Genomic DNA, 143,714 nt, shown 5'->3' with positions numbered 1-143,714 from the left:
ATTTGGAGGTACTGATTTTCATCCCCACCGCTTCACACTCGGCTGCAAACCGTCCAAGTGCATGCTGAAGGTCCTGGCTTGAAGGGGCCAACACGACAACATCATCCGCAAAGAGCAGAGACGAAATCGTGTGGTCCCCAAACCTGACACCCTCCGGCCCCTGGCTGCGCCTAGAAATTCTGTCCATAAAAATTACGAACAGAACCGGTGACAAAGGGCAGCCCTGCCGGAGTCCAACATGCACAGGGAACAAGTCTGACTTACTGCCGGCAATGCGGACCAAGCTCCTGCTTCGGTCGTACAGGGACCTGACAGTTCCTCCTGAATCCGAGGTTCTACTATCGGCCGTATTCTCCTCTCCAAAACCCTGGCATAGACTTTCCTGGGGAGGCTGTAAAATAAAATCAATGTGTAAATAATGAATTAAAAAACATCCTAATTATGCCTTTTAAAAATGTTTGTCTCACTAAGACATCAGTTATGTACCTCTGAAATCAGTGTAGCATTCCCAGCTCAATGTTCAACTCTCGAACTGATGGTTATGAAACGCTTATTGCTTCACCATTCCATGAACACACGTAAGAGCTGATAAGTTAGAAATAGAGGGAGCAAACAGGTTGCTAATGTCGCATGAGATTAGGCTTTACAAACAATAGGCTACAGGTGGCATTACATTGCTAGCAAAACTACATACACTTATACTATTACAAACGGTTTGTTCAACATGTTTTGATTTAATCCAAAACATAAAAATAAATCAATGTTTTAAGTAATTACATCACCTTTTTTGCGTTTGAGCTAGGTGCAAATTTAACCTAATTATCTCTCGCCACAACACCTTCACTGCAGGTAAACTTCCCCATTCCTTCCACCTGCTCGGTTATACGCAGGTGTGCGCTATATATACAGTGGGGAGAACAAGTATTTCACAAACTGCCGATTTTGCAGATTTTCCGACTTACAAAGCATGTAGAAGTCTATCATTTTTTATCATAGGTACTCTTCAACTGTAAATGACGGAATCTAAAAGAAAAATCCAGAAAATCACATTGTATGATTTTTAAGTAATTAATTTGCATGGTCATTGGCAAAGTTACTATTCTGTCTAGACAAGGTAAATGTTGAGTCTACATGCTTCGTGGTTTTGGATTTAATATTTCCTGCACTGCATTACTTACATACACTCACCTAAAGGATTATTAGGAACACCATACTAATACTGTGTTTGACCCCCTTTCGCCTTCAGAACTGCCTTAATTCTACGTGGCATTGATTCAACAACGTGCTGAAAGCATTCTTTAGAAATATTGACCCATATTGATAGGATAGCATCTTGTAGTTGATGGAGATTTGTGGGATGCACATCCAGGGCACGAAGCTCCCGTTCCACCACATCCCAAAGATGCTCCATTGGGTTGAGATCTGGTGACTGTGGGGGCCATTTCAGTACAGTGAACTCATTGTCATGTTCAAGAAACCAATTTGAAATGATTCAAGCTTTGTGACATGGTGCATTATCCTGCTGGAAGTAGCCATCAGAGGATGGGTACATGGTGGTCATAAAGGGATGGACATGGTCAGAAACAATGCTCAGGTAGGCCGTGGCATTTAAACGATGCCCTAAGGGGCCTAAAGTGTGCCAAGAAAACATCCCCCGCACCATTACACCACCACCACCAGCCTGCACAGTGGTAACAAGGCATGATGGATCCATGTTCTCATTCTGTTTACGCCAAATTCTGACTCTACCATCTGAATGTCCCAACAGAAATCGAGACTCATCAGACCAGGCAACATTCTTCCAGTCTTCAACTGTCCAATTTTGGTGAGCTTGTGCAAATTGTAGCCTCTTTTTCCTATTTGTAGTGGAGATGAGTGGTACCCGGTGGGGTCTTCTGCTGTTGTAGCCCATCCGCCTCAAGGTTGTGCGTGTTGTGGCTTCACAAATGCTTTGCTGGATACCTCGGTTGTAACAAGTGGTTATTTCAGTTAAAGTTGCTCTTCTATCAGCTTGAATCAGTCGGCCCATTCTCCTCTGACCTCTAGCATCAATAAGGCATTTTTGCCCACACCATTCTTTGTAAACCCTAGAAATGGTTGTGCGTGAAAATCCCAGTAACTGAGCAGATTGTGAAATACTCAGACCGGCCCGTCTGGCACCAACAACCATGCCACACTCAAAATTGCTTAAATCACCTTTCTTTCCCATTCTGACATTCAGTTTGGAGTTCAGGAGATTGTCTTGACCAGGACCACACCCCTAAATGCATTGAAGCAACTGCCATGTGATTGGTTGATTAGATAATTGCATTAATGAGAAATTGAACAGGTGTTCCTAATAATCCTTTAGGTGAGTGTATATTCTAATGATATTGTCAAGTACACTTCTGTTTGTATTTGAACTTAAACATTTCTCAATTCATTAGGAACCAACAAGTCCCAACCCCACCATCATTTTCCATGGAGCAACAAATCCCATTGAAGCAGAAAAGATCAGCATCAAGATGGACGTGACAATTCTAAATGCACAAATGGATGTGGCCAGAGCATTGGAGTGTCTTTTTGGGGTTTACTTCCTTTTTGGAGTGGAGTACCCCAAACCTATCACACACTAACATTTATGGAACGCTACTTGTTTAGACTAAAACACAGAAAGGATTTCTATCCCAGTACTGAAGATGTACAATACATTTTGAAAGAAAGTTTAAAAAGGTAGTCTAGAGATGAAAAGGTGTTTAAAAAATTCATAGTTTTTTGTGTTTTAATTCACACAAGCATTTTATTTTTTTACTGTCGTGAACTTGTTGATGCAATGATTAATACAGAATATTTTAAATGACTTGAATGGCTCTCTGTTTTACTAGTATTCACATAATATAGATCATTTATTACAAACATGTAATGGAAATATATCATTAATAATATATAATCTATATATTAAGTAGTTATTATATCATAAACAGGGTTTGCCAGTATTTATTCATGGAACCCATAAAAGGTTCTACATAGAACAATTTTGTTTCTCTGCAAAGAACCCTTTAGGCGTGAAAATGCGCGCCATCCCCCCCCCGACGTGGTATTCGGCGTGCGTCATCGCCGGCCTTCTAGTCACGCCGCTCCTCCTCCCACCGCACTGTCATGTCTTGTTATTGCACACACCTGGTGTCCATTCCCTCATTAGGTTGCCTATATTAGTTCCTGTGTTTCTGGGTGTCTTTGTGTGGTATTGTTCTATGTCTTTCATGTGTAGATAGGCACGTTTGTTTGAGCGTTTTGTTCGCCGTGTTATAGCGCGCCTTTGATTTTGATCTTTTTTAATAGTTTCGTTTATCACCTCCCTGCATTTGGCGCGAAGTTCTTTCTACACACTCCACTACACCTGTGTTGTGACACACATAAAATGGTTCTATTTAGAACCTTTGAGGGGTTCCAAATATGAAGCAATTGATAGAACCCTTTATGGTTCTACATAGAACCCTTTCTTGTAAGAGTGTACGGTGTGAGAAGGTGTGCGAGGCGGGGATGCAGGTTACACCCATCCCTGCGGCATCAACTTTCAACAGTCATGATGTAACAAGTGTCGATTTGTGTGAAAATTAACCTATATGTTATAATGTTTTCAAATGACTTCCACGTTGAAACGCAAGTCATTGTTTTTTTTCATGCTTAATCACAGGAAGTCCTTTGGATAAAGACAGTCTGTTTTTTTTGCAGTAGCCAATAACAGGGTTGTTTGTGGTAAAGTGGGACACCTTTTTGTTAAATTGCAATAGACAATCAAAATGAGTATCTCTACTCAAATTTGGTTTATCTAATTTAAATAAGATCTTAGCTAAATGTTCATGGTGAAACATGTAAGCGATTACTGTTCAATGAAGGCTACATCGATTTAAACACCATCTGACACCCATTTTATAGCAAGCCGTTTTATCGTATATTCAATAAATTTTTCATAATTACATTTTTTTATATCAGAAATTTGAATTGTTGATATATATTTTTATTTTCAATTTCAAAAACCAACCAACTTATATTACATACATTTCTTTTTGGGTTATTATTCCTAAGAATTCTTATGGGCATGGGAATTTCCAATGGGTGTTGAAAAAAGTGCAGTGGTCTCTTTTTCCAGAGCTGTATATCCACTCGTAATACCATGAACCTCATATATTTAAAGAGTATTACGGGACACTTTTATATTTTTTTTTTCTAAAGAAATGAACCAGCCACGGAGAGATTGGAGTCATTGTTTTCATTATAGGTCCTACAGTAATCTTTGTACACTTTAGTTCCATTAATAAACATTCTGTTGTCTACAATATTTAAGCAAAAAATGTAATGGCTGTGGTAAAAGTTGCATTCCCTGTTTAAATAGCGTAATGGTTAAAGGCACAGTCTGCCACATTGACCCTGACCTCTCCTTTGAAGAACATATAAAATATGTCTCAAGAGTTGCTTATTTTCATCTTCGAAACATTGCAAAAATTAGAAACTTTCTATCAAAAACTGATGCAGATAAATTCATCCATGCTTTCGTTACTTCTAGACTAGATTACTGCAATGCTCTTCTCTCTGGTTATCCAGACAAATTAATAAATAAACTTCAATTAGTGCTGCACACGGCTGCTAGAATCCTAACTAGAACAAATGTTTTTAACACATTACTCCTGTCCTGGCATCCTTACACTGGCTGCCTGTTAGAGTTAGGGCTGATTTTTAGGTTTTACTGTTAACCTATAAATCAATACATGGACTTGCGCCTACTTACCTTGCTGAAATGATCCAGCCATACATACCTACACGTAACCTACGATCGCAAGATGCAGGCCTTTTAATTGTACCTAGAATTTCTAAACAAACAGCTGGCGGCAGGGCTTTTTCTCATAGTGCTCCACTACTGTGGAATGATCTGCCAATTAAGGTTAGAAATGCAAACTCAGAACACATTGATCAATAGTCCCTACACTACTGTGCCTAAATCTTTTATCAGTCTCTTCTTTCCACATACCATAAGCTTTCCAATCTACTTTCCGTCTCCCCTTCTGTATTTTCTTGATTTTCCCCTGCTCGTATTCTTCCAACTTTTCTTTCAACCCATGCAACTGTCTTTGGCTAAAGTTGACATTATTCGGAAACCCCAAAAACTCCCATACTAGGCTGCATTCTCTCAGTTCTGTGAGTGACTAGCAAGAAGACATAGCTAAGGCTACGCCAGATCTGAGGGGACTACTTATAGTGGAAGAAATGTGTCTATTGTCGTATTGATTATGAAGACTGATGTTCCTGAGGGTTGACAGAGGGAGAAAGAGAGATGGAAACAAACGAAACACAGCTCAAACAGCATGCCTCTATGAGCAGGAATAGTTACAATCTTCCAGGATGATTTCAAGCATATAACTTTTTCATATAATCCTTTACACCTTTTTCAGATAATGGTCTTTTCCATCAACTTTGTGATTCCAAGCCAGTGCAACATTACCTACACCTATTTGGCTTCACTGGATTCCAACGTGACCTCCCAGAAATGCCAAACAGGCGTAAGCCTTGTCATGGACCAGTGATCCTCACCTATTTGACTTGTCTGGCAGGTCAAGTAGGAAACACAATATTTGACAACATCATTCATCTCCAGAATTTCTTGGTCCACCATCTGCACTAGGACTCCTTTTAGATGGTAGTTAATTTCTGTCACAACAGGTGGTGTAGTGCAGTGTTGCTTGAACAAGGAACCAGGTGCAGGCAGGGGTAGTTGGTGTGGATTCTTTAATTTGACAAGAAATAAACAAAACACCGAGCACAAAAACACACAAAGCAAAGGGCTGACTAAAGCAGCAAAAAACAACAATATGAATTGGTACAAGTACTTACAATAACAGCAACACACACCATCCAAACACAACAAGAACAATGAGCCACAATGTGGGGAGCAGAGGGGAAACATATATACACATACAAACGATTCAAATTGGGACCTGGTGTGAATGATTGAAAACATGTGACAGTCCGGGATGTGTTCGTGAGAATATGGGAACTTGAGAAACTATGCTCACCGCACCATGACAATTTCAGCCCACATACGTTCAACAGTATGGTTCTGTGGATGACAAAGGTTTGATATCAAGGCTTTACCAAAATTACAAAAAACACAAAAAAGGAGGGGCACAGCACAGTATGTCATTTTTGAGCTGGAGATTGTACGAACACACAGTGGGAAAGATCAGAATCCAGTCACTGTTTATGATAGTGTGACTCAGTGCGTAATTAGAATGGACTGGGTTAATATAATACTGACCCTGGTTGATGGTGTTTGCAGATATGGTCTCCTGTCTTGATGGTGCCAGTGACCAGAGAGCATCTCCTGCATAAACAAGGTCAGGTAAAACTCCTTTCATGGTCCACCCTCACCTGCTCCCCCATCCCATTGCCCAGAAAAGCTGATCTATAGAGGGATGTCACAGGTTCATTCTTTAAACTAAAATAAAGTCACTGCATTTTGCAATTTCCACCTGTTCTTTGTTTGACTTTACACTGCATGAACAATTATTAGGCAAGTGAGTCTTCTCATTGTATTTGTGTAATGAGGGAGGGTGGGGCAACAGTAAATAACACCTTATACCAAGGTGTGCATAATTATTAAGCAGCTTCATGACCTCAGGTAAAATGGGGTGCAAAAAATACATGGAGCAGAAAAGATACAAAAACAGGGTTTGCCAGAGAAGAACTAAAGGTAAAGCTACCAGGAACCCATTATCCCCCAGTGTCACCATATTCCAGAACTGCAACCTACCTGGAGTGTCCAGAAGTACAAGGTGTCAAGTACTCAGAGACATGGCCATGGTCAAGAAGTTGCAAATTGAACGCTTCAATCAATCAATCAATCAATCAAATTTATTTATAAAGCCCTTTTTACAACAGCAGTTGTCACAAAGTGCTTTACAGAGACACCCGGCCTTAAACCCCAAGGAGCAAACAACAGTAGTGTTGAATTTCAGTGGCTAGGAAAAACTCCCTAAGAAGGTCGAATTTTAGGAAGAAACCTAGAGAGGACCCAGGCTCAGAGGGGTGACCAGTCCTCTTCTGGCTGTGCCAGGTGAGATATTAAGAGTCCAATTGGAATAATGAATACATTTCTTTGGGCTAAATCCAGAGTCTATTTGATTTTAGACTAGGTCAGAAGTATGACCAGGTGGACAAGGACAGGGACAGCAACGGGCCCCCCAAACCAGGTAATCCGCAGGTGTGGACCAGGACCTCATCTCCTCCTCAAATTTAAAACTGGAGGAAACTGAGAAAAGTTAGTAGTGCATTCCTCATATCCCCCAGCACAATAATATAGCAGCGTAACACCTTGGAACTGAGACGGGGGGGTCCAGTGACACTGTGGGCCTACCCGGGGGAGGCCCCGGACAGGGCCCAACAGGCAGGAAATCAATCCACCCACATTGCCAGGCATCAACCAAAGGGACACCCACTAACCGCAACCCCCCTGAATGAGGGCAGAGTATTGCTAGCAGCGTATAGCCCAATTGCACAAGTGCGCAACAGAGAGTCAACAACAAGCCAGTGACTCTTCCCCCGAAAGGCATTGGAGGGAGGGCATCCCAGTGCCGACGAGAGCCCACCTGGCAAGACAGCAAGGGTGGACAGTATCAAGCCTACTGGTCACCTTCACGCCCCGGGCCAGGCTACATCTAATTATAAACCGTGCTGTAGAGATTAGATTTAGGTAGACACTTGAAAGTTTGCACTGAGTTTACATTTCTAACCTTAATTGGCAGATCATTCCACAGGACTGGAGCTCTATGAGAAAAGGCCCTGCCTCCGGCTGTTTGTTTAGAAATTTTAGGTACAATTAAAAGTGGGTTACATGTAGGTATGTATGTCTGGATCATTTCAGCAAGGTAAGTAGGAGCAAGTCCATGTATTGATTTATAGGTTAACAGTAAAACCTTAAAATCAGCCCTAACCCTAACAGGCAGCCAGTGTAAGGACGCCAGGACAGGAGTAATGTGTTCACATTTTTTTGTTCTAGTTAGGATTCTAGCAGCAGTGTGCAGCACTAATTGAAGTTTATTCATTAATTTGTCTGGATAACCAGAGAGAAGAGCATTTCAGTAATCTAGTCTAGAAGTAATGAAAGCATGGATGAATCTTTCTGCATCAGTTTTTGATAGAAAGTTTCTAATTTTTGCGATGTTTCGAAGATGAAAATAAGCAACTCTTGAGACATATTTTATATGTTCTTCAAAGGAGAGGTCAGGGTCAAGGGTAACGCCAAGGTTATTTACAGTTTTTTGGGTTACGACCATGCAGCCGTCGAGGTTCACAGTGAGATCTGCTAACAACGCTCTTTGTTTTTTGGGTCCCCGAAACGAGCATTTCTGTTTTATTTAGTTTAAGAGAAAGAAATTCTCTGTCATCCACTTCCTAATATCTGAAATACATGCTTCCAAAGTAGCTAATTTAGGGGCTTCTCCATGCTTCATTGAAATATATAACTGTGTGTCATCAGCATAACAGTGAAAGTTAATATTGTGTTTTCGGATTACATTGCCCAGAGGGAGCATATATAGTGAAAACAATAATGGGCCCAGAACCGAGCCTTGAGGAACTCCAAAGCATACCTTTGACTTGTCAGACCACACTAACCATCCACACTAACGAACTGATATCTTTCCGATAAATAAGATTTAAACCAGGCTAGAACATGTCCACGTAGCCCAATATGGGTTTCCAGTCTCTCTAAGAGAAGGGAGTTATCAATAGTGTCAAAAGCAGCACTAAGATATGGGTTTCCAGTCTCTCTAAGAGAAGGCAGTGATCAATAGTGTCAAAAGCAGCACTAAGATCAAGAAGCAACAGCACGGATGCAGAACCTTTGTCTGAGGCCATTAGAAGGTAATTTGTTACCTTCACGAGTGCAGTCTCAGTACTATGATGGGATCTGAAACCGGACTGGAGTATTTCATGAATGTTATTTGTCTTTAGGTGTCATTAGAGATATTTAGAGCTAGCCTTGCCACCTATCAGAGAGCAGTGAAGGAAGCTAAAGGTCAATATCTTTCCAATCTCTTCAATAGCAATAGCCACCGTCCTGGAATCCTGTTTAGCACTATTAACTCTGTCATAAATCCGGTGTCTGGTGTAATGAATGAGGCATCAGTAAATACTTGCAATGCATTCAAACAGTATTTTTTGGACAAAATTTTGTCTATTAGGCAAACCATCACACAAGCCCCTGCTGTTGCCATTCCCTCCCAACCGACACAATGTGTGCTGGAGACTTTTGATGCAGTTACTCTTGTGGACCTAAAAAAAGCTGTCCATGAAGCCTACCACCTGTCCTCTAGACGCTGTTCCTCCCAGGATTTTGAAAGCGGCTATTGACATCATAGGTCCTTTCCTTGTCTCCTTCATAAACAGCTGTCTTAGTTTGGGCACTGTTCCCACTGCTCTCAAGCACGCCATTGTGAGACCGCTGCTCAAGAAACCCAACCTTGATCCCTCCATACTGTCCAATTTCCGCCCAATATCCCACCTGTCATTTCTGTCCAAGCTGATGGAGAAGCTTGTTTTCACCCAGCTTCAGTCTCACCTCCAACTGAAAGGCATGGGGGATACATTTCAGTCTGGTTTCAGGTCTAGACATAGCACCGAATCAGCGTTACTGAGGGTCCATAATGACATTCTCGGAGCCCTGGACAGTAAAAGCTCTGTGGTTTTGGTGTTACTGGACCTTACCGCTGCATTTGACACCGTGGATCATGCCATCCTCATCTCCCGTCTTCAACATGTTGTCGGTCTGCAGGGCGCAGTGCTCAATTGGTTCTCTTCATATCTTATTGATAGAACTTTTTCAGTTATGCTAAATGATTTTTCCTCCTCAGCTGCCCCTTTGTCATCCGGTGTGCCTCAGGGTTCCATTCTCGGTCCTATTCTGTTCTCACTCTATATGCTGCCTCTTGGTCAACTCATCTCCAATCATAACGTTCAATTCCATTTCTATGCAGACGACCTTCAGATCTACCTTCCTGTGGTTCTGAACAATCGTTCTGCGCTGGACCCTCTCCATAACTCAATTCAGGACATTAAACTGTGGCTTTCTCAGAATTTCCTTCACTTGAATGAAGGTAAGACTGAATACATTCTGTTTAGCCCGGATTCACCCTGCAGTTCTTCAAGTTTTGGCCCTCTCACACCCCAGTTTGCACCCACTGTGCGTAACCTGGGTGTTATTTTTGACAAAAGTATGCAATTTGATAAACAGATTAGTGCGGTTGTTAAGGCGAGCTTTTACCAGCTAAGGCTTCTTAGTAAGGTCAAAACATTCTTGTCCCAAGCTGACCTTGAAAAAGCCATTCATGCCTTCATCAGCTCGAGGATTGACTACTGTAATGCCCTCTACACTGGACTTAATAAATCACTCCTCAATCGACTTCAACTGGTACAAAATGCAGCAGCACGTCTCCTCTCAAACACCTCCAAATGCTCACACATCATCCCGGTCCTCTGCTTGCTCCATTGGCTTCCGGTGCGGTTTAGGGTGGAGTACAAGGTCCTGCTGTTTGCATTCAAGGCCATCAATGGTCTGGCCCCGGCCTACCTCGCCGAATTAGTAACGGTCTACCAACCTGCTAGAGCTCTCCGCTCCTCTGAACACACCTCTCTGGTCCTTCCCAAATTCAAGGCCGATCATTTGCAGTTCAGGGCCCAACTCTGTGGAACGCTTTACCACCATCCCTGTGTAACATTACCGTGTTCAGTGTTTTTAAAGCGCAGTTGAAAACACATCTGTTCAGTCAGGCTTTTAACACGTAATCTCGACTGCTCATTTTATATATTTTATGTGTGTGTATATGCGTATGCGGGTGTATGTGTATATATATGTACATTTTTCTTTATTTATCTTATATTTTTATATGTTTTAATATTTTTTATATTCTGTTGTCTACTGAAGCTTTTAATGGAAAGCGCCTTGTGCACCTTTTGGCTGTTGTAAGGCGCTTTACAAATAAAATTTGATTGATTGATTGATTTAGGAAGGCATTCAGTTGTTGGGAAAAACATTTTTCTACGATTTTTGAGAGGAACGCGATATTGGCCTATAAATGTTTAATATGTCGGGATCCAGATAAATTTTTTTTAGAAGAGGCTTAATTTCCGCAATTTTTTGTGAGTTTGGTACACATCCGGAGGAAAGGGAGCAATTTATTATGTTCAGCATTGGCTGACCTAGCTCAGGAAATAGCTCCTTAAGTAATTTTGTTGGAATCTGGTCTAGCTGAGAGTTTGTGGGTTTAGAACCCATTACAAATGTAGTAAATGTGTCGAGCGATACGGTATCAAAAAATTCAAGTGTCCCCATTGACACCTGGTCAGGGAGGTTCAGGAAATTTTTTGGACAACTGAGATTTTGAGGACCATATCTATTTAAGGAGTCAGTTATTTGTTTTCTAATGGTGACGATCTTTTCATCAAAGTAGTTCATGTATTCATTACAACTAAAGTGAAGACCCACTTCACTTGCTAAGCTTTGCTTTTTTGTTAACTTTGCAACTGTATCAAAGAGAAATTTTGGATTGTTTTTGTTTGCCTCAATCAGGTTGGAGAAATAAGCTGATCGAGCAGACGTGGGTGATTTTCGGTTTTGTAGTGTGCTGTCTATCCAGGCTAGTCTAAATACTTCCAACTTGGTGGAGCGCCACCTTCGCTCCAATTTCCTGGAGGCTTGCTTAAGTGCTCTAGTATTGTCTGTGTACCAGGGAGCAAGTTTCTTGTTGCGTATTTCTTTTGTTTTTAGTGGTGCAACTGTGTCTAATGTATTTCACAGTATTGAGTTTAGATCCTCAATTTGATCGTTTACAGATTTATTTACTCTGTCTTTAATGATGAACTTGTAAGAATATCAAGGAATTTATTTGTAGTCCGAGAATTTATAGTACGGCTTTTGAAACAAATTTTTTGGGGGGCAAGTGGATTTCTTGTTTTAACGGTAAATGTAATAAGACAGTAATCAGATAATCCAGGATTTATGGGTAAATATCTGCATCTACCCCCGTCCTGCTGAAGCTTTATGTTTACCTCAACACCTCATACTTCCTTTCCCACAGCACAACCAACATTCCTTTTCTCATCTAAACAGTGAGGGCTCAGTCGTTTAATCAGTAAGAATACATTGTTAAAGAAATGTCCCTGACAATATGCGCTGGCTAGAGCAGGGGGTGTCAGGGACATTTCGTAAACTGATGTATTCTTACTGATTAAAGGACTGGGTCCCCATGTTTAGATAAGTAGAGGAATGTGGGAGAGGGGGATCTGGTATTTGTCTAAGGGGGCATCCTTGACTGGTATCAACAGATTATAGGGTTAATCGTAAATCTGTATAACCTATTAGTGCCTATCTGTATTTTGTCCAGATGCTTTAAGTCCTCCTCAAGGGTTGTGAATGTTACCCAGGTGGGGGAGGACAACATTGTGCCTTGTGTGAAGCCTAGGACATGTGATAAAACAAAAGGAATGTGATTTATTGACATAAGACAGATGGGCAGCATCTTACCACACCCATTTTCCCCCTTTAAGTACTGCAGATTGTCCTGTATTAATTTAGAGATTATTCACTGTTACTCTGTAACCTGTGTACGCTCTCCTTGCAAGAATAAACTGTTTATTGTGCAACTGAGTTTGGTCTTACCCCATTTTTGTAAATTGTTTTGACTTTAGAAATTGCCATCACATTTGGGGTGCTCGTACGGGATCCTAATCCTGCTTGGTTCAAGTCTTTTTCCAAACAGGTTAACCGTCCACGAACCAGAGAATGATCTCTGGAGCTCAAGCCTCCCCCGAAAGAGGGCTATCCTTTGAGGGGTTGAGAAGGAGTGACTGAGTGGAGCCGTGACTCTGGCCTGGTCAGTACAGGCTTCCCAAGGAAATAGAATTTTGGAGGTAAGAGCACAATACAGTTGAGTTAGGTCCGCGAGGTAAAAAATCTGCAGTTAAGGTTGGACCTTAAACTAGATTTGCTGGGTAAATCGGGAACATGGGTAAGTGTGGCAGTAGACCATTGATCGTCCCTCATAGTTATGTTGGACTGGCTGAAATAATGAAAGATAAGTATGGTGTTTGGACGTGTGAACAATTGTATCTCTGGGTGTTTTTGGGGTTTCCGAATAATGTCAGCTTTAGCCAAAGACAGTTGCATGGGTTGAAAGAGAAGTTGGAGGAATACGAGCAGGGGAAAATTAAGAAAATACAGAAGGGGAGACGGAAAGTAGATTGGAAAGCTTATGGTATGTGGAAAGAAGAGACTGATAAAAGATTTAGGCAGAGTAGTGTAGGGACTACTGACCAATATGTTCTGGCTTCTCCTATTAAAGTAGCTGTGGACCTTGACTGCCCATCCGTCCTATACTGCTGCCTCACTACGAAAGTTCGCAGCAGGTCCTGAACCACGAGCAGAAATGTCGCCAAAGCTGTCTCGAGATTGTCCCCCTCCTGCCCGGAAGATTTCTCCTTCGCTCATAGTCGACCTTGGTGCGACATCCCCAATTGCTGGGAGTACCAGGAGCGTCACATCGTTTGGGAAGCCTGAAGGTCATTTCCCGATGGTAGAAGTTGCTAATCCGGTCCCAGGAGGTGAAGACTACGCGCCCCCAACTATTTTTGTCTACCGCCAATGGTCGCCTGCCGACCTGAAAGACCCAACCCGGAAAAAGAATGGGGAGAAGAATTCAATCATGTATTTCTCCAGATGCTTGAACAATATAAAACCAAATATTGTCAAAGTGGAAATGGTAATGATGAAAGCTGAGCTGGGGACGGGTGAAAGACTGGCCCGTGCAGAATGCCCCGTATAATTGGGACGCTGGTTCTCAATACAGGTTAACAATCATGGCGCTGTGTGGATGGATAGGTGTTTTTTTCCCGAGACGGATGAACTGGGAGAGCATTTCTGACTGCAAACAGAAACAGGGAGAAAAGATTATGGACTATCGTAATAGATTTGAGAAATAATTTGAAATTCACAGCGGAATGGGACGCAAGCCAGATGGAGGTAATGATTCTCCCTGGGAACAGCAGTGTAAGATGAGACTGATTGCGGGTCTGCTCCCAGACGTACAAAAACATGTGAAGGAGCATTGCGTGGCCTTGGATGAGGGCCGTATGGAACTCGTATGGCCGTATGTCAAGCATGCTGAAAAAATTTACCAGAACCAAGAAAACAAGACAATAGAAGACAAAGGGGAATGGGAAATGAAACTACAGATGGCCCAACTAGGTTTCTACAGCAGCTACGACTGAGGAGGTCAACGACGTGGTAGAGCTGGAGGACGAACACAGACTCAAGGCAGAGGTCGAGACTCTGCAGACAAGGCCTGCCTCCGTTGTGGTTCGCTTGAACATTGGGTTTGCGGATGTCCTGAAAAGGATACGAGAGAAGAGGGCCAAAGGAATAGAGAAAATTTTAATTACAGTGGATTTACAGTGAATAATCCACTGGGAGCTCGTAGGAACGGGACCAACCAAGAGGAAGGATATTGATGGTCAGAGGGGGCAGGACGGGACACATCTACCGGTGAGATCAATCCATTACATGACCCCACATATATTGATGTTATGCAGACACTTAATGTGCAAGCATTTAGAGAACACGTAGAGTACCAAGTTAAACCCACAATGTTTCTTACAATTAATGGTAAACAGATTTTTGGTTGATTCTGGAGCGCGATATTCTGTCCTTAGAGCCCAGGAATGGGACCCTTTTCTGAAATTGAGTGGTAGAACCATAATAACAGTAGGGGCTAGTGGAGGACAGACCACTGAGCGATTTACTGGCCCTCTGTCGGTTGTAGATGACGAGGGCCAGCGTTACCCAAGTCATTCATTTCTGTTTTCACATCTCTTGTGACATGATGAACTGCCCCCGGATGGGGATTGCTATGTACTGACAAGCCCAGTGTTGAAGGATAATAAGTGGTATTGGACTCACCTGAATACAGGAGGGAGCACTATGTTCCCCTCACACCATTTTCCCAACCATGTGAATAGGTGGAGATGTTATGATGATGATTATTGTACTGTTAACATTTCCAAACCACTAGGAGTAATCCAGGATTACTGGTGTTTCAGTACCAATGAGGGTACCACCCCTTGCAGATCACCCGACTTACCTAAAGGTAGACCCGCTATGATATGTCCCTTAACAGTTGCACGTACTACTGTAGTTCCTACTCCTGCACCATGTCGTTCTGAACCAGGTAGAGTAAGGAGAACACTGTTACAGCCAGACAACATAGCCCTTAGGATAATGGTTGACTATGCAAAGCACAAGAACATGACTAATTGTTGGATCTGTCAACACATACCAACATCCTCACGTACCCCTATGTTAACCCCTATCCCATTTTCAATAGCAGACTGGCAGGTGCATGGTTGGACCAAGGTGACAGCACAAATGACGCCACCAGATAAGGACTGTTATACCCCGTCAGCCATTCCTGACCAGCCCAGTGAGGCCAACTTAGATTTGGTCTATATGGTGATAGTAGAATTGAATAACCGCCGTCGTCCTATGGGGGTGAACATATCCAAATTATTTAGGTTAACAGATATCCGAAGTCTTCCGGAAGTTCCGGGAGTCTCCCGCATATTGATAGCGGCTCCCTGATGCCCGCAAATGAGTTAAAATAACACGGAATTTAGAATGAGTGATCAAGGGCGCGCATGCGAGACAGAGACTGTGCTTCAAACCGTGTAGCGCACGGCAGAGAGGGAGAGGGAGCGAGAGAACTTGCGTGTGTGTGCTAGTCTGGGTGTGTGCCTCATGAAGCGCATATAATACAGAGAGCATCCTGATTGGCCTGTTTCGGTAAGTCAACCAATCAATTGTGAGTGTGGGCGGGCTTTTATCTCTTCTCTCGAGTCCCGAACTGAATACTCAGTCAGTTCAGTATAGAAACAAGAGCGCCATGGCGGAGGGAGATTGCCCCAAAAAACGCAAATACAAGACAAATTTTACGCTAGACTGCACGAAAGTGTACCCCTGTCTTATAAGAGTAAAAAATAATGACAGTCTTGCACGCTGTACAGTTTGCAACAGCTACTTCAGCATTGCCCATGGTGGGTTGAATGATTGTAAAAGACATGTTGAGGTGAGTTCATCAAGTTTCATTTGATTTCATGTGCATATTCTTCAGGTCGGCTAACAACTAGCTTCATGAAAACACCTTAGACACATTTAAAATCGCAATGGAATATAAATAAAAGCAGTTTACATGAGAGAGAGAGAGATTTTATTTGTCATTGTGCAGTAGTACATTGTTGTTATATTCAACTGTATTCCGGTATACAAGTAAAGTCATGTTCTGTGGTGAAAAGTAATATCCTTGTCCTCCTTTTTATTGGGGGGGGGGGGGGGGGGGGCTTCGGGATAAGGACTTTTTGCAGGTTGGGATGTCTGGGTTAACCTACACCGAGCTAATAGGAGAACGTGGCTTCACTGTGTGGAATCTGACTATTATCAATTACAATATAAATGTACGTATCACTGGAAGTGCATGTGCCTAATAATGAGAACAACAGAAACCTCTCTGTTTACATCTCTCTGTAGGTTGTGCTCTAATGACCATAGGAATGTTTACGATGGCCATATGGCATGGGGGTTGACTTCTAAAGACATGGTCTTTGCTAGTTAGAAACTCCCTTAATGTATAGGCTAGCTTGTAACCAACATTACAGTGAGAAGATAATGGAACGTTCACCGAATGACATCTGTGCTGCAATTTTCCAATAAACGTGAGTGAACTTCTCCCTCAATTCGACACGGGTTCTACATTATTTGACCATACGAAACCGCCGATTTCTAACAACTGTAAGGATACAAATGACCTTGGTGCAGACAGACTGTCGCACTAAGCAGGATAAAGTCAGACCAGGTATGACCTGAAATCCCTTACCTTCAGGTTTCTCTATTGGTATTGATGCGGTGGTTAACTATATCCCATGGGAAACATACATGAACATAGATTCAATGACCATCAATTTACATAACTGTTCTACTCCTGCGATACCTGCGATACCTGAGAATCTCAGTTTGCGTGATTGTGCCCAGACTTGGTCACCAATACCTGTTTATGAATTGCATAATGTCTTGCTCTGTATTGCAGATGCTCCAGGAGCCACACAGAGTTTAGGACAAAGTGATTGTTCTGCCACAACTCAAACCAACTTCACAGCTCTAGCTTTGCCGTAGCAGGTCTATATAGTCTGTGGTGGGAAAGCATACAGTTGCATTCCTATAGATGCTATATGGCATACTTGGTCCCTTTGATTAGGCGAGCTGACCATGGGGAAATGGCTGCCTTACATCATTCCCAACCTCGCCATAAGCGAACACTTACTAGAACTCAGCGTATATTCAGTGTATTGATCCCAGGATATGGCACATACACCTCACAGGAAGAGATAATGGCCCTGTCCACAGTGTTGGAGAAACACATGAATTTGACAACTGACACAATTGCAGCAATAGGTATTGAGCTGAGTGAAATCCGTTCAGTTGCTTTACAAAATAGAATGGCACTAGATATGATTTTGGCTTCCCAGGGCGGTGTCTGTAAGGTGGTGGGAGCTGAGTGTTGTACATACATTTCAGACGCATCACAAAAGGTAAATTATTTAGTACAAGAAACTAATAAAGGTGTAGAAATATTTCATACAGTTCATGGGTGGGACCCATTCTCAGGGTTATTGACTACAGCCTTAGCCGCTATTGCCCTTTTGTTTGTGGTATGTTTTTGTTTTGTTTAATAAAAATGTGTTTCTAAGTTTGCAACACAGGTAATGGTCCAGAAGCATGTAATTGAGGATCCAGACATTTCTATTTGTTCCTGTTCCCTAATTACTGGGATGATGATGTCATACAAGATCATGTAGTATAGAAGCATTGTTAGTAGTAGTCTGAAGGTTAATGAGTTGATGTTACATGATCCGATAGTAAAATTGGTTAAAAGTTGCATGTTAACATTACATGACATTTCATGATATAGGGCGGATTGTCAGGGAAATTTCTCTAACCAATGTATTCTTACTGATCAAAGGACTGGGTCCCCATGTTTAGATAAGTGGAGGAATGTGGGAGAGGGGATCTGGTATTTGTCTAAGGGGGCATCCTTGACTGGTATCAACAGATTATAGGGTTAATCGTAAATCTGTATAACCTATTAGTGCCTATCTGTATTTTGTCCAGATGCTTTAAGTCCTCCTCAAGGGTTGAGAATGTTACCCAGGTGGGGGAGGACAACATGTGCCTTGTGTGAAGCCTAGGACATGTGATAAAACAAAAGGAATGTGATTTATTGACATAAGACAGATGGGCAGCATCTTACCACACCCCTTTTTCCCCTTTAAGTACTAACGATTGTTCTGTATTAATTTAGAGATTATTCACTGTTACTTTGTAACCTGTGTACGCTCTCCTTGCAAGAATAAACTGTTTTTCCTTTGTCTTACCCCATTTTCGTAAATCGTTTTGACTTAAGAAATTGCCATCACAGGGAACCTTGCGTGCGCTGCAGGATTTTAATCCATGACGGCGTAGTGTGTTACTAATGGTTTTCTTTGAGACTGTGGTCTCAGCTCTCTTCAGGTCATTGACCAGGTCCTGCCGTGTAGTTCTGGGCTGATCCCTCACCTTCCTCATGATCATTGATGCCCCACGAGGTGAGATCTTGCATGGAGCCCCAGACCGAGGGAGATTGACCGTCATCTTGAACTTCTTCCATTTTCTAATAGTTGCCTTCTCAACAAGCTGCAGGTCTACAATTTTATCCCTGATGTCCTTACACATCTCTCTGGTCTTGGCCATTGTGGACAGGTTGGAGTCTGTTTGATTGTGTAGACAGGTGTCTTTTATACAGGTAACGAGTTCAAACAGGTGCAGTTAGGAAAAACGGATTTCCTACAGGTTGGTAGGTGATTAAATACTTATGTCATGCAATAAAATGCTAATTAATTATAAAAAAAATCATACAATGTGATTTTCTGGATTTCTGTTTTAGATTCCGTCACTCACAGTTGAAGAGTACCTATGATAAAAATGACAGACCTCTACATGCTTTGTAAGTAGGAAAACCTGCAAAATCATCAGTGTATCAAATACTTGTTCTCCCTACTGTACATGTTGTATATTACAGGCAAATAGTTTCCCCATCATGTCGGTCAATGTACAGAGCAATGACTTGCGCCACATCGCCAAATGGGTCTGTAGTACAGAAATGTATGTGAAGAAATGCCATAGTTGTTTTTTTATGTTCTGACATGTAATGCTTTACTGGACAGTGTGCCCCCAACTACATTCAAAGTTTATTTGACACATTGTTTTTGGAGAATATACGGAGACCTATATCAGTATAACTTGGCCTTCCAGTTTTGGAAAACCGAATATATCATATCATTTCCAATGTTACATCGGTTGCCCCATTCACTTTTATTTTAGCTGGGAGAGGCTGCCTTTAAAAAACATTATACTCTCAAAACTGTATTTATTCCAGAAAATAATGTCTCCACAGTCCAGAATTAGGTTGTAGCTAATGGGTTGTACTGTCTTCTGAAATTATTAGATTAGATTACATTTTCTTGTCATTGAACAGTACGAGTACAGTATAACGAAATGCAGCTAACCAGAAATGCAGATAGAAAAGGGCAGGAATAGACAAGCATAATGTTACATATGTTACAAGTGGAATGTTTAGATGTGCTATGAAGGCAAAAAGAGTGCAAATGGCAATTCTAAATGAGCAATGAAGGCAAATAGAAGAGGACAGGAAATTAACATGTATTAAGTAAAGTGTACACTGATCAGCCATAACATTATGACCACTGACAGGTGAAGTGAATAACACTGAGAATCTCGTTATCATGGCACCGCTCAGTGGGTGGGATATATTAGGCAGAAAGTGAACATTCTGTCCTGATGCACGTGAGGAGCAAAGGCTGGCCTGTGTGGTCCGATCGAACAGAAGAGCTACTGTTGCTCATACTGCTGAAAAGGTTAATGCTGGTACTGATAGAAAGGTGTCAGAACACACAGTGCATTAGTTTGTTACGTATGGGGCTGTGTAGCCGCAGTTCAGTCAGGGTGCCCATGCTGACCCCTGTCCCCTGCCGAAAGCACCTACAATGGGCACGTGAGCATCAGAACTGGACCACGAAGCAATGGAAGAAGGTGGCCTGGTCTGATGAATAACGTTTTCTTTTACATCACATTGATGGCCGGGTGCGTGTGCATCGCTTACCTGGAGAACACATGGGACCAGGATGCACTATGGGAAGGAGACAAGTTGGCAGAGGCAGTGTGATGCTTTGGGCAATGTTCTACTGGGAAACCTTGGGTCCTGCCATTCGTGTGGATGTTACTTTGACACGTATCACCTACCTGAGCATTGTTGCAGATCATGTGCACCCTTGCATGGCAACGGTATTCCCTGATGGCATTGGCCTCTTTCAGCAGGATAATGTGCCCTGCCATAAAGCAAAAATGGTTCAGGAAGGGTTTGAGGAACACAACAACGAGTTCAAGGTGTTGACTTGGCCTCCAAATTCTCCTGATCGCAATTCAATCGAGTATCTGTGGCATGTGCTGGACAAACAGGTCCGATCCATGGAGGCCCCACCTCGCAGCTTACAGGACTTAAAGGATCTGCTGCTAATGTCTTGGTGCCAGATACCACAGGGACACCTTCAGAGGTCTAGTGGAGTCCATGCCTCGAAGGGTCAGGCTGTTTTGGTGGCAAAAGGTAGACCTACACAATATTAGGCAGGTGGTCATAATGTTATGGCTGATCGGTGTATATCTCCATGTTACTAGCTTACTATTTTCTTTGCAACAGTTGGAGTCTTTTTAAAGACCCTGGAGTCAGCCTCTGGGACCTGTACAATACTACCCGCTATCTTGCTGTGAGGTTGATGGTGCACGTCCACTGTTCTGGCTCGTCTGCTGTCTCAGATGGATACAATTACATTTCTATGAATAACGGCAAGATGTTGTTGACAGTTGCACAAAGCATCTGTGGAAGGCGGCTGTTACACCCCCCCTCCTAGGTAACAGCAGCGAGACGTTTGAGCTGTTCCGGTGCGTTCAGAAGTTCAGTCCCTATTACGCAAATGAATCCGTCTCAGGCGAGTCTTCCAGTGGAAGTAGACATTCATAAGAGATGGTCTTCCTTGTTGGTGCTTCGTTTCACTGTAACGGCAGGTGAAATATATTTTCCATGTAAAACGTTCTGCTTCCAACTGGAGGAAAAGCAAATAATCGTCGGGGATGAGTGCAATAATGTTTGGATGAAGGTGGCAGCGACTGTTGGTGTCTCAGGTGAGTTAGCACTGTGTTAATGAAATGTGCTGTGTTTATTTGGCATTGAGTTGCATTTTTAAGATGCCAGCACCCCAGAAACATGTTATGTGCTTGCATAGTGCTCATAGTGCTCATATAGCCCAAGAGTGAGTTTTTCTTTGTTGGTTGGTTTCATGTTAATAAAAATAAAACAATATGAAGGGATGTCAACACAGCCCTCCCCCGCCGAAAAACAAACACCCATAGCAGATACGCCCATAACCAGCCATCTGGGGCAAGGTGGTGCGTTTGCAGGCAAATTTGCGTTGGAACAGTGGACATGCACCGTGAGAGCTTGTCTGAGCATGGCAAATTATGTGATCAGGAGTTTTGTTTTCATCAGGATGACAACTAGCTAGTTACCTTGAGTGCTTTTGGACAACCTGACTTGGTCTAGTGTCTAATCTTTGTCTAGATTTAGTCTAGTTTTGAATCAACTTTCACTTGGCTGTTGTATGCTCCTGACTCTGGTGTGCAATAGGCTCTGTGACATGTAATACTGTATCTCGACATGGCACTGTGGGGAGATTACCAGCTACTGTAGGAGCTCAAGGCTTTCAAGACTGCACTAGCTTTTCTAGGTTTGTTCAAAGTCCAAAAGATTTATTTGTCATTTACAATAACATGTTATGGTAAAAGTGACAGTAATTATAATGATATAAAGTGACAGGTGTACATGATATAAAGTGACAGGTGTACATGATATAAAATGACAAGTGTACATGATATAAAGTGACAGGTGTACATGATATAAAATGACAAGTGTACATGATATAAAGTGACAGGTGTACATGATATAAAATGACAAGTGTACATGATATAAAGTGACAGGTGTACATGATATAAAGTGACAGGTGTACATGATATAAAATGACAAGTGTACATGATATAAAGTGACAGGTGTACATGATATAAAGTGACAGGTGTACATGATATAAAATGACAGGTGTACATGATATAAAATGACAGGTGTGCATGATATAAAGTGACAGGTATACATGATATAAAATGACAAGTGTACATGATATAAAGTGACAGGTGTACATGATATAAAATGACAAGTGTACATGATATAAAGTGACAGGTGTACATGATATAAAGTGACAAGTGTACATGATATAAAGTGACAGGTGTACATGATATAAAATGTCAGGTGTACATGATATAAAATGACAGGTGTACATGATATAAAGTGACAGGTATACATGATATAAAGTGACAGGTGTACATGATATAAAATGACAGGTGTACATGATATAAAGTGACAGGTGTACATGATATAAAATGACAGGTGTACATGATATAAAGTGACAGGTGTACATGATATAAAATGACAGGTGTACATGATATAAAATGACAGGTGTACATGACCCATTTGCTCCTCCTCCTACACCTCTCTGTGTAGAGATCCTGCAGGGATGGCGGGTCAGACCTTGTGATGCTCTCAGCTGTTTTAATCACCCTCTGAAGTGCTTTACGGTCGAGGGCGGTGCAGCTGCCATACCAGGCAGTGACACAGCCAGTCAGGATACTCTCGATAGTGCATCTGTAGAAGTTGGTGAGTATCCTAGAATGCATGTCAAATCTCCTTAATCAGTGTAGGAAGAAGAGCCGTTTCCTGGCCTCCTTCACCAAGATGTTAGAGTGATGAGACCAGGTCAAGTCATCCCTGATGTTGACCCCGAGGTACCTGATTTTGTGTGAACTCTCTCTACTGCAGACCCATTGATGTGTATGGGGGCGTGGTCTCCCCGCCGCTGCTTCCTGTGATCAACAACCATCTCCTTCGTTTTGCCGATACTGAGCTGGAGGTTGTTATCCAGACACCACAAAGTCAGTGACCTTACTTGGTCTCTATAGCTGACTCGTCATTGTCAGAGATCATGTCTATGATGGTGGTGTCGTCAGCAAACTTAACGATGGTGTTGGTGACGTGGGTTGCCAGGCAGTCGTGGGTGGAGAGAGAGTACAGGAGCGGGCTCAGCACACAGCCCTGGGGAGAACCAGTACTGAGAGTCAGTGAGGAGGTGTTGCCCATCCGCACCACCTGGGGTCTGCCCGTCAGGAAGTTCAGGATCCATCTGCACATAGAGGGGTTGAGACCCAGATCCCTGCGCTTCACCACTAGCTTGTGGGGCACAATGGTGTTGAAGGCTGAGCTGTAGTCAATGAACAGCATTCACACATATGTGTTCCTTTTGTCCAGATGAGAGAGTGCAGAGTGGAGGGTCAGAGCGATGACATCCTCTGTGGATCTGTTTTGTCTGTAGGCAAACTGCAGCGGGTCAAGTGTTACAGGCATGGAGTCTGTGATGTAATTTTTAACTAGCCGCTCAAAGCACTTCATGATGATTGGTGTGAGTGCTACAGGGCGGTAGTCATTCATGATGATTGGTGTTTGTGCTACAGGGCGGTAGTCATTCATGATGATTGGTGTTTGTGCTACAGGGCGTTAGTCATTCATGATGATTGGTGTTAGTGCTACAGGGCGGTAGTCATTCATGATGATTGGTGTTAGTGCTACAGGGCGGTAGTCATTCATGATGATTGGTGTTTGTGCTACAGGGCGGTAGTCATTCATGATGATTGGTGTTTGTGCTACAGGGCGGTAGTCATTCATGATGATTGGTGTTTGTGCTACAGGGCGGTAGTCATTCATGATGATTGGTGTTAGTGCTACAGGGCGGTAGTCATTCATGATGATTGGTGTGAGTGCTACAGGGCGGTAGTCATTCATGATGATTGGTGTTTGTGCTACAGGGCGGTAGTCATTCATGATGATTGGTGTTAGTGCTACAGGGCGGTAGTCATTCATGATGATTGGTGTTTGTGCTACAGGGCGGTAGTCATTCATGATGATTGGTGTTTGTGCTACAGGACGGTAGTCATTCATGATGATTGGTGTGAGTGCTACAGGGCGGTAGTCATTCATGATGATTGGTGTTAGTGCTACAGGGCGGTAGTCATTCATGATGATTGGTGTTAGTGCTACAGGGCGGTAGTCATTCATGATGATTGGTGTTAGTGCTACAGGGCGGTAGTCATTCATGCAGATTACTTTTTGCTTTTTTGGCACAGGAACAATGATGGACTTTTTGAAGCAGGTGGGGACCACTGATTGATGTAGTGATAGGTTGAAGATATCAGTAAAGACATCAGCCAGTTGGTCAGCACAGACCTTGAGAACACGACCTGAGACGTTATCTGGTCCAGGAGCCTTACGGGTGTTAATTCTTTTTAGGGCTTTGCAAACGTCTGCCCTGGTCATTTGTAAAGGACCATCCTGGTCCATTTGAGTATCCATGCTGTGGAATCTGAGCATTAACAATTACAATATGAATGTACGTTTCATTGGAAGTGAATGTGCCTAGATAATGAGAACAGAAACCTCTGTGTTTAGATTCTCTCTCTGTAGGTTGTGCTCTGATAACCACAGGAATGTTTACATAGACCATTTGGCATGGGGGTTACTGTCTTGGAAACCTGATCTTTGCTAGGTAGACACACCCTTCAAAGTATATATCAGCTTGTAACCAACATTACAGTGAGAAGAGATTGAGTGAGATGAGATTGAGGTTGTGTAAGGAAGGTCAGGTCCGTAACCTCATGAACAAGACTATTTAATGCTGCAATAAATAATTGAATTACTCTCTCCCTTGACAAACGGGTATGCGATAATTATCACAACCACTGTACGAAATGGCTGATTTCTAACACCAGGGATGATGTTCTCAAAGTGAGTATAGACAGAGTTTAGTTCCTCAGGGAGAGAAGCCAACACTTCCCCCACACTGCCTGAATAGCCTTTATAGTCAGTGATGGTTCTCAGACCACTTCACATGTTCCTGGTATTGCAGCCCTGGTAGAGAGATTCTACTTTGACTCTGTATTTGCTTTTTGCAGGAGTCCCCATGTTTGGATGAGAAAAGGAATGTGTTAGAGAGGGATCTGGTATTTGTTTAGAGGGGCATTCTTGACCGGCACCAGTGGATTGGAGGGTTACTTGTAAATCTGTATAATCCTTTAGTGTCTATCTGTTGTTTGTCCAGTAATTGTGACTCCTCAAGTGTTGAGAAGGTTACCCATGTGGGGGACGACAGCCTGTCCCTTGTGTGAAGTCCAGGATATGTGATGGAACAAGGGGAATGTGTTTTACTGACACACATTTTACCATACCCATTTTTCCCCTTTAAGTACTGCAGATTGTCCTGTATTAATTTAGAGATTATTCACTGTTACTCTGTAACCTGTGTACTCTCTCCTTGCAAGAATAAAACTGTTTATTGTGCAATTTAGTTTTCCTCAGTCTTACCTACCATTTCCGTAAATCGTTTGGACTTGCCATCACACATGGCACGGATACCACTGTTGACCCAGGGTTTTTGATTAGGAAATTATTTTGTAGTAGTACGTGGTACAATGTCACACAGGTGTAAACATTCAAGCCTATCTATAACTCTAAAAAGTGGGCTGAGCGCAGCCCCAGCGTTGGCTTGAGAGGGGATGTACACAGCTTTTAAAATGACTGATGTAAACTCCCGGCGTAGATAGTTAGGGCGTCATTTAATCGTAAGATGCTCCAGAGAGCATCCAGGAGAAATGCAGTCCGCGTCCCGACACCAAAGATTGTTGACCATGATGCAGACACCACCCCCTCTGCTTTTACCGGACTCTGCCGTTGGATCCTGCCGATGAGTGGAACAATGGCCGCATCTGGGATTGAGGGCTCCAGCCATGTTTCTGTGAAAACCAGTACGTTACAGTTCTTAATGGCCCGCTGTAAAGCTAGCCTGCTCCTAAATTCGTCCAGCTTGCTGTCTAGTGACTGGACGTTCGCTAAGAGAATACAACATGTTGCAATCACAAATCCTAATGCTTGTCTCAGCCCCAGATAATATCCACATTTTCTTGAAGCAGCAGCAAGAGTTAAGTGCCACAACGAAAATGAATAAACTAAAAAATTGAGTAATGGTAAAAACACACTTTTTACTAGGAAAATTACAAGTATTTTTATTTATATTACCATCACCATTAGTCATTTTTACAATCACATTTAAATGTACATAATTCTTTATATGCAAATTGATATGAGCCTCTTAGTAACAAAGGTAAACATGGTCTAGGCTCCATGAATCAGGACTCCGAGCACAAAACCACAATATTTTCCAAACCCAGGTTTTGAAGACAGCAATTAACTCATCATTAAGTGGTTCATTGAATCAGCTACTTTTTTCAGATTTTGCACGGGAATGGGAAACACTGATAAACCTGTTGGTTCTGGTTCAATGGACTCGTATATCATGAATATAAAAACTGCAATCAAAAAGTGTCTCAGTAGTTGTGCTGATCTCAGGTCAGGGTCATCCCTCTCCATAAAATCATATTTTTGTTACAACAGAAAGAGCAAAACTGATCCTGGATCAGCATTCCCGAAACGTTATGACTTCACACCCAGATCATCCCAGGTTAAATAAGAGAGAAGATTGGGATGACTTAAATTAACATTCAGTAAATTAAAAAATATAAAAAATGATGCTGTTCTAAACCAGAAAACATTTAAACTAAATAGCTTCTCCTTCTCATGAATCAAGAAATCATTGAAAATAGATTCTATGTACTTCCTGAATTAGAACTTTAATACATTTGAACCCAACCCAATCACATGAGATATGATCATTTTTTCATAGAGATTAGAGTTAACCCCAAATTAGCATCTGTAAACATCCATTGCTTCTCTTACAGAACTTTACATACGATAGTTTTGAATGATAGCATGAAAAATTTACCATCTCATGTAATCTCTTAGGTTGTTCTTTGTACACATGATGACTATAAAAACACCCTCCTCCAATGGCATTTTCTTTCCTTGTAAGTGTTCACTGCTGCTTTTTGTCCTGCTCTTGAGGGACCTCTGGCTTGACTGCCGTAAGCATAGAAAAAATGTCCAGTAGAGCCTGTCTGATGTGGACTCCGAAACGGTGTGAGTCCTGAGAGAAAGACAAGACATTTTAGAGAGAGAGGAGGACAGGAGATATACAGGAGTTGGGCAAGCCCTTAATAATGGTGCATTCACAATGTTCAGCAGACCATGTTTTTGTTTTATGATTCTGTTATGACCTACAGTTGAATGTGAATTCCATAAGAAATAAAAGACGTGTTTTGCCTGCTCACTCATGTCTTCTTTACAAATGGTACATATATTTCCAATTCTCCAAGGGTAAGCAAACATTTGAGCACAACTGTATAGAAAATACAATAAAGAGCTGTGAAATATAAAATACACATACAAACAAACCAATCAATAAAAGTATATTTCGTGTGACCTAACATTTGGATATCTAAGTCTTTTTCACAGTACTGTATATAAAAACAAATGATTTGATAGAGTTCCCAGCAGAAAGTGGCTGAAATGCATGTCATCTATGAAGAACGTTAGTCAACGGGATTTCAAAAAACGTCCTCCCCAGGCAAGTATGTGTTACTGCTTCGTTGGATTGTCTCTGAAATGGCTGTGTCAGGAGGAACTGGGAGGGTTTGGACCAGAGGTGAGTGGATCAGGAGGAGTAGAACGCTCTCTGTGATTGGTCAGAAATCTTGATTGAGCAGTCAAACGCTTTGTGATTGGCTAAAGATTGTTTTTCAGTTGCCCGGTGTGAAACAAGATGAATCAAAAGTCTTTAGGGACCTAGAAAATGAATACATTCTGAGTGTAACAGGCCAATGTCACTTATCACCCCTCCACTGACCATGCTCCCTGTCACAGCCTTGACCATGCTCCCTGTCACAGCCTTGACCATGCTCCCTGTCACAGCCTTGACCATGCTCCCTGTCACAGCCTTGACCATGCTCCCTGTCACAGCCTTGACCATGCTCCCTGTCACAGCCTTGACCATGCTCACTGTCACAGCCTTGACCATGCTCACTGTCACAGCCTTGACCATGCTCCCTGTCACAGCCTTGAACATGCTCACTGTCACAGCCTTGACCATGCTCCCTGTCACAGCCTTGACCATGCTCCCTGTCACAGCCTTGACCATGCTCCCTGTCACAGCCTTGACCATGCTCCCTGTCACAGCCTTGACCATGCTCCCTGTCACAGCCTTGACTATGCCTACCACCTAAGCCCATTTTTGATCCAGAAAAAACCCTGTGTTTTACCGTCTCAGAGAAGGAGCGCTTGCAGGATACGTGGTAGTTGATCATGTCCTCCCCTACAATAATGTACGACACTCCATAGCCGTCGTCCGCCACCTGGAATCAAGATAAGGCATATAGTGAGAGAGGTAAAAGGTATACGCATGCAGGTTTCTGTGTCTGCTGGTAGGTTTCTTTTCTTGTCTCTTTGATGAGTTTGTTTGATTGTGTACTCACAGGGCCAAAGCCTCCTCCCAGAGAGATAAAGTCTGGGTGATTCTTCATGTCAAACAGCTCCAGCTGCTGAACCGGTGTCTGACTGGTGGAGAGGCGCCAGGGCTCTGACAACACCTAGAATGATATAGGACTGTTAAGTCAGGCCAATGGTTCTCAAACCTTGTTCCAGGGACCCATAAGTATACATAAATGTTTGTGTACAGAAATGTGTATTTACCCTAGCACTACATAACTTTAATAACAGATAGCAAAAAAAACCCATTCAGGACCAAGTTTGAGAACGTTTGAGTAAGACCAGGGCATCTCAACCTTCCCCACAGAAAAAATATATAAATAAATTGTGAAAAATTCAATTGAAAAACAAACAGAAATCTTCGAGGGGGAGAAATGAAAGAGGCCTACAGCAACATTAAAGGAACTGTAGGAAATTCTGGCAAGTACTGGCTGTACTTGGAATTTCAGTGTACTTCCTGAAATATAATTTCAGACAAACGAGCACTTCGTCATGCAACAGCCGGTACTTCCCCTTGTTTTTGTAGTGTTAAGATCTTTTTTTTGTTAGATAAGCTGCCATGAACATAACTATTTCAACAACGGTCATTAGTGTTTTGTTGTCCTACTTCAACTTGTGTTTGATTGCAAATGCTTGTTGTGTATAATGTCAAGTGAAACACTGCACAGTGAGCAGTCTTTTCATTGAACGGTTGTTGATGCCTATTGTTAATCCCATCACAACACTGACACAGATCCATGAGTGAACCACACAATCGTGACTGAACAAGGATGGATTGATGGCCTTCTGTTGGTCCTATTGCGCCCTAGAAAAAGCTTCCTCTAATGTCCTGTTTTCATTTCCAGTAAAACAAAATTCTCAGAAGAAAGTTTTTAGTTTTACCAACAATCTCAGTTACTGCTATTCCATGCATATTTGCATGAAATTTGTCACAATTTGAGATAACGCTGGTCTTGCAATGGCATAGCTAACTGCAAAGTAGCGACTTAAAAGCTGTGCCATTCCAGGGTCCCAAAGGAAGATATTTTAGGAAGATAGATTTTTAATATGGTAAAATTAAATAATATACTCTGTTAAAAATAATAAAAAAAATAATACAAAAGTATTGACCAGGAAACACAGGCACCCAATTTTGGTTGCATGCCAACTATGTTGATTCAGACCGCTCTTTTCTTGCTAGTAAGATCTGAAAAAATTAACCCAAAACAGACCACTAGGCCTAATTACTAGTGATGGCCAAACAAGGTTTCATTACCGTTCTTCTAGCAGCAGGATATTATGCTAGGAGTGCTAACACTGTACATATCATTGAAATGTACAGTGGATATAAAAAGTTTACCTACCCCTATTAAAATGCCAGGTTCTTGTGATGTAAAAGAATGAGACAAAGATAAATCATGTCGGATCATTTTCCACCTTTAATGTATAATGTGAACAATTCAATTGAAAAACAAACTGAAATAAAAAACTCACAATAACCTGGTTGCATAAGTGTGGTCCATTGGTGCAGCAATTTGTACATAATAAATAAAAAACTAATAAGAATAGTGGACTGAGCATAAAAACACCAGATTGAGCATTAATAAATTACGAAAAGATGTAGTAGAAAATATGCAAGGTGCAAGAATTGTCCAGTTGATGGTTGTGTGTGTATGTGGGGCTATAGTCAGTTTGGCTCTGGGGGCATGTGCATGAGGCCTACTGCTGTAGGAAATAAACTGTTATTGTGGCAAGAAGTATCAGACGGGAGAGTTCTGAATAATGTTCCAGGGTGAGAGGCATCAGCCCCTTATCTTTTTCACATCCTGGAGGTGTGTATGTCTTGTAGAGATGGCAGACACGGATTCTTCTTTGCATGGTAGTGTTTAACTTGCATGTGTGGATGCCGCGTCAAACTGTGATCACAGACAATGGTTTTCGGGAGTGTTCCTGAGCTCATCCAGTGATTTCCACTACAGAATTATGTCTATTTTTAATGCAGAGCCACCTGAGAGCCCGAAGATCACGGCCATCCAATATTGGTTTTCGGCCTTGTCCCTTGCGTACAGAGATTTCTCTGGATTCTCAGAATCTTTTAATGATATTATTTACCATAGGTGTTGAGATTCCCAAACTGTTGAACTATTTGCTTGTGCTGTCTTTCACAGAGTGACAAACCCCTCCCCATCTTCTGAAAGCCTCATCCTCTCTGGGATGCTCTTTGTATACCCAATCATGTTACTGACCTGTTGCCAATTTACCAAATTAGTTGTGTGATATTCCACCAGGTTTTTGAAATGACAATGCCTTAAGCTGAAGTACATATTAAAACCAGTGCAGTCTTTAAATTTAGAGGTGCTAGAACAAAAAGTGAGTGTGAGGGGAATGATCTGGGTGTTTGTAGTACCAGTATTAGTACACAATGACTTTGGACTTTTAAAGACCATTTTACTATGGCACAAATAGTAGCCTGAAATTACAGGCTACTTGGAGGAACATAAATTCTATTGAAAAAACGTCAGTGTCTTAAAATAGCCTATGACTGGGTGCAGGACAAACGAGCAGGATTAACACGTCAATAACAGCCAGAACATGGCGTTTGTCCATTTGTCTTCTGTTATATTGAATCTGTGCATTGTTGTACACGTTCTATTTTGGCACCTGCTTGTAACTAGCTACGATCAACATTGGATTACCAAGAGTAACTATAGTTTTAAATAATCATGAGTAGGCATTTTAACAAAGACCCCTGTTTTCAAACCTTCACATATAAAAAAGAAGCTTAATTTCCATTAGATTAAATGCGTCTCTCTGAAACTGATTTATATTTAGTGATTTAGTCTGTCATACACATCACACTCCCTCATCTGCTAGTTTTCCTGCATGTATCATCACCCTACCTTATTTCATTGGTTTGGGTAGATGACTCCCACTCTCCCATGGGGAATGGAAATTCAGCCGGATGCTTCAGAACAGTATGCGATGTATAGGACCTTCTGTGTACTGTTTCTGCTAGCATGTTAGTCATGTATGCACCTACCTCTGTTAGGAACGGTGACTCCACCCCCAAGTATTTGGACACCACATACAGGCAGAAGAGATGCCTGTCGATGCCAGACCCTGTCATAGCCAATCTGTAGAGGTTCTGATGCTTCTCCGTAGCCAATTGGAAAAGCCGCCTACACTGCTCCACTCCCTATAAGAAGATTAGAGACAAGATACAGTGGATATAAAAAGTCTACACACCCCTGTTAAAATGCCAGGTTTTACTGTGGCCTAGAATGTGAACAATTTAATTGAAAAATTAACTGAAATCTTCAAGAAAAATAAAAAATAAACTTACAATAACCTGGTTGCATAAGTGTGCAAACCCTCTTATAACTGGGGATATGGCTCTGTTCAGAATTAACCAATCACATTCAAATTCATGTTAAATAGAAGTCATTACACACCTGTCATAATTTAAAGTGACTCTAATTAATGACAAATAAAGTTCAGCTGTTCTAGTAGGATTTTCCAGACATTTTCTTAGTTGCATATCAGAGCAAAAGCCATGGTCCGCAGAGAGCTTCAAAAGCATCAGAGGGATCTCACTGTTGAAAGATATCAGTCAGGAGAAGGGTGCAAAATAATATACAGAACTAAAACCAGCTCCTAAATCTATGAAAAGTTAGTAGTCAAGAGGACTCCTAAGTCACCAAGACCAAATCACAAACAATCCTAAAAGGGCTGCTGCCAGCAATACGCCTCGTAATCAGGTTGTCGTTTTATAAACATTTAATGATACTGAGCTTTTAAAAAGGTATTACCTTGATCGTGAAGGTATTATGATCATAGTAGAACTAGTCATTGATGCTTCACCAACAAACAGAAACAACCCAATAACATCGGAAATCAAGGTTGTGACAACTCTACTCTACTTGGCCACAGGGAAAATTGAGCTATGTAGCGCAGATGAACTATGTAAATCTCAGTCATCTATCAGTAGAATATTACATCCAAGAATAAATGCCCTCTCCAGACACCACATCGTCTGACAAATCTTTAGTTTCCTCATGATATTTGCCAACTACAAAGAAACAAAACCGACATGGCCATAGCTCGACAACCTGGTGTAGTTGGTGGTGGGACACACAACAGCAGGAATTATTGCACCATCGAAAGATTAACATGCATTTCTTTACAAGAAGCCAGACAAGTATGAGATTAGTCAGCATATCATTCTTGGTTTCACGTTTAATTAGTGACACTTAGCCTACATTTTAATTTTAATATCTTAATTTCAATATGGAAATATGACACCTTCTTCTATAGTTTTGCTATGATGAATTCATTGACAGAGACCCCTTCCCTTTCACTGTGGACATAGTAAGTAGGCTTGTTTGTGGAACACAACATCATCCATAGAAACGCAGTCAACCCTGCCCTTTCTTTTAGCTTAAGACTTCTACCTGTTCCTTTTTAAAAGTTGGTCTTGGCAGCTTAGTGAATAGGTTTTAAGAGGAAACCCTTATCTAGGAACTTTTAGTGCTGTTGAGGAGTCCTCCTAGTGGTAAGATAAAATGTTTTGTGAATACAGCCCCAGAGCATTTGGAACGTTCATGTAATCAATATGATCATAGATCAGTGTTGCCGTTTAAGAAGCCTTATGGCCTGGGAAAAAAAAACTGTGTAACGTTGCATACATGGAGAGGCAGGACACATGCGGTTTTCAAAGAAGAACTAAGACATAATCAAACTAAAAACCAGACAAGAAACAACACATAATGTTACATAATGTGTTCAAAACAAAACAAAACAGGCAAGGAACACAGGGAAGCTGGAACTTAAATAGGGTTTGTGACAAGGGATATTTTAAAAAGCACTGGAATTCAGAGGATTCAAACAGGAACAAATGGCTTTATCCTTTTGCAAGTTACATGTTTAATGAGGGTCTCCTTCCCTAACAAATTTCTAAATACGCTAAGACCTGCAAAATCAAGATCTGTCCAGATTGCTTGTCTTCCCACACATCCTGCTGTACCACAGAGATCTGTGGCCCCATTTCGTTTCACAAAATTTTAGAGCAACTTTTAAACAAGGCGGGGGAGAAAATTCAGAGCAATGGAAGGACAAGTGTTCATAGAAAGTTCAGAATAACCCCAGCCAATATACCTCTCCACACTCCATGGCCTTGACAAAGGCACAGCTCTGGTTGGAGCAGGATCGTACGGTCTCTGTCCTCCCCTCACGGAACAGCCGTGTCATGGAGGCCTCATAGGTAAGGCAAAACGTCTTTCGGTCCTGCAAGAATGGGACAGGTAATACGGGTCAGTATGTTTATATGCACAATATACAAGAAATTCTTGAAGTGTATGAATGTATGCTTGTTATGATTAGTTTACAATAGAACATCTGTTTAGTGTATAGCGTTTTGGCAAAGCTCAGTCGTGACTGTATGTGGCCTTTCTTGAAGAGTGGCTTTTTTCTTGCAACCCTCCCATACAAGCCACATTTGTGGAGAATTTGTGATATTGTTGTCACATGCACACAATGACCACTCTTTGTCATGAATTCCTGCAACTGCTTCAGGGTTGCTGTAGGCCTCTTGGTAGCCTCTCAGACCAATTTCCTCCTGGCTCTTTCATCCAGTTTGGAGCGACGTCCTGACCCAGGGAGGGTCTGTATTGTACCAAATACCTTCCACTTCTTAATAATAGACTTCACTGTGCTTCTAGGCACTGATAAAGCCTTTACATTTTTTTTGTATCCATCTCCTGACTTGTGCCTGTCCACAACTTTATCCCGGAGATCTTTTGACAATGCTTTGCCACCCATAATTGACTGTTTTCTTCAGTTGCACTACCAAGGACTGAAATGCTTCAGGAAAAGCTTGTTTCATGCTGAGCTAATCAAAATGACCACAGTTGATCACAGTTGAAAGTCAATTGGCTTTGTGTGCTATTGAGAAGGAGATTAACTATACCTGGTTGGGTTTAAAAGTAATTTTTAGGAGGGGGTGATTCCAACTCAGTGATTTTGTTTTTTTATTTACATTTTTTTAAATTTGTAAGTTGTAAATACAGCTGAATAAAACAAATATTGTTTTTGTTCCGTTTTCATTTCAGACTGCAAAGCAACAAAATGTGATTGTTTTAAAGGGGGTTGTTTATTTTCTATACCTACTGTAATAATGTAAAAGTAATATTTTGTAGAGTTATCTTTCCTGCTTGTCAAATTGAACGGAATTGTATTCAGATTTACTTTTAGGTCGTGCTGTATATTCGTTGTTAATTAAATAAAGCTGCATTGAGAATGATCTTGGCATTCAGCTCAAATATATTCAATTTGGACTCCTCAGTGAGCGCAGTGCCCAGGATTTCATACATACACAAGAGATAGGCTTCAGTATACAGAAGCATATATAGTATGGCCAATCAGCAAAATAGTGATTACATATAAATCTTTCAATTGTCCATTCTAAATGCCACCCCCCAAAATATTACAAGCGGCCAAGTATTGTCCCCCATACAAGATATTTTCCAACACAAATCTTTATAAAAAAAGCAGACACCATTTCAATCAAATGAGATATGAGTAAAAAAAAAAAAAGAATCCCCCACTGTGTCATAATGGGATTCCGTTACTTCTAGCTTTATCAACTGAGCTGCAAAAGCAATTTTTGTTTGGCTAATAACATGAAAATGTATCATGTTTAGGTAACTGTACTTACATAGTATTTTACTTGCGCAAAGGGAGAGTGCACTTCTTTGGTAAAAATGTATCTAAAAAACCATCCGCAATCCTGGCCCTGCCAATAGGCAAAATAGATGCAGCATTCCGGTAAGAATTTTGAAGGTTAAAGCAATGTTAATAACAACAGACGTTTTGATGCCAAGTGGGTATTTTTCTCACTGGAGGACAATTGGCATGACAGGCCCAGCATGATCCACCCTAATCTCCCATTAATCTCACAGACATTCCCCTCAACTTACCCTGTAATAAGCCAGCTGCAGAGCGAGCTGAATGAAGGCGTCTGGACTGATCTTCAACTTCTTAATACGTCCCTTCCCAAAGTCCCTGAAGGGGAAGACGTGACAGTCCACATCATCAGCTAGTGCCTGGGCCACTGACAGTGAGACTGATACCTGCTCCTGAACCTGAACAAAAAGAGAGGCTGATAGGAGGGGACGAAAGCGATGGGCGCATGCACATGAACATGAATTAACCAATGACTTCCTTTGGATAAACATGTCTGTTTAACACCAGGTATTTTTTGTGACATAAAAAAATAAATTATAATTGTCCTGTAGCAATGAGTGAATAGATGTTCAAACTATTTGTACTACTTGTTTTTGAAATACAATAAAATGTATTGTCCTTCGAAGTAACTGACAAGGGTATTTTGTAGGATAAACGTAGGCTATGATCACTGACCACTTCCTATGTGTCCTGGCAAAAAATACTTAACTTTATAATTATTGGAGAACATGTAAGAACTATGGAAGATCAACATTTCGGACTCATGCAAATAAAGAAGGTTCTCCCCTGACTTGTGGCTGAATTTATTTTGTTCATGGATCAAAAGTGAAAACAATCTAACAGCATGGTACTGTGAATACGGATAGATGGATTTTGCACTCAAACCACACTATCTAAAAAAGCAAGTCAGAGTATCCAGACTAACACATCTGGAACCAGAAGCCCTAGAATCTTAGTTTTTTAGGACATACAAACCTGGGATGAGGACACGTAAGACTTGTGTGCTTCAGAGATTCCACAGGAGAAGAAAAGTCCTAATATAGGCCACTCTAGTGTGAATTATTCACCTAGAAGTCCTTGCTAGGTGGATAGCAGGTTGACATGTGTGTAATAGTAATATTAAAAATCTTGTACAAGTTTCGTGCTTGAATTTAACTACAACAAGGTAAAAACAGCGACTGCAGCCTCAGGCATTGTAATGGAGTAAATGGCTAAATCATTGGCTGATGACATCAAAAAGAGCTTGAAAATAGATTAATGTCACCAAGAGATAATACAAAAATATGCCATTGTTCCAGAACGTTTGTTGAGGTTTTTTGATATATGGAAAACATGGGAAGAAATTCAAAGAATACCTAATGAATTACAACATTTCAAAAATGGAATGATAAAGTCCTCAAAGATAGTCTTGAAATAACTGTGAAGAAGGTGATAGATGTTGGGCATGAAAAGTTATTAAATTGAGCTTGACACAATGTATGAGAGTACTAACTATCTTTGTATGGAGGACACTAGGTAGGAAATGTGATGTCCCATTACTGATGGGTCCCAAACACCCTGTCCATACCACCTGTTAGGAACTGTGTATGTGACTGTCATAGGACTCTCTGAATCGACCCTTGGGTCATAGGTTGGAATACACCACACAAGGGTATTTTGTAGGATAAATTATTTCTTATAATAGTCTGTGTAATGGTTGGCAATGACCACTGACCACCTCCAGTGTGTCCTGGTATAAATGACTGTGTTAACTTTGTATTTATTGGAGAACATGTAAGACCTATGGAATATCAACATTTTGGACTCATGCTCATTAAAGATTCTCCCCTGACTTGTTTGTTTAAAGACTCTGTTCATGGATCAAAAGTGGACAGAAGCTAACACAGGTGAAATAATGTGATGAGGTGTTGGCTGAACAAACAGATGAATTGGATAAGTTAACAAAGGGACTTGAAAAGCTGAAAAAGGAACTGTATATGTTGAAAGCAGGAAAAACATCTAAAGACACTCAAAGCCCATTGAAAAAGAAACCAGAATCATGTCACTATTGTGGAATCCCTGGCTATTGGCAGAAGGAGGGTCGCAAGAACCAAAAGACAGGATTTTCAGATTGTTGGAACGAGACATTCCACACGGCGAGCAGCGGCAAAGAAAGACCCAGGAATCAAAGACGGATGATGTCCTGGCTATAGCTGGAACTGACACGAGCTTGTATAATCACTGATAAAGATCTCTAAATGTATTTCCAAAAATGAATCGTGCCTAAAACATTGAATGAAGCTGGAACCTATCAAGGAAAACTAATCCCTTCCCTTGTTAATGACCACATTTAGTATTGCAATTTCCACTGCCTTTACTTTCATTGCACATATGTACATTCCACTTGTAATGTACATATGCTTAATACTTGACAATACTTGCATGTTATCTGGTCTCTTCTATTTGCACTTCGGGTTAGATGCTACCTGCATTTCATTGTACTGTACTTGTACTGTTCAATGACAATAAAGTTGAATCTAATGTGATCTAATCTAATGGGACAACAAACCACATTACATGTGGATGACACTTCTGGGTCTGTCATTGTGGGGTTATCTGGAGGTGGCTGGCTGAGAACTGAGAACCACAGCTGAGGAGGACCACAACCCAGTACACAGCTGTCCTGCTGCCTCTCAAAGACAGAGAGGGATATGGTTTCCCTTCTGCCACAAACATCACTCGCCACTCTCATTTTCATATAGAGGAACATATAACACAAAATAAAAACAAAGATGGGATGGAAGAGGCATGAGAGACAGCTGTTGGCTTGTCATTGGCCTATTGGATTGTTACTTTTCACTATGACACTCTTCTGCCACTTGGTGTTAAGAATGGTAGACTAAGATGCATTGCACTAACAATATGATTTGATTAAATCAACTGGTTGAATGTCATTTGCATGTCTATTATGATACCTTGCTATATGATGTGTTTGGTCTTCTTACACAAAACCCGAACCACCTTGACTGTAGCTTGTGGTGTATAGTATAACTGTTTAGTACCCTTTCCCAATCAAAGTTTAAGGGTTATCCATAATATCCATTTTATATTAATTCGACTGCTCTTTCGCCCTGCATACGCACCTGTATGTTGCACACGTTATATATACCAGTATTTAATGACTTTGTAATTAGCACGGTTGTGCTGCCACAGTAATGATTGGGTTGCCACGAAAAGGATCGGCGTGTGCGAAAAACGCGCGCGCCGATAGAACATTGACATCCATGTTTGGTTTTCATTTAGGATGCTGATAATATCGTACGCTGGACTGAATATGTTAGTTTCCTGCACACAGCTAAAGAGTGTAGGCTAAATTGAGGCTGAATGAAAACCGTTACCCGTTAACAGTTTAGCCGGATATAGCCTCAAGTTTCTTAAATTAAACCAGCCTTTGGGCTGAGGACATATTTGCACGTTTTATGCTGACCACAAGGTATGCGATTATATCTTTTATTTGAGTTGTTAAAGGTTTGGCCTATGGTCCTGTGCCTCTTGCACACACAGTGAGGGTGAAGACTGCCCATCAATAACAGGCATCACATCCTATGTATTGTCCTTTGTTCAGAGTTAGTCAGCACTTGTGATGTGTTACATGTGTTGTGTTACGTTTCTCATGCCCATATTCTATTAGTCCCCCTTCACACAGGTAACAAATAAAAAACAGAAAATAATAAAAAGGGGCTTGATGATGCTTTATTATTCCTTAAATGAAATGTAAATAAGATGCAGTGGACACAGCTTGCCCTGACATAGCACTGTATGGCACTGCAGTCATAGTGACCATCGTGATCAATCTTTACCAAACACATCAAGTCCCAGGCTACTATCAGTCTAACCTGTGTCCAACAGAACCAGACCTAACATACATGACCCACATGCATCAACATCATACTAACAACCCAACATATCCTGAACATAACAACACTCAACCCCAATGAATGTCCTAGTGACAGTTTCTACCTTTTGAAAAGGAATATAGCGCTATTAAACATATCAGGATAGTTGTCGTAATTATGACTATTATGCAACTTCACAAAAGAAAACAAGTATTAATGACCAATGTTTGGGTATTGATCATATGTATTCCTCTACCTGTCTTGTGAGGAATGAACATACATACATAAGAAATCAAAACACCAGTCAATTTAGAAAAACTATTGATTGTTAGGAATTAAGCTAGATTCTTATCAAGTGTACTGTTGTCTGTTTCTTTAGTCTTCTTTGTCTTTCATCAGTGATGTCACTGATGCAATATCAGTTAATGCAGTCACTTTGGTATGGGCCTGATAAAATATCAGGTCTTAAATGTCAGTGATGTTGTGTACAGTTGTGCTCAAAAGTTTGCATATCCTGGCAGAAATTGTGAAATTTTGGCATTGATTAGAATTTTTTTTAATTTAAGGATAGTGATCATATGAAGCCATTTATTATCAAAGTTGTTTGGCTCGGTTTTAAATCATAATGATAACAGAAATCACCCAAATGGCCCTGATCAAATGTTTTACATACCCTTGAATGTTTGGCCTTGTTACAGACAAACAAGGTGACGATACCTGAACAAAAATGAGCTGCATGGTCAAGTAGCCACAAAGAAGCCTTTACCGGGCCAATGCCAAAAAAAAAGCAACATATTACAGTTGACATGGTGTTGTGGAAATTTCTTAATACAATCTATTGTCACTGATTAAAGGACTAAGTCCCACTGTTTAGATAGATAGAGGAATGTGGGGGATCTGGCATTTGCTTAGGGGGCATCATTGACTGGTGTCAGCTGATGAAAGGGTTACTCTTTATCTCCTTATCCGTTTGAACTCACCAGGGCATCTATTGTCTGTCCAGATACTGTAAGAACTCTTAAAGTTGAAGAAGGTATTTATGGCGGGAAGGAGAGCTGTCCTTGGTGTGAACCTTTGGGTAAACACTACAGTAAACATTATGGCAGGAAGGATAAGGTGGGGGAAGATAGCATTTGACTTGTGTGATAGAACAAAGGGAATGTGTCCTGATTGATCTGGAATGTCCAGGATTTGTCACACCCCTCTCCTGTCTTTAAATACTGTCGATTGCCTGTTTTTATTTAGAAACTATCCACCGTTACTTTGTAACCTGTATACTTTGTAACCTGTATACTTTCTCCTTGCAAGTTTCATTAAAACCGTTTATTGCGCAATTGATTTCTCCTGTCTTACCTACCATTTTCGTACTACTATTTGGATTTTAGAAATTGCCATCACATTTTGGGGGCACGTCCGGGGTCCTAATCCTGATCGGTTCGAGTCTTTTTCCACAGCAGGTTTACCGTGCACGGCCTGAGAACAATCTCTGGACTCTATTATCCTCCTAATAGGCTATCCTGTGAGGGGTTGAGAGAGAGTACCTGACTGGAGCTGAGACTCGTGCCGGATCGGTACAGGTTTCCTGCGGAAATTGAATTTGGAGGTAAGAACGCAATTCGGTTAGCGGTTATAGTTAAAATCTGCAGTTATATTATCTCACTTACGGGCCGACGGGTCTATTAATATGTGTTAGGACACGTTAATTGCGTTAGGGCGCGAGTATACTAGTGGTTAGGGCTCCTTTTCGCGTTAGGGCGCGAGTATACTAGGGGTTAGGGCTCCTTTTTGCGTTAGGGCGCGAGTATACTAGGGGTTAGGGCTGCTTTTTGCGTTAGGGCGCGAGTATACTAGGGGTTAGGGCTCCTTTTTTGCGTTAGGGCGCGAGTATACTAGGGGTTAGGGCTCCTTTTTTGCGTTAGGGCGCGAGTATACTAGGGGTTAGGGCTCCTTTTTGCGTTAGGGCGCGAGTATACTAGGGGTTAGGGCTGCTTTTTGCGTTAGGGCGCGAGTATACTAGGGGTTAGGGCTCCTTTTTTGCGTTAGGGCGCAAGTATATGTGTTAGAACACACGTTGGATTTTCTTTTACCAGGTTTTCTGAACATGGGTAAGTGCGGCAGTAAACCATTAAACGTCCCTCGTAGTTATGTTGGGCCAGCAGAGATAATGAAAGATAAGTATGGTGTTTGGACTTGTGAACAATTGTACCTCTGGGAGTTTTTGGGTTTTCCAAAGAATGGCAGCTTTAGCCAAAGACAGTTGCATGGGTTGAAAGAGAAGTTGGAGGAATACGAGCAGGGAAAAATTAAGAAAATACAGAAGGGGAGACGGAAAGTAGATTGGAAAGCTTATGGTATGTGGAAAGAAGAAACTGATAAAAGATTTAGGCAGAGTAGTGTAGGGACTATTGATCAATGTGTTCTGGCTCCTCTTACTAAGGTGGATGTGGATCTGGATTGCCCTCCGTCTGGCCGCCCTCCTTCATATGCTGCTGCCTCACCACGAAGGTCCACAACAGATCCTGAACCACAAGCAGAAAAGTCGTCGAAAATGTCGCAAGAGAGTCCCACTCCTGTCCGGAAGATTTATCCTTCACTCAGGAGCGTCACGTCGTCTGAGAAGCCTGAAGGTCATTTCCCGATGGTAGAAGTTGCTAATCCATCCGTGGGAGGTGACGTACATGGGCCCCCTACTATTTTCGTCTACCGGCCATGGTCGCCTGCCGACCTTAAAGACGTGGCCGCCTCACTACCCAACCCGGAAATGGAAGGAGGAGAAGAATTCAATCGTGTTTTTCTCCAGACGCTTGAACAATATAGACCAAATATAGTTGAAATCGAAATGGTCATGATGAAAGCCTTACAGCTCAGATGGGGAAGGGTGAAAGGAGACTGGCCCGTGCAGAATGGCCCGTATAATTGGGATGCTGGTTCTCAATACAGGATAACCATCATGGCGCTGTGTGGACGGATAGGTGCCTTTTTCCCGAGACGGATGAACTGGGAGAAAATATCTGACGGCAAACAGACGCCGGGGGAAAGAGTCACAGACTATCGTAATAGACTTGAGAAAGAATTTGAAATTCACAGCGGGATGGGCAAAAAACCAGACGGGGCTAATGATTCTCCCTGGGAACAACAGTGTAAGATAAGACTGGTGGCTGGTTTGCTCCCAGATTTGCAGAAACATGTAAAGGAGCACTGCGTGGCCTTGGACGAGGGCCGTATGGAAATTGTTTGGCCGTATATCAAGCACGCCGAAAAAGTCTGTGAGGGCCAAGAAGATAAGAAAAAAGACGAAAAGGGGAAGCGCGAAGCTAAACTACAGATGGCCCAACTTGGTTTTTACAGCGACTACGACCAGAGGGCCCGAGGACGAGGTAGAGTGAGAGGACGAACACAGTCTAGGGGCAGAGGACGAGGGTCTGCTAATCGATACAGTTATGACAAAGGTTGTCATCGTTGTGGCTCGACTGAACATTGGGTACGCGATTGTCTGGAAAAAAACACAAGAGAAGATGGACAAATGAATAGGGACAATTTGAATTCCGGTGGATTTACAGTGAACAACCCAAGAGCGCATAGGACTGAAAATTACCAGGGAGAGGGGAATTGACGGTCGGACGGGGCGGTCCAGAGAACATCTACCAGTAAGATCCACCCATTACATGACCCCGCACATATTGATGTTATGCAGACACTTAATGTACAAGCTTTTAGAGAGAAAGTAGAGTATCAGGTTAAACCCATGATGTTTCTTACAATTAATGGTAAACAGATAGAATTTTTGGTTGACTCCGGAGCGGGATATTCTGTCCTTAGAGCCCAGGAATGGGACCCGCTTCCAAAATTAAGTGGTAGAACTATAATTACAGTAGGGGCTAATGGGGGACAGACCACTGAGCGATTTACAACCCCTCTGTTGGTTTTAGACGACGAGGGCAAGCGTTATCCGAAACATTCATTTCTGTTTTCCAATTGTTGTCCAGTTAATTTGTTAGCTAGGGATTTGATGACACAGTTAGGAATCACACTAGAATGTTCAGACAAAGGCATGCGAATTAAACATACTGTTTTGCAAGCAGTTCAAAATAGTGTTCAGTCTGTTGATTATTGTTATTCATGGGATTTAGAAAGAACAGGGCATAGAGCGGTTTCACATGAGTTGGTAAATAAGGCGATGAATAGAGTAGACACTGGTTTGGCTTTGTTTATGGATGTGAGTGACTTGCGTTGCTCGGCGAAGGTTTCAGAAAGTCAGGATGTTGGTTTTGAGAAGGTGTGGTTTGATAATGGTAAAAGTGATTTTTTGGCAGGTGAATATGTATACTGGTCTTTGGGGGGGTTTTGTGCCTGGTCTGTGCGGAATGCGAGAGAGGTGTCTCGCTTTTTTGATATGGAGGGTTCAGACCCCCATGTTCCCCTTGCTAAACCTGTGTTTGGCACATGGGATAGCCTGGGTCCTTGGGTGAAGGGGTGCAATACAGTAGTGGACTGGGTCCCTTGTCACATGGTGGGAGTGGAATTCTCCGCGGCAGCCCAGGCCTATAGGGAGAGGTTTGGGTGCACCGTTTTGGGTAAACGGGAAGTACATCTTGTGCCGCATGACGACTGGGTCCGTCAGGTCTGTACAGTCCAGGTGGCTGCCACAGATCCTGGGTTAGTGGAAGTTCCACCCTCCTTGTGGTCACAGCATAAATATGATGTTGGGTTAATTAACAATGCACAACCTCTTGTAGTTACACCTAGAGGACCCCATAGACCATGCCAGGCTCAATATCCACTGAAAGCGGAGGCTATTGAAGGGATAGCTCCCGTGTTTAAAGCATTGTTAGAGAAAGGCATAATTGTTTCATGTCCAAACAGCCCCTGTCGCACTCCTATTTTTCCAGTTAAGAAAGCCAAGGTTGCTGGACAACCTGTGGCTTGGTGATTTGTACAAGATCTTAAAAAAGTTAATGAAGCAGTAGATGCGCGCGCACCGATTGTACCTGATCCATATACAATTATGACTCAGGTTCCGAGCAATAGTAATTTTTTCTCAGTGGTCGACCTAGCTAACGCTTTTTTTAGCATTCCTGTGCACAAGGAATCGCAATTTTGGTTCGCATTTGAATTTTCAGGCCAATTGTACACATGGACGAGATTACCTCAGGGTTATTGTGAATCTCCTGCCGTGTTTGCGGCCGCGCTAAAAGATAACTTGGAGGGGTTTAAATTTAAACATGGTAGTACCCTTATCCAATACGTTGATGATCTTCTTGTCTGTTCCTCAGATAAAGATACGTGTGAAAAAGACACTGTGCTGTTGTTACAGTACTTGGCCTTGCAAGGTCATAAAGCCAGTTTGAATAAATTGCAGTTTGTCCAGAAGAAGGTTATTTTTCTGGGCCATAAACTTACACCGGAGGGTAAAAGCCTCAGTACAGATAGAATAGAAGCAATTGTTGGTATCCCGAAACCTCTTACTAAAACTCAACTTCTGTCCTTTCTGGGCATGACAGGTTTCTGTAGGCAATGGGTTCCTGAATATGCCCGTTTGGTACAGCCCTTGCAGGATATGGCCTATGGCCAGAAGCTGGCTTCACATGATAGGGTTGTGTGGATTCCTGAGGGGGATGCTTCCTTTACTTCTCTGAAACAGGCCCTAACTACCTCTCCTACTTTAGGGCTCCCCGATCCTAAAAAGAAGTTTATCCAAGCAGTGTGTGAAAAGGATGGTTATATGTCCTCTGTCTTAATGCAGAAACATGGGGATAAGTTGAGGCCAATTGCATACTTTTCTTCTAAATTGGATGCTGTGGCACAAGGCCTTCCCTATTGTCTGAAGGCTGTGGCAGCGGCGGCTGATGCTGTTCTGCGTTCACGACCTCTGGTGTGTTATCAGCCGCTTGAGCTACGGGTTCCTCATTCTGTTGCCTCTATTTTGTTGGAACACAAGACTAGTCATCTGTCTGGGGCTAGGTTTTTACATTACCATAACATTTTGCTGTCATTGCCCCATCTCACTGTTGTAAGGAGTCCTGTTTTAAATCCAGCCACTTTCCTCCCTACGGAGGTTGATGGCGAGCCACATGACTGCCTTGCTGCTATTAACCAACAGTGTACCCCTCGTGATGACTTGTCTGATGAACCTCTGCCGAATTGTGATCTTGTTTTTTATGTTGATGGGTCTGCCAGTAAATCTCCTATTTCCACTGTTAATCATGTTGGTTATGCCATTGTCACTGATCATGATGTGATTGAGGGTCACAGACTGCCACATCACCTCTCCGCTCAAGCAGCGGAGCTGTTTGCTCTCACTCGAGCTTGCATCCTGGCTGAGAGTCTAAGTGTTACCATTTACACGGACAGTAGATATGCTTTTGGTGTTGTACATGATTTCGGTACGTTGTGGAAAATGCGGGGGTTTATTACGTCTACTGGTACTCAGATCCAACATGGGCAACTTATTTGTAACCTGTTAGAAGCTGTCCTGTTACCTAGGGAAGTGGCGATATGTAAATGTGAGGCCCATACTACTGGCAGAGATGTTGTTTCCCTTGGGAATCGCAGAGCAGATGCGGCTGCCAAAGCTGCTGCCCAGGCCCCTCCTCATTCTGCTCTGCAGATGACTCATCTGACCCCCACGGTTTCCCTCTCTGATCTTGTTGAAGCGCAATCTCAGGCTTCACCTAAGGAGAGAACCGCCTGGAGAAAGGCGGGGGCGTCTTATGTAAATACGGTTTGGATTGGTCCTAACGGTAACCCCTGTTTGCCTAAATGTCTTTTCCACTTCTATGCGGTGCTCTCACATGGCAGAGATCACGCTTCAAAATGGGGGATGGTGAACTTTTAAATAAGTATTGGTACACACAGGGCTTCACGAATTATGCTCAACATTTTTGTTCAAAATGCCTAGTGTGTTTGAGGTTTAATATAGGGCGGGGACAAGCAGTTCCCCAGTCCAGCCATCCTCCCCCTGATGGCCCATTTGATCATGTGATGATGGATTTCATTGAGTTAAACCCCTGCGAGGGTAAGAAATACTGTGTTGTGTTTGTTGATATGTTTTCCAAATGGGTTGAGGCTTTCACGGCTGGGAAGGCCGACACGACAACAGTTGCTAAGGCACTATTGACTGAAATAATACCCAGATGGGGTATTCCTAAGAAACTTTCAAGTGACAATGGATCACACTTTGTGAACGGAGCTATTCAGAAGATGTCTGAGTATCTATGAGTTGATCTGAAGACCCACTGTGCCTACCACCCACAGAGTGGGGGGGCAGTGGAGAGAGAAAATGGGACTATTAAAATGAAACTCTCAAAGTTGGGTGAGGAGACGGGGTTGAACTGGGTTAAAGCACTCCCCCTTGTGCTTACATACATGAGAGGAAGGCCCAGGGTGAAAACAGGCCTCTCCCCTCATGAGATCATCACTGGAAGACCAATGAACACAGGCCTAGGCACCCCTACTCATTCAGACCTCACCTCAGAACATGTGAATGATACAATGTTAACATACTGCACTAATCTGTCAAAGGTTCTGAACAACATCCACAGGAGTGTAAAAGCTGCTCTACCAACTCCCATTGACGGCCCGCTGCACGACATCGAGCCTGGGGATTGGGTAGTCATCAAGGACTGCAAGAGAAAGCACTGGAGCCACGCTGGTTGGGTCCATACCAGGTTCAACTGGTCACTCAGTCTGCTGTCAAGGTTGCTGAACGAGGAACCTGGGTCCACGCCACACACTGTAAGAAGGCTCCAGCGTTAGAAGATACGGCGAAAGAATAGGTAAATTGAAGTTACCTAAGGGCGGCGTGGGTTGTGGTGCTAGTAACCATCAACTCCAACACAGCCTGCGACCATGGAGCCAGAGAGACAAGGACCATGGAACCCCTTCAGGAGGTCCGGAGGAATGAGATGCACCATCGGGTGCCTGCTGATTTTGAGTATTATCATCATCATACCGATAGTGTGGATTTCTAAACCGCACTGTGATGATCATGGACAGATTGTAAATATGACACCTGATGAAGCAAGGAAAGAGACATTTGTACACCATGAGAAGAGGCCCGGGCCACAGAGACAGATAGGATCTGATTTTGAACAGACTTTGTTAATCTCTTGTGACATGATGAGCTGCCCCCGGATGGGGATTGCTATGTACTGACAAGCCCAGTGTTGAAGGATAATAAGTGGTATTGGACTCACCTATATACAGGAGGGAACACTATGTTCCCCTCATACTATTTGCCCAACCATGTGAATAGGTGGAGATGTTATGATAATGATTATTGTACTGTTAACATTTCCAAACCTCTAGGAGTAATCCAGGATTACTGGTGTTTCAGTACCGATGAGGATGATACCCCTTGCAGATCACCTGACTTCCCTAAAGGTAGACCCGCTATGATATGTCCCTTAACAGTTGGATGTACTACTGTAGCTCCTACTCCTGCACCACGTCGTTCTGAACCAGGTAGAGTAAGGAGTTGACTATGCAAAACATAAGAACATGACCAATTGTTGGATTTGCCAACACATACCAACATCTTCACGTTCTCCTATGTTAACCCCTATCCCATTTTCAGTAGCAGACTGGCAGGCACACGGTTGGACCGAGGTGGCAGCACAAATGACACCACCAGATAAGGACTGTTATACCCCGTCTGCCGTTCCTGACCAGCCGGGTGGGGCTAACTTAGATTTGGTCTATATGGTGATAGCAGAATTTAACAATCACCGTCGTCCTGTGGGAGTGAATATAACCAAATTATTTAGGCTAACCTACACCGAGCGAGTAGGAGCACGCGGCTTCATTGTAAGGATGCAAATGATCCTGGTGCAGACAGACTGTCGCACTAAGGAGCATAGAATCAGAACAGGTAGGACCTGTACTCCCTTACCCTCAGGTTTCTCTGTTCGTATTGATGCAGTGGTTAACTCTATCCCATGGGAAACATACGTGAACATAGATTCAATGACCATAAATTTGCATGACTGTTCTACTCCCTTGATATCCGAGAAGCTCAGTTTTCGTGATTGTGCCCAGACTTGGCCATCAATACCTGTTTATGAATTGCATAACGTCTCGCTCTGTATTACAGATGCTCCAGGAGTCACACAGAGTTTGGGACAAAGTGATTGTCCCACCACGACTCAAGCCAACTTCACGGCTCTAGGAGCTTTGCCGGAGCAGGTCTATATAGTCTGTGGTGGGAAAGCATACAGTTGCATTCCTAGAGACACAGGTGGAGTATGTTACATGGCGTACTTGGTCCCTTTGATTAGGCGGGCTGACCACGGGGAAATGGGAGCTTTACATCTATCCCAATCTCGCCGTAAGCAAACACTTACTAGAACTCAACGTATATTCAGTGTACTGATCCCAGGATATGGCACATACACCTCACAGGCAGAGATAATGGCCCTGTCCAAAGCGTTGGAGAAACACATTAATTTGACCAGTGATACCATTGCAGCAATAGGCATGGAGTTAAGTGAAACCCGCTCAGTTGCTTTGCAGAATAGGATGGCATTAGATGTGATTTTGGCTTCTCAGGGCGGTGTCTGTAAGGTGGTGGGATCCGAGTGTTGTACATACATTTCAGATGCATCACAAAAGGTAAACGATTTGGTACAAGAGACTAAGGAAGGTGTAGAAATACTTCATACAGTTCATGGATGGGACCCATTCTCAGGGTTGACTTCTATGATTGGTCCCTGGGGGATGACAATATACAAGTTATTGACTACAGCCTTAGCCGTTATCGCCCTATTGGCTGTTTGTGGTATATTCTTGTCTTGTTTAATCAAACTATGTGTTTCTAAATTTGCCACACAGGTAATGGTCCAGGAACGTGTAAATGGGGAGTTAGACATTTCGGAGGTGTTTCCGTTCCCAAACTACTGGGATGATGATATCATAAAAAATCATGTTGTGTAAGATTGTGTTTGTAGATTAATGAGTTGATGATTTATGTCTTAGGAATAAAATTGGTTAAAAGTTGCATGTGACAACTACATGATCTTTCATGATATAGGGCGGATTGTTGTGGAAATTTCTTAATACAATCTATTGTCACTGATTAAAGGACTAAGTCCCACTGTTTAGATAGATAGATGAATGTGGGGGTCTGGCATTTGCTTAGGGGGCATCATTGACTGGTGTCAGCTGATGAAAGGGTTACTCTTTATCTCCTTATCTGTTTGAACTCACCAGGGCATCTATTGTCTGTCCAGATACTGTAAGAACTCTTAAAGTTGAAGAAGGTATTTATGGCGGGAAGGAGAGCTGTCCTTGGTGTGAACCTTTGGGTAAACACTATGGCAGGAAGGATAAGGTGGGGGAAGATAGCATTTGACTTGTGTAAAAGAAAAAAGGGAATGTGTCCTGATTGATCTGGAATGTCCAGGATTTGTCACACCCCTCTCCTGTCTTTAAATACTGTCGATTGCCTGTTTTTATTTAGAAACTATCCACCATTACTTTGTAACCTGTATACTTTCTCCTTGCAAGTTTCATTAAAACCGTTTATTGCGCAATTGATTTCTCCTGTCTTACCTACCATTTTCGTACTACTATTTGGATTTTAGAAATTGCCATCACACATGGTCACTCCATAAATGTACAGCCTCCACTCCTCCCCAATTCAAGTGCTGAAGTGTGGCCATTGAAGAGGGCTGGTTAGCCAAAGATGGGTAAGATTACAAACGTGACACTGGGACAGCCTAAGACAGGCACGTCCCTCTGAATTGTAAACAGCTCTCCAGGAATATGGATGAGAGTGGGTGCAGTGAGGCTTGGACCACCCACATTATCATTAACCCACTGGAGCCATGAAATCATCGGCACAGGGTCTGTCTGGCTCTCTACGGGGTTCATGTCCTAGTGGCTTGTACCTTATCTTTTTATTAGATTGAACTTCATTGTCAGTGAATAGTACAATGTAATGCAGTTATCATCTAACCAGAAGTGCAAATAGAAAAAGGCAGGAAATGTGCAAGTGTTAAGTATGTGTATATTACAAGTGGAATGTACAGATGTGCAATGAAGGCAAATGGCAATACTAAATGTGCAAGCATTAAAAATGATGAAATTCTGACTGTGGACAGACACTGATCTGCCCTTAAAAAAAGCAATTTGGACCATTTAATAATTAACAAAGCCAAACTTCTCCAGAACCATTCACCTGAGAAGTCACTGCACATTCACATGAAATAAAACAGAAGGAAACAGTTTGTCAGCATTTTAAAAACAGAGTCTGTCTGCAGAACTGCGCAATCCCTCCATGTTACTGGAAAACTACTGGAGTTCCATATTCACTGCATTCACTGTTTTATTATAAAAACAAAATAAAACACTCCAACTACATTTATGAGCATATAGCCTACTTCAAAACCAAATGGTAGCCTATCTAAGAAGAAGCACTTGACAAATCTTAATGAACCGTGACGAAGGAAACAAAAAATGCCAGACAGAGCTTGTCCACGAGTTCATGGCACAGATGTACAATAGTGGGAAAGTCAACTTCATGCTTCCAAATCACGAGTACTGTATTTCCTGTTGCACTCCATCTGCACTTTCAACAGACACACACAAAGATCCCTCTGATTGGTGGCAGGGAATAATAAACACACTACTTTGAGCAGGGAATAACAAACACACTACTTTGAGCAGGGAATAACAAACACACTACTTTGAGCAGGGAATAACAAACACACTACTTTGAGCAGGGAACAACAAACACACTACTTTGAGTCCACAAATCGAATTTACACTCACATAACAGATGAGCTACGGGCAGCGAGATGAGAGTAGCAGAGACGACAAACAGATTTCTGTTTACAGGCTCAAAGTCATCAAACAGATTTTTTCTGTGGGTGTCACACATACTACAGTACAGTGTTACTGGACCTTACCGCTGCATTTGACACCGTGGATCATGCCATCCTCATCTCCCGTCTTCAACATGTTGTCGGTCTGCAGGGCGCAGTGCTCAATTGGTTCTCTTTATATCTTATTGATAGAACTTTTTCAGTTATGCTAAATGATTTTTCCTCCTCAGCTGCCCCTTTGTCATCCGGTGTGCCTCAGGGTTCCATTCTCGGTCCTATTCTGTTCTCACTTTATATGCTGCCTCTTGGTCAACTCATCTCCAATCATAACGTTCAATTCCATTTCTATGCAGAAGACCTTCAGATCTACCTTCCTGTGGTTCTGAACAATCGTTCTGCGCTGGACCCTCTCCATAACTCAATTCAGGACATTAAACTGTGGCTTTCTCAGAATTTCCTTCACTTGAATGAAGGTAAGACTGAATACATTCTGTTTAGCCCGGATTCACCCTGCAGTTCTCCAAGTTTTGGCCCTCTCACACCCCAGTTTGCACCCACTGTGCGTAACCTGGGTGTTATTTTTGACAAAAGTATGCAATTTGATAAACAGATTAGTGCGGTTGTTAAGGCGAGCTTTTACCAGCTAAGGCTTCTTAGTAAGGTCAAAACATTCTTGTCCCAAGCTGACCTTGAAAAAGCCTTTCATGCCTTCATCAGCTCGAGGATTGACTACTGTAATGCCCTCTACACTGGATTTAATAAATCACTCCTCAATCTGCTTCAACTGGTACAAAATGCAGCAGCACGTCTCCTCTCAAACACCTCCAAACGCTCACACATCATCCCGGTCCTCTGCTTGCTCCATTGGCTTCCGGTGCGGTTTAGGGTGGAGTACAAGGTCCTGCTGTTTGCATTCAAGGCCATCAATGGTCTGGCCCCGGCCTACCTCGCCGAATTAGTAACGGTCTACCAACCTGCTAGAGCTCTCCGCTCCTCTGAACACACCTCTCAGGTCGTTCCCAAATTCAAATACAAAAAGTTTGGAGGCCGATCATTTGCAGTTCAGGGCCCAACTCTGTGGAACGCTTTACCACCATCCCTGCGTAACATTACCGTGTTCAGTGTTTTTAAAGCGCAGTTGAAAACACATCTGTTCAGACAGGCTTTTAACACGTAATCTCTGACTCGACTGCTCATTTTATATATTTTATGTGTATGTATGTGTATGTATGTGTGTGTATATGCGTATGCGGGTATATGTGTATATATATGTACATATACCTTTTTCTTTATTTATCTTATATTTTTATATGTTTTAATATTTTTTATATTCTGTTGTCTACTGAAGTTTTTAATGGAAAGCGCCTTGTGCACCTTTTGGCTGTTGTAAGGCGCTTTTCAAATAAAATTTGATTGATTGATTGAGACAATATCATATATACTCTTCAACTGTGAGTGACAGAATCTAAAACAAAAATCCAGAAAATCACATTGTATTAAGTAATTAATTTGCATTTTATTGCATGACATAAGTATTTGATACATCAGAAAAGCTTTGGTACAGAAACCTTTGTTTGCAATTACAGAGATCATACATTTCCTGTAGTTCTTGACCAGGTTTGCACACACTGCAGCAGGGATTTTGGCCCACTCCTCCATACAGACCTCAAGATCCTTCAGGTTTCAGGGCTGTCGCTGGGCAATATGGACTTTCAGCTCCCTCCAAAGATTTTCTATTGGGTTCAGGTCTGGAGACTGGCTAGGCCACTCCAGGGCCTTGAGATGCTTCTTACAGAGCCACTCCTTAGTTGCCCTGGCTGTGTGTTTCGGGTCGTTGTCATGCCGGAAGACCTAGCCATAACCCGTCTTCAATGCTCTTACTGAGGGAAGGAGGTTGTTGGCCAAGATCTCACAATACATGGCCCCATCCATCCTCCCCTCAATACGGTGCAGTCGTCCTGTCCCCTTTGCAGAAAAGCATCCCCAAAGAATGATGTTTCCACTTCCATGCTTCACGGTTGGGATGGTGTTCTTGGGGTTGTACTCATCCTTCTTCTTCCTCCAAACATGGCGAGTGGTGTTTAGTCCAAAAAGATCTATTTTTGTCTCATCAGACCACATGACCTTCTCCCATTCCTCCTCTGAATCATCCAGATGGTCATTGGCAAACTTCAGACGGGCCTGGACATGCACTGGCTTGAGCAGGGGGACCTTGGGTGCGCTGCAGGATTGTAATCCATGACGGCATAGTGTGTTACTAATGGTTTTCTGTGGTCCCAGGTATCTTCAGGTCATTGAACAGGTCCTGCCGTGTAGTTCTGGGCTGATCCCTCAACTTCCTCATGATCATTGATGCCCCACGAGGTGAGATCTTGCATGGAGCCCCAGACCGAGGGAGATTGACCGTCATCTTGAACTTCTTCCATTTTCTAATAATTGCGCCAACAGTTGTTGCCTTCTCACCACGCTGCTTGCCTATTGTCTTGTAGCCCATCCCAGCCTTGTTTTATCCCTGATGTCCTTACACAGCTCTCTGGTCTTGGCCATTGTGGAGAGGTTGGAGTCTGTTTGATTGAGTGTGTGGACAGGTGTCTTTTCTACAGGTAACAAGTTCAAACAGGTGCAGTTAATACAGGTAATGAGTGGAGAACAGGAGGGCTTCTTAAAGAAAATCTAACAGGTCTGTGAGAGCCGGAATTCTTACTGGTTGGTAGGTGATCAAATACCTATGTCATGCAATAAAATGCTAATTCATTATTTAAAAATCATACAATGTGATTTTCTGGATTTTTTTTGGGGGATTCCGTCTCTCACAGTTGATGTGTACCTATGATAAAAATTACAGACCTTTACATGCTACATGCAATTAGGAAAACCTGCAAAATCGGCAGCGTATCAAAAACTTGTTCTCCCCACTGTATGTGTGCTCTCAGTTTTCTTGTTATAAAAGATGCAATGAACATGCTATTGAACACAGTATTGTCTATGACTAGATGACAAATGCTAGACTAAATTGCACTCCAAACCAGTGTTGCCAGAAATCGCAAGAGAAAGAAGCAACCGGGACTGTCAAAAGAAGCCCAAAAGAAGCAACTTGGAGCTGCAGACCAGTAGCGGCTCCAGGATTTTAATATTGACCAGGCAGGACAAACATTGATGGGCAAAAAAAAGACTAAATCTAAGGTCCCTGGACCACTGACACGCAATAACAGAAACCTATATATTGTTTAAATGCATCTAGGGTTGCAAAATCAAACTAATATTTACAGCTGTCAGAATTTTGCTATACTGATAATTGAATTGACCTGCTTTTCTGCATGCAACAAAATAAGGACTCAAAGTACACAAGAAAAGGCAATAGGCAGCATTGAACACATGGTTATAACAGTAGAACCACCAAATGCCTATGCCAATTGGCGTTTGAGTTTCTAATTAAAATAAAACTGCCATTTTTGAAAGTTACAGCCTCCACCTTCCATGGCTTTCCTAAATAGGCGTATATTACATTGTTTCCGATGTCGGAATTCTAAACTGACAAACAGAAAACTATTTAGAAACGATTTACCTGGTATTTTTTTTCGTTTTCCTACTTAATCCGCTAACAGGTCACACCACTTAGCGTTGGTACCCAAATGGTACCAGGCGCTAATCACTCCTCACCGAATGCATGACGTAATGGATGAATGCGTCATACTCCCAGATGAATGATCAGTCTTGAATTTGAATACAAGACTTCCATGACCATTCAAAAATGTAATTAGGCTATTATTGAAACCTAATACAAACGATATAGGCTATTTATCACACTTCACCGTTTTTCAATAGGAGATTTGGCTTATTGTGTAGGCTAATTCATCAAATGTAAAAATGCATATAACTAAATAATTATTCATGAAACAAAATACCAAGGATATTTCAAGTGATTTTCATTAGAATTTGAATGTACTGGCATACACATTCACTATGTATATATTAAAATGTTAATGAAAAGCCATTTGGCATTTCATTTTCAAAGTCATGCCCCGCTTTGTGGTTGACTAAATTCAAATGTTAATGCAATTGAAAAATTATAATGCAATTCCACAATAGCATTTTCCACTTTTGCCTGCATTGTGGCTACTACAGCTACATAGTAGCAGTGGTATGATGTCAATCCACACAGGTAGGATACCCGATAATTATGTTAATGAAAATCTAATTGCTCTACAGGAGATTTAGCAGCTGCTGTAGCTACTAACTAGATGTCCACCAATAGTGGATGTTTAAAGGCCAATAGAATAATGATAGTTTGGAGCAAGAAAAAGCTGATAGCCGAATAATCGGCCGATACCACAACACTCTGAGAAAAAAGTTACATTGTCGGGAATTAACTATTTTTGACTTTATTAGAAACAGGATAACTGTTGAACTGAACATCTAAGTCAAAGAAAATACATAAATAAATAAATCTGGAACTGAACATCAAAATGACTGATTCTAGTACGCAAAATAACACTGTGGGTGGGAGCTATATTACAGTTTACGTTAGGCCTCCGGACATAAAGAACAGCCACCATATGTTTTAAATAGCCATATAATAGCCTACATTTAAACAGTAATAAAACACAAACGCTATGATCAAACAAATGTTTTTTATTTAAATTTGTGAGCAGAATGAACTCTTCACAATCTTTGTGAACTGAGCATATAGGCTACACCAGGGCGGTTGCAATTATTACATAATTGCCTGATCGAAAATAATTTGAGGCAGATCACAATTATTCTAGAGACAACGATCTTATCGCACAATACTTGGATTACAAAATCATGTTTCCAATCTGAATAAGGGATTTTGAAGCCAATGTTTGAAAAGTCTCAACAAATACCATGTGAATGATGTCAGTTTCCATAGGATGTCCAAGCCATGGGTGCAGAAGAGCGTTTGACAGCTCTGCCCAAAGTTTAAGCCACAGATCATTTACTGAAATGTGCTTTTAAATTTCAGTATGTTTAAACCAGTATTTTTAAACCAAAAAATATTTTGACTAATAATGTAAGTTGAATTTTGTAATTTCCAACCATATTTTTTAATCTAATTTTTCTAATTTGATAATCCACATTAAAATGTATGGATATAAATATACAGTGGGGAGAACAAGTATTTGATACACTTCCGATTTTGCAGGTTTTCCTACTTACAAATCATGTAGAGGTCTTTAATTTTTATCATATGTACTCTTCAACTGTGCTTGACGGAATCTAAAACAAAAATCCAGAAAATCACATTGTATGATTTTTAAATAATGAATTAGCATTTTATTGCATGACATAAGTATTTGATCACCTACCAACAAGTAAGAATTCCGGCTCTCACAGACCTGTTTGTTTTTCTTTAAGAAGCCCTCCTGTTCTCCACTGTTCTCTTAACTGCACCTGTTTGAACTCGTTACCTGTATAAAAGACACCTGTCCACACACTCAATCAAACAGACTCCAAACTCTCCACAATGGCCAAGACCAGAGAGCTGTGTAAGGACATCAGGGATAAAACTGTAGACCTGCTCAAGGCTGGAATGGGCTACAGCACAATAGGCAAGCAGCTTGGTGAGAAGGCAACAACTGTTGGCGCAATTATTAGAAAATGGAAGAAGTTCAAGATGACGGTCAATCTCCCTCGGTCTGGGGCTCCATGCAAGATCTCACCTCGTGGAGCATCAATGATCATGAGGAAGGTGAGGGATCAGCCCAGAACTACACGGCAGGACCTGGTCAATGACCATTAGTAACACATTACGCCGTCATGGATTAAAATCCTGCAGCGCACGCAAGGTTCCCCTGCTCAAGCCAACGCATGTCCAGGCCTGTCTGAAGTTTGCCAATGACCATCTGGATGATTCAGAGGAGGAACGGGAGAAGGTCATGTGGTCTGTTTAGACAAAAATAGAGCTTTTTGGTCTAAACTCCACTCGTAGTGTTTGGAGGAAGAAGGATGAGTACAACCCCAAGAACACCATCCCAACCGTGAAGCATGAAGGTGGAAACATCATTCTTTGGGGATACTTGTCTGTAAAGGGGACAGGACGACTGCACCGTATTGAGGGGAGAATGGATGGGGCCATGTATCGTGAGATCTTGGCCAACAACCTCCTTCCCTCAGTAAGAGCATTGAAGATGGGTCGTGGTTGGGTCTTCCAGCATGACAACGACCCGAAACACACAGCCAGGGCAACTAATGAGTGGCTCTGTAAGAAGCATCTCAAGGTCCTGGAGTGGCCTAGCCAGTCTCCAGACCTGAACCCAATAGAAAATCTTTGGAGGGAGCTGAAAGTCTGTACTGCCCAGCGACAGCCCTGAAACTTGAAGGATCTGGAGAAGGTCTGTATGGAGGAGTGGGCCAAAATCCCTGCTACATTGTGTGCAAACCTGGTCAAGAACTACAGGAAATGTATGATCTCCGTAATTGGAAACAAAGGTTTCTGTACCAAAGCTTTTCTGATATATCAAATACTTATGTCATGCAATAAAATGCTAATTAATTACTTAAAAATCATACAATGTGATTTTCAGGATTTTTGTTTTAGATTCCATCACTCACAGTTGAAGTGTACCTATGATAAAAATTACAGACTTTTACATCCTTTGTAAGTAAGAAAACCTGCAAAATCGGCAGTGTATCAAATACTTGTTCTCCCCACTGTATGTTGTGCCATTGCATATTAAACGTGTATGCTGGAGTTGATGCCGGAGTGTGCAGCTTTTGAATCTAGTGCCACGATTGGTCAAATGACCAAAGACTCAGTAATGTCTTGCTGGAACAGCAGAGACTCGCTGTTTTCTTGACAACAGATCATATAGGTCACAAGATATTAGGCTATTTAATATGCTATTCATCTATTTATTTGGCTTATTTCCCACCAAACATTTTGGCCGTTGATATTTTCATCTGCCGGACAACTACTGTTCTACAATGGGCGATGGTTTTCTGTGATTTATCACTGGCCAGGAAGGATTACCCTCTGTTGCACATCCCCTTACATTGTAATTCCACTCTTACAAACCATTAACGTTCGTGCATATTCCCAGGGTAAAGAGAATCCTATAGAGTGTGATTTAATTTCATGAATGCAGGCCCGGTGCCAATATGAAGTGACTGAGGGGCAGAAAATAAGAAAATAATAATAATTTTTGGGATATTTTTCTATAGATTATTTAAAACTTAAACTGGGGGGGAAGAAAAGTCAACTGAGGGGGCTAAGCCCCCTTTTGCCCCCTCGTGGTGCCGGGCCTGCTAGCCAAATTCTAACAACCAAGCTTGCTAGAAAAACATGCTTTTGGCAGAACAGCAGTTATCTTCAGTCTAATGCATTAATAATGTCAGTTAACTTTCATTTAAATATAAATGATCTCAAGTTCTGTACACAGTGACATTACCTTGACTTCAAGTATGGAGCCTCCGGCTCATCGAAAGGTGATGTAAGTTGCAAGTGACCAGTAGAGGCTGCGCAGCCATCTGCCCATACCGGAGCCAAGTTCTGCTGATAGCAATAGTTTGTAAAACGTTCTATTGGCGTCAATTTATCAGACAAAGGATTAACCAGTCAACCTCTAGCTACTACTATGCCTCATTTCGACTGGTGCTTTACCCCAGAACCAGGGCTACACCAGTGATTTCTGCTAATGTTGGCTCTAGACTTTCCTGTTTTGACTATACATTTGGTACCAAGGACTTAAGGAGGGGCTCAGGTGGGGAGGGAGGAGTAATCACAATCAATGCGATTTGGTTTTCTGGTTACGTAACGCGCCAACCCACCAACCCGTCCTAACGGTGCATTCACACTATTCATGACATTTTGATTAGGCAACGCTAACATCGCCCAAAGTGCTTCGCTTGTGGGCGTGTTTGTGGTGGTGATGGCGTCATAAAAGGTAAACTTAACACCAAATCAAATGTCTTCCAACCTATATTGTTTTTTTTGGAGCAAGAATACCTGCCTATATACAGTGGATATAAAAAGTGGAAAAGGTCAGAAATGATCTATCTTTGTCTCATTCTTTTACATCACGAAACCTGGCATTTTAACAGGGGTGTTATATCCACTGTACAAGGAGTTCATACAGATATCTTTATCTCGATCCTGAATCAAAAACTCAGGAAGCTCTTTGCTATTGTGGTAATCTACCAGCGTTGGAACCAGCGCCGGAGGAAGCAGAGGTCCTTGTGAGTGTAACATATCCTGTTGACCTCACAGCATGGAGAATACCATCAACTGGTCCAAGAGCTGCAGTTTGATGATGTTTTGCTCCAGGGCTACTTCAGGCTGACCTGCTGTCCAGGGTAGATCATCAAATTGCTGCAGTACATACAACATTTCGGCGTGCTATATGTCCTGTGGAATGTCTCGCAATTTGGGTTGGCTATATTTTACTAAAATATTGATTACAAAATATATATTTATATATTAATAAGATATTATTGAAAATTACAAACACATAGCCTGTGTGTATATAACACATGACATATAAGACTATTCAACTAACTCTCTGCTTCTTCACTTTCTCCTGCTCTTTCATGTTCTTCTCTCTTCCTTTTTCTGACTTCCTCTGGGGGCCCTTGGTGCTTCCTGGATTTCAGCACCACTTACTGCCATGTGTGAAGCAGTTGGTCGGGACTCTCCAAACAAAATGAAGAAGCTCATGACAGCCATGAAGCGCTCCACTCCTTTTTAACTCTCTCCTTTTTTCTCTCCCTAACAAATGTGCCTCTTACATTTTTACACTTCTGGCATCATAGTTCCACAAAAAAAACAAGTGATTTTTTTATTTGTATTTTCAATGTGAACTTTTTGAATACAAATAAATTATAATGGAGCATGCGTGTAGTGTATATTAATGTAGATTTATTATATGATCTAACATATCTCTGAATATGGATTGATCATAGGCCTACTATGACAGTGATAACTGAAAGCCATTCACAGTTAGATATAAGGACATGATCACTTTGATCAGCATTGATATATTAAATGTATAGTCTCCAATATGGGGAACCCATGCTTGCTATACGGCCTGCACCCAGACCTTAACAAAATAACTTTTTATGTTTCTCTACTCAATTAATATGCCTCATGGGTGTTATTCTGACACAACCTGCAATGCTAGCGTGCAAACTAGCTTGCTAGAATGAGGTAGCCACAAGTCAGCTAACGTAGCGAGCTAGCTTATATCGACATTATTTAACTCAAGTGAAACCCACTAGAAGCACCAACTATCTCTGGCACCTGCCTCCATGCTGCATTTTTTTGTTTGAGTCTCTGTAAGATAATAGTGTGCAATCATAAAGCTCAGGGAATCCAATCACTGCTACAAGAAGTGTCATTTTTTTCCATCCATCTTTCACAAAAGGACCGCAAAAGCAGACAATGGAACTTGAATGGTGGAACTATTATTGTTTTCTTTTAATTGCACGGAGAGCATTTCACAACTACCTACACAAAATCCTGTGATTGGTGAGCTCCCAGCGATAGACACTGATTTGCATAAAGTTGAGAAATCAGAACTTTTTCTTCGTCTGTAACGGATCGCCACACATCGCCCCACAAGCCACTCGCTCGCCACGCTTCCCTTCATTGAAATGAATTGACCCATCGTAACGGTGCATTCACACTATTTGCAAAATGTTCTATAGCCAATGCTAGCATCGCCCAGAGTGCTTCGCCTGTAGCATAATTGTGGGTGTGTCTTTGGGCAAACTAGCATCATAACAGCATGTAAGCTGTGTATTAAGGTTTGAAAATAGCACATTTGTATGAAGGAATGTCAGATTATTACAATGGTTCAAATTGGAATAGAGACGTATTTGAATAAATTTTTACATTTTATATATCTCTACTCAATTCATATGCCTCATTGATGTAATTCTCACAACCTGCAATGCTAGCTAGCAAACCAGCTTGCTAGAATTAAGTAGCTACCAGTCAGCTAAGGTATCTAATAATGACACCAGAAGCACCAACTATTTCGGCCACCTGTCTCCACACTGCATTTTCTATTGTTTGCGTCTCTGCAAGGAAATAGCGTGCAATCTCACAGCTGAGAGAATCCCATCACTGCTCCTAAAAGTCATCCATCTTTTTAAAAAGGACAGCAGAAGTTCTGTTTAAGTTATTTTAATTGTACGGAGAGCATTTCACAATCACCTACGCAAAATGCCGTGATTGGTCAGTCCCCAGCGATAGGCGTGGGTGATTTGCATAAAGTTGGAAAATCTGAACTTTTCCTTCGCCTCTCACGCATCGCTCCACAAGCCAATCACACGCCACGCTTCCTTTCATTGAAATGAATTGAGACATCGCCCCCATCGTGAATAGTGTGAATGCACCGTAAGTCCTAAAGTCCCGGGCATGGCACCAAGTGAGAGCCGGGCTACTTGGCCCCGGCTTAGTGGCCGACTGGCACTGGCCCGTGTCGACTGGCACTGGCCCAGTGTATCAAATACTTGTTCACCCCACTGTATTTCCTTCATCGAGACCTGGAATTCAAAACTCTATCTCAGTCCTTCTGAAAGATGAATGAGAAGCATTGAAAGCTACATAAGTCAACAGTAGGTCATTAAATAATGCTAAACCAAAAAATTGCATCAAAACATTATGACAAGTTGTTCTCATGCCGACTGTAATATGGAAATTCTTTGTTATCATTTGTTATCATTATGTCTTTACTAGTAGGCCCATAAAAATACATAAAAAAACAATAATGAAAGAGTGTCACTGTGTTCTTCGTAAATAAACATTTTTAAAAAACTGTGGAAAAGATCCTCACTAATTAGTCTTTAACACAACTTCCTGTCGCACATCAATGTTGATTACTTTAGATCAGTGATGCAAGGATATTTTCTCATTACAAATGTTTCTAATGCACTCTAATGCAAGTATTTATGGAATTACTCTTGGATATTTACGGAAGATGATGCAACTGGTGATGCAACAGGAATTTCCCAGAATGACCCAAGTTGCTAAAAAGCGAAAGTAGAAAAGTCTGGGGAAATACGGTACTACACTGCTATCAGATAAGATATTATTTATAATTCCTTGTTTGTATAAGCTGAAAGAAAGCAAGGGAATTTCCTGTTATGTCTGATGTAAGCAGGAAGCATGAAGGGGTAAAGGGAAAAGTCAGACAGGGCTAATAGAGATCTAGAGAGCTATTTACAACAGAAAGTTCCCAGACTGATAAATTTAGCAGACTGATAAATTGTCATGCTAACGTATGCCAACAATATAGAGATACAATTGCGACTCTGAAATAGAGCGTAGGAAATTTCAAAAACATTTGGCAAGGCTTACAGATTTAGAGAAAGACAGACACTCAATTCTCTCAAATGAAAGAAAAGCATCATAGATAAAATCAATAAAGAAAAGATCTGACAACAAAAGGGTCTTTTACCCAATTTACCGACGTCATGCTAACACTGTTCATAAATTGTAATGCGTTGCCCCTTGCCCCAACATTTAGTTTTTCATGTATTGTAACTTATGAATAGTCAACGGACATAATACAGAAACTGATCTAGACATGAAAGAAAGGACACAGCTGTCAGAGTGGTCTCGGTTCCGTTGCTAATGGAATTCTACACACACACACACACACAGGGACACACAAGGTTTTGCATGTTTCTTTCCTGTGTGCATCTTAGAATGTGTCCCACAAATACACAAACAGCAGACTCACCTCTTTGGGAATTTCCCAGCTGAGTCTCTGGGGGGGTGATAAGCATCGCTCTACCTCCCCCTTGCAGTGGCCATCCTCTGTGTAGCCTAGCTGGAAGGCATCTGTGGCCAGGGTGTACTGGAAACGCAACGGGATGAACTGTTATACACCTCCCACCAGAACACCCACACACCTCCCCCCAGAACACCCACACACCTCCCCCCAGAACACCCACACACCTCCCCCCAGAACACCCACACACCTCCCCCCAGAACACCCACACACCTCCCCCCAGAACACCCACACACCTCCCCCCAGAACACGCACACACCTCCCCCCAGAACACGCACACACCTCCCCCCAGAACACCCACACACCTCCCCCCAGAACACCCACACACCTCCCCCCAGAACACCCACACACCTCCCCCCAGAACACCCACACACCTCCCCCCAGAACACCCACACACCTCCCACCAGAACACACACACACCTCCCCCCAGAACACCCACACACCTCCCCCCAGAACACGCACACACCTCCCCCCAGAACACCCACACACCTCCCACCAGAACACCCACACACCTCCGCCCAGAACACCCACACACCTCCCCCCAGAACACGCACACACCTCCCCCCAGAACACGCACACACCTCCCCCCAGAACACCCACACACCTCCCCCCAGAACACCCACACACCTCCCCCCAGAACACCCACACACCTCCCCCCAGAACACCCACACACCTCCCCCCAGAACACACACACACCTCCCCCCAGAACACACACACACCTCCCCCCAGAACACCCACACACCTCCCCCCAGAACACCCACACACCTCCCCCCAGAACACCCACACACCTCCCCCCAGAACACCCACACACCTCCCCCCAGAACACACACACACCTCCCCCCAGAACACACACACACCTCCCCCCAGAACACACACACACCTCCCCCCAGAACACACACACACCTCCCCCCAGAACACACACACACCTCCCACAGATGTGCAACAGTTGGAGCATCAGCCCAGGAGTGCTCTGCATTCAGCCCGCTCTTTCCATTCTTGTACACCACCACGGAGAAGGACTTGTCAAACCATCTAGGGTGAGATGAAAAGAAAAAAATTAGAGCAAAACCAATGCTGACCTACTTTCCCCTGGCAATCATACTTTAACATGTCTTACTGTTATAATGCTGTACAGAGATAATAATGCATCTTTATCCTTTGTTAACAGTTTTGTCAAATATTACATGAGATTTTCAAAACAGCGTAGATAACCTCACGTCTAAAAAGAGATCTTTGAAATCATAGCCTACATAGTGTGCTAACTGAATAAAAAAGAATTAGTGCTTTTGAAACATTTAACACAATATGAATATGGATTTCAAAGCACAGCTGGTTTCTAATATTGAGTAGTACTCATTCAAGGCTACATTTGCATGGTTGCCAGTAGTACTCATTCAAGGCTACATTTGCATGGTTGCCAGTAGTACTCATTCAAGGCTACATTTGCATGGTTGCCAGTAGTACTCATTGAAGGCTACATTTGCATGGTTACCAGTAGTACTCATTCAAGGCTACATTTGCATGGTTACCAGTAGTACTCATTCAAGGCTACATTTGCATGGTTACCAGCAGTACTCATTGAAGGCTACATTTGCATGGTTACCAGCAGTACTCATTCAAGGCTACATTTGCATGGTTACCAGTAGTACTCATTCAAGGCTACATTTGCATGGACTAGGTAATACTAATCTGTTTTGGTTTGAGGAGGGGATACGTTTGTTATTGTTTAAATTGAGTCTTTTATACGTTAGTGTAACGTCTGCCCCACGTGGTGTGGCTGCACCTCCTCTTCTCCTCTCCGACACTCCACCTCTTCGGTGTACTAACCAGCGGCTAGAGACTGATGGCAGCAGCGCTCCCAGAGGACGCACCTGTTCCCCATCACTAATTAGTTGCCTATATTTGTGTTTTCTTTGTTTTTTTTGTGCAGATCAGTCAATAATGTCAACCAAGTCAATGGTAAATACTGTCATTATTAATGTCAACCAAGTCAATGGTGAATATTGTCATTATTAATGTCAACCAAGTCAATGGTGAATACTGTCATTATTAATGTCAACCAAGTCATTGGTGAATACTGTCATTATTAATGTCAACCAAGTCAATGGTGAATACTGTCATTATTAATGTCAACCAAGTCATTGGTGAATACTGTCATTATTAATGTCAACCAAGTCAATGGTGAATACTGTCATTATTAATGTCAACCAAGTCATTGGTGAATACTGTCATTATTAATGTCAACCAAGTCAATGGTGAATACTGTCATTATTAATGACAACCAAGTCAATGGTGAATACTGTCATTATTAATGACAACCAAGTCAATGGTAAAAACTGTCTTTATTGTTGACAACCAAGTCAATGGTGAATACTGTCATTATTAATGTCAACCAAGTCAATGGTGAATACTGTCATTTTATGTGATAAGGTCCTGAATGCACAGTCCAAATAAAGTGTATTCACATAAAAACACACCTGTCGTAGCACTTTCCGTGGAGAAGGGACTTTGCGTAGCGGTCCAAGTTTCCTGCCGGGTCTTCTCCCTTCATGCCTTGCTCATCATCATCAAGGGTGACAAAGAAGGCGGCCTTCTCAATGCAGTCCAGTGAGCGCTTGTTCACCCCTGAGCTGAAGTACTGCTTTCTCACATTATACCACGGCACCCTGGGACAAAACAGAGCTAGAAGTGATTGAACAGAAGACTTCATGAACAATGGGTCTATTGTACTTTCTACTAAAATAAATATCTCAATATCAAGAGCAACCAAATGGGTGACAAGCAACAAACTTATCCTGAATCTAAAAGCATTATAAAAGTTTTAAAGCATTCTCTAAACACAAAACGTCAACTGGAGTTTTGCAGTCCTAGGGCTGCAACTAACAACTATTTTGATAACAATTAATCTGTCGATTACTACTTCATTTATTGATTAATTGAACAGAAATAAATATATAAATTCCAGAATAACTGTTTCATTTAAATATTTTCAGTCATGGACTCAAGTTCAAGTAAAGTCACAAGTCATAGGCATCAAGCGAAAGTCAAGTGGCAAGTGTTTTCTCTTTTAACCAAGCCCAGTCTCAAGTCCACATCTCTGCTCTACCGTATGTTTGCCATGACACCCTGGGTCCTCCAAATAATACTGCTGCCGACAAGAGCATCCTGACCAGCGGAATCACAGCCTCATATAGGAACAGACCAGGATCAACTATCAGGCCCTAGTTTTTCCCTCCCAACTCAGTTATGACTGACAAGAATTAGCTTTTCATCCAGCTACTTATTAGAATCATGTATGCTAAATTAGGGTTGCAGTTCAACCTACAGGATGGTACAATAGCTATGGAGGAACCGGGTTAAGCAGCCCCTACATGTAGAGCTACCTGCCATCCCCATGAGTACTCCGATTACCTTTTGTTGTGCTAACAGTTACGTTAACGTGCACAATGGCAATGCACGATGGCAATTCTAGACGTGCAAAGTGACAAATTGAAAGTGCAAGGTCAATGTGCAACTGAAATGCAGGGATAGCAGCAGTGAGGTTCCCGAGGTAGATGTGTACCTTTAACAACTGAAAACATCCATTATAAGACTTTACAAGGCAGTGTCAGTCCAGTAGAACAAAGGGAGTAGTGCAACAAGGTCGGGGGGGGGTTATTGTTAGTGATGGGTCACAGAGTTAAACAGGTTACAGGAGATGGAAAGAAACTGTTCCTGAGCCTTCTGGAGCAGGAACGAAGAGACCTGTAACACTTGACTGATGGAAGGAGAGCAAACAGTTGGTGTCATGGATGTGAAGGGTCCCTGATTATCCCGTGGGCCCTGCGCAGACAACGTTTGCGCTCAAGGTCTATGACGGATGGGATCTGGGCACCACTGATATGCAGGGCTTTCCGGTCAGCAGCGGAGCAACCGCTAAACCACACTGTGGCGCAGTTAGAATGCTCTCGATTGTGCAGCGATAAAAGTTCACAAGGATCTTGGAAGACAGACAGGCTTTCTTCAGCCTCCTCAACAAGTACAGGCACTGCTGTGCCTTTTTGACCAGAACCACACAAATGTAGCAGAATATGTTGTCCGATATGTAAATGTTATATTCAATCTTTGAATGAAGAGAAGCCCTCAGAAAGAAAAATAACATTTATGACTTTGAAACCCGACAGAATGACTCAACGTGTTCACACGTCGCCTGTATGTGTCCAGCATGACCTTTGAGGGTAAAAAGTTGATGTCTCAGGGACAGGATAGTGGAAAAACAAATAGAGAAAGTACACTTTCATAGCCCATAATTCAAGAGGTTCTGACTTTCTTCCCATGAAACCCTCTCAAATGCCCAATGCTCTTGGTTTTGAAACAGCTGTTAAAGGTTGGTTTCTGCATTTTATCCGCTCTGAGGAGAATCTCAATTACATCGGTCCTGAAATGTATGGAGCTGATCAAATGACAGTCCGAGAGAGAGATGTTTATGACATGGTATGAGATAGTCCATCATGAGACCTTTGATTTTCATAAAGAGATGGAACTGTATTGTGACAACGATGTGGTTATCCTGCATGAAGGTTGTCTCAAGTTCAGAGAGGAATTAATCAATGACGCAGGCGTTGATCCCTTGAGTTGTATAACTATTGCATCAACTTGTATGAAACCCTATCGTACTCATTTTATGACAGAGGAATCTATAGCCAATCTCTCACCTGATAACTATAGAAGGCAGTACAAACACATTCTAGTGGTTCCATCCAATGGTTGGAGTACCTGGCTGATCTGTATTCAGCATGCCTTGAAGGGGGGTGTAAAAAGTTTGGCCCTTATCATGTAGATGGTTATGCAGTCATCGACGGTGTTGACAAATGCATTATTTGGTGGTCGCACCAATGCTTTGACTTTAAGGCATTTAGCCCAAGAGGATGAAACAATAGAGTACAGTGACTCTACATCCCTTTATCCTCATGTCATGAGCAAATACCACTTTCCTCTGGGCCATCCTGAAATCATTCATAGTGACTTTGACTTGCCCTAAAACTATTTCGGTCTGATTAAGGCAACTGTTTACCCTCCTTGGGGTTTGTTTCTTCTAGTGTTACCAACCCATGGTCCTAATGGGAAGCTTTTATTTTCTCTTTGTCGCACATGCAGTGACATCAATAATCAGCAACATCCCTGTGATCATTCTGTTTGTTCATTTTTTAATCAGGAGGTTGCTCTGGTACAGTGGCAGCATTAAAATAATTACCCTAGATTTCGCGGAAATGTCAATGTAATCATTGCAGCTTTCACAACAGCTAATGGCCGTCTTGAATTGTACAGTCTTATGGAAAAGCTAGTTCTATATCACAACACAGATTCTGTGGTTTATGTGAGCAAGCGGGGTGACTGGAAGCCCCCTCTGAGCAATTATTTTGGAGGTTTAACAAATGAACTTGAAGATGGTGATCATATCACACCATTGTGTGATCCCAAGAGTTATGGGTTTAGGACAAGCGTGCCGCACAAGCCCTGAAAAGTGAAGCCAAAACGTCTCGATCGCCCCCTGGTGAGTGGTCCCAGTATAGGTCATAAACCCCGCCCTCCCCATGTTATTCAATGGGACGCGAGACCAACTAAACAATTAAATTACCCTTCAAATATATTTTTTCCGAAGCTGGTTTCTGTCATTTACTGTAGTTTGTTTTTAAAATAAGTTTGTTTTTAGTTAGTTATTTAATGCTCTAAAAACGGTGGTGTGACGTTGTGATTCACAGCTGTGATTGACAGCTATCTGAGCCGAGGAGCCACTGAATCTTCGGAGGACTGAGGAGATTGGAACTTTACATTTAATCTCTAAATTTCTATAATTGATATAATTTCACACGGACATAATGGGTTGTTCTGCAGTACATTGTGCTAACCGATCTGGCATTTCCAATCGATCTTTGAATTTTTTTCGCTATTTAATTAGTAAATAAATGTAATGGGCTAGCTAACGTTAGCTAAAAGACAACAAGCCTCGTTAATAGCCATGTTAATAGCTAGCAGGTGATCGTTAGCTAGAAGTTACCAATTATTTTTGTATTAGGCCTATTCTAAATTAAGGTTAAACATGATGTAAGTTAGGCTATAACATATCGTCTAGGTTTAACAAGCAAAGGTTGTACTGTACTTGGACTTGCGATTGATTACGGTATGCGCATTCTGCGAGGGAGAGTGAGGGCGGGGCACAGGGGAGGCGCCGTTGATTTCGTGGCTTTACGGCTTTACTTCCTTCTCGCTACTGCGCATAACTACTGCGCAGAACTGGTCCCAAGATCGCTATCTGCACAGGCGCAAGTCCAAGATGTCAGCGCCGTATCAGGACACTGGTGGCTTCATTTTTCACCAATGGAAAAGAGCGAAAGGGCGTCGTCCATTATATATACAGTCTATGGTTTAGGACTAAAAACAATCATGTCAAAGCTATGAAAACGCCCCAAAGGTAAACCTGGAATCACTCACGTTTGGTCGAGGGTTTCATTAAAGACAAAACTAGTGAGGAAATGTTTACCTGCTACAAAATAATTGTCAGGGATAAAAAAGGTTTCCATCTGCGCAATGCATCACTCATCAAAACGTTCAGGGTAGTGTATGACAAGAGAGTACTTTTAGCAGACGGTACCACATTACCATTTGGCTTCTGATTAGATAAGATGGAGTTTGTAGAATGTTTTGATTCAAGATTGCATTTACCTTTCTCAGCTCTGATCGTAGGACCATCCAGTAGTGTAAATACGTGTAGTGTAAATACGTGAACTTTGACAATATAGTGTCTTGTTACAGTTGCTATCAACCGATGTATGATGAAATGTTGAAGACAATAAAATAAACTTTGTTGAAGGAATCCCTGAATCATTGAATGATGATCAACGTTTTCCTCCTAACAGGAATAATATTTTAGTTTTGGATGATATGCTGTTTGCAGGTAGTGAACATCCTGAAATTGCCAGAGCTTTTACTCAATATACTCATCATCGAAACTTATCTGTGCTCTATTTGGTACAAAATGTGTTTCACCAGGGTAAAAATAGCTGCAACGTTAGCTTGAACTCCAATTACATGGTTTTGTTTAAAAATCCTAGAGACAAACAACAGATTAACACTTGGGCTCAGCAAATGTATCCGGGGACACAAGGATTCTTCATGGAGACACAACAAAATATACATATTCCTATTTACTGGTAGACCTTAAAGGTTCTACAGCAGAACATTTAAGACTCAGAACAGGTTTGTTCCTGTGGGAGTGGCCAACAGTTTACATCCCAAAGAAAAAGTAAACATGTCTGCACTTTTAAAAAGACATTTGCCCTTCTTGAGAGCCCTAGTCGTAGCCAGGCCAAGGCAAGTTCTTCAGATCTTATTTTGGCCCTCTGCGAGAATGAGTGAATCACTGCAGCGCACGCAAGGTCCCCCTGCTCAAGCCAGCGCATGTCCAGGCCCGTCTGAAGTTTGCCAAAGACCATCTGGATGATCCAGAGGAGGAATGGGAGAAGGTCATGTGGTCTGATGAGACAAAAATAGATCTTTTTGGACTAAACACCACTCGCCATGTTTGGAGGAAGAAGAAGGATGAGTACAACCCCAAGAACACCATCCCAACCGTGAAGCATGGAAGTGGAAACATCATTCTTTGGGGATGCTTTTCTGCAAAGGGGACAGGACGACTACACCGTATTGAGGGGAGGATGGATGGGGCCATGTATTGTGAGATCTTGGCCAACAACCTCCTTCCCTCAGTAAGAGCATTGAAGATGGGTCGTGGCTGGGTCTTCCAGCATGACAACGACCCGAAACACACAGCCAGGGCAACTAAGGAGTGGCTCTGTAAGAAGCATCTCAAGGTCCTGGAGTGGCCTAGCCAGTCTCCAGACCTGAACCCAAAAGAAAATATTTGGAGGGAGCTGAAAGTCCATATTGCCCAGCGACAGCCCTGAAACCTGAAGGATCTGGAGATGGTCTGTATGGAGGAGTGGGCCAAAATCCCTGCTGCAGTGTGTGCAAACCTGGTCAAGAACTACAGGAAATGTATGATCTCTGTAATTGCAAACAAAGGTTTCTGTACCAAAGCTTTTCTGATGTATCAAATACTTATGTCATGCAATAAAATGCTAATTAATTACTTAAAAATCATATAATGTGATTTTCTGGATTTTTGTTTTAGATTCTGTCACTCATAGTTGAAGACTTCTTCATGCTTTGTAAGAGGGGGAAACCTGCAAATACTTGTTCTCCCCACTGTATATAGTGCTGTCTTTGGTGCTGAACAATGATCAATAGGGTATAAAGTGCTGTAGTTTAAACTTTTTCATTACTGAATATGTATAGTTAAATATCAGTCTATTGACAGTGGTATAAATGAGAGTTACATTTTGAGGGGTTTGAGGAGGGGCCTTGAGCTCCATCCTTGCAGAGAGGCCACTGGCTATTGCCCTGCACACACACACATACCTCCTTAAACACTGTTTTCCTTTATATGGTAATCTCTTCCTTTCAGTCTCCTTTCATGTCCTCCTTCACTTCCTGTCGCTGTCATTATGGATTATGGCTGTGGATTATGGCTGATTATGGCTGTTTTGCTACAAACTAACAGATCTAGCCCCTCTAACAAAATTGACCGTCAACAAATTAACCTCTTAGTCACTGGGCATCCTTCATCAACCATTCTTAAGAAGAAATTCCTTTTTAAAACCTACTTACACACTTTTCATGAAGACTCTGACATTCACTAAGGTTTTCTTGAGATTTCTTCTTAGGTAAGAACATATGCACACTCAAGTGTACATTTGGGCAGTGACATGTTTGTACCCAGTTATTAGTTCTTGTTTTTTCTTCAATTCTACAGTTTTATACTACTTCATCGTAATATTGGCTCTCAACATTAGATACATTTTTCGCACATTAACAAGATGAAAAATTTCAATATTTACCTAGACACCATTAAACATTGTGTTAAACTGACCAATGTTTCATAAGTCTACATCCACCACAAATAGCATGAACTATATGCCCTTTGCCACTGGCAGTTTTAAAAGCTTACAAGCCATTAATACTACTGACTTACTACTTGGAATAGTCATATGAAATGAGCACATGCTAGTGAGACTCAAGGAGAACTTTCCACTGCCAAAGCTATTTTATTTCATGGCACAACAACGTGAAATCTTACATACTGCGCTATATATTAGTGTTAGAGCGAGACATACTAGGTATACTGGTCAAACAAGAACCAAGGCATTAGGGTGTGCTAGTGTAGGCAAATAAGGAATTTACTGAATTGCGTGGGTGTTCCACCATTGACGACACTGAGGCCATGCCCTTTGGATAGTTTCCAATGTTTTTTATAGAGATCATCTGTACACTTTGAATGCAATTGGCATCATTGAAATCATTGTCTTGTTGTTTCATTTCTAATATTAAAGTGATTAGGACCCTGGCTAGTATCCAAGTTACTGTACACAAACCTAACTAGAATAGTTAACTAGCTAGATATTAGTGTACATTTACATTGAGACTTCAAAAACAATAAAAAGTCTCTATTTCAACATTTCAAATGTTGTCTTCGTACTCTTTTTTATTTCATTTCTCCTCTAGGGTGATTAAACTATTAATTTCCAGCTCACAACAGGTCATTGTTTGTTTTGGAGATCTAATACATCATGTTTTTATTTGTTTTATTGATACTCTTTCCAGGGACTTGACAACCACTTCATTCTAAGCCCTTCCATTTCCTTCATCCATCTCATCAAAAAGTTATAACAACTTATTTTGTCTTGGTGGTGAGAGATAATGGGCATGAAAAGTAATTGAATTAAACTTGACACAATGTATGAGAATAATAATTATCTCTGTATGAAGGACACTATTTAGGAAATGTGATACCCCTTTACTGATGGGCCCCACACATCCTTTCTTATTGGAGGATAATGGACTGCATAATGGTTGGTTATGACCACTGACCACCTCCTGTGTGTCCTGGCATATGACTGTGTTAACTTTGTAATCATTGGACAACATGCAGGAACTATGGAAGTTCAACATCTTGGACTCTTGGATGCTAAATAAAGTTTCTCCCCTGACTTCAGTTTAATCAATGACTCCGTTCATGGATAAAAAGAGGACAGAATATAACAGTGGCTTGTTTACTTGATTAGGCATTGTTGGCTTAATGGGCTAATACGGTAATCCTTAAACAGCAAACCATGCCTTCCTAGCCCTCCAGAGTGGACCTTCAAATCATCTGAAATGTGTGTCTGCCCTCTTAAGTCAAAGTCCACACATCACAATACAGTAACTACTTAAATCTGCAAATCTGTGGGACCATCAAACATACCAGTTCAAATTGATTCCAACTCAAGTCCATGGAAATACCCAGTACATTAAAGCTACTGACAGGAGGCCAGCAACATATCTGGAATGGGGGTTGATGAAAGAGAATGAAACAAATAGAATGTCTCAAGTGTTCCATGTGAATGATGGAAAATGCTTACAATAGTGTTTTGTATTACACAAACACACAAACACACAAGCACACAAACACACAAGCACACAAACACACAAGCACACAAACACACAAGCACACAAACATCCTGACCCTCCTCCCCCCTGCACTACACACCTATCTCCGGCGGTCAGCGCTCCCAGCCTACTCTCTCCAGGCCTGGGCATTGAGGGGTCGTCTAGGATCCTTTGGATCTGGTACTCAATCTCCCTGGGGGAGAGCAGGCGGCCGGCGTTGTACACCCACAGACGGAAGAAGCGTCCCCGGTGGAAGACCGCCACAAACTCACTGTCCTGCCAGTGCTGCAGCACATCTGGAGGGAGAGATGGAGAGAGAAATAAGCAGAAAATGAAGATGAACCAAGTTGCCTGGCAGCTCAGTCTGTTCCATTGAAGATGTGTGTGTTCATTACCAGTCTCTTCTCCGGGCGTGCGCGTAGTGTTGAACATCCGCTCACACTGAGCCGCACACAGAGGGACGACTGTACCAGGCACACGACTCTATGAGATTGAAAGAGACCAATGGATGGGTGGATGGAGAAAAAAAGAGAACAACATTCCTTTTTAGGTTGGGGAATTACAGCAACTTCACATTGTTTAATCTCACAGGCCAATTATTTAATTCATGCCTGAACTAAATAACTGCGGAGGTACTCACAGAGTTAAAGAAGGAAAGGAAGAAACAGTGAGAAAGAGAGGGGCACGTTTGAGTTGACCCAAAAACAAACTGCAAAGAAAAATCTGCATGAGCATTATAGCTTCCCTCCAAAGACAACTGGCCAATATATCAGCCACCTGAGTAGCCTGGACAGGGTTAGCAGGCCCATGCATCTACACAGAACATGGTGTGCAGTACTGATCGTTTCCCCATGCAGTTCAGCAACACGACGTCCCCCGTCCACACACACACACATTACTCATTCAGACGGTGAGACACAGTCCGGTTAGAGCAGTAATGGAAGGAACACAGAGTGGGATGGCAGAGCTGTCTGGGGAGGATTGCGTAAGTCTCTGTGACCTGTGCCTGGCTAGACTACGGTAGGTAACTAAGGGGAAGTAAAACACAACTCACCAGCCCATTCTTATACATTATAACGGACCTACTGAATATATGTTTTAATTATTGCCCTTTTCTGGCCTGAAATTCATTTGTGGTTAACTAATTACAAAACAAATGTGTGGAATTTCTAAATCCTGAGTTGGCTCCTGAGACAAAATGTTTGCCCTCCCCTGGACAAGACCAAGATGGACGCCTGGTTTGAGCAATGTGGTGTATGGTTAGGCCTACTAGTGTTGTTATGTTGGTGGTACTCACTGGTTTGAGCTGCTCGCTGTTGACTTTGCGTCGGTAGAGCAGCAGGGCTGTGATGGTGTTTCCTGCCCTTGCCGCTTGGACGGGTGTGGGAGTGACATAAAGGAAATCCTAGCGGAGACAGAGAGTTAAAGAAAAAGGTCAATAGCACAAAATCTAGTGCACGTACAAAATCTTTCCATTGTTCCAAAATAAAGTTGCTAACTTGTTCTTTCATTGGAAAGCACCCAGCAGAATTCTCAATGGAATCAACTGCAAATCCCTGCACGCAAGGCTTTTATCCCAAGCAAATCTTTCAAGTGTGCTAGTGAAAACATGTAGCAATGCAGGATGAGAGAGTAAAAAGCTTCCCTTTTCTTAGCCAACAACATCTCCAACCCCATCCCATCTTAAGAGCTAAAAAAAATGAGGATAGGATACAGGAGGAAATTGCGGTGTTAAAGGAGCTAATGAGGTGTGACACTGTAAAGAACATGCAGGCCTGCCTGGTGAAATAAACATCCAAATACAGCCTAAATCCACCCGCTCATGCTGGTGACGGTTTTTCACTATGTGGCCCGGGTGAAGGAAATATAGGAGATGTGTGTATCTATGTACAGTAGAGTGTGTATCTATGTACAGTAGAGTGTGTATCTATGTACAGTAGAACGGTACCATGCCATAGTAGTTGCTGTTGACCATGATTGGTCCACGACCTCTGAGGTAGATGTACTCCTCCCACCAATCGCTGACCTGTGACGGAGAGAAAAAAATACACATAGGGAGAGAAAGGGAGAGACAGAGAGAGACAGAGAGAGAGAGAAAGGGAGAGAGAGAAAGGGAGAGAGAGAAAGAGAGAGAGAGAGACAGAGAGAGAGAGAGAGAGAAAGGGAGAGAGAGAGAGGGAGAGAAAGGGAGAGAGAGAGAGAGAAAGGGAGAGAAAGGGAGAGAAAGTGAGAGAAAGGGAGAGTCAGACTAACAGACAAAAAGAGGCTGTGATAGACAACGCACAGAGAACAATTCATTGATGGTAGACGTTAAATCATTAGAAAATCAGTACGAAATTTGCGAGCGTGTGTGTTTGTGTATATGGGATCCTGAAAACGGGAGCGAACAAACAAAAGAGAGTGTGTTTGTGTGAATTAGTTTTTAAGAGTGCGTACTAGAGAGCATGTGTCCACAGTGGCTTACTCACATAGTTGGTAGCCCACAGGGCTTTGAGCTTGAGATAGCGCTGCAGTCTGTTTCCCAGTGTTTCCTCAAACTGAGCAGCCAGGGCAGTCATCCTCTGGAACTCCGGGTCGCTCAGCAGTGGACGCACCGACTCCAGGTACTGTAGGAAGCAACAAGTGCGCATTGAAATTTGCACCAAAGCCCTACACTCTGTCAGCTAAAATGTGCACCAGTTATTCTGAATGATCAGGAACCATTACAACACCTGCAGCAAACTGAAAATAAATGCTAGAATGTATGTGCTTCAGTACAAACAAGCCTGACATTCATTTATCAACAGAGAGCTCACGCAACCATTCATTCATGACATCCGTCACAAATGAGTTAAGCCCCTGGGGAAAGGTGATCCTAGATCTGGGCACTCACCCTCTCCAGAGTGTCCTTAATCGGCGGGACGGGCAGGCAAGGTAAAGACGTCTGATAGCTGTATAGGAGAGGCTTCCTGCCAGACATCAGGCGCACCAGGGTCTGAGAGAGGTGAGGGAGGGAGCATGGACGGGAGACGGGGAGGATGGACGGGAGACAGGGAGGATGGACGGGAGACAGGGAGGATGGACGGGAGACAGGGAGGATGGACGGGAGACAGGGAGGATGGACGGGAGACAGGGAGGAAGGACGGGAGACAGGGAGGATGGACGGGAGACAGGGAGGATGGACAGGAGACAGGGAGGATGGACGGGAGACAGGGAGGATGGACGGGAGACAGGGAGGATGGACAGGAGACAGGGAGGAGAGCAGTGTGCTATTACTTCTGGTACTCATTTCACCACTGGACGTCCTGGTTGCAACTATTTTACAACCCCCTTTCCTAAAAAGTTGGGACGCTGCGTAGAATGAAAATGTTTTTTTTGTTTTTGTTTTTTGTTTACCAAAATATATTCAAGTTACAGTTAAATATAAAAGTTGGGCTTAAAGTGCAGTCTCTCAGCTTTAATTGGAGGGTATTTGCATCCAAATTGGAGGAAGGGTTTAGGAATCACAGCTCTTTAATATGCAGCATGGTCTTTTTCAAGGGACCAAAAGTAATTGGACAATTGACTCAAAAGCTGTTTCATGGACAGGTGTGGGCTATTCTATTGTCATTTCATTATCAATTAAGCCGTTAAAAGGTCTGGAGTTGATTCCAGGTGTGGCATTCGCATTTGGAAGCTGTTTCTGTGAACCCACAACATGCGGTCAAAGGAGCTCTCAATGCAAGTGAAACAGGCCATCCTTAGGCTACAAAAAAAGAAGATATAGCAGGAACATTAGGAGTGGCCAAATGAAACGTTTGGTATATTCTGAGAAAAAAATTATGCACTGGTGAGTTCTGCAATACAAAAAGGCCTGGACATCCACAGAAGACCACAGTGCTGGACGATCGTAGGATCCTCTCCATGGTAAAGAAAAACCTCTTCACAATAGCTCTTTACTACGCAGCCATGCTATGGTAATACCTGTGTCACCTCTTACAATACTATGAAAGCAACTGGGAACTGATGAGACCAATTGCTGTCATTTTGAAAGTGAAATTGGCATTGTCTTGCTGAAATAAACAAGGCCTTCTCTGAAAAAGAGGTTGTCTGGATGGCAGACAAAACATCTATGAGACATTCCCCCAGGTGTGGAATGTCTCACATGTCAAAATGATCTAATGCCGAGACGCTATACCGACACTCAGGGTATGCACAGCTATGTGGGGTAGTCGTTAAAGACACAGCCACTCACATAGCAGACAGATCTAGGCTTGCCTGGTTCTTTTTCTTGTTTGGAAGCGGGCTTATACCTTTTATTACATTTCACCCACCCATAACCCACACATCCATCAACCACTCATCCATCAACAACTCACTCGTCCACATATCAGTTTTGTAAGAGAAACCTTCATGTTTGGGGTGAGGCATACGAACCGGTCCCCCCGTTGTACCTACCACCCAGAGTTTAGTGGTGGCAGAGATGTGCCCGTGCTGCTCAAACATCCAGCGGTGGTAGGAGAGCAGCAGCTTAAGACAGAACCTCAAAGTCAGGATGAGAGACAGCCACAACAGGGTGCTGAACACCAGCACGGACACCACGGTCTGGCCCTGCACACTCAGACTGCTGAGGGGAATGAAGGGAGACAGAAACATACAAAAGACAAAACACAATGTGATTTGGTGTGCAACAGAGGCGTTTCTTATACCAGTAATTTGGTGACCTCTACTGGTCAAATGGAGTACTAGATTAAACGCAAACGTGTTTCATGCAGTATTAAAAAATCTAACTATGAATCAGATCTTAATCCTACCCTAAACTCAATAATCTAACTACCTAACAAATCTTAACTCAACCATAACCCGTAAGCCTGCAAAATCATTAAGAAAATTCCAGATTTTACACTTTCAATGTTTTCATGCCAGGACATTTTGGAGAGTAGGTAAACAAGTACACAAACACACACCTTATATTTAGACACTGAATGTTGCAATTGAAGAAGTGTGAACCTGATGACATACTTAACACTTCCAAGCGCTATGGAGAGTTTGAGATTGTTTGCCTAAAATGCCATTGCAACATTCAATCCTTCTGCCACAAATTGTTTAAAAGCATGATAATTTGGCAGCATGTTTGGTTGTGTTTGATATGCTGAACTTCTCACTTTCATATGTGCAAAAACATCACATAATGTTAAAAAAAAATTGTTAAAAACAACAATTACTTGTACAGTTAGGTCTGAAAATATTGACCCTGAATACATTTTCATAATTTTGGTCCTGTACACCACTACAATAGATTTGAAATTCAGCATTAATTCAAAGGTTTGAACAAAAATATCATATGATTTAGGAATTGCAAACATTTCAATACACAGTTTATTTCAGGGACACAAATGTAATTGGACAAAGTAACACAATCAGAAATACAATGTACATTTTTTAAACTTTGCTAAGAATCCCTTGCAGGAAATGACTGCTTGAAGTATGGACACATGGACATCACCAAACACTGGGTCTCCTCCTTTGTGATGCTTTGCCAGACATTTACTGCAGCGGTCTTCTGTTGTGGGTCTTGATGCCTTAAGTTTTGTCTTCAGCAAATGAAATGCATACTCCATCGGGTTGAGATCAAGCATGCATTTCGCAGTATGTTTTAGGTCATTGTCCATTTGTAAAGTTAAGCGCCATCCAATTAATTTAATTGAATTTGGCTAAATCTGAGTGGACAAAACATCGCTATACATTTCAGAATTCATCTGGCTGCTTCTGTTTGGTCACATCATCAATAAACACTAGTGACTGTTGTGGAAATTTCTTATACAATGTATTCTGATTGTATAAAGGATGGAGTCCCACTGTTAAGATAGGTACAGGAATGTGTGGGATCTGGTATTTGCATAGGGGACATCTATTGTCTGTCCAGATGGAGATCAATGGGTTTTAGGACAGGATAGGAGAAGATACAACAGGGGGCAGTAAGGTCAGTTGGCCCCTTTGGGTAAACACTACATTAGGGCAGGAAGGATAAGTTGGGGGAAGATAGCATTTGATAGAACAAAGGAAAGGTGTTTGATTGACATGAAACAGATGGCAGCATCTTACCACACCCCTTTTTCCTATGTGATATATACGGTTGAATGAGCTATATTAGTTAGAGGCTCCTCAGACGATTATGTTTGCGTAAGCGGTTGACGCGTCTCTCATAATAGTCTCTGTGCATAATAATTAATAAAACGGTTATGATGTACAAAGAGAACTTTGTCTCTGTGTCCCTTACTCCGAGTGTCGATACATGGAATTACCATCACATGACCCAGTGCCATTGGATGCCATGTATGCCTGTGCCATCACACGGCCTCCCATTCTTTTGGCCCAGGTTCATCTTAATTGAATTTGTTCAAAATATGCTTTTCCAGAACTGGGCTGGCTATTTTAGATGTTTTTGGCAAACTCAAATCTGGCTTTGGTATTCTTGAGGCTTATAAATTGTTTGCAACTTGTGGTGAACCCTCTGTATTTGCTCTTTATGGTAGACTTGGATAATGATATGCCTACCTCCTGGAGGGTTCTTCACATAGCTGGATGTTGTGAAATAGTCACATCATACAATTATTCAATTGAATTCAAATATGTCAATGCTACCACTAGAAAACTGAACCTGTCGGTGTCATCCAAAATTCTGTGATTCTCTTTCGTCTTAACTGTTTATTCCTCTAAAAATTGTGGGCAAAATATTTTTGATTAATTGAACTAAACTACACTGCTCAAAATAATTAAGGGAACATGTAATCATCACAGTATAACACCAAGTCAATTAAACTTCAAGGACATCAATCTGTCCAGTTAGGAAGTATAAGTGATTGTCAATCAATGTCACCGTTTTTTTTAAACAGCAAGACAACCCCCAGAAAGTGAATGGTTACGCAGGTGGTGGCCACAGACAATTGCTCTCTCCTTATCCTTCTTGACTGATTCTTCTCTAGTTTTGCATTTTGCTAGTGTCCTTGTCACTACTGGTGGTATGAGGCGGAACCTTCACTCCATTCAGGTTGCACAGGTAGTCCAGCTCCTCCAGGATGGCACTTCCATATGTGCCATCACAAGAAGGTTTGCTGTGTCTCCTAGTACAGTCTCAAGTGCATGGACATACCAGGAGATGGGCCATTACACAAGAAGAGCTGGACAGGTTCGCAGAAGGGCTTCAACCCAGCAGCAGGACTGGTATCTGCTCCTTTGTGCAAGGAGGAACAGGAGGAGCACTGTCAAAGCCCTACAAAAAGTTCTCCAGCTGCCTACGGGTGTGCTTGTTTCTGACCAAACTGTCAGAATGAGGGTGGTATAAAGGCCCAACGTCCTCTACTGGGACCTGTGCTCATAGCCCAGCACCGTGCAGCTTGATTGGCATTCGCCAGAGAACACCAGAATTGGCAGGTCTGCCACTGGTGCCCCGTTCTCTTCACAGATGAGTGCAGGTTCACACTTATGGAGTTACCTTTGTTTCAATAAGAACAAACAAAAGTATTAGTATTGCAAAAAAAATTATAAATATTGAAAGCAAAACATAAACTAAACAGTATTGAGATCAAAAATATATATTAAATCATGGTCTGGGGAGGCGTATGCTTAGAGGGTCGCACAGACCTCCACATGCTAGCCAACGGTACCCTGACTGCTGTTAGGTACTGGGATGAAATCCTCAGACCCATCATCAGACCTTACGCTGGTGCACTGGGTCCTGGGTTCCTCCTGGTGCAGGACAATGCCTGGCCTCATGTGGCCAGAGTGTGATGGCATGTCCTGGATGACGAAGATATTGATGCCATTGATTGGCCCTCATGTTCCCCAGACCTGAATCCAATTGAGAACCTCTGGGACGTTATGTATCAGTGCATCTGACGCCACCAAGTAGTGCCACAGACTGTCCAGGAGCCCTGATCCAGGTCTGGGAGGAGACCCCCCAGGACACCATCCACTATCTCATCAGGAGCAAGCCCAGACGTTGTCGGGAGTGCATCCAGGCACGTGGGGGCACATCAGTCACACTATGTGTTGCTTTGATGAAATTCAGTTGGAACAGCCTGTGATTTCAGTTGTTTACTCACACAGGACCAACAGCCCACCCCAAAACAAATATGTTGTGATGTCCACCGTCGCTGCAAAGACGCGATCCAGAGCTAAACCACGGAGGTACTCCTTCTCGCTGACCCTAACCCTACCGCTGAGGAGTTTCCCCACGGTCCAGCTCCGCTTGGTCCTGTTGTGGTGAATCCTTCTGTCACACTCAGGGAGAGGCAGGACACCAAGTGTGGAGCCAGAGGAAGGAAACCTCCTTCTAATTGCTTCTTCACATAAACAAAAACAATTAAAGCTGCGAGCAGCATTTCAGGGGGCCAAGCATGGCACAGGAAGCATCTCACTGCATGCTCTCACTAGAGAAATGTTTTGCAATGCCGCTAGTAGTCAGGATGTCCAATCAGAGGAGAGGAAATCAAAATAAAACAAAAAGACCTTGAAACCAGAAAAGGAACCAGACAATCCTAGTTCAGCCGATTAGGAGGGATGAATATTGTCGCTGGCAGGTTTCAATCCCTGGTTTTCTATGTGGCAGACTGTCTTTAATCATTACACTATTCAAACAGCAGAATGTAACTGTTACCTCAGCCATTAAATTTTTGCTGAAATAACGTGGACAAAATAACATTTATTAACGGAACTAAAGAGTAGTCTTGCACAAAGACTATATAGCTAATAACTATACATCCCACTTATAATGAAATCAATGACTCCAATCACTCCATGGCTGGTTCCTTTCTTTGGAAAACAATAACAGCATAAAAGGGTCACGTAATACAATTATTCTCGCGAATAAATGAAAATCATGGTATTTCAGATATGTATTGTGGAAAGGAGTGGAAAAGCATTTATGAGATATAGAATTTGGAATGTCAAACTGGGGGTCACAAAACTGAAGGACCGGGATGTTCCCACTACACCACAGGGGCGGCTGGCAGACTGAATAGTCTCATCGGGTTGTGATCTGTAATACCCGAAATAGCACACACAGATGCATATTTTGAAAATCCACCAGAAACATTTACAATAATCTAACTTTTAAAGACAATGGTCCAGTCGTCCTTTACACAAATTTCCATCCAAATCCATTCAGCTGTTTCGGAGGAAATGTCGTTTAAGTGTGTTTTTGTCAACGGCAAAATCATGAGAAACATCGGTTATGTTTATAGCGCCACCAAGCGGTATTTCTGAATGGGAGTTTTCCTGTCCATTCCTAGCAGACACATTAACGAGTATGATTCGTTTCGTAGCTGTTTGATGTTCCATTTGGGATTAATGGACGTGTAAATTCATAGACCCGCCCAGCTCAATTTCATTCGCTGATTTCGGCCATACTATTTGAGATATCAACTTTCCTTATATAACTTTTAAAGATAATGGTTCAAAGGTCCTTCACACCAAACGGCATGCAAATCCGTTCAGCGGTCTCGGAGGAGATGTCATTAACGTGTTTTTCACCAAATTCAAAATGAAGGAAAATCCAAGGGGCGAATTTGAAAGACCCCAGATACTTTTTTGGTCAGCATGAGAAGGGGTATATCTGGAACTTGGTTGTGTGTCTCTACGACATTCGGTTCATGAGATCTGAGCTTCACTTTTTCCATTTTCGACTGACTGCTACAGCGCCACCATGAGGAGTATGGGTACCGTCTACAATCAGGCAAAGTTTGGAGCGTTTTGAACCTGAGGGGACCGAGCTATGGACCTCTGAATATGGCCCTGGAGAATAATAATAATAATAATAAAATGTACATAAAAGGGTTCCAGCAACTTCGTTGCTTGGCCCCCTAACTAAAGGACAGGCAAACCGTGAACTGAGGCATAACGCACAAACAATGATCCAAGACAAAGACCAAAAAGGGCAACTTAAATAGACCAGACATTGGACCACCTAAACCAAGTAACTATCCCCATGCCTCAGTCCCTCACTCTACCCCTCCCCATCTGTCCATTCCTCAGTCAGTGAGTCAATCAGTCTCCCTCCCGCTCTCCCTTACTGTGTGATGGCAGGCAGGTCGTGAGAGATGTAGCGAGTTACCTGACAGGTAAGTGCTCCCGGATCTTGGCGATGAGACCCATGGAGAGGTCGGAGCGTGTGTACATGGCGGCCAGTGTGGCTATGAACACAAACAGCCAGGAGGAGGGGCTGGCAGGGTACACCCCTTTGATCACCCTGTTCTGTCACCACAGAAGAAGAATGAATGAAAAAAGAATGAAAACAGATATTAACTGTTACGACACTATGGTATTGGTCAGAATACATCCACTAAATAGGATATCAACTGGTAGGACATAGAATAAATATAGATAACCCTAACCCAACTGGTAGAGAATATCCTATCCTAAAATTAAGTCAAATACGTTCTTAAAAGTTGCCCTTACAATGACATCACTGCATCACTAAGGGAACAGTCAACATGCTGACTCAACATCACACGCAGCGCTTGATGTCCTGAATCAACTCGTTTCACTTATTTATTGTGGCCACTAGATGGCAGTGATATACCAATGCTCTCCATAAGTATTGGGAAAGTGTTACAGAGCAGTTTTTTCTTTACTCCTAATGTTTGGATTTTAAATGAAATGCATTTTGTGATGTTCAGATTCTCAGCTTCTATTTCAGGGTATTGGTGCATACATTGGTTTAAATGTTTAGAAAATACAAACAATCCCTTTGTTTCAGGGCAGCAACAGTACTGGAACAGATTCATATGATGCACAAAATAAGCACTATGTTCATTATGTTGTAGCACATCCTTTGCATCCAATAACTGAAGTCTGCAAAAAATGTACCCCCCCAAATGCTAGGTATTTTCTCAGGTGAAGCTCTTCCAGGCCTGTAATACAGCCATCTTCAGTAGTTTGTTTTGAAGCATTTATGCCTTACATCTTATCTTCAGCACGTTAAACTAACATAACCAATCAACACCTTTCCACTTTTTGGCACTGAAATACTACCTAGTTGCTATTACAGTATGTTTGGGGTGCTGTTTGATGAAGCGCCGTCCAATGAATTAGGAGGAATTTGTTCATACTGTATGTTTCTATGCAATTTGGAATTCATTCTGCTGCTGTCATCAGCAATTCCAGTGGCGGCCCCACAAGCATAAACTATATCAGCCCTTTCACCTTATTATACAACTGAGGGGGTGTGCCGAGACAAACTTATTGTTCTCCACACTTTCTCTGGCAAACATTTGAGTACATGTTGATTATTCACATTTATAGTATATGTACATGTGCTAGATCTACAGCTTGACGGCTTTTGCTCTACTAAGGAGTAAAAAATATATGCTCGGCTTCAACTAGTTACGTATCCTGGTGTTTAGGGTCATCTACTTTCCAAGTACTTTGTATCATACCAAAATCATGTCTCAACTGTGAACTTAACTTGTTACTCGCAGACTGTTAACAGTTCAACCAGGTTTAAGGGACAATTTGTCATTGTTTAAGAAAATCTGTGCCAAGTTTGAAAGGGAGTGGTTCACTTTTGCTAGGCTGTTATTAATTTGTGAAAGTACTAAAGCCTCTCCATTTGGTTCAGTAGACTGTCCCCGAAACAGTTCTGACATGTTATTCCAGAAAGGAAAGAGAAAAGGCTTCAAACCACTTCGGCACCTGAGTATCTTCCTGTGGCTAACTATTATTACAAAAAGAAAATCTGACATCATTTGAACCGTTTGTATCTTTTTCAACAATGTGTGCGTTCTCTGTCCCTGTTCACTACTGTCCGTGTAGTCCTTCTACAGACCCGCCCCACAGCCACAACCCTTTAATCTTCTAATCTTGTGTTCCCTGCAGCACAACCCATGTGGAATACCTCTGGTCTCTGGCCACATTTGGAACTGTCGGCCTGACTATGCTACTCTATGGGCTTTTGGTCTTTTGGCCTTGACAGAGACATGGATTACCAAAGGAAACTCTCTCTTTATCGGTGTTCTGCCATAGACTCTCACTGTCCCTTTTCCACCCAGCCAGTTCATCCCTCTCATCCATGCCCAAAAGACCCACGGTGAGTTCACAGTACAGGGCTTTTCAGTCCCTCTTTGCAACCTTTCCCTACATCTATCTGCAGCTAAAGGCAATTTATAAGGCTTCAAATGTCTTTGTCTAACCCCAAAAAACTCTCCCCACACACACAGACACACATCACATACACAATCTTTCCTCTCTGCAGACTACTTTGTGAATCTCCCTGAAATGCAGGTTGTTTACATCTGCATCTCATTCAGTCAGCCTATTGTTTTATGGTTTCTCACACCAAATTTGTGTATGTATTAAATGCTTTTCCCGCTCTCCAGATGAATCTCTGCAACTACTGTCCAGTCATCAGACAACCTGCCCCCTCTACCCCACCCTCTGACCCTTTCATACATCTACCTTTAAAAATACATCTGCTATACTGTAATATACCTATACTACTAAACATTCTTTAGTGGTTTGTGTATGTCGTTACTGCAGTAAGTGCAAACAAAACAAATAAGATATCATATCAAAGATAAGCTATCATAAGATCAATGCAGTCTTAAATATGTTTTCTTACTGTTGGTTTTTTGGGCCATTGGCCAGCTGGGGCACAGGTTAAGTTAGTGTGTGCAAGTAAAACATCCCTTAAGGCATGTGATGGTGACGCAAAGCCACACCTGTTTGTAAAATCTTGCTTTGTAGAGATGTGGTAAATGCATGTGGCAAACAGAAAACAAAAATCTCAGCCTGTCAAATTTTTGATACAACAGCATAACCAAGACTTTTCAAAATCCATTTCAGAGGTAAACTTGCAAATGACGAACATATGTCTAGGTCATGGCTGCTATACTCCCTATTTAAAGGTTTTGATTTGAGTGTGCATTCTGAACTGACTACTTTGATCACAACCCTGACAAAGACACCATAGCTATAATTTGGCTTAACTGTTGGCTAAAACACAAGTTGGCAAAAACACCTTAACGTACATATAGGCTTTTTTTGCCTTCTCTGGTTGTACATATTCTCTGCTACTATTGGGAATTAAAATAAGGTTTTATCCATCCATCAAAGACATCTAGGATTCTGAAACTCAACTAGTTGAGTACTACAGCTACAACAGCAGGGAACATAGGGAAGTGACACTGTCGGGAAAAACAATTCACATGGCAGACAAGTTCATGAATCAACATGCCCATGCACAGCTGTTTCGTGAGTATTAGTGTATTACACATTAACATGCAGCTGAATCATAATCTGTGACAGCCATTGAAAATAACAGAACATGAGCAAACACAAACATTCCCTCATCAAACAAACGTGCACGTGAACACTCAGGAACACACCTTCATGCGGCTGATCCTCTTCTTCCAGGAGCGTAGGCCAGAGAGGTAGATCTGGGAGAGGGCTTGGTATGAGAGGCGCAAGTCGATCCCCTCAGGAGTGATGGTGAACTGGAACGCAACTGCCTGGTGGGCCTCTGCCATAGCTATGGAAACACAACAGCGGTCAGACACTACAATCTTTCCCAATTTAATAAAGTCCCATTCACAGGGCCGTTACACTTGTAGTCTGGAGACACAGATTAGTCACATGCTGTCACATGGTGTGCTTGCGCCAACTCTATGGAAGTATGACTGCAGAGTCCTATAAAATGATCTACCGTACAGAAACTACAGCTGTAACTATCACTGTGGACACCATCACTGTGGACACCATCACTGTGGACACCATCACTGTGGAAACCATCACTGTGGAAACCATCACTGTGGACACCATCACTGTGGACACCATCACTGTGGACACCATCACTGTGGACACCATCACTGTGGAAACCATCACTGTGGAAACCATCACTGTGGAAACCATCACTGTGGAAACCATCACTGTGGACACCAGACCATGGTAAGATTCAATAATTGGTTGTTCTTGAGTTGTAGTTAGACATAGTCTTACTATGAAAAACTATGAAAATCCCTAGTAACACCAAATGATTGATGATAAGGTGACCAGCGCATCCCAACTACAATGAAAAAACCTGATACTTACAGATCTACATGAAGTGTCTAGGTGGATGTATGTTAAATGTCTAGGGGGATGTAGGTCAAGTGTCTTCAGTAGGTGGATGTAGGTCAAGTGTCTTCAGTAGGTGGATGTAGGTCAAGTGTCTTCAGTAGGTGGATGTAGGTCAAGTGTCTTCAGTAGGTGGATGTAGGTCAAGTGTCTTCAGTAGGTGGATGTAGGACAAGTGTCTTCAGTAGGTGGATGTAGGACAAGTGTCTTCAGTAGGTGGATGTAGGTCAAGTGTCTTCAGTAGGTGGATGTAGGTCAAGTGTCTTCAGTAGGTGGATGTAGGACAAGTGTTTGGGTGGATGAAGGTCAAGTGTCTGGGTAGTGTTTAGGCCTGATGTGGTTCCTGAGCTGAAAGCGTTGCCCTCCCCTGATATAGATGGAATGCCTAGACATCATGTTCAGACTTCCTGTCTGTGTACATCCACACCATGCTTCTACCTGTACAGTAATTAAGCTTCTCAAAGCTAACAAAGGTGTCATACATTCCATTGACTGTAAAGGTGACACACACACACATGCACACGCACAAAAACAGGGGTAAAGTTCACTGGCATAGCTTACTGCCATTGTGTGACTGTTAACATCAAAACAACAGAACAGAACAAATTCTGCTGCAACTATTACATTACATGAGACCTCTGTTATGTGTACATGTACACACACAAAGCATTTGATGATTGTCCTATATATCTTAACACATGAGAAAACAGCAAGTGTTCACATGTATTCAATCAAACAATGATGTAACAGTTAGCTATGTCAACACAATGTTGTCATCACAGCCTCTCCTCCTGATTGTTGCATATTTCTCCCTTCATTTCTAAAGGGTTTGCATTTCTCTTTGTCTTCTCCACCTGCCTCTCCCATAGTCCATGTACACAGTAAGAGATAAAAATATATTTTAGCAATGGCAAGTAACCAAATTTTTCATGTCAGTGAGCTGTATTTGATTGAACTGAATTGAGAGAGAGAGAGAGAGAGAGAGAGAGAGAGAGAGAGAGGGTGAGAGGGAGATTAAGGAATGCAGATGCAAAAGGCCATTGGCTGTTTAAAATAGGCAACTTCATTTATAGTCAGAAAGAATGCATTGAAACACACACACACAAACATTTACACACACACACACACACACACACACCCACCCTCATACAAATTCTGCGAGCACACACATGAAATGTGGAGGTGTGCGCACACAGAAGAATGTGTATGTGATAATAACACACACTTAAGTGTTACAAGAATGAATAAGGCAATTGTTTTTTAGGAATCCTCCACGGTCCGGGGCATACTGTTGCCATGACTTCCTCTCCTAAACTCTCATTTCGGCAAAGTGAAAGAACGCACATTTTCCCTGAATCCATAAAGCCAAAAGGGCTCAATCACTGCATTAGAGTGCGTAATGGGACCAGATGAGTTAAGGCCTGTCAGTCATTGGAAATCATTTTTTGGAAACACTGGATTAATAAGCTTGTAAACTAACAGCTCATCTCATTGCTCTAAGCAGGGTGATGAAAGCATTGTAAACGGCCCTGAAATGAAACTTGAGAATCATTACTAATATAAAGCAGCCAACTATACAAAGCATGGCAGTTAACAGCCCTTCTGGCCCATAGCCTTTGCACGCAGTAAACTGCAAACGGGCGTCTTGGAGATGAAACACTATGTAGTAAAGCAGGTTTGGCCTGATGTAAGGTAAAGAATGAACACACAGAGGGAGCATGCCTGTTAGTTGCTGACAGAAAGAAAGAAGCGGTGAGAACCTAAAAGGAACCTGTTAAATTGTCTAGTATACATCGTTGCATGACAGGCCTCATTTCTACATCAGTCTCTCAATTGCATTAATTGCGCATGAGATTAAAGAGAACGGAAGAAAAATTCAAAGCGGCATCCCTTACTTGAAACACTAACAGTGTTTGGCATTCCCCAGGGTGAGGGATGGTGCTGGAAGCGTCATGAAATCCCACAGAACCATGTATGCATGTAAAATACATAATATGATGTTGAGGCTGGATTAAACTACCTGATATGTTAGGTTTAGCTTGGGTACAACAGATAAACTAAGCTCATGAGGCATTTAGTTGTATTCATAAACAATAGATGGATACATTTTAAAGTCACATTTTATTGGTACATTTCAATATTATTGTTCTTAGTAACTACTGAATACTACTAAATAGTTTATTATTAGTCAGTTCCAGAGAATATATAGATCAACTTGCCATATGGCAACTTGACATTGCATTAAAGGTATCCATGCCAATAATTACTAGTACTAACAACAACTTGTGATATGTATAACATGTTATATATTCAGCAGGTGACCAAAAGAAGGGGCAAAATCTTATTTAACATATTCAAATTGAAAACGTAATGAAAGTGGAGAGGCCAAGACAGTTGCTGAAACTTCACTGGTGATTTTACGAGAATTAAGTTGGGAAACTACCGTAATTTCACGTTTATATGTGGATTATGAATTTTTTTCAACCACAGCAGTTAATACATGAGTTAATATTACATGTGTTACATGAGTTGTATTAGCCACAGTGGCTAATACATGAGTTTACATTACATGTGTTACATGAGTTGTATTAGCCACAGTGGCTAATACATGAGTTTACATTACATGTGTTACATGAGTTGTATTAGCCACAGTGGCTAATACATGAGTTTACATTACATGTGTTACATGAGTTGTATTAGCCACAGTGGCTAATACATGAGTTTACATTACATGTGTTACATGAGTTGTATTAGCCACAGTGGCTAATACATGAGTTTACATTACATGTGTTACATGAGTTGTATTAGCCACAGTGGCTAATACATGAGTTTACATTTTTAAAACCGTTTCCACCGGCAAACCTTAATTGATGACTGCTTGACAACGTACGTTGAGGTCTCAGAAACTCATGTAACAAATATGATACAATTGGCGTGACATATTTTATTCTTAAACAAATACATTTTGGTAGTGCCCTATGACAGATATTTAATATTAATGTATGTATGAGTCATAATTGACCTTTCTCAAAAGCCTAGTCTATATTATTACTGTTGCTATGCCCGTCACGCTGCGCTTCTTTGTAAGCAGCTCCTGTAAACAGCGAAGCACTGAGGGGAGAATTAATGAAACAAAGATTGAACCAACTGGCATCACATACCCAGGATAACATCTAGAGTAAACCAGTCACTGCTCATCACTTGGCCAATACCATCCCAATGGTGAAACATGGTGGTGGCAGCATTATGCGTTGGGGATGTTTTTCAGCGGCAGGGACTGGGAGGCTCGGGTTTATGCAAAAGATGGACGTAGCAAAGTACAGACCGATCCTAGATAAAATAAAGGTTGTTAAGGCTGTGGCACATGGCGATTGCAGCAAATGCAGACCTTGCGACCACTTAGCGCTAGTATTACCTCCAATTGCTAACTGATATCAGGCAGTGTTTTCTTGACCACCCATGACTAGAGTCTAGCATTAGCTTTTCGTTTAGCTTAGCAGTTAGTCTTATTGAGTCGCTAGTCATAAGACAAAAGCTCTGAGCAAATCAGAAAATGAGAAAAGCAAGAAGAGGGGATTTATTGCATGTGTGCAAACAGAATATCTATACAAAGTTTCTGCTGAGAAGCAGGTAGCGAATGTGACAATCACTGATCTGGACGAGATGCTAATTGCTCATACATCTGAGCACCAACCAAGCACCTATGTGTGCCCCAGCTTTCAAATGTAGAAATTCTACAGTTAAAAGAACTAGGGAAAAAATTCTAATGCAATGGCTACCTGAGATGTGCAACATTTTCAGGACAGAAAAGGATGCTTTTTGCCTAACCATAACTCTAACCCCTTTCATTTAATTTGTTACACATTATAGAAATTCTTACGTTTTAGTTGTGTTCGTAACATATGATACGTAACATATATGCTTTGGTGGCGCACTGTAATGTAACCTATCATACCACACAAAATCGGGTGTTACATATTTACGTATAAAATGTTATGTATGCACCTGGGTCTATTACTATGCTAAACATGAAAACCACAGGAAGAGATGTAAACTGAATTTGTGCATTATGAAACTAGAGATAATTTCCATTTGGAAGAATTCAAGGTTTTGAAACCCGACTAGAAATTTAAAAGGGTACCTTGGAGTAAGAAACATTTATGAAAACAGTCATGCATAACCATTTTGTGGCAATTATTGTAAAGATTTTAAGAGGATTGCACAATTAAGTTTACCGCCCATTTATAACAATGTTTCAGGAATTACAAGTTAAAGGCGCAATATGTACGATTTTTGCTTTAAGGAAATGTTTCACATATTATTTTTCAAAGAGACTGACAAATTCAACATTTAAACTTTCTCGCCTGTCGGTCTGTGAGTTTGCATTGACTTGCCATCTCCTTATACTCGCTTTAGACACTTGTAGTGATATCCTTCCAAAACCATCCTGGACAAGCTATACCGGTCTAGTTCGGTATGAAAAGGCGAGGAGGGAACAAGTTGTGTTATTATTTAGAGGCAGGATTTTACAGTGCCCATTTACAACTGCTTGCCATAGGCTACTCACCCACTTTCTGTGAAGTCCTAAAACACGATTCACTTATGTTATAACTATTATTATTCCTACATATTTGTAGTAAAGTCTAGTTGTAGGCGACACTATTCCTAGAAATTATGGAATTCGCCAATGTTTGGAGTTGTTTTGGATTAAATTTTTTGCTGCCTCGCCATGCATTATCGCAAGGTTATCTAAAAAAAATTTAAGCAGATGCTAATGTAATGCATATATTATACTAGTAAACAAAGAAATAATAGGCAAACAGATTATTTAAAAGTAATGTTTTACCAGCAAAACGAACTTACGTTACTTTGCGGACAAATGTAATACCCAATATCGATCTGTCAATTGCTCCCACATCCTAAAGAAAGTAATACCTAAACCAGCGACAAATAAGTGGTTCTAAATACAGTATTTTATTTAGTTCGGATTTAATGTATGCAAGTAGCCCTCGGAAGGACATGTACTGTAGGTTATTTGGTTCATTCTCTCATATCGCACAACCATCAATCACACAACAAATACACACGCATAGGGGGGAGTAATTAAAGGTATGGAACATGTATCCTCTACTATGGAGCATTCAAAAATTAAGCCAAGGCAAAACTTCGGAATAAGTAGACAGAAGATATAAATAACCTACCTGTTTTAGGTTTCCAATATCCGTTGGAAAAACACGCGGAAGAAGTTATTCGAACAACTTCTTTTTTTCATCCAGCCTTCCCGCTCACCATAAGTAACATCAGGTATGAATAAGTGCATCCGCAATTTCTCGAAATCACCCACAGCCTATGGAACCCCACACAACGGTGACATAACTTGTCCGACCCCGCCTTTTTTCTGCCACGTGACACACGATGAACGCCCTTACCTTACCGAGTCTGATTAATCAATTTACACGCTCAAAAACCAGTCCGGACCATAAAGGCAGTGTAGCTAGCTACACACCATACAGCCCATGTATACATAAACCATTTCACCCCTTCTGCTTGCTGTACAACCATAACAAATGGTACTAAGCGTCAGTATTCAGAACAACAGTAATATTGACAAATTCTGTTCATTTCTGATGTACTTTATTGTTCTTTATTTATCACAGGCAATAATAATCGTAATAGTGCACTTTATTATTTTCATTTATAATACAGACATTTTTTATTTAATCATCGTCATCATTTTGTTTTTCCCCTACATTTCTGATTTCAATTTTTAAGAAATGTTTTGATCTACTGTGTGTGAAGGGGAGGGGGAGTTATAGTTTTACAATCATAACTGGAATGGTTGATAACGATGACAACAATAATCATATTGTGAGTACAGAGTGGATAAAGAATCAAGATATGGTTTAAAATGTATACACTGGACAGAAACATGGGGAGGGTGATGATTATATGGGGTTGGTATGGGGAATGGGCAGAGGGGTTGAGGTATACCTGGATGAGAAGAGATGTAAAGAGAGAATTATGGTGGGGATAGGAGGGGAGTAAGTTGGTATTTTCGTTTTAAGACTCACCCACAATGGTGACAAAACACCCCCTCCCCCATCCCCTCCCATTGTTTACCTCAACCAATTCCTTTGAGGTCTTAAAGGGGTTTCGTTCTAGTGTCTCCTGACAGAATTTCCCTCTTTGTTTTCTTTCCGGGTAGGGCAAGGTGGGGCATCTAGCCACATACTAACAGAAACATCCCAGTCCTCTGGCCTCAATCAGTGCCAACTGAATCTAAAACTTAGCACACTGCTAACGTTATGCCTAGAGCCTAAATCATCGTCCACAGACGCAGAGACGCGGAATATTGCGTTTGTGAAATAGCTACAGTACACGGCTTGGAAACCATACATAAGGGCCACACAGCCGCACGCACATCCCAACATTCTCCAACCGATATGTCGCCTTTACAAGTCTTTTATTCATTTGTATTTGAAAAAGTATGAAAGCCAACTGTCCAAAATTCTAGTACATTGCTGTGCAAGCATCTTAGCATTTGTTTTGTTTTCAGAACTCTTTAAGATATATATCAAATGTTGATCTTTTGGCTATTTTTAGTGAGAAACATTGAAGAGACAGTGGGGTCTTATGCCAAACTGTTCTGTCATATCTCACTCCAATTCAAATGACCCCTGACCTAGCATTTAAATGTGGCCGGGCAAGGATGAGTACTCTTAGTCGTGGACATGTAAACTCAACACAGACATGGGACACACACACACACACACACACACAGACAGGACGAGCAAACATAACAGGCATGTACCACCCTCCTGATGCATTATCTTGTGTCCTAGCTTGTTCTTGAGTTGTCTCTTCCCACTACTGATCTGTGAAACACAGATGCAACCTATAGTCATGCTGTTCACTGTCATCCTTCCCTCTGGGTCCATGTTACTTCCCAGCTGTGTCATGCAGAACTTCACAGACCATGAGCTTTTGGAGTCTGTCCACCAGATCCAAAGCAAAACTGCATTGCACTATTTATACTACATAGCCAAGCAGAACTTGACCAGCCTGGTGACACAACTGTCAAAGTTCCTGGAACCATGTTGGAAAAGAAAAACATCCAAACCAGCACAGAGTGGTGGTTTTGGGTCGCTCCCGCAGTGTGAAAAGGGGAACAGGATTGCTCCTGCAATAGGTTCCAAGCTAGAGTGAGAGTTTAGCTACAGCCACCAATTAACTATAGTCATGTTGCTTTGTCCCAAGCATAGAAGCAGAGAGGATTCCGTCCCTCTCTTATTCCATATGAACAGTACAGCCATTATGGACAGAGACAGAGTATGCAAAGTAGTCAGACAAACAATGACAAAGATATTGCACTAGAGGTCTCCTAGATACAGAATGACTCTGTTTGCCACTCGGGCAGATTTGGGTCACGGTAACAGGTGTTGACTTTGGTATGAAGTGGGATGATGGCTGGCAGGGATGTATGGTGCTGCTCTGAGTCTTATTTGCTGTGGTCACGGCAGGGTGAAGTGGGGTGACACTGACTATATGTGCTAAATGGCAGTGGCATGAAACAACAAGACGTCATAAATGAGGGTCTGGAGAGCGACTAGAACAAAACCTGCTTTTGCTTTTAACACTCTGTGCAGGAGGTACAGGGTTGGTCAGTACGGGGGCCGTGCCAAGGACAGGGTGAGGGCTAGGACGGCATGGCAGTAACCAGGGACGCATGGGTAGGAGGAAACTAGTTGATTTGTTTTGTTTACAGCTCCCTTTTAGGACAGTGCATTCCAGTTTTAATAGTTTGTTTTTTCTAGACATGATTCTGTTGTATGTTACTGACTGTGGGATTCTGTTTTTGGGAGGGCCTGTGTGTGTCTGTGCGTTGGTGTTAATACTGCTCGTGTTCTGCAAGTGGGGTGGTACCCCACACACACTAATTCAGGGTATTTATGTGCCCAGATGTTTGTACACTTTAGGAACATTCTAGCAGAATACAAGAGGAAGGGAACTGGAGATGAAAACCCCCATCCTTTGCTCCTCTCGTCTGCTTTTTCAAGTGTCTATGAGCTCATTATTTATTTCATGGAGGATTTCCTTATTTTTCTGCCTCTTAGAAATTCCCAGAAATCTATCCATATATATCCTTTTTTTGTTCTTTTCATTTAGTTTCTTTAAATGTGAAATCATCTTCATTATACCAAACAAAGACAAATGAACAAAAAAGACGGAACATCAAAAGGAGCTGGAAGGATTTTTGCAGCATTGTTTTCGAAAAAACATTTTGGAATGAATGAACAAGAAGTAATCTTCTGTTTTGCTCTGGAAGAGGGTAAACTCTGGATTACACTGAAGCAATCAGTTTCCATGCTGTTCTAATATTCCAACAGAACCTTCCATTCTGTTGTTCTCAGAATCTTCCCTTGTCACCCTTGTCTTCCCTTCTACCGCTTCGAAATTAATAAACCAACAAATAAATACATTAATAAATAAATATATATTAAATAAATCTATGACATAAAATAAATACATACTTTTACAGTAGTTTTTGTTTGTTTTTGACATTCACTTTGTTAGCGCTATCCTCCATTTTGTTGCCGGCAAACATCAAACTCGTTTGTGCTCAAATCACAAAAACCAAAGAAAAAAAAAACTTTATGTATTTCATTCTTTTTTGTGTGTGGTCTGTCTGTTTCCACTTCTGGGAATGAGTGTGCAGCGGTTGTAATGTTTTTATCGGTCTCACTTTAGTCAAAGTCTTTTTGTTTGTTATCATGAAATGAGCTTTGCCACCTCCTCACCTCCCTCCTGTTAGAACCAGTCAGTTTAGGTGTATAGGGCCTTTTCATCATTCTGTGCCCCATGTCGGCCATATTGGGAAGGTACAGGAGGAAGGGGTTGGTTGGTGTCGTAGACAATGATGATGTGGAGGCCTTGGTCTAGTCCTCTTAGAATGAACACCACTGATGAAGGAAGCTTCCTGTATACTATGCCACCTTGATCTTCCATTGAGTTGAAGTGAACTCATCATTCCATTCATAGAATTGAAACGATTGTAATGATTCTAATGCTATGTTGTACTACCTGCTCAGTATCTGGAGTATCTTTGTTCAACTTCCTGTCTGCTTTTGCTGTTCGAGTTGGGTGATATCTGTTGAGATATTTGTTGCTTATCCTCATTTCAAGGCAAGATGGTTTTCATGAGTTTGCTTTATTTGTATTTTAGGAATCCTGCAAGTGTGTTGCCTAGTTATTGTTGGAAAGAGATACTGGTCTTTATTTTCTTCAGATAGCTGTATGGACATCTTTGGAGCTACTTAGAAACAAAGATGCATTTGGAAGTGTCATTCTGATTTACTTCATGGATTTTAATGTGTTCCTTCTCTATCATTATCTTTAAATTGTTAAATCTACAATCTTTCTATGAGAATTCAGTGATAAAGCCCAATGTTTCCTTGACATAAACTAAATTGACTTGAACGGTATTTCATTTTTACTTAAAAGTTAATTCGCCTCAACAAAATTATTTCTAAATATTTCCATAAAGAGTTATTTACTCTGTGCTGAATTCATATTAACTGTAGGCCGCATTACTTAACCAAAAACATCTGTTTAGCCTTTGTCCATATCCAAGGGAAGTTTACTTGTTTACTGGCTACATAATGGTGTTACTTGTTAACGGGCTACATGGTGATGACAGTTGCATGATGGGCTGACCTTCGAATATACATGTAGACATTCTTCTGAGCATCTCTTCTAAAATCTACAATGAAGTTTGCCCTCGTCCTCTCCGGGCTTCTCAGTAGACAGGTGAGAAAGTTTTTTTCCCGCTAACGATGCTAGGCGTGTTTCAGGTTGAATGGGTTGTTTGTTTGCGATGGCGATGGTGGTTCATAGTTGTGACATGATAGCGGTGATGGTGGTAATGGTTGTCGGTGGGGGTCTGTCTTTTTGTTTGGGTGTTTGGGTGTTTGACGGGGTTGCCTGTGTTGTCCTATGGGATTTCTCTATGCCCTATCCTGTTTCCAGAATGTTCCCTCAGGGCTGTGACTGTGTGCCGTTGGAGGACAGGAGTCTGGTCTTGTCTTTGCCCGAGCCCTTTCTCTGTAGCACGCTCCCGCTGCCTCCTATCGCTACTTCAGCTCGCTCACCACGGTCCCCGCCTCCTTCCGAACGTCGGGAGTTTTGCCGGGTCGGGGTGCTGGGTGGACGCGCGGTAAGCTGCCCGTTCTTCTCATCTGACAAAATGAAAGACATGATGGGTATTAAGGTATATATCGTGCATGCGTAAGTGTGGTTGTGTCTGTTTGTGTGCGTGTGTTTGACCCACCAGCCAGTGCCTGCACAGAGGGCTGATCGTGAGTACTGAGTAGCTGGGCTTGAATCGTCTCCACCACTCTCTTGAACCGGCGACTTGGACCTGAGGGAACAGAGAAACTCAGGCAATGGCTACAGTCCCCCATCAATTTGGGGAGGTCTTTACAGACGCAGTCAAATCAATTGGCAACTTTGCACTCGTCACCTTCCAAAGAAAAAAAAAAGTAAATCAAATATTGATTTGTTTCATTTACAACAGCAACAAACCACGGAAAATATGATTTTATTTCACTTGCAAAACTAAAACTAAAGCTTTTCCATAAATGAAAGTATGTGAAGAGGCACTCCAGTCACAATCAAGTCCCCATTCACTTTGCCAAGCTACTTTAAAAACACATTGTCTCTCACTTTGTCAGAAGTGACCTCACCCAGTGTCAGACATTTTACCATCCCAATCACAGTCAAAATGAGGTTCAGGTAGCAGCAGGTAGTTTTGGGACTGTGTTTCAGTGAGCTAGAATCAGTGGTCTCTCTTAGTTTGCCTTCTAAACCGATGATCGGTTCGCAAAGTGAGACTTTTCAGATAGAAGTTAATTTCAGACAAATTAAAATTCAGAATTGTTTGGAGATAAGGGATTCGGTGCAGCTTCTGCAGTAATGCGGTCGATGTATCGGTCTGTCGTGGTGAAGAAAGAGCTGAGACGCAAGGTGAAGCTCTCGATTTACCGGTCAATCTACGTTCCTACTCTCACCTATGGTCATGAGCTTTGGGTCATGACCGAAAGGACAAGATCCCGGATACAGGCGGCCGAAATGAGCTTTCTCCGCAGGGTGGCTGGGCGATCCCTTAGAGATAGGGTGAGAAGCTTGGTCACCCGGGAGGAGCTCAGAGTAGAGCCGGTGCTCCTCCACATGGAGAGGGGTCAGCTGAGGTGGCTTGGGCATCTGTTTCGGATGCCTCCGGAACGCCTTCCTGGGAAGGTGTTCCGGTCTCGTCCCACCGGGAGGAGACCCCGGGGAAGACTTAGGACACGCTGGAGGGACTATGTCTCCCGGCTGGCCTGGGAATGCCTCAGTGTCCCCCCGAAAGAGCTGGAGGAAGTGTCTGGGGAGAGGGAAGTCTGGGCATCTCTGCTTAGACTGCTGCCCCCGCGACCCGGCCCCGGATAAGCGGAAGATGATGGATGGATGGATTCAGGTAAATGGATAAAATAGGTCGCAGGGGCCTCCGGCTAAATATAGTAATGAAAAGGGAACCGTGCATCACTGAACATAATTGTAACGTTCAGTTGTACCAATACAGTATATTTGACTAGACTGACAGTGCTGTCTGTATTTATGTTAACTGTGTGATATGATGGGAGATATTATAGCACAAATTCAGGTTAGAATTGTGCCAAACATTGGTTTCCAAACACTGATTACAAATGTTAATCAATAAACATGAGCATTTAACCTCCCACTTCAACTGACATCAAGGCATGACTAAGGGAACAGTCGACTGGCTGATTCAACCCGTCTCAAGTGCTTGATCTCCTGAACCAAATGTTGTCCTTTTTTCTGGCCAGTAGATGGAAGTTGCCAAACCATTTACTCTACATTGCCAACCCAATTTAAAAAATGAAACAATACAGCTGATCTTTCCCACCCATAGGATTCCTTACCCAGTTGACCACTGTAAAATTGTGGTGTTTCACAGCAATGGCCCACTTTACACTAAAATTCTTCTTTTAACAACATTTTCTCCCTTTCCAGCTTTGTAATGTTCCATTCACTGTTACCACCTTGCCTCATCAGGACATTTCCACAGCATGTATGGAAGAGTCAAAGTTTGCAACTCCGATGCACATATCGCCAAGCTGCTCTGCTTTTAATCACACTGCTCGCTCAACCAATAGGTGAACATATTACCAGGCTAACAACCACAATCAAACTTGTAGGTGTCTGATCGACCACAAGGAGTCGCTAGAGTGGAACTACACAAGGAAGCTAAGACACAATAATGAAGCTGAAGTGCAAGGCCGTCATTAATAAAATTGAGCCAGTCCGAGGCTAAAACGGGTACTATCTGCTTAACAAACATTATCAATTTCCATTTAAGGCATTTATCAGATGCTCTTTTCCAAAGGGAATTACAATAGTAGGTACTTGCATTTGGGTTCTTCCAAAACCATAGCCAACCCTATCCAGCTGACTGGTTTAAAATGGCATCAACCCCTCAATGACATTGCCCATGCTTTTATAGGCTGTATCCACCTAAAGGCCCCTATGTATTGCCAGGGACTTGAGAACACTACCTGATATGAGACTGAACGTCACGCTGTAGATGCCATTCTCCCTCTTTCCTTCTCTCTCGGCCCGTTCCCTCTCCCTCTCCCTCTCCCCCTCAGAGAAGGCGATGTCCACCTGGAACTTCACAGGCTTCTGGAAGACGGAGGGGCCACCAGAAGACTTGTACTCTGCTCTGAAGCTGGTCTGGGAAATAACGCTGTGACTCAGGGATGGAATCTGGACAAAGAACACATTTTTGTTTTTCAATATTATGATGATGTAGATGATGATGTAGATATTATTTCATACTGAAATGAAAAAGCATCAGACACAGTGGTTCAAACAGCTTTACATAGGTTACAGACGTTTCACTTTTCAAATTCAATCAATCAAATTTATTTTATAAAGCCCTTTTACATAAGCAGATGTCAGACAATGATAAAATCTACGCTTAGTTGTTTTATATTTTATAAATGTGGTTTGTTTTTTCTTTGGATTGTGACTTGGGATAAAATAGTATTTCAGTTTTATTTTCTATCACATACAGGGCAGTCCATAAGTATTGGGACAGTGACAGAGGTTTTGTGGTTTTGGCTCTGTACTCCAGAACATTAGATTTTAAATGAAACAATGACGACAGAGTTTAAGTACAGGCTGTCAGTATTCATTTTAGTGTATTTTCATCAATATCAAAATAACCAATTGTAAATAACAACCCAATTTGTTCATAGTCCCGCCACTTAAGGTTATCAAAAGTATTAAAAAAGTTCACAGATGCCTCTAATTAGTTAGGTGACTTTATTTGCACCATTAATGCATTCACAAGTTTTGATGCTATTGATTCTAGGCTTTGCATTTGGAGTAAGTTGCCGGTGTTTGGCACCACAAGGACCAAAGACTTGGTAAAGTCAAGTCAAGTTGGCTACCATGATGTAGATAGCAGGGTAAATCCATCAGAGCTGGTTAGGGCATTAATGGCAAATGACCTGGTAGACCATGGCAGACCACTACAGTGGATGACCAAAATAATTTTCACCATAATGAAGAAAAAACAACACAGAACTAGCCAACAGATCAAGAACCCAGTCCAAGAGGTAGGTGTGGATGTGTCAGCCACTACAATCCGCATAAGACTTCACCAGCCAATCTATAGGTGCTGGACTACAAGGTGAAAAACATTAGTTAGCCTCAAAAACAGGATTGAACCTAAAAAAAAATACCAGAAATGGCCTGCAGATTTCTGGAAAACAGGTATTGTGGACAGATGAGACAAATATCAACCAGAATGGTTATTAATGTACCAGAGTGATGGCAAGAGGAAAGTGGGGAGCGAAAGGAACTATCATAGTATCATCTCTGTGGAATAAGATGACGGGGTTCTTTGTTTTGGGCATGCATAGCAGCCACTGGAACTGGCTCACTTGTCTTCATTGATGTTGTAACTGCTGATGGCAGCAGTAGGATGAATTCAGAAGTGTAAAGAAAAATATTTTGTATGTTCAGATCCAACCAAATGACTCAAAACTCATTGGACCAAACATACAGAATTTTTCAGGGACAAAAAAGTTATTGACTGGCTAAAGTCAAAAATGTTCTTAACTGGCCAAGTCAATACCCCTAACCTGAATTTAACATGTGTCTCACTGGCTAAAGACAAAGATGAAGGCAAAAAGCCCCCAGAACACAAGAACAGAAGGTGGCTGCAGTACAGGCCAGGCAGAGGTACACCAGGGAATGCAAAGATGTGAAACTGAGTACTAAAGATGATGATTTTAAGATTATGTTAATTTATCAATCACTTTACGTCCCCTAAAATGGGGGGACGATGTATAAAATAGGCTATAATTCTTACACGGTTCACGTAATTACCCTCAAATGGACTTAAGGAAACTTATGGACCGTACTGTACATTTCAGAGTAAGTGTTAAAATATTTGATAAAAATAGAATAACATTAGGAGTGTTTTAAAATAAATCACTAGTTATCACTAGTTGATTCGGCAACACACTATTTTGAAAAACTTAAATACAGCGAACAGTAAGTTCTGATGACGGTACAGACTTCTAACAGCAACAGATAAGAGTGAAGTGATGGTAGCTAGAGAAAGAGTGGGAGATAATAAACCGAGATACTCACAGACAAGAAGGCATGGACTATATCAGCTTTGATGGAGCTCAGTGGTTTGTCTCTAATGACAACAAATATCTGTTCCTCCTTTTCCAGACTGATGAAGTTCCCAAACCACGACTTCTTGGCCAGCCTGTGATTTATAAGCATTCAAAACTTTTATAGGAACTTTTATGTACAGCATTGCAACATGTTACAGGCTAGCAAACGGAGCAAAACAGGTACAAAACAGGTATTTCACAAGACAGCTGGTTTCACAGACGCAAATAACTGGATCCAAGCTCGAAATCTAATTATTTTGGAGAATGTTATGTTATAAACATACTGTAGTCTATAATGTGATGCCATTATAAATATTAATATTAACATGTAAATAGTAATGTTCTTCTTCTTGTTGTCTCTACAACATCAGATTTTCTAACAATACACCCCAGGGGCTCTGGACCGTTTCATACTGTATAAGCATTTCTACTTCACAGGACAGGTATTTTACAGGACAAATTTACCGGTATTTTGATAGAATAATGGGATATGATTGTCTACTTACTCTGGGCTCGACTCTGGAGTTAGACTGGACATGTCCTCTGATGTTGGAACTAGAGGAGAACCAAAGGAAACAGGAGGGACATCAAGGAGAATAAGATAAGAGAGGGGAGAGTATATATGGGTATATAGAGAGAAAGAGAGTAGGGAGGCAGAGAGGGACAGAATAAGAGATTGGAGAGAACAGAGGGAAGTAAACCTTCATAACACCACTTGACGTGGTTCAGTTTCACTGATTCAATTACCAATCTGTCGCATTCATTATAAAATACCGTCCTTATGCAACAGTAGAAGGTTTTGAATGATTTTGAGAAAAATATATTCACCACAGAACATTTAATTCATATAATTCTTTATAGCATAGTAACTAGTTTAGAAATCCAAACAATTAGGTTTGGTAAAGTTCTTTTTTGACTCCATCAAACCAAATGAAATACACTGAATTGACACATTTCTGAATTTAAATAGATCTCCCTCACCCTGGAGTTTCAGACTGAGCCACTAGCACAACTCCCCCAATCCCCCCTCCTCACCCTGGAGTTTCAGACTGAGCCACTAGCACAACTCCCCCAATCCCCCCTCCTCACCCTGGAGTTTCAGACTGAGCCACTAGCACAACTCCCCCAATCCCCCCTCCTCACCCTGGAGTTTCAGACTGAGCCACTAGCACAACTCCCCCAATCCCCCCTCCTCACCCTGGAGTTTCAGACTGAGCCACTAGCACAACTCCCCCAATCCCCCTTCCTCACCCTGGAGTTTGCGTCGGTGGAAACGTGGCGATCCCAGCAGGTTGTTCTTGAAGGAGTTGAGGCGTGTCCTCCAGTGGGCGGAGCTACTGGCGGCCATCCCCCCGCTGCCCCCGGGGCTGGAGGGTGGGGTTAGGGAGAGAGATCCGCCCCCGCCTACACCCCCACCGCCTCCCTCCGCCCGTGAGGAGGAGGATGAGGAAGAGGAAGAGGGGGGGGTGGGCGGGGGGTGCTGGGGGTGGTGGACGGGGGTGCCCAGGGGGGTGGGGAGCGGAGACCCCTGAGGGGTGACCTGCGGCACAGGGGTAGAGTTAGGATAGATGCTCTTAGTGACCGACTTGAGGACGGACGGGGTGGGGAAGAAGAAGCGAGGGATGGGGGAGAGAATGGGAGAGGGGGACGGAGAAGGCGGAGTTTGGAGAGGGAGTGACTTCATGGACTGGAGTGGGGGGCGATCGCACGGCCCTTTGGAGGGCAGGGTCTGGGTTTTGGGGTCGGGCACGGTCGACCGTTCGGACGGCCGGTGGGTGGTGGCACTTCCTGGTTTAGGGTCTTTGGGTTGGGTGTTGGAGGCGGAGGTGACGTCGGATCGGCTGAATGTGAATACTGGGCTCTGATTGGTGGGAAGAGAAAGGACAGAGGAAGGGAGTGGAGGAAAGAAGGGAAGGAAGGATGGAAAGATGAAGAGAGCAATGGTCATGAGTTATGATTGATGAATATCTGGTGGTACTTACAGTTACAGCTTAATTGTAGAGAGGTATCAGATCTTCAACAGGCTCCTTTTTTACTTCAGTCAATTATTATGTAGACTGAATGGAGTCCATTTTTAATAAAAGTATTTATTTTAGGGCTATGTGGTATTATCTGTGTGTTTCTCTTGTGTGCCTAGAGGCCCTAGCTATTGGGTTGTATATGTGTTTGTGTGTGTCAGTGATGATCTATATGGTATGGGTAATGGCTCAGAATGGGACAGTATGAAGGAGGTGGACAGTCTAGACAAGTGACAGCCTCAGAACAACAGATTCAATCCAGTTAAAAGTCACGTACACTGAAATCACCATAGGCTAGCTGAGTAGCAGCCAAGGCAGTCTCATCTGAACTTGAGTTCAGCATATCAAATATTTAGTTCATGTTAAAGTGCAAACAACATAATGCTCTAACCAGCATGGTATCCAATTCATTCTACACATCCACATCAATATTCAGGTGTGTCCATTAGTGGTTAGGGTTAGCTTCACATACCCTGGGACTACTGAGGGGGCTGGAAGAAAGCCCTGTAGACGCTCCGCTGACCGATCGAGACCTAGAGGACAAAACACCACCATCAGTATGTGTATTCAAAGTACATTTGTAGGTGTGTGTTTGTGCGCGACCCGTGTGTAGAGGCGTGTGTGTCTATCCACGTCTAACCTCTGACTGTGTGCAGAGGTGTCCAGCGCCCTGCGCGGGGGCGTGGGGGAGCCCTGCTCTGTCACACTCAGCACCTCCAGACTCTTTCTCTCCGGCCGGCAGCGGCCATGACGGGTCAACATGGGGGAGTCCACCCGCTTCCTCGGCGGATCTGCTGGGAGACCTTGGAAAGGTTAGAATCCAGAACCCAGGTGGGTACCGGAAGTGTTTAGTAGCTCCTACATATCATTCCCACTTTCCAAAACGGCAGACCAGTTTGAGTTCGCTGTTAGATGACCTCGGTAGGGTTTGGTTCCAGGACCTTTGTTTTGATCGGAATGGCAGGTTGCTGCTTTATTGTAGTTGGTTTCACAGATGCAAATAACTGGATCCAAGCTCGAAATCTAATTATTTTGGAGAATGTTATGTTATAAAAATACTGTAGTCTATAATGTGATGCCATTATAAATATTAATATTAACATGTAAATATTAATCTTCTTCCATATGCTGTCTCTACAACATCAGATTTTGTAACAATACACCCCAGGGGCCCTGGACAGTTTCATACTGTGCCCATGTGCACACATTAGTCAATAGAAGCAATTTTGATCCAAGTACAAATCTGAAAAATATTGCATTGAGTGATCTTTGTCCATATATGTTGCATATCACGTTTTAGATTAGATTCAACTTTATTGTCATGGAATAGTACACATACAGTACAACGAAATGCAGTTAGCATCTAACCAGAAGTGCAAATAGAAGAGGGTAGAAAAAGTATATTTTATTACAAGTAATTAAGTATATGTATATTACAAGTGGAATGTGTAGATGTGCAATGAAGGCAAATGCAGTACAAATGACAATACTAAATGTGCAATTAAGGCAAATAGAGGAGGGCAAGTGAGTATTCTGATTGTATTATTATTTCTATGTACATTTTCCAACTCCAGACCATATAAACCTGAATGCTCATTTGATTGAATCATTTTCAGGTGACATGTATTTGTGTAATGAGGGAGGGTGTGGCCACAGTGAATAACACCTTATATCAAGGTCTGCATAATTACTAGGCAGCTTCATGACCTCAGGTAAAATGGGCCAAAAAAGAGGTCTGACACTGAAAAGTTTTAAAATGCAACACTTTTGAAATAGTTAAACTATTGACGCGTGACCACTGGACAATCAAACGTTTTGTTGCTTATAGTCAACTGGGGTGCAAAAAACGCATGAAGAAAAAAAGACGCAAAGGAACTGCAAAAGACTTGAGAATAATTAAAGGTGAAGCTACCAGGAACCCATTATCCTCCAGTGCCACCATATTCCAGAAATACAACCTACCTGGAGTGTCCAGAAGTACAAGGTGTCAAGTGTTCAGAGACAAGAGGCCAAGGTCAAGAAGACTGAAACACGACCACCACTGAATAAGATCTGAAATGTACTGTATAGATTGGGCCCGTGGCTGGATCACTCTTGATGGACCAGATGAATGGGCCCGTGGCTGGATCACTAATGGACACACGGCACCACTTCACTCAGGCGCCAGCAAGGTGGAGGAGGGGTACTGGTATGGGCTGCTATCATTAAGGATGAGGTAGTTGGACCTTTTCCGGGTTGAAGATGGACTGAAACTCAACTCCCAAACCTACTGCCAGTTTCTGGAAGATACTTTCTTCAAACAGTGGTACAGGTAGAAGTCCTCAGCATTCAAGAAGCCATGATCTTTATGCAGGACAATGCTCCATCACATGCATCCAAATACTCCACTGGCTTGGCTAGCAAGCAAGGGTCTCAAAGATGCCCGAATAATGACCTGGCCCCCTTCCTTACCTGACTTAAATCCTATTGAGAACTTGTGGACACTTCTCAAACATGATATTTACAGTCAGGGAAGACAATACACATCTTTGAACAGAATTTGTGAGGCTGTGGTTGCTGCTTCACCTAAAGTTGATCGTGAACAGACCAAAAAACTGACTCCCTGGATGGAAGGCTCATGGCAGTTATTGAAAAGAAGGGTGGCTATATTAGTCACTGAATATTTTTGAAAGGACAAACATTTTAATTAATTATCATTTTGTGTTACTTGTTTGTTACAATTACTTTAAAAATGTAGAATAAACACGTGAGTTGGGAGAAATATTTTTTTAATTAGTTCCCTATTTATTCTGAACACCAATTGTTGGCTGATAATTCTGCACTTATGTGTTCCCCTGAGAAAGATCAAAATTCCCTTTTCCTTTGTTAAACATTCAGGTTTGAGGTTCAATTATATTTTGGATTGACTGAGAGCATTGTGCTGGTTGATGGTAGGTGGGCAAATCGTTGGTGTCATGGATGTGAAGGGTCCCTGATGATCCCGTGGGCCCTGTGCAGACACGGCTTCCGCGGTCTGTGATGGCAGGAAGCTGGGCACCGGTGTGGTTTTCACCACTCGTTGCAGGGACTTCTGGTCGGCTATGGAGCATCTGCTAAACCACACTATGTTGCAGTTAATCAGAATGCTCTCGATGCAGCGGTAAAAGTTCACAAGGATCTTGGAAGACAGACAGGCCTTCATCAGCCTCCTCAAAAGGTAAAGGCACTGTTGCACCTTTTTGACCAGAACTGAGATGTTGAGGGTCCAGGAGAGTTCCTCAGAGATGTGAACAACCAGGAATTTGAAGCTGGACACACTCTCCACCTTAGTACCATCCAAAATGGGCATGGCTGCAGCTTTTAGACTTCCTGTAATCCACAATGAGCTCCTTGGTTTTCTTTGCGTTTAGGGCCAGACAGTTGCCAGGTTGTTGTCAGCCCACATTGCCACCAGGCACGTGCCCTCCTCCCTGTAGGCTGACTCATCATTTTCCCTGATCAGGCCCACCACCATGGTGCAGTTCAGCGTTAATGGCTGGCTCTTTGTTGTCCCTGATCAGGCCCACCACCATGGTGCAGTTCAGCGTTAATGGCTGGCTCTTTGTTGTCCCTGATCAGGCCCACCACCATGGTGCAGTTCAGCGTTAATGGCTGGCTCTTTGTTGTCCCTGATCAGGCCCACCACCATGGTGCAGTTCAGCGTTAAGAACTGCCACCTTAACGTGGTGGAGGGGTTTGAGTACCCGAGTGACCCTAGGAGCTATGTTGTCTGGGGCTATATGCCCCTGGTAGGGTCTCCCAAGGCAAACAGGTCTTAGGCGACGGGTCAGACTAACAGCGGTTCAAAACCCCCTTAATGAAGAAAAACATTTTGAGTACCGTGACGTCGCCCGGTATGGCGCAGCCGGGGCCCCACCCTGGAGCCAGGCCCGGGGTTGGGGCTCGTATGCGAGCGCCTGGTGGCCGGGCCTTCCCCCATGGGGCCCGGCCGGGCTCAGCCCGAACGGGCGACGTGGGGCCGCCCTCCTGTGGGCTCACCACCCACAGGAGGGACCATAAGGGGCCGGTGCGAAGAGGATCGGGCGGCAGTCGAAGGCAGGGGCCTAGACAACCCGATCTCTGGACACGGAAACTGGCTCTAGGGACGTGGAATGTCACCTCGCTGGCGGGGAAGGATGAGGTTGAGAGGTTCCGATTAGAGGTAATCGGGATCACCTCTACACACGGCTTGGGCTCTGGAACCACACTCCTTGAGAGAGGATGGACTCTTCACCACTCTGGAGTTGCCCATGGTGAGAGGCGGCGGGCTGGTGTGGGTTTGCTCATAGCTCCCCAGCTCTGCCGCCATGTGTTGGAGTTTACCCCGGTGAACGAGAGGGTCGTTTCCCTGCGCCTACGGGTCGGGGATAGGTCTCTCACTGTTGTTTGTGCCTACGGGCCGAACGGCAGTGCAGAGTACCCGACCTTCTTGGAGTCTCTGGGAGGGGTGCTGGAAAGTGCTCCGACTGGGTACTCTATTGTTCTACTGGGGGACTTCAACGCCCACGTGGGCAACGACAGTGACACCTGGAGGGGCGTGATTGGGAAAAACGGCCCCCCGGATCTGAACCCGAGTGGTGTTCAATTATTGGACTTCTGTGCTATCTCCTCAATCCCGCTGACACGTCTTCCATTGAGGAAGCAGAGGATGAGGGCTCAGAGGTGGACTCGTCCATCACCCGGGCTGAAGTCACAGAGGTGGTCAAGAAACTCCTCGGTGGCAAGGCACCGGGGGTGGATGAGATCCGCCCTGAGTACCTCAAGTCTCTGGATGTTGTGGGGCTGTCTTAGTTGACACGCCTGTGCAACATCGCGTGGCGGTCGGGGACAGTGCCTCTGGGATGGCAGACCGGGGTGGTGGTCCCTCTTTTTAAGAAGGGGGACCGGAGGGTGTGTTCCAACTATAGGGGGATCACACTTCTCAGCTTCCCCGGGAAAGTCTATGCCAGGGTTCTGGAGAGGAGAATACGGCCGATAGTAGAACCTCGGATTCAGGAGGAACAGTGTGGTTTTCGTCCGGGCCGTGGAACACTGGACCAGCTCTATACCCTCTACGGGGTGTTGGAGGGTTCATGGGAGTTTGCCCAACCAATCCACATGTGTTTTGTGGATTTGGAGAAAGCATTCGACTGTGTCCCTCGCGGCATCTTGTGGAGGGAATATGGGGTCCTGGGTCCTTTGCTAAGGGCTGTCAGGTCCCTGTACAACCGAAGCAGGAGCTTGGGGAATATGGGGTCCTGGGTCCTTTGCTAAGGGCTGTCAGGTCCCTGTACAACCGAAGCAGGAGCTTGGTCCGCATTGCCGGCAGTAAGTCAGACTTGTTCCCAGTGCATGTTGGACTCCGGCAGGGCTGCCCTTTGTCACCGGTTCTGTTCGTAATTTTTATGGACAGAATTTCTAGGCGCAGCCAGGGGCCGGAGGGTGTCAGGTTTGGGGACCACACAATTTCGTCTCTGCTCTTTGCAGATGATGTTGTCGTGTTGGCCCCTTCTAACCAGGACCTTCAGCATGCACTGGGACGGTTTGCAGCCGAGTGTGAAGCGGTGGGGATGAAAATCAGTACCTCCAAATCCGAGGCCATGGTCCTCAGTCGGAAAAGGGTGGCTTGCCCACTTCAGGTTGGTGGAGAGTGCCTGCCTCAAGTGGAGGAGTTTAAGTATCTAGGGGTCTTGTTCACGAGTGAGGGAAGGATGGAACGGGAGATTGACAGACGGATCGGTGCAGCTTCTGCAGTAATGCAGTCGATGTATCGGTCTGTCGTGGTGAAGAAAGAGCTGAGCCGCAAGGCGAAGCTCTCGATTTACCAGTCAATCTACGTTCCTACTCTCACCTATGGTCATGAGCTTTGGGTCATGACCGAAAGGACAAGATCCCGGATACAGGCGGCCGAAATGAGCTTTCTCCGCAGGGTGGCCGGGGCGATCCCTTAGAGATAGGGTGAGAAGCTCGGTCACCCGGGAGGAGCTCAGAGTAGAGCCGCTGCTCCTCCACATCGAGAGGGGTCAGCTGAGGTGGCTTGGGCATCTTTTTCGGATGCCTCCGGAACGCCTTCCTGGGAAGGTGTTCCGGTCCCGTCCCACCGGGAAGAGACCCCGGGGAAGACCTAGGACACGCTGGAGGGACTATGTCTCCCGGCTGGCCTGGGAACGCCTCGGAAGAGCTAGAGGAAGTGTCTGGGGAGAGGGAAGTCTGGGCATCCCTGCTTAGACTGCTGCCCCCGCGACCCGGCCCCGGATAAGCGGAAGAAGATGGATGGATGGATGGATGGCTGGCTCTTTGTTGTCCCTGATCAGGCCCACCACCATGGTGCAGTTCAGCGTTAATGGCTGGCTCTTTGTTGTCCCTGATCAGGCCCACCACCATGGTGCAGTTCAGCGTTAATGGCTGGCTCTTTGTTGTCCCTGATCAGGCCCACCACCATGGTGCAGTTCAGCGTTAATGGCTGGCTCTTTGTTGTCCCTGATCAGGCCCACCTAGCCTTTTCCATGGTGCAGTTCAGCATTAATGGCTGGCTCTTTGTTGTCCCTGATCAGGCCCACCACCGTGGTGTAATTTTTTGCCATCTTGATGCCCCTTTTCAGGTTGGCCCTGGATGAGCTGTAGGCCTCCGCATCGCCGGATCTGAAAGCAGCGTTGTGTGTCTTTAGCAGTTGTCGGATCTCTCTGTTCATCCACGGCTTCTGTTTGGAGAAGGTCTTTATTAGCATATGGGTGGGGACATTGTTGCAGTTCTTCCATTGCTAGATTAGTACTAGCATCCAGGGGAATGTAGACTGTCATAACAACAATAGATGTAAACTCCAGAGGGAAGTAAAAAGGCCTGCAGCTAATCATCAGGTATTACAGATTGGTTGAGCAATGACTCCCGGTTAAGTTAGTGTTTGTACCATGTTTTGTTTACATAAATGCACAGTCCACCACCTCTGGTCTTACCGCAGTCCACTTCAATCTGATCTGCTCTGAAGACATCGCGACCATCCAGCTCAGTTATGTTGTTGTTAAGCCACGTTTCTGTGAAAATCATGACACTGCAATGCATAATCCATTTTTGTGAGATGATTCTCAGACGTATTTTGTCCATTTTGTTCCCCTGTGACCGTACGTTAGCGAGGAAAAGGCTAGGTAGTGAAGGCCGATGGGGGACTAGCATTAGTCTGCCCCAGGTGCCTCCACGCTTCCCACGATTCCGCCTCCGGCACCACAAGCTGGCAATGCGTCTCCCTGGGCATCCTTACGATCTCCGGTGGGAGGTGGAAGTAAAAACTCTTCCTGTTTATTGTGCTCTGATGTCTAGGGGTTCTTGTTGGCTATATTGAGTGTATGCTAGGCTGTACTGAGTGAATAAGCTAAGAACTATTAAGGAAATCAATTTGCAAAAAACAGGTAGACGCTGAGCCGCGCGATGCACATGCACCGCCGTCTAGGTTACATGCAAGTGGTTCATTTGGTCCCAGAAGAGTAGGAGTTATTCAGCAAAAGCAAAATGGTTATGGAATCTATCATGGCAGACTTGTTTAAAATATTACGATTCTGTAAATGTTGCATCTCTATGGCAAAACACATCCACATCTTGTCTAAATAGGGTAATTGCTGTCTGGGATACCACATCTCACGTACGTGCATGTGTAACAGAAACCAATCCAAAGTTGTTTATAATATATTATAATAAAAAGCTATTTCTAAGCTATGTCTAATGTTGTTCAAAGGTTTTCTTTCTAACCTATGTCGTTCCTGGGTGGCAGATCTTCGTCCTCACAGCTAGGGTAACGCTCCTTCCTGTCCAAGAGGAGGTAGTAGATCATCTTCTCCTGGTTGTCTCTGAGAAAGACAGAGAGTAAAAGAAAGAAGGAGAAAATGAGGATGTTAGATGAAAAGAGAGACGGTGAGAGAAAAACAAAGAGAGGGAGGGGAAAGTGACTGGCCACAACTGGGTTAATATCTGACCAAAATACAACTGTTTTCTAAACAACAACTGGGTTAATATCTGACCAAACTGTTTTCTAAACAACTGCAGAGTATTAAAAGTATAGAAACTGTACACTCCGAACAGTGTAGTCAATAGAGCAGAAAGCGAACATGAGAGTCGGAGGGCCAATCGTGAAAAGAGTAGAAAGAGGTATTGTTTATATCTGTGTTCCTGTTTCTGCTTCGCCAGAGTGATGTAATGTGTTGAGAGAGCAAACGAGAGGGAGTGCGAGAGAACGAGAGACACACAGACGCCAGGCAGAGGAGACAAGAGGCAAGAGGGGGCCCGGTCCAAAGAATCTGCAGTGGCTTCCTTTCCTAAGTCCTAGGTTTGAATAGCTAACTACACAATGCATGCTTCTTTCTCCTGAGAGACAGATAAAATGCTAGAAGAAAAGGGGAGCAAGAGAGAAAGAGAGAGGCCGGACTAGAGAAGGATAAAGACAATTTTGAAAGGAATTGATTTGTCAGAAAGCAAGAGAAAGAAGTGGATATAGTCAAAGAGAGAAAGACAGAGAGAGAGGGGATGGTCCTATTGCTAATTCAAATAACCAGGGGCCAGCCACACCACGAGAGAGATCAGGAGTTAGTTTCCGCAGCAACCAGTGACACTCCTCGCTGCCCCGGCCAGCCCACTCCTGGTTGCCTCGTCAAGGAGACGCTGGGACACTCACTCTTCACACTGCAGGTCCTGGGTCAGTTTGCCCCGGTCTCTGAAGCAGCCCAGAGAATGCATGCTGTCCAGTACATCGGGGTCCAGCTCAGTCAGCGACACAATCCTCTTCACACACACACGCCTGGGAGGGGGCTGCTCCGGGCAAGGCTCGTTACGACCGCCACTATGGAGGAATACACGGAAATACACAGGAAACATAAAAGTCACTGATTATCTCTTCCTCTAGGCAGAAAGAACAAGAGGGACTTTTTAAGAGGATATAAAATGCAGTAAGACTTACAGATACCAGGAGTGTTTTTGTATTGCTTCTAGCTGTGAATGAAGACAGACAGTTACTTAGAAGGGAAATACACAGGGACAGATGTGGAATATTAATTTCATCCACATGTCATTGAATGAACTTCTTGTAAACAGAAATGCAAACATGCAGTGCGTTCAAGGCCTATAAAGGCTTGTAAAGTCTATCATTTTCACTTATGAATGTCAGTCTTGATTTGCACTGAATAAAAATGGATCAACCCCAGTTACTAAAATCCCTAATTTCCACTTAGAAATGTCAGACTTGATCTGCCCAAATGAATAATAATCCACATAACAATTGACATCTCCCGTCGCTGCAGGATTTCTCTTCCTGCTGTGTAAAACTGGTTCAAATAAGGTATGACCTCTATGTAGTCCTACTTCTAATCACTAGAGGCAACGTCAAGTGCTTTCAATACAGGCCCCTCAAACTGCAAGAATCTCCCTCACCCCTCTATCCATCTCCCTGTCTCTGTCCTCCCTCTCTCTGTCCTCCCTCTCTCTCTCCTCCCGGTCTCTGTCCTCCCTCCCTCCCTCTCTCTCCTCCCTGTCTCTGTCCTCCCTCCCTCTCTCTCCTCCCGGTCTCTGTCCTCCCTCCCTCTCTCTCTCCTCCCTCTTTCCTCCGTCTCTCTCTCCTCCCTGTCTCTGTCCTCCCTGTCTCTGTCTCTCTCTCTTCCCTCTCTCTCTTCTCCCTCTCTCCTCCCCCTCTCTCTCCTCCCTCCCTCTCTCTCTCCTCCCTGTCTCTGTCTCTCTCTCCTCCCTCTCTCTCTCTCCTCTCTGTCTCCGTCTCTCCCTCCTCCCTCTCTCTCTCCTCCCTGTCTCCGTCTCTCTCTCCTCCCCCTCTCTCTCTCCTCCCTGTCTCCGTCTCTCTCTCCTCCCCCTCTCTCTCCTCCCCCTCTCTCTCCTCCCCCTCTCTCTCCTCCCTCTCGCTCTCCTCCCTCTCTCTCCTCCCTGTCTCCCTCTCTCTCTCCTCCCTCTCTCTCTCCTCCCCCTCTCTCCTCCCTCTCTCTCTCTCTCCTCCCTCTCTCTCTCTCTCCTCCCTCTCTCTCTCCTCCCCCTCTCTCTCCTCCCCCTCTCTCTCCTCCCTCCCTCTCTCTCTCTCCTCCCTCTCTCTCCTCCCTCTCTCTCACTCTCTCCTCCTTCTCTCTCTCTCTCCTCCCTCTCTCTCTCTCTCCTCCCTCTCTCTCTCTGTCCGTCTCTCTCTGGGAGTCTCTTTTCAAAGTTGACCTCAAGGGCTGGCGCTCCTTTGTCCCATCATCCTCCCTCCCCGGTCGCTCCTCCATGCCCGCCCGCCCGCCCTCCATCCTAACCCTCTCTTAGGGTGCCAGGTAGCCAAGTGGTTAGATTCATTAGACAAGGAACCAAAAGGTTGCCAGATCGATCCCTGAGTCGGCCAGATAAAAAGAAAAATTGTACTTCTGCCCTTGATTAATATAGTTACTCCCAATTGTGCCTCTTGTGGAGGGGTTGGGTTAAAAGGGGACGTTCCATTTCAGTTGGACCTTGTGTGCAATTGACTGCAGTAATGTAATCCTTAATCCTAATCCCTCTCATCTCTCATTCTCCCCCATGCGTACCGTAAGTCTCTTCTCGGGGTCAACCTCGATCATGCCTTTGAGCAGGGCCTGGCAGTCTGGGGGGATGAAGTGAGGCATATGGAACACTCCGCTCTTCACCTTCTCAAGGAGCTGACGGAGGTTATCATGGTCAAAGGGCAGCGCTCCCTACACACACATGCACACACACGTGCGCACACACACCCGGGGTAGGAGAGGAAAAAGGCGGCATTACAGTGAGACAAGAACAATAGGGATGATGCTTTGTCTAACAACGTCTCAAGGTTCACCTCCAAACCTATTGTATGTTTTCAAATGTCGTACACAGGTTTTCTTTCCAACCTACTGTATGTTGTCTAATGCTGTCTAAAGATTTTCTTTCTAACCTATGTTGCCTAATGTTATCTAAAGATTTTCTTTTTAACCTACAGTAAGTTGTGTAATGATGTCTGAAGGTTTGCTTTCCAACCTCCATATGTTGTCTAATGTTGTCCATAGTTTTTTATTCTAACCTTTATCTTGTAAAAATAATATGCTGTCATAAGGATGTTGGGAAGAATGCTTTGGATGAAGAAATATGGCTAAAGAGACGGGAGAGAAAATTATGAAAGCAAAAGATGAAGAGAAAAGAGACGTGGAGGAAAGAGTGAGAGGACGAGGTTCTTACCACCAACAGTGCAAAGAGGATGACACCACAGCTCCAGACATCAGCCCTGCGGCCATCATACTTCTCCCCCTGTTACACAAGAGGACAGCCTTAGACTACTAGATCAATTAAAGATTAGAAACGAAATATGGGACCCTGAATAAATGAACGAAACGTGTGCCATGTCACTTGTACAGAAACAACTATTGTTACTTTTACAGAAAGAGACAGTTGAGACAAGTGCAAATAAAAGGAAGGAACGTACCCGTATCACTTCAGGACATGCATAGTGTGGAGATCTGGAATCATTCAGAAGAAACAACTGATTGTTATGACCTACATTAACACACACGAGGACCGCCGCCTCACCACAAACAAGCGTGTGTGTACACACGGACGCTCACACACACACCAGACAGATCCCACCAAGACAGGTCGCAATATTCAATATTTGTCTAGATTCTCAGGGCTGGATATTCCTTTCAAAACTGACCACAAGGGTCATTAGCAAGACCATTGAGAAGTGTGTAAAGTGCAACATCCAGAAAGCCCTCATACATGCTTTCTGTAAGCAAATGTGAGTGGATAAATACAAAGGGCAGCACATGCCAAGCAGGATAGCAGGACAAAAATGAAATCGATTAAGAATTCATGAGAAAAAAATTGGCTTCATTAGTTTGGACAAGGTAAAGAAAACAACATATTGTGAATTGCATTGTTCTGTGCTGTAGCAGTTAATTGAATTCATGAAAATACTATTTTGTAAGCTTTCAACTGAAGATTTCTACCTGTTAATTGTATTGGTAGAAAAACAAGAATTAAGTTCTACAAATAAGAAGTTACCATCCTAGAGTCGTGTACTCCTTACACATTTTTATTGCGATAAAGGAACAAATGAATATACCGTTATATATATTGTTTATATATATATATTGCTGATCTTTTTCAGTTGCCCAGCCCTACATCAAGCTGTCTTTTTTTCAAACCTATCCCGAACCTTAACCCTCAGCTCACCAATGAAGGCCCAAACTAAACCGTCAAAACTCTACAACTACGGCCAAACATCCAAAAAAGGAAGTCAAACTGTAAGATCTTGTTGCATACATGTACATGTAATCACACACACGTGCACACCCCCTCTACTCACCCACAGCTAGTCTCTAGCAGGCTGTCCCCCACCTGCAGGGAGGCCATGCCGAAGTCAGCAATGCGGATGTTGTTCTTCTCATCCAGGAGCAGGTTCTCAGGCTTCAGGTCTCTATGACTAAACACAAAGACAGGCAGACCAAACAAACAGGTTACAGAAACGTACGGTTGATTCCGTACATTGATTATTTTTGTTTTGTTAACCTCTCCAAAATGGTAAACCAGTTTTAAATGGGCTGTTATTGCAACTGTGACATAGTTATTAAATACTGTTAATATTCTTTGTATTGGCTGTTTAATAAAGTATATTAAAGAATGTATTGCTGTAATGTATGAAGTGGCTGTGAATACAATATGTTTCTGTAAGTAGTATTTATGTAGTGTTCTGACAATATATATTGGCTGTGAATACAATATGTTTCTGTAAGTAGTATTTATGTAGTGTTCTGACAATATATATTGGCTGTGAATACAATATGTTTCTGTAAGTAGTATTTATGTAGTGTTCTGACAATATATATTGGCTGTGAATACAATATGTTTCTGTAAGTAGTATTTATGTAGTGTTCTGACAATATATATTGGCTGTGAATACAATATGTTTCTGTAAGTAGTATTTATGTAGTGTTCTGACAATATATATTGGCTGTGAATACAATATGTTTCTGTAAGTAGTATTTATGTAGTGTTCTGACAATATATAGTAGCTGTGAATACAATATGTTTCTGTAAGTAGTATTTACAGCAGTACTCGGATGTGTTCACACCTCTTGGACTATTGTTACAACATGAGATACAAATGGATTTAATTAGAACTTTTTGCCAATGATCAACTAAAAATAAATCCATCAATGTCAAAGTGAAAACTGAAATCTACCAAAAAATTTAACAAATGACAAATACAAAACAGTAAATAAGTGATTGCAAGTCTTCACTGCCTTTAGTCAGTATTTGCCAGAGGCACCTTTGACATTAATTACAGACTTGAGTTTATAGTGCCCCCCATAAATATTTGGAAAGTAAAGTCAAAATATGTATTTTTGCTGTGCACTCAATTAAGATTAATATGAGGCAACACTACAGATTGTATTTCTGTCAGTTTCAACACTTACATGTTTAACCAACTAAGAATAACAGCACTGTCAAAGTTTCATCCCTCCAATAATGTTAGCATAAGCAGTGGTGTCGTTAGGCCTGGGTGTCTGGGGCTATAGCCCTGGTTCTTTTATGAACAGCCCCGGATCTCAAATTGACCCAAAAAATTATAATAATAAAGAAATTGCTCCTGATCCATTCATCTATAATTTAGATTGTGCATTAGACAATGTAGACGTGTAGGCCACTAGCGTGTGCATTGAAAATGTCCGCATGTACATTCAAAACCCTGTACTTTCTGTTCCGGGCGGGGCGGTGGGGAATAGCTAGGAATGTCAGGCACATTCATCTTCATTGATGACGTAAAGAATGATGGAAGCAGAAAGAATTCAGAATTTTGGCTACCAATGAACATGAAAATGCCATCAGACTGGGTGACGCTTCACAATGCAACAGGACAAAGGCCCAAAACACACTGTTGACGCAATGAATGAGTTCAAATCAGGAAAAGACTGGCCAAGTTAATCACCAGATTTAAATCTGAATGAACATGCATTTCAATGGCTGAAAAACTGAAATCAGAAACTCCCCAAAATGACCAACAGCTTAAAATACCTGCAGTACAGGCATGGCAAAGCATCTTAAAGGGTGATACCAAGAGTTTGTTGATATCAATGGGTGGCAGGTCCCTACTGTTACTGCATGCAAGAGATTTACGAGTAAATACTAACTTTTATAGTTCTTGCATTTATAGCGAACACATCTATGAAATAACACATGTGGAAACATATAGCAAACCAAAAAATATTAAACAGATCTAAATGTATTTCGTATTGTAGATCCTTCAAAGCAGCCACCCTTTGCCTAGATGACAGCTTTGCATTCTCTTTGTATTCTCTCAACCAGCTTTGATAGGTAGTCATCTGGAAAGCATTTCAATTAACAGGTGTGCCTTGTTAAAAGTCATTTTTAAGAATTGATTTCCCTCTTAAAATGTTTCAGCTAATTAGTTGTGTTGTTACAAGGTAGGGTTGTTATACAGAAAACCATCATTATGTCTGTTCTGTATTATGGCAAGAACAGCTGAAAAAAGCAAAGAGAAATGACAGTCCATCATTACTTGAAGGCATGAAGTTGAGTCAATCTGGAAAACATCAAGAACTTTGAAAGGTTCTTCAAGCCAGTCACAAAAATCATCATGCACTATGATGAAACTGGCTGTCATGAGTACCGCACAGAAAAGGAAGACCCAGAGTAACCTCTGCTGCAGAGGATACGTTTTCTAGAGTTAGGCCTAAATTGTATTTACTGCACCTCAGATTGCGTTCAAGTAACAGACACATCTCAACATCAACTGTTCAGAGGAGACTACATGAATCAGTGAATTGCTGTAAACAAACTCCTACTGAAGAACACCAATATTAAGAAGAGACTTGCTTGGGACATTAGACCAGTTGAAATCTGCCCTTTGGTCTGATGATTCCAAATTTGAGATTTTTGCGACCAAACATGTCATTGTAACATACTGTGACATATGTTGAAACATCCAGAAATAAGAGGTTACATTTTGTACTTGTGCCTCACATCAATCTTTTAATCATATATTAATTTGAGTGCAGAGCAAAAACAGCAATTTTGACTTCACTGTTCCAATACTTATGAAGGGCACTGTATTGGGATGAAGTTTCGACCAGCATTGCGCATCTGGACACAGCAATTATAGCAATTTTTTATTAGCAAAATTGCTCAAGCTCCATTATTTTTAACTCTTTAAACATATTGTCAATTGGATTGAGGTCTTTGGCTGGGCCACTCCAGGACACGGTCCTTTTTGTTTTTAAGCCACTCCAGTGTGGCGTTGGCTCTATGATTGGGGTCACTGTCCTGCTGGTAGATGAATCCCTACCCATGTTTTCTTTCATACTTCAGAAGGTTTTCTTCCAGGATTTCTCTGTACTTTATTGCATCCATTTTACATTCTGTCTTTACAAGCTTTCCAGGCCCTGACGCAGAGAAGCATCTCTATGGCATGATGCAGCCACTACCATGATTCATTTCAGGGTTTTTTTTTTACCAAAAAGCTAGATTTTGCATTCAACTCCTAGTTAAATCTATTTTGATTTAATGCTGTAACACAATAAAATCTGGAAATGTCCAAGGGTGTGAATACTTTTGAGAGACACTGTATGTAGTGTCTTGACCACATAGAGTGGATTTGAGTACAATATGTATGCATGTAGTATTTCTGTATTGTCCTCACCATATAGAGTGGCTGTGAATACAATATGTATGCCTGTAGTATTTCTGTATTGTCCTCACCATATAGAGTGGCTGTGAATACAATATGTATGCCTGTAGTATTTCTGTATTGTCCTCACCATATAGAGTGGCTGTGAATACAATATGTATGCATGTAGTATTTCTGTATTGTCCTCACCATATAGAGTGGCTGTGAATACAATATGTATGCCTGTAGTATTTCTGTATCGTCCTCACCATATAGAGTGGCTGTGAATACAATATGTATGCCTGTAGTATTTCTGTATCGTCCTCACCATATAGAGTGGCTGTGAATACAATATGTATGCATGTAGTATTTCTGTATTGTCCTCACCATATAGAGTGGCTGTGAATACAATATGTATGCATGTAGTATTTCTGTATCGTCCTCACCATATAGAGTGGCTGTGAATACAATATGTATGCATGTAGTATTTCTGTATCGTCCTCACCATATAGAGTGGCTGTGAATACAATATGTATGCCTGTAGTATTTCTGTATCGTCCTCACCATATAGAGTGGCTGTGAATACAATATGTATGCATGTAGTATTTCTGTATCGTCCTCACCATATAGAGTGGCTGTGAATACAATATGTATGCCTGTAGTATTTCTGTATCGTCCTCACCATATAGAGTGGCTGTGAATACAATATGTATGCCTGTAGTATTTCTGTATCGTCCTCACCATATAGAGTGGCTGTGAATACAATATGTATGCATGTAGTATTTCTGTATCGTCCTCACCATATAGAGTGGCTGTGAATACAATATGTATGCATGTAGTAGTTCTGTATTGTCCTCACCATATAGAGTGGCTGTGAATACAATATGTATGCATGTAGTATTTCTGTGTCGTCCTCACCATATAGAGTGGCTGTGAATACAATATGTATGCCTGTAGTATTTCTGTATTGTCCTCACCATATAGAGTGGCTGTGAATACAATATGTATGCCTGTAGTATTTCTGTATTGTCCTCACCATATAGAGTGGCTGTGAATACAATATGTATGCATGTAGTATTTCTGTGTCGTCCTCACCATATAGAGTGGCTGTGAATACAATATTTATGCCTGTAGTATTTCTGTATTGTCCTCACCATATAGAGTGGCTGTGAATACAATATGTATGCATGTAGTATTTCTGTATTGTCCTCACCATATAGAGTGGCTGTGGCAGAAATCCAGGGCTGAGATAATCTGTCTGAAGAACTTCCTGGCCTCTTTAGGCGTCAGTCTGCCCTTCTTCACCAGGTAGTCGAATAACTCTCCACCGGAGACATGCTCCAACACCAGATACCTAGGAGGGAGGTGGAGGGAGGGAGGTGGAGGGAGGGAGGGAGGGAGGTGGAGGGGGAGGGAGGGAGGGAGGTGGAGGGAGGGAGGTGGAGGGAGGGAGGTGGAGGGAGGGAGGGATACAAATGAGTTTAATCATACAACAATATCAAACTTATTCACTCACATTTGTACATGCTTAGATTGATATTTTAGTTTTCTCATTGTTCACTGCTGTAACATCACCCAGACAGTTTTTGTGTCTAAGGGAAATTCCTGAGCTTTTGTGCTAGAAAATAAGACTATACAGCCTTTTTTGGCAATACAAGTATATCAGTATCTACACTCTAGATTATGTTCACTATTACAATAATAACATGAACGACATGTAGAACAGTGTATTTGCTGTTTTGGGATGTTTGAGTTAAATAGTTTAAAATATCCCTTTTATGTTCATAATGGAGGTTAAGTGTTTGGATGCTCACACTGATGTATAACCCACACAGAGATTTGTTTCTTTGAAGAGTTTCTTGGGGAACATTTTGAAGCACATTGTTTTCTGAGTTTTTAGTGAATCCATCTACTACCACTAGAATGGCTCATGCCAGTAACTTTGCCAGCCATAAGCTCAGGTAAAAAAAACTGTCTGGGTGATGCAAAAATAAAAGTCCTTTAAACATAGACATACACTCTCACACGTTCTGATGTCTAACAGCTTAAACACGTATAGGCCTGTTCATATACTCACACGTTCAAAGCAGTACCAATTCCCACATGCGTACACATACATTCACACATACAAGTGTATTAGTATATTATTAAGTGTTAGCGCAGGGCAATTCCATGGGGTGATGCTGAGACTGATTGTTCACTTTAAAATGTATGTTAGGAAAAAAACAATAATGGCAAACAAAAAGCAAACCAGGACCGCGGTTTTTTCAACTTTTCTACTTCAATTGACTATTTCACAAAAACAACTTTGCTTGAGGGATAGCGCAGTTCCAATGTTTGGTAACAGAATGACGGCACAAGCAACACAAACTGTCAAGTCTGTTATCAAAACGTTATGCCTGCACTCTCCTTTGGGTAAATGTGCTTTGGTTACATTTTCAGAATGTTAAATGCGGCCGTTGCGCTTAGAGTTGGTGCAGTTCTTCAAACTTTTTTTTTTACAGTCATCGTCTGTTTGTTTGACAATTTTTGAAAGCAAAAGTTGCCCTCCGGTAAAAGAGACTGCCAGAAAGATGTGTCAGGAGAAAGGAGAGTGACAAAAGAGGACAGTATACTCACAGGTATTTGTTATTTTCATAAACGTCATGCAGCTTCAATACATGAGGGTGCTCTATTAGTTTTAGAATAGCTATCTCCCTCTCCACCTGAGGACAGACAGGACCAACAGAAAGAAAGCAGGTAAAGAGGGGAAGACAAAGAGAGAGTGAGAGAGTGTCAGTGAGCGAATGGGAAAGAAAGTAGCTTGTTTAGCAACAGTGCGTTGTCGATACACGCCGCCACTACTCCAGCAGTTAGAATACAAAGAAGCAAAGAGCTAGAAAAAAGCTGATGGTATGTTTGTAGAGCAATACATTCATTGTTAACGACTCCATGCTGGGCTGATAGCGTCTCGTGGCTCATTACTTTCCCAGTAAGTTGCCTTCAGAAGGACAGACTCCGAGAGCGTCTGAGTCCATAATAGGGCCCAGTTCCCTGGGTAGTGCACCACTTTTGACAAGGGCCCGTGCTCTGGTCAGAAACGCTGCATGATGTAGGGAATAAGTGCTTTATTTGGGACGCAGGCAACTGCTCTGGGTTCATACCTTCATAAGGACCGACTCAGACAGCTTCTCTCGGTTCACAATCTTTATGGCCACCTTCTGTCCCGTAATACAATGGACCCCCAGCTTTACCAAACCTGGGAGAGGCGTGAGAGGGAGGGCAGAGAGGCACAGTCAGACCGAGGTGGAGAAAGAGAGAGATAGAAAGAGACGAAGACAGAGACAGAGAGAGAAAGAAGAGACAGAGATGGAGAACCAGACAGACAAGGATGAAGACAGAGACAGAGAGAGGATGGAGAAAAAGAGAGTGAATGAAAAGAGACAGAGATAGAAAGATGGAGACAGAGAGAGGCCAAATAGAAAATATGACAGAAAAAACTTTGAGTTGCCCTGCTTGTTGCAGGTTCCCTTCACTTTCAACACAGCTCACATCTTATGAATTAGTGACAGTTAACAGTTATAATTACTTCTTTTGAACACTGTTTTGTTCTCGTTCATTACAAATTTGTTGCAGTTGAGAGTTACCTTGATTTTCAACAAGTAAAAAAGAACCGGACCATACAGGAGACTGGTGGAACATGAACTCACTCATACCATTATTGACGTGACTATGCAGAACATAATGGCCTAATTCACCAACTGCAGTCTGCACATCCAGCATCAATCTTACAGTTCAACCAGTTCAATCCACTAGACGAGGCAACACTCGTCTGTGTCCAGTGCAGACATCTGATACCACAAAACATCAGTGATAAACCACAGCAGGTGTAAAGAAGCAGAATGCCTTAGTGCAAGCATGTCACCATGTTCAACTCTCCAAGGTCTGTTGGAAGTTGCTGTGATATAAGACAAGGTCTTGAATACAACGGGATATCAAAAATATACATAAGAGTGGGGGAGGAAGTATGCTCAGGAAAAAGTGGTTTTGTGATGGTGTGTTCCAGAAAATAGGTTATAGGTTTAATCTTGGTTTGGTTCAATCTGCCAGTCAAATCCAGTCTCCACCCATCCAGAATGCCACTATGGTGGAGAGGCATGTAACTCCGCGGTAAAGGTCTGGTTTCCTGGACACAGATTAAACCATAATCCTGGATTTAAAAACACTTTCAATGGAGAACGGACGTTCCATACAGTTCCGCCGGAATAGGCTTAACCTGTGACCGGGAAACAGCCCTTTATGTTGGAGTAACAAGAGGACTTGTCTGTACTGCATCATCAATGAGATCCAAACCTCAGAACATGGTCCATTCCATTTATTAATTCACAAAGGCTGCAAGCACACATTCACACACGCACACACAGAGGCAGACAGATGAAGACAATTACTCTAACAATAATATTAAATGCAATGCACATGTAAAACCTGAACCAGCATGTTTCAAGTAATAATAATGCTTTAATATCTCAACAATATTTGACATGACGAAACATTCATTTGAGTTGCTACAAGGACTGACAACAGACAAATATCAATAGGCCTACCCTACTGAGGACATATTGTACAGAGGTGCACATACAGCGGACTCTCAGACCAATTGTTTTTGTCAGCCTACTACATATCAATGGTTAAGTGTGATCTATTCATCTACAGTGCATTGATAAGCATCTATTGCGCGTGATGGTGACTTTAAAGGGAGCGGTGCATGTATGCTTACCTGTCTGCCCCTTCCCAAGCGTTTTCTCCAGCCGGTAAGGCCCGACGTATTGGGCAGGCTGACCTACGGACAGCTCCTTGCTAGTCATGTTGTCCGTGCGCTGAATGCAAAATTATGCGATAAGGAGATCAACTCAATGTTTTTTCAAGAGGAATTGATATCTATCGGTCCTCGGGGCAGAACGACACCGCCGTAAAGACATTACAGACGCTTAACGATGTTGTCACCGGGAGGGATAGAGAGCGGTTGAAATCGTGATGGCAATTTCGGGGCCTAGTCTCGACTTGGCTACTCCCATGCACTTGCCTTGTTCTCAATGCGGCTATTGCATATATTTTCAGTTATAGAAATTCAACCTCAGCTTGATTATTATCAACGAACGTGAATGCGCTTCCCAAATAGCTTATGGTAAATCGAAAAAATTAGCATTGATTAAGCAGGAATAAAAAAAAAGGAGATGTTACAAAGTGGAAGAGGGAAATCCGTAGGGCGATATTCACCGGTGCATATTGGAGAAGTCCAGATAGTTTTTATGCATGTCAAGTATTATAGTAATTACCCTACAGCAACAACAATACAATAAATGTAAGCTAATGTAAATATTATTTTATAGACTGCTGTAAGCAGCTTGAATAACCTATCACAAACTGTTTCATCAGAAAGGCTCCATATAACGGCAAGATTTAACACAATTCTGCGTCTCATTGCCTAGATTCGCTATAGCCTACTGTCATCAGTGATCCTTAACATCTTAATGGATCGTTGTCAAGAATCGTATAATGTAACATACGTTAGAAATGATAGCCTACTTCTCCCTCCAGCGCTATTCTGGTCTGTAGACTATGTATGCCTTCTCCTCAAGCCTATATTATAATATTCCGTTTTTACACCCTCAAAGGGGTGGTTTTCCCAATATCCGGTGCACTCTTCGGATTATCCCAGGGCCTGGAATCAGGAACTAGAGGGGAACAGCGCGTCAAAACAGCCACCCTATATCCGCACCCGACTAGCCTTCTCCCAATCTGAATTCCCCAGTCAACGTCTGTCAATAATTTCACCTTGCGTCTCTGTTCAGGCAAAGCAGGTGTTTTTTTCTTTTGAGAAAAGCTCGTTTTCTCTATTATGTAAAATGCTCGACTGAATGGGTACAATACATTGTGGTTCTAGAAAAAAAACAAGCATCTTTAGCGTTGTAGGCTACTCCTCCCTCAGTCTCCCTAGCACTCTCCTCCCTCGCCGTCTAAATTACAACATCCGTTCTTGCGCTTCTACCGCCTCTGTTTGAAGATTCATCCTTCATCGGACTCCTTGTGCAGAAAGACGTAGCTTCAGAAGTGATTCGAAAATATGTTATTGTTGGTCGAATGTCTCTGCATTCACAATCCGTCACGGGATAGTCTCCCATCTGGCCGCAAACCCCGTTTTGTTTTTTCTCTCTCCCGTCTTTCTCATCCCATACGGCAGCATCAGCATCCGGGTTCCGTTAGCCAACCCCTCCCTCTCTCCTCTCTTCTCTAACCCATCCTTTTTCTAGTCTGCTTCTCCGTTGTCTCTCTTCTGCTCACTGACATCTGTATTCAAAATGTTGTTTCAAATATGTTTTATGAGAGGCAAAAAAACATAAATTCTGGAACGTATGTAGAAGAATTACCCTAATTGTCCATAAAAACAATCGAACTATATATAGGCCATATAAACTAAACGATAACAAATTCAGACTCCAGAAAATCAATTTGAAAAGAAAAAAATATACGCATTTTTAAATGTTAATGTAGAATGGAATTGAATCAATACAATACAAAACACCAACAAACCGATTTATTCGCTTCACGTCAATACAATTCATGGTCCAAAATTTGCATTCCAGTTATTTTGTTTCATGCGTGTTCTACTGTATTAGTAGGGATTACAAGTTTTATTTTGTTCTATAAATCTGCATCTCCTGTCAGATTGATTAATCCTATATTTTTTCGCTTATATGGTCTGTCTATTTTGTCTTTGAAATAATATAATTTTTACATTAGATGCAAGCTTCCACAGTCCTAAGCTGTTTTCATATTAAAAGCCTAGTATGTTCGGTATATTTCCACACCGAACGCAGTTCCACATTTGTACACAGGGCGACAGTACTTGTCCATAATGGTAAACTCACTTGACAGGACGTAACTATTTCAGCACCCAAAGCCGTAGCACAATATGAATTTCCTTGCATAATTTAATTCGATGATATTTGATTGACTTACTGGGCCAGTTATTATTTGACGAAGCTATGAATTATTCAGGTGCCCAGAGTATAGTGTATGAGTGACACAAGAATTCAAACAGTATAATTTACAGTGGTTAAATATGAGGAGACTGTGTACAATACATTGCAGACAGTATATTTACAGACAGTATCAAGTAAATCCTGTTAATTTGTATAGTCTACAAATAATCCTCTGCAATATTAGATTCAGAAGGGTTTTTGCTCTTTATGCCAGTCAGGTCAAGCATGTGTAGACAATAGCTAATCATGCTATGCTACAAGTCATTTTATAATCTTAATTTGAGGAAAAATGTAAGATTTAGTAACCACAATGAGACTGTGATCTTGAGATGAGAAGAATTAATGTTAGCAGGATATGCTGGAAGCAGCACTGAGTAACCAAAAGTCTAGCATAAAAAAAATATAATCCTGCTAAAATGTATCATTACTTTTCCAAAATATCCCTATAAATATGCCTAAATCGTGCCTAAAAACAATGGGACTCAATCATTAAACCATTTATCTGAAATTAGAAAAGACACAGGACAGGTAAGAAACATCTCAAATCCAAGAGGAATGGAAAAAAGTTTTCACAGATTTTATAAATAACAACCATGTTCCCAAAAAAGATGGGAAGCTTTGTTAAATGTAAAAAGAAACATAATGCAATAATGTGCAAATAATTTAAAACCTATTTTCAATAGAAAATAGTACCAAGACAACATAACAATTGTTATACTGAGAAATGGTTTTGTTTCTTGAAAAATATATGCCACTTTGTATTTGATGCCAGCAACACGTTTCCTAAATCTGTGACCGGCAACAAAAGACTGGAAAAGTTGTGTAATGCTAAAAATACAAAACCTGATGGAACATCTCACATCTAATTATGTTAATTGACAACTAGTCAGTAACATGATTGGGTATAAAAAGAGCATCCCAGAAAGGATGAGTTTTTCAGATGATGGGTTAGTAGTTCACCACTCTGTGAAAGACTGCGCAGGCAAATAGTGCAACAATGTACAGTAAGAATAACATTTCTCAACATAACATTGCAAAGAGTTTGGGGATTTCATCATCTATGGTAAATAGTATCATTAAAAGATCCAGAGAAATCTCTGTACACAAGGCACATATTCAAAAACCAATAATGGATGGCCATGATCTTCAGGCGGCACAGCATTGAAAACAATATGATTCTGTAGTGGGAATGCTAGCATGGGCTCAGAAACACTTCTGAAAACCACTGTCTATGAACACAGTATGTCGCTGTATTCCCAAATTCAAGTTAAATCTCTACCATGCAAAGAACAAACCACATACAGTATCGCACAAAAGTGAGTACATCCCTCACATTCTTGTAAATATTTGAGTATATATTTTCAAGTAACAACACTGAAGAAATGACACTTTGCTACAATGTAAAGTAGTGAATGTACAGCTTGTATAACAGTGTAAATCTGCTGTCCCCTCAAAATAACTCAACACACAGCCATTTATGTCTAAACCGCTGGCAACAAAAGTGAGTACACACCTAAGTGAAAATGTCAAAATTCAGCCCAATTAGCCATTTTCCCTCTCCGGTGTCATGTGACTTGTTAGTGTTACAAGGTCTCAGGTGTGAATGGGGAGCAGGTGTGTTAAATTTGGTGTCATCACTCTCATAACTCCCTCATACTGGTCACTGGAAGTTCAACATGGCACCTCATGGCAAAGAACTCTCTGAGGATCTGAAAAAAAGATTTGTTGCTCTACATAAAGATGGCCTAGGCAATAAGAAGATTGTGAAGTCCCTGAAACTGAGCACTGTGGCAAAGACCATACAGTGGTTTAACAGGACAGGTTCCACTCAGAACAGTCCACCAAAGAAGCTGATGGTCCTTGCTCAGTGTCATATCCAGAGGTTGTCTTTGGGAAATAGACGTATGAGTGCTGCCAGCATTGCTGCAGAGTTTGAAGGGATGGAGGGTCAGATGATGCAAAAGAAAGTCCCCAAACAGTTTGCTGAAGACAAGCAGACTAAGGACATGGATTACTGGAACCAGGTCCTGTGGTCTGATAAGATAAACTTGTTTGGTTCAGATGGTGTCAAGCATGTGAGGCAGCAACCAGGTGAGGAGTACAAAGACAAGTGTGTCTTGCCTACAGTCAAGCATGTTGGTGGGAGTGTCATGGTCTGGGGCTGCATGAGTGCTGCCGGCACTTGGGAGCTACAGTTCATTGAGGGAACCATGAATACCAACATGTACTGTGACATATTTAAGCAGAGAATGGGCCGCAGGGCAGTATTCCAACATGATAACGACCCCAAACTCAACTCCAGGACGACCACTGCCTTGCTAAAGATGCTGAGGGTAGAGGTGATGGACTGGCCAAGCATGTCACCAGACCTAAACCCTATTGAGCATCCTCAAACGGAAAGTGGAGGAGCGCAAGGTCTCTAACATCCACCAGCTCTGTGATGTCGTCATGGAGGAGTGGAAGAGGACTCCAGTGGCAACCTGTGAAGCTCTGGTGAACTCCATGCCCAAGAGGGTTAAGGCAGTGCTGGAAAAAGATGCTGGCCACACAAAATATTGACACTTTGGGCCCAATTTTGACATTTTCACCTAGGGGTGTACTCACTTTTGTTGTCAGCGGTTTAGACATTAATGGGGGTTTGTTATTTTGAGGGGGCAACAAATTTACACTGTTATACAAGCTGTACATTCACTACTTTAGATTGTAGCAAAGTGTCATTTCTTCAGTGTTGTCACATGAGAAGATATACTCAAGTATTTACATGTGAGGGGTGTACTCACTTTTGTGAGATACTATATAAACAAGATCCAGAAATGTTGCCGCCTTCTCTGGGCCCAAGCTAATTTAAGATGGATTGAGGTGAAATGGAAAACTGTCTGACGAATCAAAATGTGAAATTCTTCTTGGGAATCACGATGTCTTCCGGACTAAAGAGGAGAGGGACCATCCAGCTTGTTGTCAGCACACAGTGCAAAAGCCAAGAATCCGTGATGGTATGGGGATGCATTATTGCACATGGCATGGGTAATGTGCACATTTGTGAAGGCACCATTAATGCTGAATAATATATACGTTTTTGAGCAACATATGTTGCCATCCAGATTATGTCTTTCTCAGGAAAGTCCTTGCTTATTTTAGCAAGACAATGCCAAACCACATTCTGCACGTATTACCACAGCATGGCTCCATAGTAAAATAATCCAGATGCTAAACTGGCCTGCCTGCAGTCCACACATTGAAAATATTTGGCACATTATGAAAAACAAAAAATAGAACAAAGAAGATCCCAAACTGAGCAGCTGAAATCCTATATAAAGCAAGAATGGGAAATAATTTCACTTTCAAAACTACAGCAGCTAAACATGCCCCTGTCCCAACTTTTTTGAAACATGTTGCCGGCATCAAATTCAAAACGGGCATGTATTTTTCCAAATAATAACATTTCTCAGTTTCAACATTTTGACATGTTGCTATTTTCAATTAAATATATGGATAAAGGATTTGCACATCATTGGATTCTGTTTTTATTTGCATTTTACGCAGCACCCCAACATTTTTGGAAATGGGGATGTAGTACTTTGTTTTGGATTGAAGCTCATGCTTCATCCAGCTGGGAAGGAGTGAGAGCCCTGATAAATCACTTTATAATCAAAATCCCATTATATAAAGCACACTTGTATCAGGAAGCAAATCAAAATATCACTTCTGCTAACCCTGTCTATACCCCCTCTTACCTTGATAGTACTTTTGTGCAATGGAAACACCTGGGGATTCAACTACAGAAATTGTTTCATGCAGTCTGCACTATACCAAAACCAAATCACATAGGATCTCCTTTACCTTACAAGTGTCAAACTGCAGAGGGCACACTGGTCCACTGATTTGCCCTGTGTTCTAACCAACAAAGTAATTGGTCTGTAGTCATTGATATCCTCTAGGACAGAGGTGTCAACTCAGTTCCACGGAGGGCCCAGTGTCTGCAGATTCTCTCTCACCTTGTACTTGATTGATTAATTAGGTCACTAATTGGTTAGTTTCTACCTTCACCTGGTTGTTCAGGTCTGAACTGAGAACACACCAAAAACCTGCAGATACTCGGCCCTCCTTGGAACCACTTTGACACCTCTGCTCTAGGACATGCAAAGCCTTCAAAAGACTACCTAAGCCCTGACAATCTTTCTTATAGAATAATTTTATTAATTTCAAGTAAACAATTGTCCCACCCACTAAACAATGGCTCAGGGAATTGGCAAACATACTGGGGAGTTAAAGAATTCTACATATGTGGAGTGACAATCAACATTTGATAAGATTTTACAATCACAAATTCTTGGAGGAATATTCTTGTAATTTGCAGCTTTGTTTGTTGTCCCCTTAATCTGAGCAGTACAGGGTGAAAAGGATTGATAAAGGGAGAACATGTTGAAGGAGGTGGGAGATTGTTTGGGTGGTGAGGTTCACTTTGGTTATTATTTCACTTGTAAAGACAAATAAAAGGAATACATCCAATAAATGTGGTTAAATCCCTATGTTTTTGCATTCAATAAAATAAAAGTAGAAACACAACCTTTTTTTTGACTATCCCCCAAATTCTAAACAAAAAAGACTTAAGGTACTTCACTAGCATGTGTACTACCATGGTTTAAACAAGCCACATGCTAAAATTACTTCTATGAAAGTACACCAGCAGGCGTTGTAAAACGGTATGTACCCCAGCCACTCCTTCATACTCTGTCTACACCCTCACTTATCACCATCCACTTTCCATACGCCTCCGGTAACACCCCTTCATCGTCCCTGACAAGTCTGTGGATGAACCAAAATATATACTCCCTCTTCAGCAGAATTCCACTCAGGCAGCTGCATAGGCGTCCCACTGAAGACCCAGGGTCCTGAGGTTACGGAACGTCTGGATCGAGTGCTGTCCTGGTTAAATTTGGGTGTCAAAAGGGGTGCTTATATTTGTCCTGTGCGTGTGTTTGTACAGGAAGACAATATCTGTTCCTTCACATGGTGATACATGTTGCATTAATGGAAACAAAGGGCAGGAGGACAGTTGTTGCACACGATCCACACATTCAAGTACTGCGTCACCACCAGGATTGAAATCTTCTTTCCCAGTAGACTATTTACACATGCAGGATAATCTGAATGCATAGCTAATACATCACTGCATCTCACACACTTGGGATTTTAATAACCTGTGACCTATTTCATAAACTGCAAGGTAAGTTAAGCCTCCAGAGGCAGTGATCTGCTTACATGATGCTCCTAGGTCCCACTGCTCTTAACATCAATAACCTTTCATGCCTAACCGGTAACTGCTAATCCTAAAAGAAACCCCAATTGTACATTTGCACTTAAATCTATGGCAGAAATTGAATGTTCCCTCATGGGGACTGGCCAAAAAACATGGAGACCAACCCTTTAAGGTTTACCATCTGGGCGGACTCCAGGTGCCTACATGCCCACAGATGTGAAACACACACTGTACACATAGTCCCATCTGTTTCTCTGGTGTCAGCGGTCTGATTCCTGAGCCCCAGGAGGTATGTTTTGGCAGTTCAATACAGCTCCTGATTAGCATTGCATTCTTTTCACAGATACCACAAAATGAAGGTGTCATGCCAGAAGCCCCCTTGATTGGCCTGCAGGACAAAAATGTACACACTTGATCTTTTGTAATGCCTTTCTGGGCTAGTCCCAATCCTTCAAGACTGTCCTTTATTACATAAGGATTTTAAACATGGAAATGCAAGTGAGAGGTAGGCAACTAGAATAAGCCGGAAACTTGGTTTTGAACAAATGTTTTCAATGGCGTACTGCAGTCACATAGTCTATACATCAAAATGAACAAGTATAGGGGACAAGCTCTCATTTGGTCATCTGAATTGAGTCTCTGGTGTTCAGGCCAGCGTGACCATGGATTTAAAGAATAAAAGCGTATCCAATTTGGATTACATTACGGGGTAACTAGATTAAAGAGCTAATCACAATCGCCCTTCTCCTGGAGCTTCTAAAGCATTAGTGAGAATAATCCCAGTTTCAACTTTTGGATTAAGGAATGAGTTGCATCTTAACAGGTAAGCTTGTGAAGTGAGGTTCATGACATCTTTAAATCAGACACATCCACTTCATTAATACAGTCTAAACCTGTATTTATTAACCATCCCTGGCTAGTCCTGATCCAGGATCTTTCGCCCTAAACCATTATGATCTAAAAGGGTAAACGTATTTTAGAGCAACACCCCTCCAAGTTGATTTTACAAATGTTGACAAAAGTAAAGTAGGCCAGGTGTTATACCAACATTTGACTTTATTACTCCATTTAAATGTATATGCATCTCTAGTGGACATAAATTGACATAAAACCCATAGGCTCTCCGGATGTGTCTGCAAATGGATGTTATCAGCCATGGAGGGAACAGAGGGTACAAATCGGAAGACGCATTCTATGCTTCACAGGGGGGGGTTGTAGGGGTTAGGGTTAGTGGGATGGAGATACATTGATAGATTCTGCCAGGCACCGAACCACACTAGTGTCACTCAGTCCAGTGCTTGTTGTGCAGAAGGGAATGCTGGAAAACGTGGAGGACTCAGTGCAGTGGACCTGGAGTGTGAGGGGGAAAAGGACACAGATATACATTTTAAGACAGTGTTCACACACCTGGCTGATTGGCTATGGGCTGACAAAGAAACACAATGGACTGGTTGACCATTGTGAGAACAGACTGGCTGGCAGACCATTGGGTTTTTACTCCAGGCCCTGCAGGCTTTTCAACTCACATTCCATGACTGTGCCTACCAAAAGACAAGCCAGTCAGCAGCCTAGTGGTTAGAGTGTTGGGCCAGAAACTGCCTGGTGACTGGTTCAAATGCGAGACAACAAGGTGAAAAAAAATATATATTGTTATTGTGCCCTTCAGCAAGGCACTTACATTTGCCCTGTAAGACACTGGAGAAAAATAAAAGGGGCTCTAACCAAAAAATGGTGCACACTAACAGATGGCACATGTGCCATCTTGAGATTTTGAACAATCTAGCATCTTAAATCGTCTATATGTTTTAGAAAATGCATTGTAAAGAAGCACTTAGTGCTTCAAGCTCTAGTAGACACAGATAATGACCAGGAGGAGGTGATTAGACATTCCCTGACAAGTAAGAATTTTCCATGAAATACATGCATTTCTAAGTTACTGGGAGAATTAAAAGTTAGCTTTAGTAGGAGGTACCAGAAAACCATGCCACTGGGAGCAACCGTACATTTCCTTTAAGTTGACTTCCTCCAATCCTCACGACGCCTCCGCTGCACTTTTCACACAGGCTGCAAACGCCTCCATCAGGTCCTTACAGTCACCGCCCTCCTTCACACTGCGGAGAGAACAACCACAGGGTTAAGGTACCAACCTGACCCATGGTGCCCTCGGTCAGGGCATGTTACAACTCTGTCCTCATTGCATCACATCGGAGGAAAAGGTCAGACCGAGGGACCTTCGTTGAATGAATGAAAAGCTTTTAACGTTAACAGCACCTAGGTTTACTGAACTTGAACAATTCTGTTACAACTCCCTCTTCAGTTCGGGCACATGGGGACACGGTTCGCGAAAGTAAAAATTACAATTGTGGTTCTAGAACATGCTGAAACGTCATATTTGAGAAGTTTCAGAACATGACAACCTTAACCACGTTACCATTCCCTAGACAGAGCAAAGTAAAACTAATCACACATACCAAAAGTGTTACATGAGTCAACTGTATAGGTAGTGTGTTAGCAGACTGGCGAACAGAGAACAGGGGAGGGAGTGTGTATTATTTCAGGAACTCTGCACTAAACAGCAGGCAGACACAACGCATTAGGGTGACAGGGCGAAAGGAAGGGAGGGAGGGAGGAGGGGGAGGAGAGAAGGATGGGGATAAACCAATTTAAGAGGGAGGGCATGCAGGCAGATGTCAGGGAGAGCCAACGATTGTGTGACAACGCAAAACAAGATGAAAAATACGCCGGACGGGAGGCAGCGGAACTGACGTACGACAGAGACTACACTAACCACCCCCCCATGCCCCCCTAACTAACGCCCCCCCCCCCCATGCCGTTGGACTGTCCATTACGTAACGTCCAGCTGGTTGGCAGATTATAAGGTTTATAAAGCTGGTTGCTAAAGACCCAGCTGAATACGAGTGTGGCATGTCAATTTTGTAGCAGCGATGGTACAACAGCAGGCCACAGGACCCAACCCTGAGGCTATGTGACCCGATAATCCATCCAGCATAAACAACCTTCCCCCTTTACCACAGAGAGAGAGAGAGAGAGAGAGAGAAAGTGAAACAGCCCATAGTGCTTAAGCTTGGATGCATATTGACTAAAGCATGGGAGGAGCTAGGGGTGTACCCAAAACAGGCATCCATTTTAATAATCAAGTGACATTGAACTGGAATGGAGGGAAAAAAGAGGGACAGTAAGAGATTAATTAATTCCGTCACTGTGGGGCCTAACAAGTACATTGGTCTGGGAGGGCCACCAGTGTATCCTGGGGCCTTGTCAACTAACCCAACAAATTAGGCTTTGTTATGCTTTGCTGCCTGAACACAACAGATCCTGTCTGTCCATCTTCAGCCCCACGTAGATGACCAGTTCCACAACACAATGCATTGGCAGTGGGGGAAGCCTTTGAGTTAACCGAAGGGAAACACTTTCAGCATCAGAATACACTGCTCATGCAACCATTTGGAATAAAGTTGATAACCTATCTGGATTGCCAATAATGCATGGAGGTCATCAACAGGACCACCTGGGATTCAAATTCAGAGGCTGTGATCTGATGACAGACCCATCAGTGGGGAGCTCAGTTGCGTTACAGCACCAGGCCACTTTGACAGATTAAACGCCCGCTTTAGGGCACATCGTCAGGCAGTGGAGGGTGGAACAGTTCCAGTGTCCAGTCGATGTTCAACATTGACCAGGTACGAACAATTTAAAACAAACATTGAGAACCCAAAGACAACATTTAGTAGCGTGACTTTTCAAAAGACCATGCATCAAGTGCCAAGATGTCCTAGGCATTTTAAATCCAGTACAATTCAGTGTAGATCACTGAGGAAGTGGTCATCATTAGCTCAATCCGGTTCAGCAGTTGACAGATTATAACCTACATAAATGAAATGCGAGAAAGCATGCCATTTTACAAGAGGACATTCAATACACATAAGGGCAGTACATGAACTGCAGTCCATATGTACTTGGATAGCAACACTTTCCTCAGTATTCCAACTCAATGGATTATAAATGAAACCCTTGATAAGATATTAAAGTGCAGACTGATAGCTTTAATGAGGGTATGGACATCAATAAACTTGAACTGTGTGGGAATTAGTCCTTTTCATTCATAGCCAGCAAAATAAATTGTCTATGTTGTTAGTCACGTGTCTTCGCACTGTTAGTTCACTCACCGGAGTGCTAACAAAAGGGGATTTAAGAGATCCATTTGCTTTTGGAGTCTGTTGCTGTTGTCACTCAACATGAGGCACAAGGCAGTGTCAATGCCAATTAAGCATGTTATCATAAGGCTGAAAAAGCATAAACCAAAGCAGAGACACCACTGAAAAACCACTGGTAAGCATCTAAAATAGAAACCAGGTTAGTTTGCCAAAAACTACAGCCATTGAGCGTTTAGTGTTGCTAACAGCCGCTGCACATCCGCTACTCCAGCTCGCCTGCCGCCACCTCGGATGGATAGCGACAAGGCATCGTTGATGGTTGTGCAAAACATCTCAGAGCTGTTTGAGCTGCTCCAGCAATTTTAATAGATTGATTTACATAGCCGTTGCCTATTAATAACGACCCAAAAGCACAACTTTCACAACTCACAATATACACCGATCAGCCATAACATTATGACCACTGACAGGTGAAGTGAATAACACTGATAATCTCGTTATCATGGCACCGGTCAGTGGGTGGGATATATTAGGCAGCAAGTGAACATTCTGTCCTCAAAGTGGATAGTTATGTTGGTTAGGCTCTGAACTCCAGCATTGGAAAAATACCCGTGTCTCTATTGTATGTGTGCATGCAAGTAAAATGAAGGTTCACAACAAAAACAATATGATTACTTTAAAAGTCAAATCATCCAACCCAATGTGCTGTGTCTACTAGGGATGGGCACAGAATCAAATACCCAAAATTAATTTAGTATGTGATTACTTGTGTGGTGGGGTCCAGTCAGTCAGAATGACAATATACACAGCATAGCCTACTGCCAGCTAGCTCTAGACTCCACCATCCAATAAACTCAATATAATGTGCTGATAAATATTGTGTACTAGTTCTGTAACCGTTGTGCGTGTCCACCACACGACTCCCCCATATTCACGCTCACCCTTTTCTCACCAACGGCCATTGAGCCCATGTCACACCTTAAGTGACAGTTCTCTAGCTTGATATCAATTCACATGGCTATTGTGTACGCTACTCAACCACGAGTAGCATTATGACCATACTATTGTGTACGCTACTCAACCACGAGTAGCATTATGACCATACTATTGTGTACGCTACTCAACCACGAGTAGCATTATGACCATACTATTGTGTACGCTACTCAACCACGAGTAGCATTATGACCATACTATTGTGTACGCTACTCAACCACGAGTAGCATTATGACCATACTATTGTGTACGCTACTCAACCACGAGTAGCATTATGACCATACTATTGTGTACGCTACTCAACCACGAGTAGCATTATGACCATACTATTGTGTACGCTACTCAACCACGAGTAGCATTATGACCATACTATTGTGTACGCTACTCAACCACGAGTAGCATTATGACCATACTATTGTGTACGCTACTCAACCACGAGTAGCATTATGACCATACTATTGTGTACGCTACTCAACCACGAGTAGCATTATGACCATACTATTGTGTATGCTACTCAACCACGAGTAGCATTATGACCATACTTCCCACTCGTTCCCCTTATTTCCACCAACCAAAAATTAACCACAAATGCAACACAGGACCTAATGTCAACTTTAAGATTGTTAATTGTCCCATTACTTTGAGGGGTAAAATGGCCGCAATTCAAATACAAGTTGACAGTCACATTTTTTTCATAGTAGTCATTTTTTCATTAAGAATCCAATGCTGGAGTTCAGAGCCTAACCAACATAACTACAACACTATATATATTGGCTTGCTGCTAATGTTGCATTCTTAGTAGGACTAGTACAGTTTACGCAGTTTTTGTAAGTAGTAGGTTAGACCGATTTCAGACCTGGCCACCGAATTCAACAATAAGGATTTGATGACATTCATTATTTAAGAAAGCAGGCCGGTACAGCCATACATAATGCATCACAGAACAGTGCCAACAGCCCTCCACATTAGAGAACCATCACAGAGTCCTATGGCAGTGGATCTAGAAGCCCTCCTCCAGGACACTCCCAGACCTGTCACCATGTCCTCCCCTCACTCATCTCATCAAGGCTTTAGTGGCGAGTTAAAATCAGTTGAGCAGGTCCCTGAGGAGAGGCATGAGATCCAGTTCCCCAAGGTCAAGGGCAGGGTTCTCATTCAGACAAAAGGTCAAGGGCAGGGTTCTCATTCAGACAAAAGGTCAAGGGCAGGGTTCTCATTCAGACGAAAGGTCTATGTTAAACATCTAGGAAATAAGGCATCGGTGGACCCATGCTAGTGGGAACAGGAAAAGACTTCAACTCATTCTACTCTGGTATGTTATGCTCAGTTACGTATTGAGTATCCAAATCACAGTGAGAAAATGCTGACAATCAGCAATCCGGGAAATGAGTGACACATGCCAATTAGTGACTCCAGTTCAAAGCTGATTCAAGCAAAAAAAAATATGTTTTACTGGAAGCCCAGTTGGTGAAAGTTTTCGCCAATTAACCAGTCAGATCAGTACTCCAAAAGAGCTAAAGTAAAAGATGGAAATAGAATTTGAGAGTCTTGATTTTCTATCATGTGGAATCTGAGCATTAACAATTACAATATGAATGTACGTTTCATTGGAAGTGAATGTGCCTAGATAATGAGAACAACAGAAACATCTCTGTTTAGATTCTCTCTCTGTAGGTTGCGCTCTGATAACCACAGGAATGTTTACATTGACCATTTGGTATGGGGGTTACGGTCTTGAAAACCTGATCTTTGCTAGGTAAACACGGCCTTCAATGTATATATCAGCTTGTAACCGACACTACAGTGAGAAGAGATTGACTGAAATGATATTGAGGTTGTGTAAGGAAGGTCAGGTCCGTAACCTCATGAAAAATACTATTTAATGCTGCAACAAATAATTGAATTACGCTCTCCCTTTACAACCGGATATGCGATCATTTTTTCAAACACAATACAAAACGGCTGATTTCCAACAATACAAAGATGAGTCGAGGCACCACCCAGAAATGCACATTACAGCCTGCGTTGAATCAGTCTTATGAGCAGGCTCTGAAACACATATCTTCTGGTCTCTTTGCCTTAATGTGGAAAACTAACAATGATCTCAAACGTATCACATTGAAGAGTTCGTTAATGCACGTTTGCATGAAACATGTGCACGACAAAGGATAATTCACAGAACAACTAATAAAAGCTTAAAGGAATGTTGTGGTAATTGGGGGTTGTGCACCACATGTAAAGTTTTGAACAGCAAGCCCCATCAACATGGTCAAAAGGAGCACAAAGTATGTAACAACTATGGGGATGGGCATTACCTGTGGAACAACAGATGGCTAAAGAGCACAAACTTATACAAAATTCAAGAGAATAACTTTGGTTGTTTTCAAGTTGAACAACTAGTTGTACGGCTGCCACAGCTATGGGGCTTCACACTTAATGCAAGCACACACACGCCTACATACATGGCCCAGGGCCACAGGTCCTTGTGCAAGTTTAGGGGGAGGCTTAGAAGTTACTACAGAAGACTACCAAAGTTAACATCTCAGTACACAGGACATTTAAATCAGGAACTAACTTGGGGGAACCAGGATTTCCTAAACACACTCACTTTTCCTAGTACAGAAACTAAAAACATTGTGACTTCTTTATCACCATCTGTCCTTCTACCTACACATTTGCTAATCAATCATGTCATACACCAAGTGAACATAAAATCAAAGCACACGCATTAGTTGTACAGAACCTACACAGTGAATTAATAAAAAGCACAAACACTGTAAATAAAACTGGATCCAACTTTGGAGTTCCTAGTATACCTAGTTGATTACAATTCCATAACATATTTGGTCAAAGCTTCTCTAAAATGAATTCCACATAAGCATAATGCAAATCAGGCAAGCAAAACATTAAATATACAGCTGGTTCCACAAATTGATTGCGCTCTCATTCAGCAATCCTACAGCCCAAATAAAGCAAGACAAGACATTACACATTTTAAGCCTAATGGTACAGGTTTATGTAACTACAAGACTCAAGTTTAGTTTACTATATGCTGTAACAATGAACACATTTTTACAAGGATAATCATTGACTGAAATTAGTTATACATTTTTAGACTAACAAAAGTTAACAAAAGCAAAGAATATAAAAAAATAAAAGCTTACTGAATGACACAGGTTCAGATCTAGGTGCTATTGATAATATGCAATGCTATTTATTAATTTGAATCTCTGCTAGATGTGTTGGAGGACACTCAGATACTTCCCTGTCCTAAAATCAACATCTGTGGGTTATCATAAAGTTAGGACAGCCAGTCCTTAAGAGTAGGACTGCAAATGGTCAGAAACTGGTTAAGCCCAGGAATTTGGCTTAATTTCTTCAGAGTTACCTTATTTGACAGCATACCCTAAGTCTGCTCTAAACAGTCTGGCAAGGGACACCTCCGAGCAAGGGCACTGGAAAGGAGGCAACATTGCATCAGCAACCTGGTGGATGGGACTTAGGCCCTTTCCCCTGGTGCCTCTATTATCCTCCATATTCTACCACCATCAGCCGCCACAGCGCGACACTGCTCCCTGGTTGGGAACAGACACCAAGGCACAGAACAGGCAGACCAATACAAGGGATGAAAATGTATTGGCCATTCAGCAAATTGGAAGGTTTTTGAGCCTGACATCGAGCCATCCTAAACAAGGTTGGAAAGTGACAGTTAAGATGAGGCCTCAGAGTCAGAGGTTTAAGAGGTGGACATTGAGGAGGTCCAGGGAAAACACTTGGAGGCCGGAGAGGAAGACAACTAAAACATTAGTCTTTAGAGTATCATATTACAGATGATTGCTGAAAAACCTTTTTGGGGATGCGATGGAGCTTTGGGAACACATCATTCAATATTCCCTTTTGCGGTTCAGTGAAATCAGTCCATGCGAAATCATTTAATGAAGTTCAACTCGTAATTAAATAGTTTGTATTTCTATTGAAAGGATTATCATTAGCAATTATGTCTACTTAAGACAAGACAACAGGTTTCTGTCTGCATATGATATCTTAAATACATCCAATGCAAAAAAATGTAAAACATTTAAATAGTATTAATTTGCATACATTTCCGTTTATTCACATATTCTCATTAATTTCCACAAAGTTTCCACCTCTGAATATTCACAGAAATATGCAACCCTACCTAAGAAACAAGGACAAAGCTGAACCTTTCATTCAAAGGTAGACTAAAACAAATGCAATTTTAAATAGACTGCATGTAGCCTAACACTTTTCAACAGTACTTCTGGTACTAACGGCAATCATTTCAAGGTCAAGTGAATACCAGGAAACAAAATTGGTAGATTCTCTGGAAAATAGTAAACCCAAATATAAAGTATTAAATATAAAAATACATATTGATTGTTTCTTTTTCATCTAACAAATGATATTGTTTGCGGGTAAGATGGACTTATCTACAAGTTGTGTGTAGGTGATATGCTACAACAGGTAAGACTTAGTACTGATGGGTTTACAAAAAAAATCCAAAATTAGAAATAGGTGGGCCTTCAAGGCAGGCCCGGCACCAGAAAGAAACTGTTAAAAGTAACTGTTAAAAATGATGAGGAGCTAATCTGTTTTTTGGCTATTTTTTTGATACTGTAGGGTTTTTAAAACAAACGGGGAGGACAGAACATAGAACAGAGCCCTCTCTTACGCCCTCGTGGCGCCGGGTCTGCTTCAAGGTAGCCCAACATGGCCACCACCAGCTGTACACCACGAGGAACTCAAAACGTTTTAAAGACATTTTGTAGATCCAAAGCAAAATTCTTACGACCCCTTGCCATGGGATAGAACACTATCCTGGACATTGACTCAGCCCAAACCATGCATGAATATTTAGGATTTGCGAGTGCAGCTATAAATAAAATCACCCTGGAATAGATTACCCAGAGTCAGCCCTGTAGTACAGCTAGCTACGCTGCCTTAGCAGAAGTTGATGCTCTAAAGAGATCAAGTTTCCTAATAACATTTCCTTATAACATTCATTCGGCGTCATTAATGCAACAATGACCAAAAATTCTGCTCAAATTGTGAGCTAGAAGGCACTTCATGTACAGCCCATAAACATACAATGAGCATCAACACTTAACACCATCCAATAGTTCAATTCACCATGGCTCAAGACTGCAGTCCCACTGAAACAAATAGCCTTACAGTTTAAAACCAGCAGATTGCTTGTTATTTCTCTGCCGTGCCATCTACACCCACCCTCCTAATCTCACACCTCACAGTGTCAGGACTTATCTGGCCTGTACAGCCTGCACCAGCCCATGGTCTAGACTTAGCTTAGCACCCAAACCCTGCAAACACATCTCAAAATGAAACAGTTGGCCCAAAAAAAAAAAGCTACTTTGTTTAGTTGCAACATAAACATTCACACGTTTGATAAACCGCTGAAGACCAGGTCAGACGAGTCATGTCACTCATCTGCCAGGCCTTTGACATTGGGCTTGTCATTGAGCCCACACACCACTCTGTCGTCCATGTTTACTGCCTCACACAGTCAGAGGTAAAACCCACCGTCGTGGCGCTCAGCATTAATCCTCTGGGGTGGGGGGGTCAGGATAATTAATATTGAGTTAACGACTTAGCTAACTTCAGAGGCCAGGAAAGCGGGGACAGACATTGAGCGGAGACAGACATTGCTGCATGCTGGTGTGGTGGGGGGGCTTATAGCAAGCCAGGGAGAGATTGTGACGTAGACAAATTCCCTGCCTTCAGTCAGGCGTGGGCGAGACACGGCCATCCTCAGACCAGTACCCAATTTCAATTGGAACCCCCCCCCCCCTCCCAAAAAAAGAAACATGTCAGGTCAGTTTAAATTTAAACTAAACAAGATTTTGGATCCTTCCGTTGCCACTTGAAATGCACCGCCATTTTATCAAGGCACAATACAGGGATGCCACCCGACATCAACTCATTCCACACGGGAGGGGATGTTGGTAAAGAGCCCCACTTAAAGCACTACAACACCAAAATCCACTTGGGAGACACTGGGAACTTCTATGTGCCTCTACCACATACAGAGGAAGGGAGTAAGAACACAGCGGACGTGGCCCATCCAGCCAATGAGTTTGAAGCCACAGACGGGCGTCCTGAAGACACAGGTCACAGTGGCAATGGCGGGCACAAGCAAAAGCCCACATCCATCCACACAGACACTCACCATTTGTCCAGGTCTGCCTTGATGGTTACACATGCAGCAGGGACAGGGGCCTCGGCGGGAGCGGTGGTCTCTGAGTCCGACATGTCTGTAGAGTTGCTGTGTCTGTGAGCGTCTCCTCTG

At 42.4% G+C, this 143,714-nt stretch overlaps 2 protein-coding genes across 9 annotated transcripts; both read right to left on the bottom strand.

Annotated features, from left to right (window-relative positions):
• Nucleotides 1-26,386: 26,386 nt before the first annotated feature.
• cpt1cb (carnitine palmitoyltransferase 1Cb) lies at nt 26,387-92,888 on the bottom strand. Of its 3 annotated transcripts, XM_013131859.4 has the most exons (19): nt 92,741-92,885; nt 86,813-86,955; nt 83,542-83,681; nt 77,886-78,054; nt 76,342-76,443; nt 75,938-76,075; nt 75,418-75,495; nt 74,767-74,874; nt 73,865-73,952; nt 73,570-73,765; nt 65,423-65,611; nt 63,872-63,977; nt 62,895-63,011; nt 35,726-35,890; nt 33,906-34,034; nt 31,792-31,947; nt 28,760-28,873; nt 28,547-28,639; nt 26,387-27,375 (listed from the first exon to the last, which is right to left on the bottom strand). In XM_013131859.4, the coding sequence occupies exons 2-19, from the start codon at nt 86,951-86,953 to the stop codon at nt 27,265-27,267; spliced, it is 2,340 nt and encodes a 779-aa protein (XP_012987313.1). In that variant the 5' UTR covers nt 86,954-86,955; nt 92,741-92,885; the 3' UTR covers nt 26,387-27,264. The 3 variants fall into 3 exon arrangements, with proteins under 3 accessions (XP_012987313.1, XP_019906736.1, XP_019906735.1); XM_020051177.2 differs by having other exon boundaries at nt 73,570-73,952; nt 77,886-78,051; nt 92,741-92,888; XM_020051176.2 differs by having other exon boundaries at nt 73,570-73,952; nt 92,741-92,887.
• A 271-nt stretch (nt 92,889-93,159) lies between these two features.
• On the bottom strand, nt 93,160-126,436 carry si:dkey-16p21.7 (serine/threonine-protein kinase BRSK2). 6 transcript variants are annotated; one of them, XM_029123744.2, is made up of 19 exons: nt 124,696-126,436; nt 123,083-123,177; nt 122,559-122,644; nt 121,153-121,293; nt 116,619-116,735; nt 115,737-115,770; nt 115,493-115,561; nt 114,847-114,993; nt 113,250-113,281; nt 112,968-113,132; nt 112,049-112,146; nt 104,951-105,104; nt 104,783-104,843; nt 103,544-104,153; nt 102,799-102,847; nt 102,261-102,384; nt 100,151-100,361; nt 97,867-97,956; nt 93,160-97,774 (listed from the first exon to the last, which is right to left on the bottom strand). In XM_029123744.2, exons 1-19 carry the CDS (start codon nt 124,781-124,783, stop codon nt 97,575-97,577), a joined length of 2,571 nt encoding a protein of 856 aa, XP_028979577.1. In that variant the 5' UTR covers nt 124,784-126,436; the 3' UTR covers nt 93,160-97,574. The 6 variants fall into 6 exon arrangements, with proteins under 6 accessions (XP_028979577.1, XP_028979578.1, XP_028979576.1 ...); XM_029123745.2 differs by having other exon boundaries at nt 104,951-105,101; XM_029123743.2 differs by having other exon boundaries at nt 104,951-105,113; nt 124,696-126,435.
• Between the last annotated feature and the right edge of the window lie 17,278 nt (nt 126,437-143,714).

This window comes from Esox lucius, chromosome 11 (genome assembly GCF_011004845.1).
Source record: "Esox lucius isolate fEsoLuc1 chromosome 11, fEsoLuc1.pri, whole genome shotgun sequence".
NCBI lineage: Eukaryota > Metazoa > Chordata > Actinopteri > Esociformes > Esocidae > Esox > Esox lucius.
Note: the sequence above shows the minus strand (reverse complement) of the source record. Positions and strands in the feature narration are given on the sequence as shown.

Excerpts from the sequence above, each read along its gene's own strand:
- cpt1cb (XM_020051176.2), bottom strand. The coding sequence starts at position 86,953 with ATGGCAGAGGCCCACCAGGCAGTTGCGTTCCAGTTCACCATCACTCCT. Across the intron at positions 65,612-73,569 it reads GCGCTGACCGCCGGAGATAG|GGTGCCGTGGTATAATGTGA; the intron begins GTGTGTAGTGCA and ends GTTTTGTCCCAG. Across the intron at positions 63,978-65,422 it reads CACGGAAAGTGCTACGACAG|ATGGTTTGACAAGTCCTTCT; the intron begins GTGTGTTTTTAT and ends ATCTCACCCTAG.
- si:dkey-16p21.7 (XM_029123743.2), bottom strand. The coding sequence starts at position 124,783 with ATGACTAGCAAGGAGCTGTCCGTAGGTCAGCCTGCCCAATACGTCGGG. Across the intron at positions 114,994-115,492 it reads TCCTCTTTGCACTGTTGGTG|GGAGCGCTGCCCTTTGACCA; the intron begins GTAAGAACCTCG and ends ATGTGTGTGTAG. Across the intron at positions 112,147-112,967 it reads CAGGACCTGCAGTGTGAAGA|AGACAACCAGGAGAAGATGA; the intron begins GTGAGTGTCCCA and ends TGTCTTTCTCAG.